The sequence below is a fragment of the Pongo pygmaeus genome, chromosome 4 (genome assembly GCF_028885625.2).
Source record: "Pongo pygmaeus isolate AG05252 chromosome 4, NHGRI_mPonPyg2-v2.0_pri, whole genome shotgun sequence".
In the NCBI taxonomy this organism is placed as follows: domain Eukaryota; kingdom Metazoa; phylum Chordata; class Mammalia; order Primates; family Hominidae; genus Pongo; species Pongo pygmaeus.
Genome location: NC_072377.2, coordinates 164,622,335 through 164,766,513, shown reverse-complemented (window position 1 = coordinate 164,766,513; position 144,179 = coordinate 164,622,335). Strand labels below are relative to the sequence as shown.

At 42.1% G+C, this 144,179-nt stretch overlaps 1 long non-coding RNA gene across 1 annotated transcript; it reads right to left on the bottom strand.

The window, feature by feature from the left end:
- Positions 1 to 74,451: 74,451 nt before the first annotated feature.
- LOC129037202 (uncharacterized) lies at positions 74,452 to 128,284 on the bottom strand. Its single transcript, XR_008502748.2, has 4 exons — positions 128,132 to 128,284; positions 80,813 to 80,897; positions 76,502 to 76,627; positions 74,452 to 74,679 (listed from the first exon to the last, which is right to left on the bottom strand). It is a non-coding gene; the product is annotated as an uncharacterized LOC129037202 (long non-coding RNA).
- Positions 128,285 to 144,179: the final 15,895 nt, after the last annotated feature.

The window sequence follows — 144,179 nt, the reverse complement described above, 5'->3', positions numbered from 1 at the left end:
CCAGCCACCCCCTCAAGATGTGTTTACCCAGCAAATCTTCCCAGGGACAAGGGGACTCAATTCCACACATGTGTGTCCAAGATGACAGTCCCTCTGGCAGCTGTGAAAAGCAGCTTCTGTGAGAGTGACAACGGATGGTGCTGACAACCCCCTCGGCTACTAAGTTTGCTTCTGGAGCAATGGGATGCAAGTGACATCGGACTTAACGGCTTGTGTTCCTGGAGACAGTTGAGGTGTCATGATTTTGCAATAATGATTCTTCTTTTCCTCCAGTCTTGGGGAAGAATGTCCCAGTCCTTAGCCAGGGCTTCCCAGGTGCTTCCAGGGGAGGTTCTTACTCAGTCTGAGCCAAAGCCCAGGGGTGGCACCCACCCTCGCTGGCCAACTCTCCCGGGCTACCTTTGATTTTCAGCACTAACTCGTGGTTTTCAGCTTTGGAGAATAGACTGAGACAGCATGCTAATATTCACTGGGGTTCACACTGGTGAACCAGAGACAGAGCACTCAGTAGTCCGGTTTGTAAAATGAAGCCAATGAATTAGACCAGGACTTTCCACCCTGTGCTCTGAGGCACCCTGGATGTTCCTCACCTGTGTCTGTAGATAGTGGAAGGAGGAGACGGGGCTTTGGTCCTTAAATCAGGCAACTCTTCTTTAATCTCTTCTACATTTTCAACTTTGTTCATAATATTTCCTTTGAAGAAAGTGTCCCCCTTTAAAAAAATAATTTTTGAAAAGTTTTGTAAAACAAATGGAATGAATGCATTCATTTAGGTAACTTGGTTTTTTGACACCAGCTATGTTCCAGGCACTGCTATAGGCACCAGGGATTCCAGCCGTGTCGGCTGCTCTTATAGCCCTGCTCCTCCCCACAGGGATTCAACTTTCCTTTACTCCCCAGCTTCTTGCTGCATGCGCCCAGGACTCTGCCACAGGGCTTTCTCAGCATGCTTGGCCAATACTCAGGGCAGTCTGGGGGTGCTAGGGACTGAGATCTGCAGGAGAAGCCTTTAGTTAAGAGATGGGAGTTGGTAGAAAATATTCCTTGGTAGGGGCAACTCTGAGGCATGTGCTACTTTGTCACCCAGAGGTCTCCACTGGGAATATGACTCAGTTGCTCATTAACACATCATGTTTTGGCTGCCTTCCTTTCCATCTTACTTTCCAAATCTCCTGCTGGTGCTTTCTGGGATCACCTCCCAGATGAACTACTGGTGCTTGTATCCTTGGCTCAGGGGCTGCCCCTTGAAGGGACTGGGACATCCTAACCTATCCTGTAGAGCTTACAATTTTGTGTGTACATGTGTTTATTAGATAATGGCTGGGGTCTTCTCTAGCTCTAGCCTAATCAAGGACATAGAGCCAAGAACCTGAAGCTGCCTTTGAGTGGGGCAAACCCCAGTCAGCCTTTTGACCAACCTCTTGATTGAGTTGCCAGACATTTACTGAGTGCCACTGTGAGCCAGTCCTGTACTGGGCTCTGGGTGGGGAGCCAAGCATTGGACTGGAAAATGGATCTCTACAATTCCTCTTTTAAGATCCATTGGCATTCTCTCAATGTAGGGATACAAGAGAAAATTCTGGCCTAGTAAGTTATAACCTGGAAAGAGAAGAAAAGACTTACCTACAATCCAATTTGAGAATAAAAGTGAGTTATAGGAGAGGAAGGTTCTTGGGTTATATAACAGTGAAATATGCATATGATATATATGCATATATACAATAGTAATATTAAATGCACACACACGTGCACATACACACACACACACACACCCCTATCCATCCCTCCCTAAAACTGGAGAATAAAGGTACTAGTAGCAAATGGCTATCTATCTTAGCCTTGGAGTCAGGATGGGGTTTGGTTTCCTGAGCCCTAGCTAAACAGGTTGACCTACAGAGCAGCCCTCTAGTTAGAGGCAGAGGGCCCTCTCCAACGAGCAGACCACAGAAGTCAGGGGCTATTGTGCTACAAAGTGCAATGCAAGCAGCAGCACAGTTAGGTCTAGGAGTGTTTGTTTCTAGGTCCTTTCAGTATTTGCAGGTGAAATTCCATTGGGCGAGGGTCTAACTACTGTAGTTGGGTCCAGCTCCAAAGAGCATTGTTGTCCACTGAGTTCCACAGAGCGTGGACCTTCATTCCAAACAGTTATGTTTGATTCTCTCCTCCAATAGTCATATTGGCTCTTGGCCCTAGATGATTAAGTTGCACGTTTCTTCAGCCCAGGCAGGCATGCAAAGCTGTTATTTGAGAAACTTTGCTAAGCTGCAGAAGAATATGAGGCTATATTGCCTGGCACTCAAACAACTGGTCTATTCGTTCAAACAAAACGGGTCAATTCCTTAAAGAAAACAAAGCCATTGAGAATGGTTGTTTGGCATGACAAAGACAAAACCCACCGGCTGAAAGAAGAAGTCCTCATCTTTCACCAAGAGGCCCTACAATGTGCTATCTCAGCCTCCCTATAACTACATTTGGTCAATTTTTTCATTTCCCTTTTTATTTTTAATAACATAAACTTCTGGATTGGACAGCTCAGAATGCAGTTGGCTGGAAAGGATTTCCTTTTTTCTCTTGGCTCCTGCCACCTTCTTCTGTCATTGATATTGTGAATGATCAAGTGGCCAACTGCCGGGATTGGGCAGGGGTTGCTGATTGGGATGGAGAGGGGCTGCAGCCTGTCCTTGTTTCCAAGTCTAGGTCTGAGCCCCAGGCCAGCTGCAATTGTGCCTCCAGGCCAAGAGGCTGTCCCTTTTTATTCCCCCCATAGACCCAGTGAAAGGATTGCCTCAAGCACTACAACAACATGGAGTTATTGGAAATGGGGTTAGGTACTGGTAGGTGTCCTCCATGTGAGATGTGGAATCTCCTGAGGGTCTGGACAGTCCCCTCGTAGAGATCAACTTGGTGTAACCCAGTTCCCGCAGCCCTCGGAGACAAAACCCAAATACCAAGTGAGGGCTTCTTAATCATTTGGCTCCCTAAGTGATCCTCTTTTGGCAGAAAGAAGATATCTCACTCTAGTGTGGTGGCAGAGTGAGGGCCAGAAGCTGGCTTTCCTGCCTCCCCATTAGGCTCCTTTTCAGTCCAGAGACAGAATACAGAACTCCTAAGGGAGGTCTCAAGTGAACACCTAAGGAGAAAAACGGTGTGGTCAAAATTTCCCTCGAATGTCCTTCTGAAGGGCTTCCTTGCTCTTGTCGGAGACTGATAGAATGCAGTCATTTTTCTCCCAGCCTTGGACCAGATCACTACAGCTTCTTGGAGCCTCAGATGATGTAGCTGGCTCACATTTAGTCAAGTGTTTAAAGTATGTCTTTAAACCCTAGAGTCACTCTCTGCATGCGGTAGTGATGATGTGTGTGTGTGGCCATGTATGGACCATCAAAGTACATATTCAATCTGGCACTCATCTTAAGGTCCATGGACAGAGGGAGGAAGGACAGGTGGGATCATGTACACTGTTCACTTCTTTTTCTCTCTCTACTTGTTTTGATTGTTTATTTGAATGTATCTAGTTCAATTCATGTAAGTTACATGTGGCTGTAGGTGAATCCATGGTTAAAGGCAAGAGCTCTGGAGTTACGCTGATGTGAATTCAAATTTTGGCTCTGTCCCTGCCTTGTGATCTTGTGCTACTTACTTAATTCTATTCTTTTTTCCTCATCTGTAAAATGGGAATAGTAATACCTGCCTTATAGAGTTCTTGAGAGAACTAGATGAAAAACAAACATGTGTGACGTGTTAAGCCCAGAACCTGGTTCAGATAAACACTCAATAGCTGCCAGCTCTGAGGTTGCATGTGAGGATGTGAGGATGATAATTTAATGGTTTTCCTGGGAACTAGACATTGTATATATACAGAACTCACCTAATTTGGGATTTTGTGGATTCTCTTTTCTCCTTCCTTTATTTTGTCCCAATCTCTTTTAATTTGTCTTGGTTCGCTCTTCTATGAACCATTTTGACAATAAAAGCAAAAGCAAAATAACAGAATGTGAAAGTTCTTGGGTTGTACAGCAGCTCCTAGGTACAAGGTATATGTGTGCCTAAGTGAGGCTCTCCATGTGTCTGGATGTAAGATAGATCTTTTTAGTCTACGTTTCAAAGGAGAAGAAGCTTGTTGGAAGGAGTGTAACATTGATCTAATTAAAGATAGAATGGTTGTATTGAGAATATTAATAATCTAATAGTTAATAATTTAAACTAATTTCTTTATGCTTAACACACATTTGGAGACATAAAACCCAGTCCTGTGTCTGGTACATATTCACAGTGTATTTTTGGTCAAGTCACTTCTCTCTGGGCCTCAGCTTCTCTCTGGGCCTCAGCTTCTCTCTTTGTACAATGAAGAGGTTGACTTATTTTTACCACTAAAAAACAATTCATCAAACAAAATGGTACATACAGCTCCTGTATAAAAAAACAGGTCAAAGTGGAGCCTTTCTAGTTGAAGAGCTCACAGTTTGCCTAGAGTGTTTTAAATTTGGGGTCCTCTATGTCTTCCCAAAAAGCTTCTTATGGGCCTTCAAGATGCCCTCAGTCCCCAAGAAAATAAACTCTTTGTACCAAATAGTCTTAATTCAATGGTGTTCACATCTTTAACAGTCTAGAATCCTCCAAATCCCAGCAAGTAAGAGACTAGATCTACAATGAAATTCTGGAGTGACCGTAGGAGCAAATGTGTTATCTATCATTTTTGGACTGCTTTCTTTGAGAGAAGCACTGTGCTTAGCTTCTTGAAAAGGTCATCTCATTTAATCCTAACAACTTCTCTTGAAAGTAGCTACTATTATTATTCCCATTTTAGAGTTGAGGAAACTGAGACTCAGAGAGGTTAAGTGGCCCAAGGTGACAGAGCTAGGATTTGAACCAGGTCTATCTGTCTCCAGAGCCCACATTCTTAACCATTTATTGAGCTTCCAGCTGCTGAGGTCAAGGAGAGAATTACTTAGCAGGCTTGAGGAAGCTGCTCCATTTTATTGTCTAGCTCACTACTTAAAACCACAGTCACTGCATTTGTTTAGAAGTGATTGCCAGATGTAATTTTTGTTAATGGAGCTGTGTAAACTTGCATCCTATGAACATAAATAATTCACACCCTGAATGAGCTTGTTTGTTGGTGCACCCTCTTCACTAACAGTGAGGCCCTGGAAGGATTGTTTCATGCGTACCCTTGGAGACAGATTGTCGGATGAGTTTCACAGATAATCCAGTCATCCTTGGGCTGGATGGGGAAGGTTGCTTTTTCTTTTGGCTGCTGTCTTAGCTGTCTTCCATCACTGGCCAAGTTAAGGAGCTCCTCCCAACTCAGTCGTCCAGTCAGCTTAGTCAGAGTCAAACTTCCAGCTGGCTAGGCACCTGTTAATCAGGGTGACCCAAGCCAAGGGCAAAGCCAACAGCCATCTTGACAAGTTAAATGATGCAGACAGCCCAAGAAACATGTTGGTTCTGCACTGTCCTTCTGAATCACCACCTTCTACGTGACTTGACTCTCCTGTTCCCCTCTCCCCATTCTGGGGTGTCTTTCAGTTTGCAAAGCATTTTAAGTCCCATTGTTTCATTTGATTCCCCCATTAACCTCCAGGAGCTAGAAAATCTCAGTCCCTGTTTTCAGATGTAGAAACCAACACCCAGTGGGATTCATGACTTGCCCTAAGTCTTGTGGCTACTGATTAGCAGAGCAATGATTCAAATTCAGGCTTTCTGTCTCCAGATGATACATCCCAGCTTTGACTCAGGCTATGGGATTTTAAATTCTCTACCTTTCTTTTCTCTCCTAGTTGGACCTCTGACTTTATAAGCTCTGGTTTCTCCATTGTTGATTCAATTTCAGTGGCTAATAGTTTCTGCTTCAGATCCTGGTCATTTTTCCTTATGGACAACACAGTGACTCCATTTGTCTTTCACTTTATTCCCTCATTTTGTCATTTGTTCACAAAGATTTATTAAGCACCTTCTGTAAACCAGGCACCGTGACCAAGAAGAACAAGAGACCATCCTGACCTCTCTGCTATGTTGGATGCCATCAACTGGGTTCCTTTCCTCTATTTCCTTCATTGGCTCCTTCTTCTTCATCAATGCCTTAAATGTTGGCAAAAAAGAAAAATCAAAAAACAAAGCAAAAAGCCCACACATACATACACAAACCAGGAGGTGGGTGCTAGCTGAGAAGTGCAGATGTAGTGCTCCGGTGGGGGTCAGGCTGGAGTGGAGACTGGGGAGTCATTGCTCATGCTTGGCATTTGGAGATCAGAGAGACTGAGACTGCTTAGGGGAAGGGACAGAGCAGAGGTGCTTGCAGGCCGAAGCCACACTCTGATGCTTGTGTTGAGCCTACACTGAATTTTGGAAAAAAGCAAACCAGTCACTGGCATTTAAAAATCAGAGCAATTTACAAAAATCTAGGTTTCTGGCATTTCTTTAGTGATGAGAATATCTGGCAATACTGAGCCTACATCACAAGGCGACAGGTGACTGCAGCCGAGTGGCTGCCGCCCCTTTAGAGAGGCAGGCATGCGCCAGGTCCCCACTTTCCCTAGACAGCTCCCTCCATTTCCATTCCCTGCCTAGCCGCTGAAGACTTCCACATTTGTGATCCTCATATAGAGTAAGGGATGGGAAATACATCGAGGGGAGAACACTCACAGTCACTGGATAACTCCTAGGTAGATATCTTTTCCTGGTTTCATCTCAAATTTTTTCATTTTGCCCAGATTCTAGTCATAAGATACGAATTTGACCTTCCTAAAAGGAAGGAAGAACCTCTTCAGAGGTGGAGAAGTTTAATACATTGCTCATTGCAGCAGGTGCTGGACAGAGGTGGTTATTCATTCCTACTAATAGAATTAAGCCCACTGCCTGGTCTCTAGTGCACTTACAAGTAATCAATACCTAAAGAAAGTTGGAAATTAAAATGCCCCCAGCCCTGCCTACTAACAAGAAAGAACTGGAGAGGGTTGGGAATTTATTGTTCAGTTTTGAAGCCGGGAACCACTCAGACAGGGCTAGAGAGCAATTTGTTTTTTGCTCTCCAATTGCCATTGGACTGATTTTACCCCCGCGATGTAATCTTATTATGCTATGGTTACACTGGACCACATAAATTCATCCTTTGTCCTCCAATGAAACAAATGCTTTCTTGCCTGCCCTTTCTGCTTTTATGAAAAAAAGTCATCACAGTATTTTCTGTTTTAGCCTGAATATGCTTTTATGAAGAAAAATTAGGAGTCAAAAGGCATATCTTACACATGCTCCAAAGAAAACAGTATCCTGAGTTCTGAATTGTTTTTGCGCCTTGCATGAATTCTTTGAAAACCCTGAAAATGATATTATTTCCTTTTTTTTTTTTAAAAAAAAAAGTGAAGTGGCTCATTGTAGCTGAGGATTTCCATAATAATAGCTCCAGTACCAGGATGTCAAAGAAGTGATCACTCACTTCAAGGGGTACCTTTTTTTTTTAAAAAAAATCATACTTTAAGTTTTAGGGTACATGTGCACAATGTGCAGGTTTGTTACATATGTATATGTGTGCCATGTTGGTGTGCTGAACCCAGTAACTCGTCATTTAACATTAGGTATATCTTCAAATGCTATCCTTCCCCCCTCCCCCCAACCCCACGACAGGCCCCAGTGTGTGATGTTCCCCTTCCTGTGTCCATGTGTTCTCATTGTTCAATTCCCACCTGTGAGTGAGAACGTGCGGTGTTTGGTTTTTTTGTCCTTGGGATAGTTTGCTGAGAATGATGGTTTCCAGCTTCATCCATGTCCCTGCAAAGGACATAAACTCATCATTCTTTATGGCTGCATAGTATTCCATGGTGCATATATGCCACATTTTCTTAATCCAGTCTAACATTGTTGGACATTTGGGTTGGTTCCAAGTCTTTGCTATCGTGAATAGTGCCGCAATAAACATACATGTGCATGTGTCTTTATGGCAGCATGATTTATAATCCTTTGGGTATATACCAAGTAGTGGGATTGCTGGGTCAAATGATATTTCTAGCTCTAGATCCTTGAGAAATTGCCACACTGACTTCTACAATGGTTGAACTAGTTTACAGCCCCACCAACAGTGTAAAAGTGTTCCTATTTCTCCACATCCTCTCCAGCACCTGTTGTTTCCTGACTTTTTAATGATTGCCATTCTAACCAGTGTGAGATGGTATCTCATTGTGGTTTTGATTTGCATTTTTCTGATGGCCAGTGATGATGAGCATTTTTTCATGTGTCTTTTGGCTGCATAAATGTCTTCTTTTGAGAAGTGTCTGCTCATATCCTTCACCCACTTTTTGATGGGGTTGTTTGTTTTTTTCTTGTAAATTTGTTGGAGTTCATTGTAGATTCTGGATATTAGCCCTTTGTCAGATGAGTAGATTGCAAAAATTTTCTCCCATTCTGTAGGTTGCCTGTTCACTCTGATGGTTTCTTTTGCTGTGCAGAAGCTCTTTAGTTTAATTAGATCCCATTTGTCAATTTTGGCTTTTGTTGCCATTGCTTTTGGTGTTCTAGATATGAAGTCCTTGCCAATGCCTATGTCCTGAATGGTATTGCCTAGGTTTTCTTCTAGAGTTTTTATGGCTTTAGGTCTAACGTTTAAGTCTTTAATCCATCTTGAATTAATTTTTGTATAAGGTGTAAGGAGGGGATCCAGTTTCAGCTTTCTACATACAGCTAGCCAGTTCTCCCAGAACCATTTATTAAATAGGGAATCCTTTCCTCATTGCTTGTTTTTGTCAGGTTTGTCAAAGATCAGATGGTTGTTGATATGTGGCATTATTTCTGAGGGCTCTGTTCTGTTCCATTGGTCTATATCTCTGTTTTGGTACCAGTACCATGCTGTTTTGGTTACTGTAGCCTTGTAGTATAGTTTGAAGTCAGGTAGCGTGATGCCTCCAGCTTTGTTCTTTTGGGTTAGGATTGACTTGGCAATATGGGCTCTTTTTTGGTTCCACATGAACTTTAAAGTAGTTTTTTCCAATTCTGTGAAGAAAGTCATTGGTAACTTGATGGAGATGGCATTGAATCTATAAATTGCCTTGGGCAGTATGGCCATTTTCATGACATTGATTCTTCCTACCCATGAGCATGGAATGTTCTCCCATTTGTTTGTATCCTCTTTTATTTCATTGAGCAGTGGTTTGTAGTTCTCCTTGAAGAGGTCCTTCACATCCCTTGTAAGTTGGATTCCTAGGTATTTTATTCTCTTTGAAGCAATTGTGAATGGGAGTTCACTCATGATTTGGTTCTCTGTTTGTCTGTTATTGGTGTATAAGAATGCTTGTGATTTTTGTACATTGACTTTGTATCCTGAGACTTTGCTGAAGTTGCCTATCAGCTTAAGGAGATTTTGGGCTGAGACAATGGGGTTTTCTAGATATACAATCATGTCATCTGCAAACAGGGACAATTTGACTTCCTCTTTTCCTAATTGAATACCCTTTATTTCCTTCTCCTGCCTGATTGCCCTGGCCAGAACTTCCAACACTATGTTGAATAGGAGTGGTGAGAGAGGGCATCCCTGTCTTGTGCCAGTTTTCAAAGGGAATGCTTCCAGTTTTTGCCCATTCAGTATGATATTGGCTGTGGGTTTGTCTTAGATAGCTCTTATTATTTTGAGATACGTCCCATCAATACCTAATTTATTGAGAGTTTTTAGCATGAAGGGTTGTTGAATTTTATCAAAGCACCTTTTAATTTGTTTGTTCTTAGGACATGATCAACTTAGTGACCTGAATACAGTGTGTTAGGTAAAACACTCAGCTGGGTTCTGAATTCTAGAACGACTTAGCAGCTAGCAAGCTGTGTGACCTTTGGGAATTCACTTTCTCTCTCAGGGCCTCAGGGTTTCATTTGTAAAATGAGTAAATTAGACTGGATCAGGCTTCCCAAAATTTAGTTATTCAAGTACCACTTTCACAATTTTTGCCACAACCTCATATTATCTGTTCTATTGTTAATATACTATTTTTGGGTGACTTTAAGTACATCTCTTACAAATATACTTTGTATTGCTATTAAAAATGAAAAAGCAGTATCACGTTCCCCAACTAGAAAATAATCCTAAAAGTAAGTACAATGAGAACAAAGCAATTATATTCAATTCAGATACTGTCAGCTGCCACGTAATGGTTGCTCACATCAGCAGAGTGACAAACCTGTTTCCTGTGAAGTTACTCATTGAATCCCCATGGTAAATCTATGAAAGAAGGACTACTATTAACCCCATTTCACAGAGGAAGACGCTGAGCCATGGAGAGGTTTATTAACGTCTCCAAGGTCACAGAGTGCCTGTGTGCCTTAGCGGGGATTTTAACCCATGCAAGCTGTGCTGTTTGCCTATTGGTGTGGGTCTGCTCTCCGTTTGTTAACAAAGGGAGATTGTCTTGTGTCCAAGGGTGTTAAAGACACACTAACACAAAAAGAGACTTTCTTGCTGATGTCATCAGAGGTGGTGAAAGCGGATCAGAAGGGCGATTTGATGTCCTCTACCCCTTCACTCCTCCTGTGTGTCTGCTCTCTTCAGTGCCTAGCTGACTGCACGAAGTTCTATTTTGTGATTCACTTGCTCTGTACTTAAATCCTTATCTTACTCATTTCCATTGCTGAATATCACATTTTGCCCCTAGTTATTTTTCTTAAATGAAATTTTAGAAGAGTGACACAAAACGGGATTTTTCACACGAGGCGGCTCCCCTCCATTAGGAACACAAAGGGAGTCTGAGATTAGCGGCAATCAGCTCAGTCCTCATAATGTTACAATAATGACTTGGAGTATCTTTTAATAGCAGTTAACACATCCTGGAGGGCCAGCGTGGCAATTGTCATTCACATCACCCCACATCTCTTTCGTCCTGGGCTCCTGGGGGATTCAAGGTGGTGGCTGGTGACAGCAGGTAGGAGTGGAAGAAGGAGAGGTGGGAGGCAGGCAGAGATGGAAACCACAGCCTCAGGACCATCTCTGGAGTGAGTAAGCTGGGACTGCAAGACTGATTCATAGCAGGCCTGGGGCCAGAGTCATGAAAACTTGATCCAAACATTTGTGCAAAGCGCTTCCCTGATGTGCAATAAAGGGCCCCCATAAATGTGACACATTCCCCATTCTCTACAAGAAGGAGAGTCGAGCACTGCTGGCAGGTGCAATAGCCTGGAACTTCCTGCCAGAGTGCGAATCACTCACGCTTGCCCAAGCCCTGAAACCCTGGCGGCTTCTCAAGGCATCCAGGGAGGGCGTCAGGTGGCTGGGGTGTGGTGGGCTGATTTCACATAACAGGGGCTACTGACCTACTCTTATTTTTACCTTAATAATCATACTAGAAACAGCTATAGAGCCTGTGCTGCGTATAGGACATTGGGCTAAGGGCTCAACATGCATGATCACATTTAGTCCTCTTCAACACTATGGAGTCGGTACTATTCTTATCCCTACACTACAGATGAGAAAACTGAACCTTGGAGCAGTTAAGTAACTAGTGTGGTGAAGCCAAGATGGGAAGCCAGGCAGTCTGGCTCCAGAGCCAAAGCTTTAAAACCCTGTGATATGCAAAAAGAAGAGGTTTATTAGATTCTAGGTGGCTCACAGAATGGAAGCGAGAGGAACGTTGGGTGGGACAGGAACCAAGGAAGATCTGGGACTGTTTCTTTAGGCCATTGCCATGGAATGACTCAGCCTTCAGGAGTGTATGTTCAGCAGCTGATTTTCTGCTCTGTGGTTTGGAGTGGGAGCTGATCACAGAATGTGCTGTGTTTTATTACCTTCTGCTCTGGGCTCAGCTCTGGAGTTGGAGGTAGAAGGACTGTGCACTGTGTGACCTTGGGCAAATAATTTAACCTCTCTGGGCCTTAGTTTTTTTCAGTCTGTAAAATAGGGACAATAATAGTATCAGTTAGATAGGGATATTGCAGGGAGTATATTAGCAAATATTTGCCAAGCATCTAGCGTGGTGCTTGATACTTAGCAAGCACACGGAATGATTGTTAATAAAGGCGGGTGGGGGGCAGCTTGTTGGGCCCCTACAGCTGTGGATCCTGAACACCTCTCCCCTTTGTCTACTCTGTCAGCTCACCCTGAGGAATATGACCACTTTTTCTATATGGTCTGCTAGAGAACCTTGCTACTCAAAGTGTGGTCCGTGGACCAGCAGCAGCAGTGAACTGCTCACCTGTGAGTTTGTTTGACATTCAGAGACCCAGGCCTCTCCCCAGACCTCCTGAATCAGACCGCATTTTACCAAGATCCCTGGGTATTTTGTAGGCACAGTAGTTTAAGAAGCACAGCCTCAGAACTTTAAAAAGCAAATAAAAGAAGAAAAGAGGCCTAGAATCTCTTTATCATCATTGGAGATTCAGTATGAAGCATGTACTTTTGTTTTCCCAAGCTACAACCTTTAGGATAATAATAATTCCCATGACGGTAGCACTTCGCAATATGACTAAAAGGCCATCACACTCACTTTTTTGCTTGCTTTGAGGTACGACCCTGTATGGTTGGCAGAGCAGCCAATGTTTTCTCCATTTTACAGATGTGAAAACTGAGGCAAAGAGTCTCAAGTGATTTTCCAATGTTACCCTGCTAACAAGTGGCAGAGCCAGAAAGCAAGCCAGGTCTTTCAGTGTCCTAATTCAGGGCTTATTACAGTTTCCATTCTGTTCATCAACAATGAGAGAATCCATGCTGGTTCTTCTTCCTTCTCAGTTACCAGGACATAGCCTGTCACCAAGTCCCATGACTTTGTTCCATTAGGATGACTTGGATTCAGGCTTTTGTTATGATTTCCCTTGTTCTACCTTCAGCTAAGCTCTGGTGATAATAACAACAATATCAGTGGTTGCATATTGAAGACTTATTCTGCTAAGTAAGAGCCTTCCTTGTGTTAATTCACTCATTTCATCCTCCCAGCCACCTTATAAGATAGGCACTATTATTATCACCATCTTATTATAGATGGTACAACTGAGGCTCTAAGTGAGAAAGTTGTCCAAGATCAAACAATAGCAAGTAGTGGAGCTGGGGTTTGAACATGAGGAGCTGTTCACATCTCAATTTCTGCACTAGCTTCTGAGATGGTGTGTCTATGCACGGTCTGCCTTCCAAGCCTCTGAAACATGGGTGTCTTCCTTCCCCTTCCTCTGCCTTTCCCAAAAAGCCTTTTTTTAATAGCATGTTCTGATTGAAGCTCCCTTCTTTATGCATTCCTCAACATGCACTAATATCCATTATACTTTATCATTAATTACTTGTTAATTTCTTGTTGCACTCATGAGAGTATAACCTCCAGGAAGGCAGGGGCTTCTTGGACAACACAGCTGTTGTTCCATCACAGTGACTAGCACAGAGTAGGTGCTCAGTAAATGTTTTCTTTTTAAAAAATAAAGAGAGTTGGGGTATTACTATGTTGCCCAGGCTTGTCTCAAACTCCTGGGGTCAAGCAATCTTTCCACCTTGGCCTCCCAAAGTGTTGGGATTATAGGTGTGAGCCACCATGCCTGGCCTCAGTAAATGCTTATCGGATGAAGACAGTTCATTGCATTAGTTTGATTTCTTCACCTAGGCTGTAATTACATGTGGAGAGTATCCAAAACTATGTCTGTATCCCCCACAGCACCTCAATGGTTCCAGAATGCCATACAGTTGATATTTATTGATACAAAGCCATGTGTTCCCCTCAGTGCATTCATCGAGGGCCAACACAGCCATTGGTATTTAGTCCTCTGGGTTTCTTATCTCTGTCTAAAACAAGGTGAGGTGAGGCCCTCACAATTAACTTGTTTATCACCATCAGGATCCAGGTAGAGATTTCCGGCCAAGCAGGGCCTGTGGTAAGGAGATACCCGACTCCCAATAACACCACAGACTGAGCTCGTGAGGTCCTGTGTAATCAGTGGCTCCATTGACTACAGCCTGAGCCCTGGACCAGGTGCCAGGCAGGGGCCTGTGGGAGGTCAGAGTCTGTCCCTTCCCTGGCCCCTTGGCACAAACTAGTGCTGATGAGCTAGAGGAGGAATTCCTGCCTTTGAGGTATGAGCCAGCTGGGCTGCTGCTACCAATCAGCTAAGAAAATAAGTCATCCCAGCTGCCTGCGGTTCACCCAAGGGCTGGCGCCAGAGTGGGAGCTGAGAAGATCTTCCTGGGAGGGCTGGGAGCTGCTGGAGATATCAGCTGGGCTCAGGTGAAAGCTTTGTGGATGGGGAGGTGCAGACTCGAGAGTGTAGGATTAACTCTTGTTTTCAGGCTCTGGGCTCACAGTCTGCCGCTTGGCTTGTCTTCCAAGGGCTGAGGCCACAGCTTGTGCAGTTATGTGATTTGGGTGGGCAGCGACCCTCATCTGTGTCCCATGGGGTGGGAAGATCCTTCTGGTTGATTAGTTGGGGAGGAATGGGCCTGTGCCCCCTTCTACCTAGCCGTCTAATACTGGGAGTGTTAGTTTCACCCACCGCTCACCACTCGCCCTTTGCAAGAATCCTGCTCTTGAGGCCTGCCATTCTCATCACCCCTTAGATGAAATCCAATTGAATTCCCATGGAGGTAAGTATAAACAGTTCTACCATCAAGGTCTCAGAAGAGTGCCTTAAAAGCAGTAGAGGCGGGGCAGGGGGCAGCAGTGACCACGAGGAGGGAGAAGGGTCTCCTAGTGAAGGCTTTGGGGATATGTCCTACTAGATGCCCCCCATCCTGCCTCTGAATCTTTTTAGTCCTCCTAAATCCCTCTTCAAGTTCCTGCCTTTCCTCTGGTCCTCACTCCCTCCCATTCCCCTTGGAACCTTTTTGCACATGGCAGTTGGCTCAGGCTCAGGCTCAGGCAGGAAGTGGGGGTGTAAAAGGCATCAGAATGACATGTGAGGCAATAGTTTGTGATTTATTGGAATATTAATGTGTTTTCGAGCTCCCTCCATTGCCTTCCTCCTCCCCATGTTAATCAGGTAGCTTGGGCTTCTTGCTTCAGAGACTCTTGTCAGCAGAAACAGCCTGCAGCCCATGGTTCATCTGGATCTTGTGAAGAGATGCTCTTAGGTGTCCTTGGTAGAGGATAAAGGGGAGGCAAGGAGCAATTCTCTGGAATGGGAAGGGAAGAGAGGTCTGGGGCAGGGGCAGCCTGGGGTAGAGACCAGGCGATGAATCTCCTAGGCACATTCTCAAAGAGTGGCACTTTCTGCTCTCTGTGGATGTCTCTCTGGCCATGGGAAGCTGTGAGCCTTCTGTGGCAGCTGCCTAAGGGGATAAAGAGACCCAATGGGGATGGCAGCTGGTGCCCCCTGGGGGACCCTGGGGCTGGAGACCTGGGTCTCAGTGGAGTTCTGCGTCCCATGCAGGGCATCAAAAGAGAGTAGGCCTTCCATGCAAGGGGTCACCGTAGATGTGGACCTAGAAGAGTAAGGTGTTTCATGATATGCTGGAGGTTACAGATCCTTGTCTTGTCTCCAGACCATCACACAATTATACTGTGTTCTTATTTGCAGCTGGGAGAGGGAGGGAATGGGGTGTTCCAATAAGGACTTTACCCCTCCATCTCCATTCTTCGGGAACAAATTGATTTTAAATAATAAAGAAGGTGATATTCTTCTCAACCTTGAGTTTGAGGCCTGCAATTTGTACTTGCCCACTTGATTCCAGGGTGCAGACTAATTCAGGGAAAGGGGGTTCTTTTCCTGTGACAATATTTCCTATAGACCACTTGCACTCATTGCTTTGGCACTTCCATTTGTTCATTCATTTTATAAATATTAATTGAGGATTTACTATTTGTTAGATACTGGGTTAAGTGTGGAGGATACAACGATGCATCAAGCCACCCGCCATTCCCTGGAGATCTCATAGTTTCACAGGGAAGACATGTTCATCAAATAATTCTACAAATGTGTATATATATGTGCATACACTGGGATAAAGCCTTATAGAAAAATTAGCTGCTGCTACAAGAGTGAGTACTGTCAGGTCTGGTGAAGTCTGGAGTTGGGTGGGAAGTGGACGGGTCAGGAAAAGCAGTAAGTTCTGTTTGAGCTGAAGTTTGAAGACCCATATGTGTGTGTGGGTGCATGTGTAAATGTGAGCATGCACACAGGTATATATGTGCACACATGTATATGTATGTCATGCATGCAAGAAGGGTATTCTAATGAGAGGGAAGAACATTCCAGGAGGCCTTGAGGTGGAGGAAGAAGCCAGGTTCCTTTAAAGAACTGAAAGAAACCCTGGTGTTTCTGTATAGAGGTGAGGCCAGGGAGGGTGCAGTGAAAAGTAAGGTCACCTAAGGCCTGAGACATCGGGTTGGGTGGTTTGGCCTTTATCATAGGAGTAATGGGAAGCCATTGAAGGTTTTTAAGCCTGGAGGTAATAGAACCTGATTTACATTTTAAAAAGATTATTTTGACTACCGTGCTCAGCATGGATGATGGGAAGACAAGAGCCAAAATAGAGAGACCAAAATTTTGCAAGGATATAGATTTATCCATAACCATGGAGAAGATGTTCAAACATTATTAAGTGAAAAACAAAACAAAAACAAGTTGCAGAACCATAAGGATAATGTCATATGTATTTTTTCAAAGCATGTGCACATTTATGCATGTACATTCATGTCATAGCAGCTTGTGCATGCATAGCTTCTTTCCAGCCCTTTGCTATCACTGGCACTTCATTGTAGAATGGAAAACATCTTAAATTTGGGGTCCCAAGAGCTTGGGCTATTGTCACTCTTTACTGACTTAGGGCATGTCATTTAGCCTCTCAGTGCCTCAGTTTTCTCATCTGCAAAATGAGGGTATTGGACCAGATAAGCTTTAAACATGAATTCTTTCAACCTTTGGATTCTTGTGACTCTGGACAGGAAGAAGTTGTGAATAAGGGAGGTTGCATACATTATGCAGGCAAGTTGCCTACCCCCTGTTTTAACACTGCAGGGTTAGGGTGACATTCTAGAAGAACAACAGCAGGACTGCGGAGAGTGAGAACATCTCCCAGGACAGCCTGACAGCAGGAGGAGTGGGCAGCTGTCTCCACACTGTGATTTACCACCTGCCTGGACCAAAATAGACCCATCTTCTGGCCTGCTCCAGGAAGCTCCTTCCTGGGAAACAAGAGATTAACTTACCCAGAACTAGTGCTGGATCTACATCAAGCTATTCCCCTCCAGGATCCCATAAGCCCAGATGAAGTAATTTTACTGGTGAAAATGAAAGAAGGGGACCAGAGAAAGGGGAAATCAAGGCCTAACCAATTTTGAAAGACAGTGTCTTGGTGGCATCCTTCTTATGACTGGCCTGATTGGGGTGAAGGGGTAAGTATCACTGGGAGCAGAGTTGGGGTATTGTTTCCGTAAGGCTGTACTTGGAACACAAGTTCTGCAGGATGTAAGGTGTTATTCAAAATGGGGATTCCACAGTCAAATAAGTTGGTGAGATACTTACTGGCTTAAATAAAGTTGAGCAGGTTTTTCTACCATAGGACTTCTTAGAGCTTTACCAAACTAACTTCATCATGAATTCTTGAGAAAGGAGACAATAATATACAGTGCACCCACCTGTTTACAAGAAGCACTTTCTGGGATAGGTCTTCCACAGGTCACACTGTAAAAATGACAGACTAGGCTACAGGTTTCTGGGGAGAGAGGCTGGGTCTTATTTCCACCTGAGCACCCAGTACCTATGAGAGTGATAAGTCCATGGTGGGTACATGGACTGTGATGGCAATTGAACTAAAAACTTCCAAATGAAATTTGCCAGTTTTAAGATGTGGCTGGTACACCTGAATGTCTGAATTCTCATATAATACGTCTTAGTTCTTATCTTACAGGTCTCCTATTAATTTCAGTAGGGTGACCATAGTAATATCATTAAAATGGCTTCCTCATTATCTTTAAGAGCTTTATCCTTTATTCTTTGATAACATTTTCATGTTCATTCATTGCAAGGTAAGTGGATGACCTGAATATTAGAAGACCTGAATTCAAGTTCTACTGATAGCTATGAAATCTACTGATAACTACTTATAACTATGCTAACAAGCTAATCATCTAAAGTTTTAGGGCTTTTATTTCCTTATATTTGAAGGTCAAAGATGGACTATGTATTAGCTTTTCAGTGATAACAAATGATCCCCAGTCTCAGTGGCCGATGGTAACAAAGGTCTATTTCTTGCTAGTGTTAGCTGTGGACATGGGTCAGCTGACTGTCTGCACTGATGACTGAGAATCTTCATTGTGGGCCCAGGTAGAAAGTGCAGCTCTGATGGAGGCGTGCTGAGCTATGCAATGGCTCTTAAAGCTTCTGCTTGAACAAAGCCTACTTCACGTATGTTCATATCCCTTTGTCCAAAGCAAACCGCTCAGCTGAGCCTACCATTAACAGGGTAGGGAAGTATCGTTGTCCCTCAGTATCCTCAGGGGATTGGTTCCAAGACCCCTTGTGTATACCAAGATCCAAGGATGCTCAAATTCCTGATTTAAAATGAGGCGGTGTTTGCCTATAACCTATGCACATCCTCCTGTATACTTTAAGTCATCTCTAGGTTACTTATAATACCATATATATAGAGTCAATTATTGCTTAATGATGGAAATGCATTCTAAGAAATGCATCATTAGGTGATTTTGTCATTGTGTGAACATATAGACTATACTTACACAAACCTAGATGGTACAGCCTCGTACACACCTAGGCTATATGGGATAGCCTATTGCAGCTAGTCTACAAACCTGTGCAGCATGTTACTGTACTGGATACTGTTGGCATTTGTAACACAATGATAAGTATTTGTGTATCTAAACATAGCTAAACATAGAAAATAAACAGTAACAATATGGTATAATCTTACGGACCACCCTTAAATATGTGGTCTGTGATTGACCAAAATGTCTTTATGAGTGTTACATGGTTGTACTATGTAAATTCTAGGTGACTAGTCATTATATTGTATTTTAAAATTTATGTTTTTTATTGTTGTATTGTTTTTATTGTTTTTGTGATCCACAACTGGTTGAATGAATGGATGCAGACCATAAATATAGAGGGTTGACCACGTGTATACCCCTCCCACAGGAGGGCACTGACAGTCACAAGACAGCAGTGAGGATGTCTAATTTTTTGACTGGGAATCATCGGTGACATGGACACAATCTATCATGGACTAGATGACAGTTACGCTCCTTCAGCCCCAGCTTTAGTATTCCCAGTATTCTCCTAGAATGAATGCAAACTTGATGCACAGTATTGGGAAAATAATTTTTAGTGGACCTTAATGAAAGAGAGAAAGAACAGCTTTCCACTTGCTGGCAGCTGGCAGCAAAATTCTGGAATGGGTTTTTGCATAGAATGTGATGAGCAATTGGATTAAGGAGTAGTTTGTGCACTTCAGTTTGGTTTCTAAGAGTCATACCAGAAAGAACTCATTTAGTCTTAGAGGGGTTGTGAGACTGGTGCTCTGGGGAGTGACATGCACAGTGAGTCTGGGTTTCAGCAGAACTTTGGCAGCATCTCTTTCGGATATATGACTAGGATGATTTTTTTCTTTTTTGGAGTGACCAACTGTATCTGGCAAGTAAGAATGAAGAGGTGGATGGATTGTCTCAGGGTTTTGCACACAGGCTTTCCTCATTTGGGCCATACTTTTAGCAACACTGGATTGAACTCTAGTTCATCAGCTCCATCCCTGGCACTAACCTGGGAAGGGTAAAAATGCACAGTATGATGAAATTGGGATCCTTAATTGATCATCATAGGTAAGAATCATGGGTAAAATCAGCAGGATGAAATTGAACAGAAGTAAATATTAAGGCACTATATTCAAATTTCAATAATTGATTATATAAATAGAGTATTAGGGAGACCTGACTTGATAATTGGCCTTCTGCTACAAGATTATAAACCCTAGAAGTCTGATTGAGAGTAAGTTTAATATAAGCTAATATAAAGTGACTGCCATATAAAATACAATGTGGATAATTGTATATATATTTGCCCAGACAGTTCTCAAACTCCTGGTCTCAAGACATCTTCCCACCTTGGTCTCCTGAAGTGCTGGGATTATAGGCATGAGCCACCGTGCCTGGCCAGATAATGGTTTTAGATTTTATAAATAGTGGTATAATCAAGTCTTATTTCTAGTCTATGGACAGGGATGGGGCAGCTGGATTAGAGAGGGATGGATAAATATATATAGAGAGAGAGAGAAAGAGAGAGAGAGATATTGAGAGAAGAAGAATTTAGCTTGCCCTATCACTCAATAAGTGTATGCCCTAGGTTGAATCAAAGCTGAGATTTATTAATCTGCTATTCCCTTTGCTACTTTCATTTCATTTGTGCCTGTCCAATTATGTGTACTTGTTGAGTCTGATTCTGCTGTAGTTAGATACATATTTTAATGCCAAGTTTAGAGTGCAAGTGGCTTCCTAAATGCAAGCAATTGATCATGTGATCCACTAAAGACAGTGATCTAGCACTGGAGAAATCTGAAGATGTTGGATTTCTTGAGAGGTAATAATACTGTTCTACAAAGTGGCACCCCTTTCAAGGGCAGTTTAGGTAATACTCAGTTTTTGCCTTGCATGCTAACTTTACAGTCCACTTTCTATGTGCGCTATGACTCTACGGTGTCAAGATCTATGGATGTAATGGTTCTGCTCTAGTTTGAGAGAGATGTTGACAAGTCAGAGCTCATAAAAAGAAGGGTGAAATGTCGTTAGAACAGTTGAAGGAATCAGAATGTTTTGCCTATAGAATGAAAGCTTGAGAGAATTCTGAAAACTGCCTTTGAATATCTAAAGGGCTGTCATGTATCTGAATACACTCCTGTATTGTTCTGAGAACAGAGTCAGTGATAGTTCGTGCAAGTTATGCGTGACCTGAGGTAAGGAAGATTTTTCTAACAATTTATGATAAAAGATATATCAAATTGCTTTCATAAGGTAGTGAGTTCCCTGTTCCTTGCAGTGAACCAGCAGAAGTTGATTGACCATGTGTCTGAGATGTTCTTAGGGAGATCTCATCTTTTGTTTCGTCAGCACGCATCCACCCCTCCAGAATTCTGTTGTTTATTACACCTGATTTTCCTCTTAGAACTCTTGTTAGAACTCCAGTTGCAATTCATGTGTCTCAAATGAAGTGATGTTGACTTCACCTTTGGCTTCAGGCATCAGCCTATGAGGTTCAGGTCTGGCATCACATTGCTGGCTACAGTAATTATTAGAGATGGACAGGGGACCTGGTTCTGGCCAAAGAGAACTGCTGAGCAAGGAGCATGGTTCTGTTTTCCTCCGGGTTTGAAGCAGAAAGGATGTAAGTCAGAGAGAGGATAGCCCTCTTGACATCATAAAGAGCTTGAGAATGGAGAAATCATAGTGAGGGGAGAGTCAAGAGATGGAGAGGGGCCAGGCCTTGATGACCATCAAATCATGCCTAACCTTAGCGCCCCTGCAGGGCCACCTGGTCATGTGAGCCAGCACATTCCATTCTGTGGTAAGACAGTTTGAGGAGAGCTCTCCATAACTGGGAAACAAGAGTCCGTGATAATTTCAAGATGTGCCATGAGGTTAGGGTCTATAATTTTCCAGGTGGTGAGTTACAATGTTGTTCACCTAGTTGTCTCTCAGAAGTGTCCGTGGAGGAGCTAAATGCCATCATGAGTTTCATTAGCAAGAAACACATTGCAAGTGGCAGAAAACTGAGCACAGAGTTGGAGTGATTTCTCTTAAGTGCTTCTGGAAGCATCTTCTCTTATACTAGAGGTGGAAGCCAAAGTTAAAAAAAAAAAGGAGAGCATTTGATTTTAACATCTTTGGGTGCTGCCACAGTCATAAAAGTCTTAGTTCATACTTACTAATTTTGCCAGAAGTGACCTATGTAAGTACATATGGTGGTGAGGATGGGGGTAGGAGAAGCAACTGTGATGTGGGAGTTTGCAATTGCACAAAAGCAATTTAATGAGCTCAGATATGACGAGAGCAGGGGGCAAAAAGATTTTGGAGTCGTCTAAGCCCATAGGCGAAAAAAACTTCCTTGTGAATTCCAGGCATACATGACTGGTAGTGTGGGTTTAGTACACTGGAGGCTCTGGGATGCCCTTAGTCACTTCTAATTTCTTCTTCTTTTTTTTTTTTTTTTTCTCGAGATGGAGTCTTGCTCTATCACCCAGGCTGGAGTGCAATGGCACAATCTTGGCTCACTGCAACCTCCACCTTCTGGGTTCAAGCGATTCTCCTGCCTCAGCCTTCTGAGTAGCTGGAATTACAGGTGCCCGCCACCACGCCCAGCTGATTTTTGTATTTTTAGTAGAGACGGGGTTTCACCGTGTTGGCCACACTGATCTTGAACTCCTGACCTCGTGATCCACCCAGCCTCCCAAAGTGCTGGGATTACAGGCGTGAGCCACCATGCCTGGCCTGTCACTTCTAATTTCAAGCTCCAATTTCTTCTTTGTCTTTCATCATTGAAAAAAACCCAACCAACTCGGAGTGGTTGTTTATTCATTCAATAAATATTCTAGATGTTGCCTGAGCATGTTTCAGGTGCTGGAAATGCTTCAAAGAACACTCTAAGTCTCTGCCCCTCATGGAGTCTGCATTCTTTGGAGGGAAGGATATTAAGCAAAAATATGAAATATTAATATAGCATCAGTTAGTGTGTTAGTTTCCTGCCATTAACATCACAAGTCACCATAAACAGGTGGCTTAAGACAACACAAATGTATTATCCTGCAGTTCTGGAGGTCAGCAGTCTGACATGTGTCACACTGAGCTGAAATCAAGGTGATGGCATAGGGATGTTCCTTCTGGAGCTTCTCGGGGAGAAACACTTTCTTGCCTTTTTCAGCTTATAAAAGCAGCCCGTGTTCCTCAGCTCATCCCTTCCTCACATCACTTGAACCTCTGCTTTTATCCTCACATCTCCTCTGACTCTGACCTTCCTGACTCCCTCTTATAAAGACCCTTGTGCTTACATCAGGCTCATGTGGCTAATCCAGGATAATCTCTCTTTCCCAAGATCCTTAACTTAATCACCCCTTCAAAGCCCCTTTTTCCAGGTAAGATAACATATTCACAGGCTCCAGGGTTTAGGATGTGGACATCTCTGGGGGCTGTTATTCAGCCTGCTAGGGGTAGTTTTAAGCATTATGAAGAAAAAGAAAGCAAGGTGAAGGAAGAAGAGAGAATGAGGTGGGGAGGAGAAGGCCCTCTGTGATGGTGATGTTTGTATTGAGACATGAAGCGCAGGCAGGAGCCATGGGAAAGCTGAAAGGAAGGTCTTCCAGGTAGAATGGAGGCAAAGGCATGGAGGTGAGGCTCAGCTTGGGATGTTTGAAGGACAGCAAGAAGGGCTGGAGTAGAGTGAGTGAGGAGAACAGTGGTGGATGATGGGTTTGTCAGGCAGGCTGAACCTGGAGTGGGAGTTTGCTGTTCCTGATAAAGGCTTTTGACTTGATTCCAAGTGTGATGAGAAAGTGTCTGTCAAGGAAATGACATGATCTGACTCAATGACGGAGAAGGCCCCTCTGGCTGTTGTGTGAACAGACCATGGGAGCAGAAACAGGGAGAGGAGGTGAGAAGCTCCTGGAGTTGTCCAATGGAAGGATGATGGGCCACAGTGTTGGGTGGAGGTGGTGAAAAGTGGTCAAATTTAAGATGTATTTTGATGTTGGAGCCTGGAATTGCACAGGAAGTGCTGTGAGATTGGAGGTAAAGTGTGAGGGAAAGAGACATGTTAAGGATGATACAGTTTTAGCCTGAAACTCTGGGTGAATCAGGTGCCATTTGCTACAAAGGAAAACACTGAGGGAGGAGCATATACTTTAAAAAATGGGAGTGAGAAAGGGAAATTGAGAATTTGATTTGGTTAGCACATATTAAGTTTGAGAAGACTGAAAAGATGTTCAAAGGGCAATGTTGAGTGAGAAGTTAGATAATCCAAGTCTGCAATTCAGAGGAAATGCCAGGGCAGCAGATATAAATTTGGGGTGAGGATATAGATGGTATTTAAAGTCACAGGGCTGGATGAGGTCATCAAGGCAGTAAGGATAGAAGTTGGAGAGAGAAAGACCCAGGGCAGAGCCCAGGGGCCCTCCTATATCAACAGGTCAGGAAGATCTGGTAGAAAAAAAAAAAAAAAGACAAGGAAGTCCAAAGAGTTGATAGAGAAACCAGGACAGGGTAGGTTCCTAGATGTCTAGTGATAAAAGCATTCCAACAAGGTGTGTGTGTGTGTGTGGGGTGATCAACTGTGCCATATGCTGCTAGCAGCACAGGTAAGAATTATGGGGGAAAAGCACTGGTGACCCATTAGATTGGTGACACGAATTGGTTGGGACCTTAGGAGGAGATCTTTCAGTAGAGTAGAGGATTGGAAGCCTTGCTGAAGAAGATGGCAAAGACAATGAGTTGGGGAGGGATTGAAGGTGGCAAGAAGAAACAATTTTTTCAAGGAAGTTTGCACTAAGGGAGACATAGGAAAGAATGTGTTAGCTGGAGGGGGATGTGGGAGTGAAGGTGATGGGAAATATTACCATGAGTCTCTATAGGCCTAAGGAATGATCCAGCAAAGAAGGAAAGGCTGTTCACATAGGAGAGAATGGGGAGAAATATATCAGCAAAGTCCTCAGGTAGGAGAGAAGCAACAGGGTCCCCCAGCATGGAGGCGGGCATTGGCTTCAGTCCGAGGATCAGCGGGGATTTGAAATTTGTGGCCTGAAAGTTAAAGTGAGACCAGTCAGCTGTGTCTGTCTTCTTTTGTAGCCACAGTGTGAGCTGCTAGGGTTTGTAGGACGTGGAATTTATTCAGGGCTGGGGTTTTGCCAGCAGACAACAGAGTGGGAGCTGGCAAGGAGTTGTTGAGGGTGTCTGAATGGAGCCCAGTATGAATGCAGCTCGGGGCTGTGCAGACCTAATGAGTCTCTATTCTTCTAGCCTTCCTCTGGCCTTGTTTCCTACTCCCCAAACCCAGATGGGGCAGTGTTTCTCAGTGATGGCAGAAACACCTGGTGCTTGTTAAAAAGGCCGATTCCTGGGCCCTATCCCCAGCTTACTGAAACCAGATCTTTGGGTAGAACCTAGTGTCTCTATTTGAAACTTTGAAGCCAGGGCCCCAGTGGTCTTAGCCTCCCTGGGGTTGAGAGCCAATGCTTTGGGAGCATCAACTTGCTTTTATAAGGAATCTTTGCTTAATTTTCTGTTCTAGGTGATATTTGCAACTTGGTTTAGATAAATCCCAGAAATTTAGATTCTTCCATCATTCTTCCTTCTCATCAGCATTGCAAATTTCCCCTTTTTAAAAAAATTGTACCTCTCTTCCATCTTGACATGCTACCACTGACCACTGCCTTTCTGGTGGAAAGATGCTAATATTTGGTATCCGAAGGTTCCTGGGGTGTGGTGTGTTTGGCTAAGAAAGCAGAGCTTTGTGGACTTATGAGTAAACTCAAAGGACATATTCTTCTCTCCTTAAAGTTTATTTCCCAACAAGAAAACCATCTGTTTTTCCACCACCACTTCCCTCAGCTCCACAATATATGAAAGCTTGTCTGCCCCTTCCTTTTGGCCATGATCATATTCCATTGGGTCTCACAGAGGTATCCATTATACTCAGAAAGTTACTTCATATGAGATGTAAATATTTAAAATGAAGGCTAGCAAGATACATGTTCAAAAGAACTTGTTCCTCGTCAATGGGTCTTGCCAGTTCCTATGAGAATGATGATCTCTGCTCCACTGATGCCCCAGCTACCCTGTTCTACTTTCAGTTTCTTTTTCTGACCAGGCCCTTCCTGCCCCAGGGCCTTTGCATGTGCCATACTTTCTATATGCAAAGCTCCTCCTTCCACCCCCATTTCACATGGCTGATTCTTTTCCTTCTTCAGGCCTCTGTTTAACTATCACCTCCTCAGAGAAGCTTCTCTGACTACCATAGCTACTGTAGGTTTTCTGATCACTACTACCTCCCCTACTTCTTATCTCAGCACTGCATGTGTTTCCTTTATTTTTCTTGTTACAGTTTGTAATTGTTTGTTTAATTAATAATCACCTATATCCTACAATATATTGTAAGTAATAAGAGGGCAGAATATAATCTGCTTTGTCCCTTATTTTGTCCCCAGTGCCTGGCATCTTATGGGTCCTCAATTTGTTGATTGAATAATTTGAGTGTGTCTAACATGGGGAGTGGTGTGATTAAAACACATTTTGGTTTGTATTCCTTCTCTTCCAGTTAGGATTAGGTTCAGCAGCAGGTGACCCAAAACTAAGTAAGAATAGAGGCTTGAACAAGATAAGGCTTTATTTCTTTTTCTAATATGGGGTGGTTCCATGGCAATCAGGGATTCAGGTTTCTGGAAGCTTTTAGCTCTATTTGGCCAAGAATGTGGCCATTGTACTCAGCATTCAAGATGGCAGCTAGTGCTCCAGCCATCACATCCATATTCTAGGCAGAAGTTTAGAGGAAGAGGTTAAACATGATGGAAAAAAGAGTCAATGCCAGCTGCCTTTTCAGAAAGTTTCTCAGAAGCTGCCACCACAACACTTTTGCTTTTATCTCATTGTTCAGTACTCAGTTGCATGGCCATATCTACCTGCAAGAGAGCCTGGGAAATGTTGTCCTTTTGCGGCGGGGGTCGGGGGGGCACATTTATGCTCTAAATAAAACTGGAAATTTTGTTAATAATGATGGGGAATATAGATACTTGGGTAGGCAACTATCAATCTCCGTCACATGTTTCCTGCTCAAAAACCTTCTATGGCTCCCCAGTATTTATGTCAGGGGTTATTACTACACAAATAATGAAGTTATTTGTGTATTTGAAACACTTTGGAAACTTTTTCAAAGGCATATGCTTGGGCTTCAACCCCTGAAATTGGGTAGATCTGGGTAGGGGTTTGTTGCTGGTGCTTCAGGCGCCAACCATAGCCTTTTTTTTTTGAGATGGAGTCTTGCTGTGTCCCCCAGGCTGGAGTGCAGTGGTGCGATCTCAGCTCACTGCAAGCTCCACCTCCTGGGTTCACGCCATTCTCCTGCCTCAGCCTCCGAAGTAGCTGGGATTACAGGTGCCTGCCACCATGCCCGGCCAATTTTTTCTATTTTTTAATAGAGATGGGATTTCACTGTGTTAGCTAGGATGGTCTCGACCTCCTGACCTTGTGATCCACCTGCCTTGGCCTCCCAAAGTGTTGGGATTACAGGCGTGAGCCACCGCGCCCAGCTGCCAACCATCGCTTTCACCACCATTGCAAGCCTGAGTTCTGAATCACTTGAGGAAACCACTTGAGGCAAGTGAGGAACAAAAGTTCACTTTCATTCTTGATTAGGCTGCTTGGAGAATGCAGCTTTTGGGCGTACTGGCTAATTGGGCTTTTTAATGAAGCCACCCTTGAATTAGACTTATCTGGTGGCAGAGTGAGGCCACCATGTGCTTTGCTGTGGGGAGGACCTTTGCTTTTGATGCCATGGCAGGGTTAGCTCAGAGCACAAATGTTCTGCAATAGGCAGGTCCCCAGGGACTGAGCCACCCACGCTGTTTCCTCCTCCCAAACCCATCGGTCACATGAGTTGTACCTATTTCCCATTTCCCTCCTGAGGCAAGGCATGAGTAAGGAGTGGGGCAAGCGGCTAGGAGGGTTATCCTGGGAAAGCTGAGAATCAAGGAACAATGTGAAAATCTCTAACCTGTATCATAAAGCCCAAGTTACTTTGCAAAGCATCTGAGCACCTTTGTGACCTGCCTGGGATCTGTAGTTCTGCTTTATGTCTTTCTTCTTCATATTCTCTCTGCGCCAACATCTTCCTTCCTCAGTGCCTTTGCTCTTGCTGTCTTCCTGCCTGGAGGACATTTCCTTTTTAACCATGCCCATTAGACCCCAACCCCATTTCAAAGTCCAGAGCCAATGTCTTATTCTCCATCAATCCCATTATACCAAATCCATCTCTCTTTGCTCTTGTTCCCATGGCACCTCATTTATGCCACTCATGCTATCTTCTCATTCTTTACGTATGCCTCCATGCAGACAGACACGACACGTTGCTTAGTAGGGAAAGCAACAGGAAGGAGGCCTGCATGAAAGGAGATAGGGCAGCTGGAAGGCAGGGAATGGAGGGAGGGAGAAACGTGGGGCTGCAAAGTGACTGTACCCTCCAGACCAGACCTGTGCTCTCTGCTCACCACACCCTGCCACACACCCTGACTACATCACCTGCCTGGCCCTTATAGGTGTTGGTCTTGTGATTGGTGTTCTACAGCCTTCCCTGGAGGTGGCTGAGGCCACTTAGCCTGCTCCAGAGACTGAGAAATGCCCTTGTATGGATCAGCTCATTGTTTGCAAACAACGCCCTTAGTCTTCCTGTAACCTGCACTCAGTGGCCCCTGTCCTATCTCTTGGGCATTGCACAGATTATACTGACGGCCTCTTGCATGTGACAGTCCCTTTGACATTTAAAATTTGACGTGTCACCATTGTTTTCATCTCCTCTCAAAAGTCAACATATCATAACTATCGGTTGTTTTTATAAGTGATGTTAATAAATGATGTTTTGACTGATTGTTAAATGCCAGCTATGAGCTTTTAGCAAGTGAAGTAGGCCCAGGGCAGCAGAGGCAAATCAGAAAGTCAGAGTTTTATGGGCATTTTAGAAATCTTTAGGCTAGGGATAATAGACAGCCTCATGTGCTCATTTTGATAAATGGAGAGTGGCTGCTTAGAGCACAGGGTTGCTGTCTGGCTTCACTGGGAAAGGTGCTGGGATGGATTAGTAAAGGGCGGTAGAGGGAGGTCAGTCATTTGCCATCCTTGATTTTACCCGATTTCAAAGGCTCAGAGATGTAGACAGAGTCCCAACTGGAGGAAGGAACAGAATGGGATCTAGAATTCCTGATTTCTCTTCTTAAGTTTTCTTCTTCCTTCTGACCAAACTGCCTCATTGTTGTTGGTGTCTTCCAGGGAAATTCAGATTATCAAGACTTTAGATTGTTGTTGTTGTTCTCTCATTTTCTTACCTCCTAGCTGTCTCAACTACCTCCTCCGAGGCCGACTTTTACGTTAATCTGCCTGTGCATCTCCTTCCTCAGTTAAATAAAAAATAATCATCCTGCTTCTTCCACTGCCATTCTTTTTGGAAAGCACAATAATCAGTCTTTAATGAGCTTGTGACTCTGAACCGAGGTATAATAATTCCAGTGACTCTGCAGCTTCCGTGGATGGAAATATATTTATTTTAGAAGCTGATGACCTGTGGGAAAAGGCTATTATTCTAAATACCATGATGAGGTCATGGGAGTTGGTGGAGGGCTTGGGGAGAGGGGAAGAGAACCAGTGAAATTAGAATTGCTTATGAATGAAAATAGACTGCTTTCTATTCTGAGGAAGAGATCGTACTTTTGTGATTTTTTAGGGATATTGAAGCAAAATATACAGAGATGGGAGAAGTTTCTTGAGCCTGGCTCAACTCTTTGCCTAGAGTTCCATTAGGTGACATGAAAGATGGTTGGTGAGGTCAGCCTTAGGTCCTAGGATGGAAGACTAGAGGGTGCTAGGAGCAGGAAATGGGATGGTTGGTGAACATGCTTCACATTGTATCTTAGACTTTGTTCCTATATTGAAATTTTACATAAAGTACTATACTTTTTAATTATATAAAAGGTAGAGAAACAAAAACAAAAATGCTTAGTTATCCATAATCCCACCCCAGTCGTTACTACTAAGCAGATACAGTATGTGTACACACACACACATACATACACATATATATGTGTATATATATTATACATAAACATATATGTGTACATGTATACATGTGCATTTTGTAAGATGGGAATCTTCTAGACATACTCTTCTTCTTTAACTTTTCAATTTATCATATATTGTGATCATCTTTCGTGGTCAAGCAATACAGATATGTGATGTTGTATTGGACTTTCATTGATTGTTCTCTGAACAACTATTCCAACTTTGTAATTTCTTAACAGAACACAGAATTTCCAAGCCAGATGGTTTGCGAGTCATCCTACCCTAGTTCCAGGGTGCACTTTGATTAGCTTTGCCAATCAGCTTATCTTATTACCTATACCTTGGCAATTGGTTCAGGACGGACACTTGACCTATTTTGGACCAAAGAGGAAACATTTGCTGAGGACTTCTGAGATAGAAAGTTTCTCTCTCTTTTATGGAAGCTTCTGGAATGGGTGCTTTCTCTTGCTTTGGGTGGTATGCCATAAGCAGATGGGATAGGAAGTTCAGTGGTTATTGTTACTAACAAGAAAAGGAATAGTTGAGGCCGAAGCAACACAGAGCAGAGTTGCGGAGTGGAGAGTATGGCAGAAAACATGAATCAGAGCCCACACTCCCTCAGGAACCTCTGGGTCAAACCATGCCTGAGATCTGGTCCACCTCTAGGTGTTTCAGTTAAAAGAGCCAATCTATTTAAGGATATTTGAGTTAGATTTTCTGTTACTAGCAACCCAAAGCAACCAAAGTAATACAACCATTCAAATATTGGAATAGTATTCTTTCATATACGTGTGCTGTAAGTGTTTTCATGCGTACCATCCAATTTGATATTTAAGTAGTCTTCTTATAAGTTAAGTAAGTATCTGTTTGGCAAGTGCAGAACTAATGCCCAGAGAGACCGATGGACCTATCCAAGGTCCCTGACCTGTCTACCATCATACAGCCAGTTAGTGGCAGAACTAGGTTTTCTGATTTTTGAGCAGAACGTTTTCTAATCAAGCAGAGAGATTAGGGTCCAGTGAATAGAATGGTTCTAAAGGATGAGACCACATTATTAGGTTAACAGTAAGGGTATAAAAGGGACTTTTCATGTGAATCAGTTGCAATCTAAGATGTAAGACATGAAAAGGTTTAGAGATTAGGCCAGCAGTTCTCGAAGTGTAGACTGGGGAGGTCTTTTCAGGAGGTTTGTAAGGTCAAAACTCTTTTCATAATAATGTTAAAATGATATTTTCTGTTTCATTGTCAATCTCCACAAGTGTACAGTGGAGTGTTCCAGAGGTTACATGATACATAACACACAACAGACTAAATGCAGAAGGAAATGTGAGAACTCAGCTGTCTTCCAAAAAGCCAGACACTAAAGGGATTTGCAGAAATTTCAAACAATGCCACTGTCTCACTATAGACAGATCCAACTCAAACAAAATCTGTTTGAATCTTTAATATTTTTAAGGTGTTTTGAGACTAAAAAGTTTGAGAACCACTGCATTAAAGAATAAATACGATTTTCAATTAAATTTATTTCAGAAGACCCATTCAAGAAAGTCTACTTTTCCTGTTGGCTTCTAACACTTGGACTCAAGGCACAAAATGTAATGTGAATTGGAAATTAGGCAATTGAGAGGTAACAGAATCAATATGGTTTAAACCAATTTGTACTACTTTGGCCAAAGGTTCACTTTGGGAACTAATGAATTTGTTGTCTATGTTAAAGAAATTGATGAGAAACTGGCCAGCTCTGTTCATTGCTTTGTAGTTTGTAGATACCCAAAGCCACTAGAGTTCTGTGTAGTGAGAGGTCTCTCTCTCTCTCTCTCTCTCTCTCACTAATACAGCACACATCTGTCAGGTTTTCTGGGAGCAAGCAACAGAAGCTGACTCTGGCTGATTGGGCAGAGAAGGAATTTATCAAAAGGATATTGAGAGCTCTCAGAATTGTCAGGAGAGATGGAGAGCAAGGTCTGAAGGTAAACTAAGGAGCAATGAAAACACCGCTCCATAGAACTAGATTGACAGAGGGACCATTGCCCTTGCTGTTGTCCCACTAAGCCATAGAAGAAACCACCACTATTGCTGTGCCAAGATCTCATCCTTGCAAACATTGTCACCCCAAAAGTCAGACCTCTTGCTGCCATCCTTGCCAGCACAATGGATCCCCTGGAAAGTCTCTTTCCTTGAGTTGCTCTCTTAGAATCAAGGTCTTATAGGAGTGTGTCTGGTTGTCCAAGCCTTGGACACACTTTCATCCAATCTGCAAGGGAGGCCCAGATTTGATTGGAGTCTTCTGGGTTTTGCTTTGGAGTAGTAGGATCCACAGGGCTAAAACTATTCCAAACACAGCAAAGGCATTTAACAGGAGCTGAGAGGTCAGAAAATAGGACTGACATTTGCCGCATATGGTGTATGAAGTCACAGAGTTACAGTTATGCAGAAAGTTTCAGAGTCAGGCAGAATTGGGAGTCAGTTTCAGAGTTAGGGTCCTGGCTCTATGGCTGCTAGCAGCTGTGAGATCTGAGGCAAGTCAAACTCTCAAAGCCTTAATGATATCACCTGCCTCCTTGGGTAGATGTGAGGGTTAATTTCCTGGGTGCAATAATGTGTAACATAATATTATGTGTACGTAGTAGGAACCCAATAAAAGGTAGCCATGAATATTATTAATTTTCAGACTCTGCCACAGACACTTGCTCTCTAAAGGGGTAAGGAGGAATCAGGCACAAGGAGGCCAAGGGGCTTGCCTGTAATTTAAGCAACAACTCATGTCAGGATATGCTTCTGAACTCACTGATTTTGGGTTCAGCTCCTATCCCAGTTCTTGAGCCTCATTACCTCCTCGTGCAATCCAAAGGTGGCAGAAGTGACTGGGCACAGTGGCTCACACCTGTAATCCCAGCACTTCGGGAGGCTGAGGCCGGTGGATCACTTGAGGTCAGAATTTCAAGACCAGCCTGGCCAACATGGCAAAACAACATCTCTACTAAAAATACAAAAATTAGCCAGATGTGGTGGTATGTGCCTGTAATCCCAGCTACTTGGGAGGCTGAGGCATGAGAATCGCTTGAGCTTGGGAGGTGGAGGTTGGAGTGAGTGGAGATTGCACCACTGCACTCCAGCCTGGGCAACAGAGTGAGACCCTGTCTCCAGAAAAAAAAAAAAAAAAAAAAAGGCAGAAATAGAGTAATAAAGAAGTAATCCACATCAGCTGGTTATTTTAGGGTAGGACGATTTAAGGTGAGTTTTACTTATCTTCCTTATCTTTTCTGTGTTGTTTGAAAATTTACTGAGTACATAGTATTAAAAATAATGTTAAAAATTTAAAATCAGTAGTAAAGCTGTTTTTATCCCAGGAACAACCATCTGTCTCAATGTGGGTTTTCCTCAAAGCTGAGCCTGAGACAGAGATTTGGGAGCAGGTAAAAGGTGATCTAAGTCTCAATCCTGGTTCTCCAATGTGCATTAAAGGGGTTAATCTATGTGAGCATTTTCCAAATGTAGATCAGTGATCAAGAGATTGCTACCAGGGATTACCCAAATAACAGCGTCCATAGTGAAATGAGTTTGGGAGATGCAGGAACAAACAAAGGCTTCTTTACTGTGCGACTTCTCGGGAACTTCCCTCTGCTAATGCACATTGAGAGTCTCGGAGAGGGACTCACACAACCAGCCCTCCTTTTTATCCCAAGAGGACTTTGTAGGATTAATATTCTGGTAAGCACACTTTGGGAAATGTCGGATGATCTCAGAGGCCACTTCAGACTATAAATTTGGTGATTTCTGTTATCTCATTTAATCTTTTCCCCAAGTAAGCAAGAGGAGAAACTGTGGTCAAAATCACTCATCAAAACCAAGTAGCCAGTTATTGGCAGAACTGGGGCTCAAACTCAAATCTTTTGAGCCCCCCATTTTTTCCTCACTAAACACAGTGTGAAGAAGTCAGGTGTTATGAATTGAATTGTGTCTCCCCAAAAAGATATGTTGATGTCCTACTCCCTCGTACCTCAGAATGTGATCTTATTTAGAAATAGGACCTTTATAGAGGTAATCAAGTTAAAATGAGATCATTAGGGTGGGCTCTAATCCAAAATGGCTGGTTTCCTTATACGAAGAAGGGCAGGTACGGTGGCTCACGCCTATAATCCCAGCACTTTGGGAGGTTGAAGCAGGAGGATCACTTGAGCTCAGGAGTTCGAGACCAGCCTGGGCAACATGGTGGAACTCTGTCACTATGAAAACTGCAAAAAATTAACCAGGTATGGTGGTGTGTGCCTGTGGTTCCAGCTACTCAGGATGCTGAGGTGGGAGGATCGCTTGAGCCCGGGAGGTGGAGGTTGCAGTGAGCTGAGATTGCACCACTGCATTCCAACCTGGGTGACAGAGTGAGACCCTGTCTCAAACAAAACAAAACAAGAAACAAAAACGAACACTGTGGAGGGAAATTTGGATGCAGAGGTAGACACGCACAGAGGTAAAGCAGGGAGAATGCCAAGCAGAAACAGTGCAGAGCCTGGAGTGATCCTGTCTCACAACACCTGGTGCTACCAGAAGCTGGAAGAGGCAAGGAAGGATCTTTTCCCTACAGGTTTCTGAGAAGCGTGGCCCCACCAACACTTTGGTCTTGGACTTCCAGCCTTCAGAACTGTGAGACAACACATTGCTGTTGTTCTAAGTCACCAGTCTGTGGTACTTCATTATGGCAGCCCTAGGAAACTAATCCAGCAAATATGACCCCGTGCTCCTTTTAAGCCAGACCCAAGTCTGAAGTCTGAGCAGAGCAGTTCATAGTCTGCCTGTTGGGAAAGCTGCTGGCCTCCACCCTGGGGAGATAGTGCTTCTGTTCCACAGCTAGGAACAAGGAGAGTTTCCACCCTCCCTTTAGACCTGGTGTCCTTGCTCTTCTCTCCTCTGCCTTGGAGGCTCATAAGCCTTTTAAAAACAAGCAGAACCCTTAATGTCCACTATTCCTTGTGTGTGGGCAGGGCTGTTTCCTTGTGCTGGGCTGCTGGGCCATGGAATGTGACCTCTCTCTGTGGAAAGAGCCAAGAGCGAGCATTGCCAGCAGAGTTGGCAGGTACCGAGCTACCCAGGGTGCAGACACCTGTTGCTTGAATCTATTTGTGGAAACCTCCTGAGTGCTCACTGCCTACAGGAAGGGCTTGGGCTGCTCACCACATGAGTCACTTCTGCGTTGTCATAAGAAAACTTTACAGTTAAGTGCCCATCCCAGGTTCCTGGGGCCGCAGGGGCACACCAACTGATTTAGTGCCTGGACTGACTTTGTAAGACAGACTGGGCATCCCCGTTTTACTGACGAAGAAACTGAGGCCCAGGCGAATGAAGGGACTTTCCCAGGGTAATAAAATTAGTTGACACAACTGAGACAAAGGAGCTGCATATGGGAAGAACTGGATGCTTACATGATAAAATCTAGGTGCAGGGGGCTGGGTACCTGAGGGGGCAGTAGGAGAGGCAGCTCCCCAAGGGAAGCTCTGAGAAATGGGAGACTGGAGGGCCAAGAGGCCTCAGCTTTGGAATCAGAGCCAGGTTTGCATCCAGGTTCTGCCAAATACTAGCTGTGCAACTGGGTGAGTTGCTCTCCATGCCTCAGTTTGTCTGATAAAGAAAATAGTTATGCCTCCTTTGTGGGTTGTTCTGACCATTAGATGAGAGGATTCATGTATTTAACTTGGTGTCTGGTATCTGTGAATCATTCCCTAACTCACTAGTATTATCGTGGTGGTGATTAGCAGCCTCTAATTACCCCGTGCCTTTGCCTGGAGCTGACCTGCGGCTGTGGCCTCCTCTGAGGTGGGAGGGGGCTGACAGGGGCAGGGAGTGGTTGGTCAGGGAAATGGGCCAGGAGAGGCCCTCCACAGCTGTTGGGAACTGGAGAGCCATCAGGAACCAAGCCCTCAGAGGTGATTTCTGTTGCTAACTTTAAGGGCCTGTGAACAAAACAAATAAAACCTGGTAGGAAGTTTTTCAAAACGTTCTCAGGTGCTGCCAAGCCTCAATAAGTTTTCTGAGCCACACCAAGGCAGCCTCATTCCCCACTCCCTGTAGAGGCAAGGGACTGTGACCCTTTCAGGGTAAGAATGCATCTGAGCAATGTAGCAACTTGGGCAGTACTTGTTCTTGTCCCCCCAAGGAGGCCCGTGGCTCTCGCTCGTGCACTCTTCATGCTGAGCTGCACCCAATGGCAAAGAAACAGGGCTAGGGTAAAATGAGGTCCAGGAGGTCAGCTCTGCTGAAGGTGAATATTAACTGTGGAGCCCCTCAGGTGTTGAATAAGAGGGCAAATTTCCAGACGCTTCACTCTCTTCACATAGAAGCATCTATTCCCCGCCTGTCCCCCAGCATAGATCTGACAGTGACTCTTCCTTGCTGAAATCTTCCATGGCTCCCTATTGCCCATACCCTATGGGATGAAGTTGAAATTTCTTATCCTGGCATTCAAGGGCTTCGAGGATCTGGCCTTAGTCTACTTCTGAAGCCTGTCCATTGTTGGGTTCCACATGAACCCAGACTCCAGCCGTACCCAGGACTTGCAGTTCTCCAAATGCACCCAGAAATTCTACCCCACTGTGTCTTTGTTTTTGCCTGCGGGATACACTGGTGTAATGGACACGTGGTAGGTGCTCGATACATGTTTGCTGAATTGGTCATACTTTATTTTATCATCGTGTCATGTTTAAAGAACAATTCCTGACAAAATTGTGAGCAACGTAAAATGACTATTTTAAGCCACTATGTTTTAAGGTAATTTGTTGCACAATAACAGGGAATCAGAGCATCACATTAATTTAGTTTTTAAAAAATGATCTAGGTATTAGTCATCCAGTATTAAAGATGGGAGACAAATCTTAATTTTAAAAATGAGATAAGCTTCATCACCGAGCTTTTTGATGACAGAATGCTCAATTCACAGGGAGAGTACACTCAATATCAGCTTTGACAGGGAGAGAAAAGTGAGAGCAGGCGACTGCAGCAATGGTGGCGTTTAATCTGCTATGCTCTGCCTTTGTCCTGAGGTGTTGGGCTGGGACCTCTCAGTCTCTCTATGCCGGAGCTGCTGGCTATTTTCATTTCCTGCAGGAGATGCCATGATGAAAACAAGATACTTAGAAATAAATGAAATGAATTAACTCAGGAAGTCTTTTCTAGCACAGGACCAAAAAGTCTGTCTTGGGATGGAGACCCATACTAATTATTCTAGAAACAAGAAAACTGCTTGCTTTCTCTCTCTCTTTCTCTTTTCTTTTCTTTTTTCTTTTCTTTCTTTCTTTCTTTCTTTCTTTCTTTCTTTCTTTTCTTTCTCTCCCTCTCTCTTTCTCCCTCCCTCCCTTCTTTCCTTCTCTTTCTTTTTCTTTCTTTCTTCTCTCTCTCACTTGCTGCAACTTCCATCTCCTGGATTCAAGAGATTCTTATGCCTCAGCCTACCAAGTAGCTCGGATTACAGGCATGTGCCACCATGCTGGCTAATTTTTGTGTATTTAGTAGAAATGGGGGTCTCACCGTGTTGGCCAGGCTGGTCTCAAACTCCTGGCCTCAAGTGATCTGCCTGTCTTGGCCTCCCAAAGTGTTGGGATTACAGGTGTGAGCCCCTGTGCCTGGCCTCCTTCTATTTTTCAGTGATTAAAAGTATCTAAGTGGCAAAGCAGGCTATAAACATGACCGTGTGACGCCAGAGTCCCCTCACCAGGGTAAAGTCTGTTTCATCATCCTGTTCTTTCAGATCCCTGGGATAAGTTTGGCTAGGATATCCATTAGCTCTTCATTGGTATCTGCTAAAGATCAAATTATTCCCCATCCCCTTCCCCACACCCAAATATTTTCAATTTCTAACCTGAAATGTGATTGTATTAGGAGATGGGGCTTTTAGGAGGTAATAACCTTAATTAAGGCTGAATGAGGGCTTAAAGGTGAGGTTCTAATCCAATAGCATTGGTGGCTTTATAAGAAGTGAGAGAGAGGAGACAGATCTCTCTCTCCCTCTGCATGAGCACACTGAGGATAGTCTGTGTGAGGACCCGGTGAGAAGGCAACCTTCTGAAGGCTGGGAAAAGAGCCCTCACTAGGAACCTTGATCCTGAGCTTCCAGCCACCAGAACTGAGAGAAATCATTTCCACTGTTTAAGCTACCTAGTCTATGCCATTTTGTTATGGCAGCCTGAGCAGGGTAATGTGGCCTCCCATTTCCATTTGGCCTTTTGGTAGTCCATTCCTTATACAATAGCCAGAGGGTCTTTTAAAATTATAACCTCAGCTTCTATCCACTGGCTTCCCACAGCAAAAGGAATTACATTTGGATTCCTTACACTGTCCACCCCAGTCTTCTACCCTGCCATGTGCCTGAAATTGCACCATTAGAGACAAGCCATTTTATGTTTTTCTTTAGACCAAAGGTTGCAACCCCAAATGCTTATAAGGATAAAGCAGGTAATATAAATGGTGAGTTTGCACAGGTGGGACTGTGGGTTACTGAGGGGCACAGGCCATGTCTCCAGGGCCTAAAGGGGCAGCTGTCACTCCACCTCGGCCCAGAGGGACTGTGTCTTCTGTGTTTTCAAGGGAAGCCAGAAATGTATGTGTGTGTCTTTTTAAATATGAACTCTTCTGAATTTTAAACATTGTCAACACATTTTCAAAAATTAAAGTACTATCTGGCCAAAACCAAACCAAACCAAACCAAAACCTCTGCAAGCCGGATTTACTCTTTCACATACGTGTGTAAACCCATGTATAGATTCTTTCCAATAGCAGTTTGGGACATGAGGTGCCTCAGGACCTTTGTACTTGCTGTTCTTTCCTGAAATTATGTTCTCCAGAGTATCTCATGACCCAGCTCAACTGGAGCCTGCTCAGAGAGGGCTTCCCTGTCCATCTAATTGTCACTATGTACGATAATGACCTCATTTAATAGTCTTCATAGCATTTAACAGTATCTGATATTATCTTAGGTATTTGTGTACTTGTCTATGTTCCCTACTAGAAGGTAAGTGGCATGAAGGCAGGATGCCTTGCTATCTCATTAATGCCTATGTCTCAGTGCCTAGGGCGACAGCAGGCAGTAGGAAGCTTTCATTTTTGGTGGATGAATGAATGTCTGAAGCCCTTGTTCCTTACCGCTTATCCTCATCTGTTCAGTGCCTGTTCATCCTTCACTACCTGTCTAAATCCCACCTCCTTAGACCTATGTAAGTCCTTCCTTTTTTGATTCCTCCTAGCAAGTACTTCATAGCTCTGATAGACTTTTCTTTTTTCAATGAAAACAGTTTGTTTACTGAAATATGCTATGTATACATGTTTAAGCCCCAATTTCTCTACCAAGTTCAGTTTGTGTCTAGGATCCAGACATGGTCAAGGGCAGTAACATGTTGCTGCTTTTGCAGCTTTGCTGTGCTGCATTTATTTTTGTTCTGATTTTCCCACAAGCTTTTGCCTCCCTGGATATAAAAGTTTCTTGTCTAAAGCCAGGAGTGGTGGCGGGCACCTGTGGTCTCAGCTACCCGAGAGGCTGAGCTGGGAGGATTACTTGAGTCCAGGAGTTCAAGGCTACAGTGAGAGCCATGATGCTCTGATAGACTTTTATCTTACTCTGCCATATGTTTGGATTTTGTGGGTTTTGTGTGTCCCTCTCTGCCCTACTGTAATCTTTTTGAGGACAAGGACTGGGCTTTACTCATGGTTATATTTCGTGGTTCCCCCCTGCCAAAACCCTGCCATCCAGATTGCATAGAATGCAGGGAGCTTTATTCTCCTCCAGCATCTTCAGGGTAGAGACGCAGATTTTGGGAAAGTAGATTTCACACCTAGTGAATTCTCAAACAGACAAGCAATTGTTAAGGCAAGAGATTGTTGAGTCAGGCTATTGTTTGAGCTCCTCTAAATGTATATTCTCAGCAGAACCAAAGAAATTATGAAAGAATCAGGAGAGAGCTGCAAATGTTGCAAAATTCCATGCTATCAATGAAATGTAGTTTCTGATCTTCGCACAGTTGCTCTTCTAAGCTAGGCCTGAACAATGTTTTGAGACTCTCTTTTACTAGAATAATTCCACCTAAGAATAGTAAGCATTAAACTCAAGAGTTAGAGCTAGACGAGAAATAATCCAGCCTGACTCTCCTTAAGAAGAGAAGAGGAATCTGAGGCTTCAAAAAAGTCGTATTCAACATCAAACAGAGAGCACGGGCAAATGTGGGATGCCCACAAGAGGAATCTGAGGCTTCAAAGGAGTCATACTGAACATCAAACAGAGATCAGGGGCAAATGTGGGATGCCCACAGAGGCCTCCTGACCGTGTGCCAGGGCTTCTACCATCCAGGGTTAGTCCCTTTGTGCTAGCCACACTCCTGATGCTGTCATATAACACTTTTCTACCCGTAAACTTCAAGTTTCAATTCTTTATGCATTCTCGCTGATGGAATGGGGACCCGCCTCCATGGCCTGATTTCAAGGACATCAGAAAAGTTCTCCTCCTATTGTCCACCCCAGTCTTCTACCCTGCCCTGTGCCTGAAATTGCACCATTAGAGACAAGCCATTTTATGTTTTTCTTTAGACCAAAGGTTGCAACCCCAAATGCTTATAAGGATAAAGCAGGTAATATAAATGGTGAGTTTGCACAGGTGGGACTGTGGGTTACTGAGGGGCACAGGCCATGTCTCCAGGGCCTAAAGGGGCAGCTGTCACTCCACCTCGGCCCAGAGGGACTGTGTCTTCTGTGTTTTCAAGGGAAGCCAGAAATGTATGTGTATGTCTTTTTAAATATGAACTCTTCTGAATTTTAAACATTGTCAACACATTTTCAAAAATTAAAGTACTATCTGGCCAAAACCAAACCAAACCAAACCAAACCAAACCTCTGCAAGCCGGATTTACTCTTTCACATACGTGTGTAAACCCATGTATAGATTCTTTCCAATAGCAGTTTGGGACATGAGGTGAGAGACATCAAAGAAATAAAGTATTTTCCCAGGGATCTGCATGGAAAGCCGGGTTTGAGTGGTATGCACAGGGCCATCTGCAGGGTAACGGGAGTGAGATGCCAAGGGTGCAAAATGTAAGAAGGTGCTTGCTTTCAGGATGGACCCTGAACTTGCATGACCCAGAGGGTGAGCACCTCCTTAAATTTTGTGCCCGGTGCAGTGGCTCACTCCTGTAATCTTAGCACTTTGGGAGGCCGAGGCAGGCAGATCACTTGAGCTCAGGAGTTTGAGACCAGCCTGGGCAAAGTAGTGAGACCCCTATCTCTATTAAAAATGCAAAAAAAAAAAAAAAAAAAAGAAAGAAAATCAGCTGGTCATGGGCGCCACTTGTAATCCCAACTACTTGGGAGGCTGAGGCAGGGGAATCGCTTGAACCTGGGAGGCGGAGGTTGCAGTGAGCTGAGATGGAGCCACCGCACTCCAGCCTGGGTAACAGAGGGATACTCTGTCTCCAAAAAAAAAAAAAAAAAAAAGAAAAGAAAGAAAGAAAAAATTGTGCTTCACTGGCCTCACTCTATTCCCAGCCCTGATTGCGGAGGGTGAGGAGAGCAGGGGGAGGGCCAGGTGAGTCGGGAGAACCATACCTAGGGGTCAGATTGAGTGCAGTATGAGGTAGTGTGAAGATGAAGTGGTGTGAAGGCCAGTTTTGCGGGGTGCATGCTTCTGCTGTGACTTCCCTGCGGCAGAGGAAGCTGGGCACAGTGCATCCTGTGCTTACAGCTTCACTGTTTGCTTCCCTGGTATTTCCACACCCTCTGGAAGTCTTGACTCAGTTGTGCCCCAAGTGACCTCAGTGGAAAGTGTGAGAAAGCAAGGAGCAGCAGTTGTTTTTATCCCCAAACCAAGCAAGGAAAACCGTTGTTGACATAATGCCTGACTATGAGGTCTCTGCTCTCCTGACTGTCCAGGGCCCTGGAGCTGCTGGAGACCACTTGTGGCGCACGGGGCAGTGGGTGTTAGTTGATCCAGAGGCCCTAGGAGTGCAGCATCAGCCTCTGCCTCCTGCGAACCACTCCCCACCCCCGACTCCTAGGAGGAGGGCAGGCTTGTGATCCCAGCGGTGCTGTCCTGGTTAACACTGAGGATGGGGAGGCTGGGCCTTTGAGGAGCAGTGGCCTCCCTGCCTCTGGAGTGGAGCTTGGCAGGAAGCTGGAGGGGCAAGATTCTGAGCAGTTCCTCCTGCTGCCTCTTTGGCTCTGCAGCCAAACGCCTGTGGTTTCAGCCTAGTGTTGGGGACAGCTGGGTTTGTTTTGGTGTTCAAACCGGGACGTAGGGGGAACATGGTTTTAACATCGAAAAAATAAATTGTTTTTAAGAGAGGGAGAGAAGGCTTCCAGCGGGAGCTCTTGAAGGCTTCTAACCCGGCTTGCTCCCCCTGATGTCATAGAATAAATGCCTGACAGGAGCCAGCAGTTAGCAAGCAGCCCTGCAGATATTATAGGCAATGTTGTAGGGGTGGAACCAATTACCCCTAAGATGTTGGGAGGGTCCATATAGCCTGGGCGCAGGGATCCTAGGGACTCCCTCATTTACCCCGACCCTCGCTGCAAGTTGCTTGCTGTTATTGATACCTGCAGCAGGTGTCTAGGCCTGCAGATTCTGTGGGGGCTGCTGCCGGGGCCAGTGGGGAGGAGAGAAATGTGACAGCTGTCTGCAAATGTTGGATGTTGGAGAAGCTGTCATTGGAAAGGGAGCAATAGGCACCTCTGGGGCCCCAGAATATGTAATTAGGACTGGGAGCAGACCTAAAGGAGACCACTTTCCTATTATTAAAAGAAAAAAAAAAAGAAAGTGTAATGATTAGGGTGTCTGCCATTGTGTCTCAGGTTTCAGTCACCTCCTCAGAGTGAACTTTCATTGAAGCTCTCTCTTCCTCCAGCTAAAGTTGATCCTCTTCCCAGTGATTCTGTCTCATGAGTCTGTTTCTTTCTTGCAAATTACCTAGCAAAGTCTGTACATATCATGCTTCTTGCCTGCCTCCTTGTTCATTTTCTACCCACCAGTCTGGGTGATGAGCTTCCTTGGGGGCACAGGGCTTTGTGCCTTGCTCATTACTGCTTCCCCAGTGCCTAGCACAGTGCCTGGCACATAGTAGGAGCTCAATAAATATGTGCAGATTGAACAAATGAAGAATGAGAATGAGTTAATACTGCAGGAGGAAATAAAATCCCCACCACTGGAGGAGTTAAACAGAAGTTGAGTGGCCAAAAGTCAGAAAGTCCACTGGCCCCTGGTTTGGTTAAAGTTATGCTTGATGCTGGGACTAATGGACTATATGATGGTTCAATTGTGAAAGAGAGTTAGTTTTGCTCATGTAAAGTTCTAGCTGGGTGTTTCTAATGGGTAGGCAGCTCTCCTCTAGGAGGTGGCTCAGAAACTCCAGCCTCTTTCATCCTGTGCTCCATTTTCTATCTGTGGCATTTTTGGTCACCATGCTGAATTGTATCAAACGGTTTAGAAAAAAGGAGGTGATTACAGACCAAACCTGGAAGAGGTGCACATCCCTTCCACTCACACGCCATGGGCTAGAACTCCGTCATATCTAATTGCAAGGTTTGGGTCATGGCCCAGAAGGAAAAGGAGACAAGTTTGGTTCATAACCTCCCAGACTCTGTCCCAGGCTCTGACATGCCTGCACTGGGCAGGAGGTAGAACCAGTTGGCTTCTGGGAGCCTCTTCAGCATTTGCGTTTAAAGGTTTTGTGTTTCCCTTCTGCAACAACTTAGCCTTAATACTTGCAGTACGAAGGAGAAGTAAGGTCCTTGTCACCCATCTTCCTTTTCTAGCTTTGCAATTCTCTTTTTTTTTTTTGAGATGGGATCTCACTCTGTCAGCCAGGCTAGAGTGCAGTGGCGCGATCAGAACTCATTGCAACCTCCACCTCCTAAGCTCAAATGATCCTCCCACCTCAGCCTCCTGAGTAGCTGGGCCCACAGGCACGTGCCACCACCCCTGGCTGATTTTTGTATTTTTAGTAGAGACTGGGTTTTGTCATGTGGCCAGGCAGGTCTCGAACTCTTGAGCTTAAGTGATCTGCCCACCTTGGCCTCCCAAAGTGCTGGGATTATAGGCATGAGCCACTGCACCTGGCCAAGCAATTCTTCTTTCTTTTGCCCAAGAATTTCCTTAGGTGTTTCTGGTATGTCATTATGGACAGTGAGAACATCTGCTTAGGCAACCACAAAAATATCCAAGTCAGACAGACCTGTCTAGGAATCCCAGTTCTATCATTCCCCAGGCATGTGGCATTGGGCAAGTTACTGAACCTTTCTGGCTCTCAGCTTTTTCCTCTGGAAATGAGGATAATAGCTATAATAATACCTACTCTGTAACACTATGAGGCTTGAAAGAGCAGAGATGTGTACGATTTATGGTGCATTTGCTCTAGATTGTTGTCCTTAGCTTTATTTCCATCATTTAAAAAAGTTTTCACAGCAACTCTATGGAGTAGATCTATTATTAGTCCTAGTTTTACAGAGGAGAATGCAGAATTGCTGAGGGATTAAGCAGCTTGCTTAAAGCCGTGCAGCTAATAGTTTGGGAACCAGGACTTGAATGAAGTCATCCAACCCCGCTGCCCACAAGCTACATAATAGACTGTAACAGTTATGAGGATGAAAAGGATGATTTTTTTTTGTTGTTATTGTTATTTGCTTTAGAGGCTGAGCCAGTTCTAGGCTTACTTTTATATAAGCAATGATTTGCAAAACATATCACAGTCCACAAAGTGTCTCTATGGCTCATAGCTTGATAGTTCTTCACAATAATTTTGAGGTAGTTTTACTATTCTGCCCCCTTTATAGGGGATAAAAATGAGCCCCACTTTGGGAGGCCAAGGTGGGTGGATCACAAGGTGAGGATATCGAGACCATCTGGCCAACATGGTGAAACCCTGTCTCTACTAAAAATACAAAAATTAGCCAGGCGTGGTGCATGTGCCTGTAGTCCCAGCTACTCAGGAGGCTGAGGCAGGAGAATTGCTTGAGTCTGGGAGGAGGAGGTTGCAGTGAGCCGAGATGGTGCCACTGCACTCTAGCCTGGGCAACAGAGCAAGACTCTGTCTCAAAAAAAAAAAAAAAAAAAAAAGCCAGAAGGCATGAATCACTGGCTGGGGTCACATAGCCAGAAGCTGGTGAAGTTGGCTTTCAGACTCTGACTTTGGACAATGCCATTTCTCTGGTTAAATTCAAGTTAATATTTGCTAAACACTTAGAAGGGTGTCTGGCACATAGTAAGCATGATATGAATGTTTATTAAATGTAAACATTATTAAATGTAAATTTAATATTAATACATTTAATTAATTACATTAATATATTTAATTAATTAATACATTTAATATTATACATTTAATAACATTATTAAATGTAAATTAAATAAATAGCATACTTCACTTCCCTCTTCAACAACTATTTCTCTAGTACCTGCTACCACCTGTAAAGTTAAGGTGGCTGTGGCTGGGGCCTGGGTCTCCTCTTGCTCCCACCTTGTGCCCAGCATTCTCAGATTACTCCTCAGGTTGGCTGGGCTGGTCTGCTCACCTTCTCCTTTCACTCTAGTTGGCTCTTTTTGGACGGTCCCTAAGACCTGGGCTTCTTCCTGTAGTAAAACAAATATGGCTACTTATTGTTCCTGCTTTTCAGGCCCCTGCTTGCTGGTTTCACGGAATCATCTTGTAGAAAGGTGTTGTTAACTAATGGAAATCTTGTGTGTCATAGTGCCCTCTCCGATAGCTTATTTACCTTCCAATGGGGGATTCAATTAACCCGAATAGATGATTAGTAGCAGAATTTCAGGCATCTGCACAGGCCAATGGGGTGACATTTTTGGAGGAGAGGGCTTGAAATCACATCACAGAACTCATGAAGGAGGGAGGGGAGCCTGCTCTGGTTTTGTATGAAGTCCATTCTGCCTGCTAGAAGTCTGACAAGGCTTATCTTTTACTCTGCCCCCTTTCATAAAAGCTTTTCTTTAAGTTGTTTTAGAAAATTCCTAACATTCTTTGTCAAATTGAGCTCACAATTATTTCTACCTCATGTTTTTAATGGAACAGACTCAGAAACTCGCAAACAATGAGGAAATCAAATTGGGAAGCATGTAGACATTTATTCAACAAGTTTTTTTTTTTTTAAGCAGAGTAAGTTTTTTGTTTATTTTTATTATACTTTAAGTTTTAGGGTACATGTGCACAATGTGCAGGAAACAACAGGTGCTGGAGAGGATGTGGAGAAATAGGAACACTTTTACACTGTTGGTGGGACTGTAAACTAGTTCAACCATTGTGGAAGTCAGTGCGGCAATTCCTCAGGGATCTAGAACTAGAAATACCATTTGACCCAGCCATCCCATTACTGGGTATATACCCAAAGGACTATAAATCAACAAGTTTCATTAAGCCTTTTTTGTATGTCAGGGACCATTTCAGGTGCTGAAGGCAAGGATGAGAAAGCTGGCCAAGGCTGCTTATCTGAGGCCATTTGGGCTGCATTAATAAAAAAGCCCTAAACTGGTGGTTTATAAACAGTAAACATTAATTTCTCTCAGTTCTGGAGGCTGGGAAGTCCAAGATCAAGGTGCCTGATGAGGGCCCATTCCTCATAAATGGCACCTTTTAAATGTGTCATCACTTGGTGGAAGGGGAATATGAACTCCCTTGGGCCTATTTTATAAGAGCACTAACCCCATTCATTTGATGCAATCACCTCCCAAATGGCCCTACCTCCCAATACCACCATCTTGGAAGTTTGGTTTCAACATGTGAAGTTTTTAGGGGCCACAAACATTCAGACCATAGCATTTTCCCCTGGCCTTCCAAAATTCATGTAATTATCACATACAAAATACATTCATTTCATCCTAATAGTCCCCAAAGTCTTAACTGGCTACAGCATCAAGTTTTAATGTCTAGGTCCAAAACCTTATATAAATATCATCTAAATCAGAAACTGATGAGACTTAAGGTATGATTCATCCTAAGGCAAATTTTTCTCCAGCTGTGAACTATGAAAGCAAACAAGTTCTGTGCTTCCAAAATACAATGGTAGGACAGGCACAGGATAGACATTTCTGTTCCAAAGTGAGAAATAGGAAAGAAGGAAGGGGTAAATAGATTTCAAGCAGGTCCAAAACCTTAAGTCTCAAGACTAATCTTTGAGTCCAGGCTCTGCTCTCCAGGCAGGAGTTGGGCCCCCAAGACTCTAGGAAGCCATGCTTCCGTGACCTCGGGTTGCCCTGTTCCCCCACAGCTCTTACGTGTTGGAGTCAAGTGCCTGCAGCTCTCCCAGGCTGGAATCTCATGCCTCTGGCTTTATTGGTCTGGGATCTCCAGGGCATCCCCATCCCTAAACCTCCAATGGACTTTGCCCTAATGAGGTCTCTCTGCAGTGGCCCTGCCCCTGTGATTGTTCTCTGCCTGGGCCCATGGCTGTATGGGGCATCCTTTTAAATCTAAGTGAAGACATCCACATCCCCTTGGCTCATGAGCCAGCCGACAGCATCTTATATATATCAAGATTTACTGCCTGTACCCTGAATGGGGAGGGGCAGCCATCATGGCTCATGAACAATTGGGTCTGCTGGAGCCAAACCTGGGACAGCCCAGTAGCACAGCCACCTGCTGGAGAAAAACTTTGAAATCCTTCTGCCCCACAGGCCCTGGCACTGTTGGTCTGTAATAAAAATGCCAGCCTTGTGATCTCTAAAAATGCCTTTGGGATCATTTTTTCATTGTCTTGGTGAGTGGCACCTGGCTTCCATTGAAAAGGCCCATCCATATTAAATCTCCTTATCAAAAAGTCACTTGGCCACAACAGGCTTTCTCATTTTTTCCAATATGAATAGACTGAGAATCTAAATTTTTATATTCTACTTTCTTTTTGATTAAGAATTCTGTCTTTAAGTCATTTCTCTTTTCCTGCATTTTACTATAAGCACTCAAGGGAAGCCATTTTGCACCCTCAGCACTTTGCTAAGAAATAGCTTCTGCTAAATATCCAATTTCATTGCTCATAAGTCCTACCATTATATAACGAGGATTGCCTTTCCTCCACTGTCCAATAACATGTTCCTCGTTTCCATTTGAAACCTCATCAGAATGGTCTTTACCATCCATAGTTCTACTAACAATCTATTCATGACTATCTAAGAAACCTGAAGCTTTCTCTGTAGCTCTCTTTTTTTTTTTTTTTGGTTTCTCAGTGCATATAAGTTTTGTTTACACTATACTGTAGTTTATTAACTATGCAACAGTATTATGTCTAAAAAACAATGTACATACCTTACTTAAAAAATACTTCATTACTAAAAAATGCTAACGATCATCTGAGCCTTCAGTAAGTCATAATCTTTTTGCTGGTGGAGGGTCTTGCCTCGATGTTGAACACTGTTGACTGATAAGGGGTGGTGGTCACTGAAGCTTGGAGTGACTGTGACCATTTTCAAAAATAAGGCAACAATGAAATTTGCGGCATCAACTGACTCTTCCTTCCATGCAAGATTTCTCTGTATCATACAATGCTGTTTGATAGCACTTTACTCACACTAGAACTTCTTTCAAAATTTGAAGTCAAACCTCTGAAATCCTGCCACTGCTTTATCAACAAAGTTTATGCAACATTCTAAATTCTTTGTTGCCATTTCAACAATGTTTAAAGCAGGAGTGTACAACCTTTTGGCTTCCCTGGGCCACATCGGAAGAAGAATTGTCTTTGGCTACACATAGAATACATTAACACTAATGATAGCTGATGAGCTAAAAAAAAAAAAATTGCAAAAAAATCTCATAGTGTTTTAAGAAAGTTTACAAATTTGAGTTGGGCCACATTCAAAGCCATCTTGGGCTACATGTGGCCCCTGGGCCATGGGCTGTGGGTTGGACAAACTTGCTTTACAGCATCTTTACCAGGAGTACATTCTGTCTCAAGAAACCACTTTCTTTGCTCATCCGTAAGAAGGAACTCTTCATTCACTCAAGTTTGACCATGAGATTGCAGCAATTCAATCATATCTTTAGGTCTCACTTCATTTTTGTTTATTCGTTTGTTTCCTTTTTTATTTTAATTTTATTTATTTATTTTTATTATTATACTTTAAGTTCTAGGGTACATGTGCACAATGTGCAGATTTGATACATAGGTATGCATGTGCCATGTTGGTTTGCTGCACCCATTAACTCATCATTTACATTAGGTATTTCTCCTAATGCTATCCCTCCCCCTGCTCCCACCTCACGACAGGCCCCCATATGTGATATTCCCCACCCTGTGTCCAAGTGTTCTCATTGTTCAATTTCCACCTATGAGTGAGAACATGCGGTGTTTGATTTTCTGTCCTTGTGATAGTTTGCTCAGAATGATGGTTTCCAGCTTCATCCATGTCCCTGAAAAGGACACGAACTCATCCTATTTATGGCTGCATAGTATTCCATGGCATATATGTGCCACATTTTCTTAATACAGTCTATATCATTGATGGACATTTGGGTTGGTTCCAAGTCTTTGCTATTGTGAATAGTGCCGCAATAAGCATACGTGTGCATGTGTCTCTATAGTAGCATGATTTATAATTCTTTGGGTATATACCCAGTAATGGAATTGCTGGGTCAAATGGTATTACTAGTTCTAGTCCTTGAGGAATCGTCACACTTTCTTCCACAATGGTTGAACTAGTTTACACTCCCACTAACAGTGTAAAAGCGTTCCTATTTCTCCACATCCTCTCCAGCATCTATTGTTTCCTGACGTTTTAATGATTGCCATTCTAACTGGTGTGAGATGGTATCTCCTTGTGGTTTTGATTTGCATTTCTCTGATGACCAGTGATGATGATAACTCTCCTCTTTTCTTTCTGTGCTCTTGTTACCAGAAAGGGGTCCTGATCCAGACCCCAAAAGAGGGTTCTTGGATGTCACACAAGAAAGAATTAGAGATGAATCCATAGATTAAAGTGAAAGCAATAAAGAATGGCTACTCCATAGGCAGAACAGCAGCATGGGCTGGTCGACTAAGAATATTTATAATTACTTCTTGATTATATGCTAAACAAGAGGTAGATTATTCATTAGGATTTTGGGAAAGGGGTGGGCAATTCCCCGAACCAAGGGTTGCTCCCCTTTTTAGATCATATAGGGTAACTTCCTGACATTGCCATGGCATCTGTAAACTGTCATGGTGTTTGTGGGAGTGTCTTTCAGCATGCTAATGCACTATAATTAGCATATAATCAGCAGTGAGGAAGACCAGAGGTCACTCTCGTCGCCATCTTGGATTTGGTGGGTTTTGGCTGGCTTCTTTACCACAGCCTGTTTTATCAGCAAGGTCTTTATGACCTGTATCTTGTGCTGAACTCCTGTCTCATCCTGTGACTAAGAATGCCTTAACCTCTTGGGAATGCAGCCCACTAGGTTTCAGCCTAATTTTACCCAGCCCCTATTCAAGATGGAGCCACTCTGGTTCAAACGCCTCTGACACTCTCACGAGAATTGTCCTTAAGGTCTGCTCCTAGTAATGTAGTAATGTAGGCCTCTTATAGTATGTACCTCAAAACTCTTCCAACCTCAACCCATTACCCAGTTTCAAAGCCATGTCTATATTTTTAGGTATTTGTATAGCAGCATTTCCATTTCTCAGTACCAATATTCTATCTTGGTACTTTCAAGCTGCTATAACAAAAATACCACAAACTGGTGGCTTATAAGCAGAAAACGTTTATTTCTCACAGTCCTGGTGGCTGGAAATTCCAGGATCAAAGTGTCAGCTAATTCAGTGTCTAGTAAAAACCTGGTCCTCATAGACAGCACCTTCTCCCTGTGTCCTCACATGGTGGAAAGGACAAATGAACTTCTGTGGCCGTATTTTATAAGGGCACTAATTCCATTCACAAGGGCACAACCCTCATGATATAATCACCTCCAAAATTACCCCACCTCCTAATACCATTGCCTTAGGGATTAAGCTTCAACATATGAAGTTTTGGGGGAACACAAACATTCTGACTGTAGCACCTCCCCCAAGAGCTTCCAGACAGGCCATAAAATGTGATTCTACTTTTCACACTGAATGTGAAAGCTGCACCAAGCGATCCCCTAAGATTTCTCTGACTTTAAGATCTGCAATCACATGACATGATCGTAGCAAAAAAACCCCCAAAACAATAGCAAACCTATTGTTTTGCTAGTTCAAAGAACTCCTTTCTTCTACAAGTAAAGACATTATGAAAATGTCCTTTGTAGGGACGTGGATGAAGCTGGAAACCATCGTTCTCAGCAAACCATCGCAAGGACAGAAAGCCAAACACTGCATGTTCTCACTCATAGGTGGGAATTGAACAATGAGAACACTTGGGCACAGGAAAGGGAACATCACACACCGGGGACAGAAAAGTCTAAGACTTTTTTTTTTTTTTTTATTATACTTTAAGTTCTTGGGTACATGTGCACAACGTGCAGGTTTGTTACATATGTATACAAGTGCCATGTTGGTGTGCTACACCCATTAACTGGTCATTTACATTAGGTATATCTCCTAATGCTATCCCTCCCCCCTCCCCCCACCCCATGACAGGCCCCAGTGTGTGATGTTCCCCTTCCTGTGTCCAAGTGTTCTCATTGTTCAATTCCCACCTACGAGTGAGAACATGCGGTGTTTGGTTTTCTGTCCTTGCGATAGTTTGCTGAGAGTGATGGTTTCCAGCTTCATCCATGTCTCTACAAAGGACATGAACTCATCCTTTTTTATGGCTGCATAGTATTCCATGGTGTATATGTGCCACATTTTCTTAATCCAGTCTATCATTGATAGACATTTGGGTTGGTTCCAAGCAAGACTTCTAATCACAGCCTGATATTTCTTCTTCCATCCTTCTATAGTAACACGACCCCTGATTTATAGAAAGGCATTTAGCCACAGAAAATAAAGACCATGTTTTCTATTCCTTTATGCAGCTAGGGGTGGCTATGTGACTAAATTCTGACCAATGATATGTGAGCAGAAACATGTGTGCAACTTCTGGTCATGATCTTAAAGGGACAGGACATGCCCTTTCCACACTTCTTCTTCTTACTGGACAGAGTGAGGATGTGGTGACCAGCCAGCATGGCCATGGGGATAAGGGCAATCTCCTGGGGACAGTGGATCAACAGGATAGAAAGAGAGATGTAAACAGCCTTTTTTGCTTGTTTGTTTAAGCTGCTGATATTTGGGATCTCCATTATACCACCCAATTCATTTTATCAATTAGTGAGAAAGTAGAATTACAATTTCCTATGATTTATCGATTTATTCTTTTGATTCTGTCAACTTTTGCTTTATGTTGTTTGAAGCTTTTTGTTAGCATTTACATATTTATAATTACCACATCTTCTTGATGAATTGACCCTTTGTTATTTTGAAATGTCGCTGTTTATCTCTGATATTACTTTTTTTGGTCTCCAAATATGTTTAATTTTAATTTAATATAGCCACTCTAGTCTTATGTTTATTGTGTGCATGGTATACCCATACTCACCATGGATATGTATGAGACATCTTTATTTTCAATCTTTATGTGTCTACATGTCTAAAGTATGTCTGCTACAGACAGCATATAGTCTAGTCTTGCTTTTATATCCATCCTGTTAATTTCTGGCTTTTAGTTGGTGTGTTTAGGCCATTACCTCTTTAAAACTAGACTGTATATTTTATAACCATTTTAGATTTGCAGAAAAATTGCAAAGGTACTTTGGAGAGTTGCCATATATCCCACATCCAGCTTCCCCTGTTATTAACATCTGAAGTTACTAGTCCATTACCTTTTAATATGATCATTGACATGGTTGGATTTATGTCTATCATTTCAATATTTAATTTCGGTTTTCCCCTGTGTTTTTGTCTTCTTCTGGATTTTTGAATATATTTTAGAATTTTCATTTAATTTCTCTATTGGCTTTTTAGCTATGACTCTTTGTATTATATTTTTAGTAGTTACTTTAGGGGACAACACGATAACTTTTTTTTTAATTCTTAGAGTTTAATTAGAGCTAATATTGTGCTACATCACGTAAACTGTATAACATTTGCAGGAATATAGTTCCATTTAGTTCTGCCCTCCTACTCTGCATTCTTTATGCTATAATTCTTATATGTAGTCTATCTACTTACAGTATAAACCCAGCAAGTTAATACTGTAATTTTTCCTTAAAACTGTCATATGTATTTTAAGGAAATGAAGAGTAAAAATAGCTTTTATATTTATCCAGATATTTACCATTTCTGATGCTCTTTCTGGTTATTTGGTTTCCCACTGCATCATTTTCATTAGGTTTGACAAACTTCCTTTATAATTTCTTGTAGTACAAGTGTGCTACCAAAAAGTTGTCTTCGTTTTCTTTTGTCTGAAAATGTTATTTCAGCATCCTTTTTGAAGTGGTTGGATATAGAATTATGCCCCAGAATACAGCATGATAGATTGATAGAGTTTTGCTTGCAGCACTGTAAAAATGTTGCTCCGTTATCTTCTGACCACCCTGATTTCTGATAAGAATTTTGTGGTCATTTCAGTCATCGGTCCCCTATATGTAATGTGGTGTTTTTCTGTCTTCTTTCAAGATTTTCTCTTTAGGTTTGTTTTACAGCAGTTTAACTACAATGTGTTAGACATATTTTTTTTCTTCTATTTGGGTTCTGATGAGTATTTTGAATCTGTACATTTATTTATCTCAACCAAACTTGGATAGTTTTCTGTTGTTATTTCTCTACATATTTTTTTCTATTCTATTATTTTTTCCTTCTTTATCTTTCTCTTTTTCTTTTTTTTTTTTTTTTTTTTTTGAGACAGAGTCTCACTCTATCACCCAGGCTGGAGTGCAGTGGTGCAATCTCGGCTCACTGCAAGCCCCGCCTCCTGGGTTCATGCCATTCTCATGCCTCAGCCTCCTGAGTAGCTGGGACTACAGGTGCCCACCACCATGTCCAGCTAATTTTTTGTATTTTTTTTTTTTTTTTAGTAGAGATGGGGTTTCACCATGTTACCAGGGTGGTCTCGATCTCCTGACCTCATGATCTGCCAGCCTCGGCCTCCCAGAGTGCTGGGATTACAGGTGTGAGCCACTGCGCCCGGCCTTTTCCTTCTTTTTCTAGAAACCACTTATCCGTGTTTTAAAGAAACTATTTATACAGTTCTCTGAAGTGATGTGTTGTTCATTTTTAAAAATCTTTTTTTCTTTTTCAGATTACATAGTCTTCATTGCTCTGTCTTTAGTTTACTGATGCTTTCCTGTCATTTCCATTCTACTATTAAACTCATCCAATACTTTTTATTTAAAAAATCAGATATATTTTTCATTCCCATTTTTCCTCACTTTCATTTATCTCTCTTTCATTTATCTGACTTCCAAAGTATTTCAATATCATTAAAATATTCATTTTTAATATTTTAATTTAACAATATTAAAAATATTTTTCATTTATCTATTTCGATTTCCTACCTTTACTTTATTGCAAGTATTTTTTCTCTTATCTCATTTAGCAAGGTTATACTGCTTTGAAGTCCTTGACTGACAATTCCAACATCTGGCTCATTTTAGAGCTTGGTCATCCCTAGAGAATGATTCACATTTTTTTTGGTTCTTCATTTGTTGAGCAATTTTGAATCGTATACTAGATATTGCAAATGATACATTATAAATACTGAATTCTTCTTTTTTAATTATACTTTAAGTTTTGGGGTATATGTGCAGAACGTGCAGGTTTGTTACATAGGTAAACACACGCCATGGTGGTTTGCTGCATCCATCAACCCATCATCTACATTAGGTATTTCTCCTAATGCTATCTCTCCCCTAGCCCCCCATTCCCCGACAAGCCCCAGTGTGTGATGTTCCCCTCCCTGTGTCCCTGTGTTCTCATTGTTCAACTTCCACTTATGAGTGAGGACATGTGATGTTTGGTTTTCTGTTCCTGTCTTAGTTTGCTGAGAATGATGGTTTCCAGCTTCATCCATGTCCTTGCAAAGGACATGAACCCATCCTTTTTTATGGCTGCATAGTATTCCATGGTGTATATGTGCCACATTTTATTTATCCAGTCTATCATTGATGGGCATTTTGGTTGGTTCCAAGTCTTTGCTATTGTGAACAGTGCCACAATAAACATACATGTACATGTATAAAGACTGAATTCTGTTATATTTCTTGCAGGAGGGTTGATGTTTTTGTTTTAGCTGACAATTAACTTGGTTTGACTCAAAGTGTAAACTTTTGCCTGTGATGGCTGGCAGCTTAAATCTTGTTTGGTTTTAGCTGCCATAGGGTACACCCAGAGACTTGGGCAGGGTTTTAAATAGAATTGGGGGCACCCTTTTCTGGACCTCTCTTTTCTGGGATTTTTTTCTTACTGGCCAGTGGCTATACTTGCCCAGTCTCTTGTATTCTGGTTCTTCTGGCTAGAAAAATGGTGGATTTTCTTTGGAGTTTTAGTGCTTCATGTTGTACTACTATTGTGGTCTCACCTAAGGCTAAAACTACAAAAACTAGAAACTCACTCTGTACTGGTCTCTTCCTTCAAGTTTTAATTTTCCTCCAAAATATGTCTGCTTTTGTTCATTTTCTGTGGCCTTCTGATAGTTTTTCTCCCCTCACATGTTCTCCAGGGTTTATAGTTGTTTACAGAAGGGTCGGTCTGTTAGCAGTTTAATTTACCATACCAGAAACGGAACTCTGAATGTATTAACTCTTTATACATATCTCAAACTGTTTGAAAGAATCTAAAACTCCTGAATTTATGTTATGGGACATCAACTTTATAGCATATTATGCAGTCATGAAAAACAATTTAGACCAAATAGCAACCAAGAAACATACTTATGATTAAGTAACATTTGTATGCTACCAAATCATGTATTCACTTTCATTGCAGCTGTGTAAAAATTCGTGAGTATATGTAAACAAGAATTGGAAGGAAACTTGGAAAAGAGTAAAAATATTTTTTATTTTAAACATAGTTCCTATTTTTCATCTTTAAAAAAAGCAGTTCCTTTATTTGTGCAATAAATTTCAATGCATTAAAAATAATTAACCAAGAAACAGTTTCTCCCAGTTCACAGATTGCCTTTTTATTTTGTTGATTGTTTCCTTTGCTGCTCAGAAGCTTTTTTTGCTTGATGTAGTCTCACTTGTTTATTTAAAAAAATTTTTTTTTATTATTATACTTTGAGTTCTAGGGTACATGTGCACAACGTACAGGTGTCACTTCTTTATTTTTGCTTTTGTTCCCTGAACTTTTGGTGTCATATCCAAAAAATCATGGGGAAGGTGAATGTCAAGAAGTTTTCCCGTTTGTTTTCTTCTAGGAATTTTATGGTTTCAAGTCTTACTTTTAAGTCTTTAATCCATTTTGAATTGATTTTTGGTAGGTGTAAGATAAGGTTTAAGTTTTGTTCTTTTGTATGTTGGTGTTCAGTTCTCCCAACATCATTAATTAAAGAGGTTATCCTTTCCCCTTTGTGTATTCTTAGTGCCCTTGTTGAAAATTAGTTGACCTTGTATATTTGGGTTTATTTCTCTTTCATTGGTCTATGTTTCTATCTTTATTTCAGTACCATACAGTTTTGATTATCATAGCTTTATAATTATTCTTTTTAATGCTATTGTAAATGGGATTATTTTCTTGATTTTCTTTTTTGTACAATGATCTTTGTATCCTGCTGTTTTACTGAATTCATTTATTAGTTCTAACAGTTTTTTTTTTTTGGTGTGGAGTCTTTAAAGCTTTCTATGTATAGAATCACGTCATCTTTAAACAAGGATTTTATTTCTTCCTTTCTGATTTAGATGTCTTTCATTTCTTTTTCTTCTCTGATTGCTCTTAAAATTAGATTCAAATATTATAATGAATTTTGAACAGAAAAGGGAGATAAATTCTGATTCTGGGTTTTGAGAGAAGTCACTGTGCTGAGGCTTGCAGTAGAGGGGTGGAGAAGCAGACACCAGCCAGGTTTGGAAACCACATGCACTTTGTGGCTTGGGACTTGGAACACATCCCCTTTCCTCTGAGGCCAAGTCCTCTGCCCTTATGAAAAAATCTAACTTCCTATTTTAAAGACAAGTAGCTCAGAGCAACTCCAAAAGTCATAGACTTTAAATGGCCTCTACGAAACATGGTGGTAAGTTTGGGAAGTGAATCAGAAACAGATGAATTAAATTTTGCCTGAAATTACATAGAGATTTTAACAGACAGAGAAGAACATTCTTAAGAGAACAAGCATGTTTTGGCATTTCTTACTCAAATCCCAAACATTTGAGAGATGCCTTTGAATAATTTCATTAAGAGAAAAAGCAAAACAAACAAAACAACCCTCTTGAGACTCAGAACTTAAAAAGTAGGCTGAATTATAATGTCTTTTCCATAGCTTATCTCCAACCACATTTTCCATATAGCAGAGTATGTTCCTGGTATAATCCTACCTCAGCAGAGATCAAAGGAAAAATCAGGGCCTGTATTCAAGATCTGTCCTCTGCCATTTTTCACCTCTGGGAATAAGGGAAGTTGTTTTAGTTGCATGAGCTTAGTTTTCTCATGTGTAAAATGGGCTATTATATCTTCTTTGCAGAGTTGTAGATAAGAGATAAAACCCACAATATCACTTTAAAATTTCCAATTCATAGTTAACCCTTGACAAGGCCCTGGAAATTATTATTACATTGTTAAATAAATCTGCTTATCCAACATGGGGTTTTTCTTTTTAACATGTAGTAGTAGTTATAAAACTTAAATTACTATTTAATTTATTGTTTGCATTAGAAGAAGAGAGGTTTAGGATTCAGCTACAGAATTGGCTAAATATGCTCTTTTAAAATAATCAAAACTGGGTTCAAATTCTGCCTCTACTGCATATTGACTATATGACATTGTCAAAGGAATTAACTTCTCTGAGCCTCATTTTTTTTTTTTTTATTTGTAAAATGGAAACAGTAGCAGCATTTACCTCTTAGTGTAGCTATGAAGAGGAAATGAAACAATGGATATAAATTGCTTGGCATGGCACTTTCATGTAGTAACTGCTCATAAAATGGTAACTATCATCATTATCATCATCAATGGTATATTAGTGGCAAATATTCCCTCATTTCTTTACTCCTCCCTACCTTATATCCTAATCCACTTAAATACCAAAAATCACCATCTAAAATCATGGAAATATCCTGGATATTTAGCTTTTTTCTTTATTCTCTTCTTAGGTCAACTCTACTTCATGTTACTCTTCAAATTTGCCCCCAGGAAGCATTTGCAGCTACATTTTTGCTGGAGAGACAGTGTCTAGCCATAGATTCATTTCAATTAAATTAATTACTATCCTGGAATTGCAGGGTTTTGATGTCATAGTGAATGATCACTGAATGAACCAATTTCGTGCTTCTTAACTTGAAACCTGGGATTCTTGGGCCATGATTCTACAAAAGGAACAGACGACTCTAGGTACAAATTTACATTCTGTATCTCCTTAAGGAGAAGTCTGTTGGAAGTAATTACAGCACGTAAGTCCTGGGAGACACCTTGGAGGCAATCTTTTGACAGATGCTTATTGATCACCCACTCTGAGCCCAGTATTGTGCTAAATGCAAGGAATAAAAAGAAAAATGTCTAAAGTACAGTTATGGAGCTCACAATGACCTTAGGGAGCTCATAATGCAATTAGAGTATTAAAGGCTACTAAAATGCAAAATTTTCCCAAAGGAGTAATATCTTAAGGAGATATTAATTAACTTGTCCTAAGGAACACAGAAGAGAAAGATCTAGTAGTGTTTTGCATGAATTATCTCATTTAGTTTTTACAATTTCTTCTGACACATGCACTTTATTATCTTAATTTAACAGATAAAGAAACTGAGACCCAGAAAGTTTATAAAATCTCTTCCACTAAAAAAGTCAGACCCAGATGGAAATGATTCTTCTACTTTACAGAAAAAAAAGCAGAACAAGCTTTTCCACTTTGTCTATCTGTAAAATGGGTTAATAACTACTATCAAGCAAGGAACAAAAGAGACAAAGTGAGATCTTCTATAAGAAATATATTTTTGGCTGGGAGCGGGGGCTCATGCCTGGAATCCCAGCACTTTGGGAGGCCGAGGCGGGTGAATCACGAGGTCAGGAGTTTGAGACCAGTCTGGTCAACATGGCGAAACCCCGTCTCTACTAAAAATAAAAAGTTAGCCGGGCGCAGTGCTGGGTGTCTGTAATCCCAGCTACTCGGGACGCTGAAGCAGGAGAATTGCTTGAACCCAGGAGGCAGAGGTTGCAGTGAGCAGAGATCATGCCATTGCACTCCAGCCAGGACGACACAGCAAGACTCCGTCTAAAAAAAAAAAAAAAGAAATACATTTTTTTCTGTGACTGAAATCCTAAAAAAAGTTAGTTTATACTCAGTTCTACTTGCTAAGCTCTTTCCTCTTCCTGTAACAACTTCCCTAAATCAAGTTGGCTTGTAAAAGAATACTCAGAATGTAGTAAAACATCATCTCACTTCACATAAAACACCATCCAGGCTACGTGCAGATCATTTTTCCAATGATGTTTTGTAACAAAAATCAGCAAGTTTCTTGTTGGAACATCTTGGTCATTAAAAATACATTAACAGCTCATTATTCGAGACACTGTATTAATTCTACTCATTTCCTGTTGAAGCTTATTAAATACTAAGAGCCTAATCAACCAGAAGTAGGGTTCAGTGGCCACAAAGAGTATGCTCCATTAAAGAAAAAAAAAAGACTTATGACCAAAATAGTAATTATAATACATTGTATTTATCTGACACTGAGCTCCTCTAATAGATTGAATAGCTTTGATATTCACAGAAAAAGGTTGAGGATGCAATTCATTGAAAAGTAAAATTAAAGAAGGGTGTGTGAATGTGTTTACAGAGACAAGCAATGAAGTCTTAAGGGCTTTTCAGAATCTTCAGAAAAGAAAGACTGCTAAAAGTACTTGTGCGATGGATTTTTTAAAAGCTATTTTAATATCTACATATATAGATTATAAGAACCAATTCTGAGCCACCTCATAACCAGATTTCTCCACTCTACTAATTAGCTGGGCATTCTTAACATTTTGACCTCTAAGTTTGACTATCAGGTTTGAAGTGTCATTCTCTGGGATTCAGTAAAATCATAGTAAAATAATATATCATACTTTGAGTGGGTTGTACTAAGACTTAAGATTAATGTATATGGAATATAGGCACATAGTAGACACTCCATAAATGTTGGTATTACTGTTTTTACTCTGCTAAGTGAGGATTTTTAAGGGCGAAGCTTGTATCATATTCAGCTTTGCATCCTTAGCACTAGCACTGTGTTTGGCATACAGTGGGTATTCAGGATTTGTTTGTTGCACTTAAACTAAAGTCTCAAATCTGGATCTTTAAGATTTCTCTAAGCATCATAGCATCTTGTTCTCTGTGGATGCCCAATAAATATTTGCTTTTGACTAATCAATAAGAATATATTGATTATTAGTTAGATATTGAGTTCTGTTTTCATGAATGAGCTTATACTTGATTTGGGAAAAGCAAGGTTTATACATATGAAATAATGGGAGAACAATGCTTACTATAGATTTTCATTTTTTTCCGCCTGCTCAACATCTATTTCCTCTTCTTCTGGCAACAGACCATGGATTTCCTTGGTGGAATCACCACTCCCACACTCCATGCTCTTAGGAGCTCTTCAGTGTTTTCCAGAAGAAATGTACTATTAAAAGAACCCAACACTATGATCGTTTCTGCCTTGTGGCCATATGCAATAGCCCAGGTAGTCATGTGACCCAGTCCTGAGCAACTGGAACATCCCATATCTGTGGCTACAGTAGTGATTGGTTCACAGATGAGGATGATGTCATCAGAAACTTGTCAAAAATGCATTTTCTGAACTTCGCTCTTATGGAAGTTACAAATTACTCTGATAAGCTCAAAGGATATATTATTGGCAGACTATAGCAGGAGACAACAGGCTATGGGATGTTCAGAGACTTCAACTTTTTGAGGGGCTCCAATTCCTCTTGGAAGATGCTCTTGGGTTGGCCGTGATGACGTTGTCCCTGTCAGGCAAAAGCTGCTATCAGCTTTCAGGAAGCTCCCTGTGAGACATCATACTATAAAACTTCAGCATTATGATTGCAAAAACTGACTTTAGCAAGTCTTCTCAGTGTCTTAGTTTGCCATTAACACCACCATGCTACATTATCCACAAGTCATACAATAAAAACCACGTGTCCTTATATTGGCACTTTAACCATTGGATGATGACAGTTATCTCCCGGGTCCAGGAGGAGGTGAGCACAGTGGGCTAACAGACACATGACCCAGTCTGAGCCAATGAGACTTTTCCTATGTGGGAATTCTGTGGAACTGCTGGGAAAGAGAGAATCTGCTTCCAGCTGGGGCTGTTAAGATAACAAAATGCTACGTGGAGCTTCCTGAAGCCATCTTGCCATCCGAAGGTGGAGACACTGCCTAAGAAACAGAGAGGTGGAAAAAATAGTGAGGCTGTCATTCTAGCTCTAGGATCCAGTCGTGCCTGAAGTGAGATCTACTCCTGGACTTTTCAATTTTGCAACTAACAAAAGATTCCTTTTTCTTATTGCTTAAGACAATTTAAATTCTAAATTGTCACTTGCAAGATATAACACAAACAAGTGCATGACTCAGATTACAAATGTGGTGATTTGGGTGAACAAAGCAGAAATTATGCCTAGAGCAACTGGGATAACTTCTTCAAAAGCACATAGACTAGACACTGGTCTTTCAAAGTGAGGGAGCATTTGCCTAAGTACAAAAGGGAGGACCCCATGTGCACGACAAATTAATAAAAACAACATGGAAGAGGATAAGTGAAGAAAGGGAATATGGAAGTGGTCTGGTGTGATGGAAAGGGTGCTGTTCAGATAGTCAGAGTTCTAGTCCTTGTTCTGCCACCATCCACATGACCGTGTGTGGAAAGACCACTCTTCCGTTTTGGAACTCGTTTCTCCTTATATCCATGCACAGAATTAGACTTGCACTGTCTCTAAGACTTTCTCTAACACTACCTTCAGTGAGCCTATGGAATTTTGAAAGGCTGCTCATAGTCCTGTGTATTTAAACATCTCCAGAGTTACTTGTTGCCTTTGGAATATAGATTGTCTTTGGTTTTCTGCCTTCCCCTCTACCCCCCATCCCCCATTTCTTATTCACTTGGCAAAGAGTAATCTTTTCCCCTCATATTCTGAATGGAATGGAAACGGACAAGCTACATTTACTGAAAAGCTGTGACTTCAAAGCTGTGAAAGCACTTGATTGTGCCCCGAAAAGACTCATTCTGAGTGAGAGTGATGAAAGCAGTGGGAAGGGGCCGCCTGGTTAATTACGCGTCTGTGGAGATGAAAGAGCAAACGAGGAACTTTCAGGCACTTTGCTCTTTCTTAGCCATCTTTCACTGCCCTATTCCCTTTCAGTGGAAAAGGCTTTGGCACCCAGGTCTAAATTAAGAACCAAGATGCACTGTATGCAAATCAGGTACTGAACTAGGGCTCTCACTGTACAGCCTGTAGCATTTGCTGCAGTAGTGTCACGTGTCCCCAAAAGAAATATTTTTAGGTTCAGAATCCAATGAAGACCAGACACCAAATCTCATCTGGGTTCATGTCCTCAGTTAGAATGTGTTTTGGGTTAAAACTATCACAGAAAAACTTGTGAAACTGATTTGAAATCTTCAGATTGGGCTTAAATGGGAGACTTACTCAGACATATATCCCCAAATTCTGAATTCGCACATCATCATCTAATACTACTATGCAAATATATTCATCTATTTCCTGTTTGTCACCACCTTGAAGGTAGAAACTTTATCATATTTACCACAGTATACACAAGCCTGGCATAGAGTAATTGACCAATAAATGTTTACTGAATGAGTGAATGAACAAATGTTAAATAATGAGAGATTTATGTGAGCTCTTTTATTGAACCAGGAACATAAATAGGTGTCTATCAGAGTTTTTGATCAGCATGAGAAAACCACAGATACTACACAGAACTGATATAATTTTAAACCCCAAACAGACATCTAACATTGTATATACCTTCACTGAAAATAAATGTGCAGAATTGATCTCACTTTTGGAAATACTGACAATAGTTCATGATCTTATGGGTTCATAAATCCCAGTTTGGGTATCTTTGATCCTTTTAACCTCTATATTTTGGATGTAAGGTACGGAAAAAGATTTGTTTTCTTAGCCAATGCCTGAGACTACCATTTAGAGAGAGTGCTGTGTGTTGAGGCAATGTTTGTTTGGAAAAACCTGCTTGGGCAGGTGAGTCCTTGTAGTTCATGAATGTTGGCCAACCTCAGGGCCTCTGAAAAAGGGCCAATGCTGCTGCTCTGAAGACATTTTTGGGGGCTTGGGAGAAGGAGGGAGAAGAGTTGAGAGAGCCAGGCAGATGGGGTGGGGTGAGGGTGAGGCTGAACTGTGTGCTGCGATTTCTCCCATGAACTCTCAAATTGTTTTTAAAGTCACTAAACCCATGGACTCCCTGTTGCACTTTTCCTTTTTCTTTTTCAGATGCATAGGCCTGAGTTTCTTATCTGGGAATGCTGCTGTGGAATGGATAGGGACAGTTCTGTACTTGCAGATCCGATGTCAAAGACGCCCAGGATAAGGCACATCCTTGAAGATTTAGAGAAATTATGGTCTGCCACAGGCAGTGGATGAGATGATGTCTGCATCAAGGTTATTTAGATATCTGAGAGATGGGAGGCTTCAGCTGACACTAGGGTTGCATGCTGATGAGGAAGCTATGGCAACAGGACATTGGTTACAACAAATAAAAACAAATGCACCACAAAAAAACAAAAAAGATTTGGGTTCTAGGCCAAATGCCCTGTAATTGAGATTGAATTCCAGCTGTCATATCAGTTTCATGGCCCTAAGCAAGACAAAAGCCCCCGAGCCTCCATTTCCTCAGTGCCCCTTCTCACACAGGAGGATATTTGTGAGCTCTTAACACAGATCTCAGCAAGTATTGTCATTATTTTGAGGTTAAGAATTTGGGGCTTTTTTGCCCAAAGCCCCTAGACCAGAGAGTGCCAAAGCCAGGACTAGAACCTGACCCTCCTGCCACCCCATTGGCAGCCCTTTCCCCAGATGCTGAAGCTCCGTCACTGTTTTCCAGGTAACAACATAGATAGAGGCGCCAGCTTTGGGTTTTATAAAAGCCCAGCTGCTACTTGATAAAAAACATCCTGCCCAGTGTGGAGTTATAAAATCCAGGACTTGATGACTATTTTAAATAATAGTAGTGAATTATGACTTCCTTTGTATTTATTAGGACAACACTATAAATGAGAAATTGTTTTGATGTCCTTGGGAAGACGCAGAATTTAATTCCTTGGGAAAATCCCATTGTATTCTCCCATTCGGGCTCCCTTTGCTGAGGAGGAATCGCATTTATCATCTGACGTCTAACATGACATTTATAGTTCTGTTGAAGTTGTTTGCAGTGTTGATGGGTTGCGGGCTAGAGTTGTCTGAGCCTGGAGCTTTAGCAAGGCAGTGAAGCAGGGACTCTGGCTGCACAGGGAGCCCAGTTATTTGGGTTCAAGAACCGACTGAGTTTTTCAAATGGTCATAGAAGGGCCATTTCCCATCTTGGGGCTTCCAAGTTCATAAAAGTAAAGAGTTTAAAGGTTGGGCTTAGACAAATTTCAAAGGTCCTGCTGGCTGGAGCATTATATTATTCTAATAATTGAAGCCAATTTTATAGCTGATCAAAAGGGAAGTAGGACCTTCACTGACATATGCTTTGCATGCTTTCTGTGTAGGACTTCCTTATGTCTGCATGCTGACTGCACAGTAGGCAGCTTTCCATTTTCCAGGTGAAATTCAAGTCAGTTGAGCTCTCAGTTAACAACTTAAAATTGTCAGCTTTGTCTGGTCACCCAGGATTCTCCTCCTCATTCTGTCCTCCACCCCTGAGATCTGCCTGGGCCTGTCCAATCAGATTCAGACTTACATGGAATTCACATTATGTCTTCTTTGAAGATGATAGACTTTTTAGGGTCTCAATGAGGAAAATGCTGGACATCGTGTACAAAAACTTGTACATGTTCTAGATGATGTCATCCTTCTCCCAAGAAGACTTTATTTTATTCTGGCCAGTAGTTACAGTGGGGACAGATCAAGCTTACCCAACCAGTGACTGAGATGGTTCTAAGCTGGGAGTTAGTGAGGACTGGTCTATTTCCAGTTTGTCCTTATTCTTGGTCTTAACTGGAAGTTTGGCGTGTTTGCCAGGGACCCTCCTTCTTAGCATCTGTGAACTCCCTCCAAATTTCATCTCTCCTGCTCTGTGAGAGTTTTTTTTTTTTTTTTTTTTAGCCCCTATGCAGATGCCCTCCACTTGGTTTCTTGGCCTCTCATTCTCACCCAGTTTAAGATTCAGCAAATGCCTTAAGGTAGAAAGGGGAGCAAAATGCCAGGCTCTCTTCTCTCTGAGTCCCTTTTCTCTGAGATCTTGTGTCCTCAAGCCCTGGCTGCCTTGGTTGTTCTCTGATGCTGTTAAACAGACTCTTTTTTGGTATTTTACTTTAATCCAACATTTATACTTGTTTTCAGTGGGATGATGGTCTGAATTAAGCTACTTCATCCTAGTCAGAAACAAAAGTTATGGAATGGTTTAATTTAAATCATGACCTTCAAGAGGTGATTCCTGTATGCTATGGTAGAAGAACCTCAGACATATGAAACTTAGCTTGAATACCAGCACTGACTTTCATGAATTCATTCAACAAATATTTATTGCATGCCAGCAATATTCTAAGCACTTTGTACTCAGCACCGGGGATACAATGGTGAACCACACATGAGGTCCTCCTTCTCATAACGTCTCCTTGGGAAGTTGTATAGGGCACCCTTGACACAAGTGATGCCATCTTAGAAAAAGACTCGATTTTTACATTTCAAGGGACATTATGTCAACAGGGACAAGATGTTCACTTAATCAATAGAGACAACATCTAACCAGTTAAGGGCATAACCCTTTACTATGAGTTCTCACTAGAGGACTCAAGGACCTTAAAATTAGCAGGACTTCACCAGCTCAAGATGGTTGTCTTGATAGACCCTATCTGGCTGTCACTCATGACTGGCACCTGGAATTTGCTGCAGAAGGCTCTGGCCAAATCAAGGACTCTTCCTTGTAATACACTGATGACTGTCAGGATCAGGCCAGGACACTCTCCTTGTCCGCACCACTCTCCTTGGACTGCTTCGTAAACCCCCCTTTTTTTTCCTATTCCTGTTTTTTCTTCATGTTAAATATCACTCTGTTTGGTATGAAATATTAATCTCCAACATTTATATATTGATTAATTATACTACTATGTATGGTTTGCAATATTGATTAACCTGTGGAATGGTTTGAGTCTGTGTGCCCACAGCTCTAATACTGAGTGAAGTGGTAGTGTTAAGGAGAATTGCCTCCTTGGGAACTCCATGTAGCTAGTGGCTTTTACGACTGAGATCAATAAAAGTCTGACCTTGGCTGGGTGCGGTGGCTCACGCCTGTAATTCCAGCACTTTGGGAGGCTGAGGCAGGTGTATCACTTAAGCCAGGAGATCAAGACCAGCCTGGCCAATATGGTGCAACCTCATCTCTACAAAAATACAAAAATTAGCCAGGCATAATGATGGGTGCCTGTAATCCCAGCTACTTGGGAGGCTGAGGCAGGAGAATCACTTGAACCTGGGAGGCAGAGGTTTTGGTGAGCCGAGATCGCACCACTGCACTCCAGCCCCAGCCAGCCTGGATGACAGAGTGAGACTCCATCTCCAAAAAAAAAAAAAAAAAAAAACCCAAAACCAAAACCAAACAAAAAACACTGACCTTGTGGAAAGACACAAATATGTATGGACCTGGTTATGTCTGACCTTGTGCCACTCATGACAGAAGTCTTTACATTAAATAATTTTTGGATATCAAACTGTCATCAGGTCTTTGAAGAAAAAAGAACATGGTGCCCAGTCAGAGAGTAACAAGGTAGAAATCACGTAGAGTGTGGTTGTGGCCAGGAAAGGCCTCTTCGAGGAATCATTGAGGTTGAGAGCTGAAGGCTACATTGGAGTTAACTGAGGGAAAATATGGGTGGAAGGTGGATGGAGAAGCATTCCAAGCATAAGAACCAGCATGTGTAAAGATCATGAGGTAGCCAGGAGCTTGATCCATCCAGCCTGAATAACCAAAAGTAAGTGAGTGTGGATGAAGCACATAAGTCAGTGATAAAATGAAGTAGGGCTGGCATAGAGACTAGGATTGCTGGCCTTGGCAAAGAGTTTCATTTTCATCCCAAGAGGACAGGGGAGCCTTTGGAAGGTTTTTAAGCAGGGGGAGTAATGCGATCTGATTTATTTGATGAAGATTACCCTGGCTTTTGTAAGAGAATGGATCCGCGTTGGGCTAGGCCAAGAGTCAGGGAAGCCTGATTCAACATGTTTGTGCTGACCTAGCTGAGAGATGATGGGGGCTTGGACCATGCGGACCATGACGGTGGCGAGTGGCGATGGAGATGGAAAGAGGTGATGTATTTGAGACATACCAAAAAGGAAAAGCATCAGTAGGATTTGGCCATGGATTGGATTGAGGAATAAGAGAGAGAGCAAGGAATCAATAATAACTCCCAGGTTTCTGGCTTGAATAATTGAGTGGCTCTGTGTGTGTCCACAGTTATTGCATTAGTTTGCTAGGGCTGCCATAACAAAGTACCACATACTAGTGGCTTAAACCACAGAACTTTATTATCTCCCATTTCTAGAGGCTGGATCAAGGTGCTGGCAGAGTTGGCTCCCTCTGAGGGCTGTGTTGAAGAATCTGTTCCAGGCCTCTCCCTAGCTTCTAGTGATTTGCTGGCAATCCTGATGTTCCTAGGCTTGTAGTCACATCACCCCCAATGTCTGTCTTCATCTTCACATGCATTCTCCCTTAGGCACCCCTCTGTGTCCAAATTTCCTCTTTTTATAATGATACCAGTTATAATGGATTAGGGCCTACCCTCATTACCTCATATTACTTAACCCAATCATGCCTGCAATAATCCTATTTACAACTCAGGTCACATTCTGTAGTTCTGGGGGGTTAAGACTTCAACAGATGGGCTTCAGAAGATACAATGCAGTCCTGAATACCCTCAGTTTTTTTCATCTGCAGATTGGGAACAAAAATACTTCACAGGGAAGTTAGGAAGAATAAACAAGGAGATGAATATATTTAACATGCCAAGGACAGTATTTGGTACATAAGAGAATTCAGGAATTGTTGGTCCCTTTCTGCCCTGTTGCCTAACCTAGAGAGAATGGAGAACTTCAGATTAGAAGGGAGAATCCATTAGGGAAGCCTGTGGGGGCACCTGCGGTCTCAGGGTGTCCCTGAGATCACGCAGCTCTAAAGGAGCATGATGCTCTAGGGGTGGGCTGGCCCAAGAGTTGGAAGAATGATTAAATTATACCAGCGGGGGGAATAATACTGGCCTGGGAGTTGGGACCCCTGAGTTCTAATAACTGAATGAGTAACCTTGGGCAAATGCCTGCCCCCTCTGGTCCTGAGATTTCCATTACAAGTATCAAGTCATTCTTTTTGGCTAAACACATATTGAATGGCTAAATTGTAGAGCCTCTAATGGGTGCCAGGCCCTGTGCTGTGAGGTGTATATCCACACTTTAATTTAATTCTGTCATTAGTCCTATGAAATTTCATAGATGGGGGGAGACTGGGCCTTAGAGAGGATTCAGTCATTTGTCTAAGACCACACAGGAAGTGGTGGATTAATACCACGTCTATTCGCCCTTACAATCTAGGTTCCAAACTACGATGCAGCCCAACTTCCCTGTTCCCTGGCTTCAGTATTCTAGTGCCCCAAACATCTCCTGGGACATGCTCACAGCTCCTTCTTGGCCTCTGGTGCTCCATTGTTGAGTGTCGTTGCTAGTACAGCATAGTCACGTGAGGGAGAACCCCGTACCTGGCTGCTGCACTGGGGCCCGCTGGATTTCCCAGTCTTACCCGGGAAGCCCATTCAGCGTGAAAGGAGCAATTAGAAGCTGCGATCAGCGGCATATGAATCAGAGATTCTTTCCTTTTAAATATTTTGACTCACTTGCCATTTATTTGAGCTCTAATCTATACTTATGTCTCTGTTTTTCTGAAAGGGATTTCAGAAGGAATGGGAAGTGGGAGGGGAGATGGAAGCTTTTCTTTTCTGGACAATTAGCAGGGATTGTTTACTGGAGGTTGATTTTACCATTGGGTAATTGTGTAGCCCCTGCCCCTGTCCCACCTTCTCGTTGTTGCCCCTAATAACATTAATTATGATTTTAGCTGCCGATATTTGGGCGGCCCCCTGTAACAATGAGGAATTGTGTGATGATTCTGAGGCAGCAACCATGGCAGTGCAGTTTGAATATTAGAACCTGAAAGTGGCCTGCGTGGGGTCCCTAATATAACTGTGACTTTCATGGGTGTGGAACCCTCATTGTGCCACTTTCCAATAGTGGGAAAGGAACCATAAACATAACAGGAAGGGAGAAAAGGTACAAAGGACAGCAGGAAAGGGGTAACCCCTTGGGTCTGACCTAGGGAGAATACACCCACAATCTCAGAATTGCCTTCTTGAAATCAATAATCACAATGTTTTGTGTTTGCTATAAGGTAAGTACTGTCATCATCCCATTTCATAGATTGAAAAAATGAGGCTCAGTGACATTACACAATATGTAATATATTTACACTTGATCACTATATTTACAAGCTCAGATTTGCAGAGGAAAGCCTGCTAAGGCCACAGAAAAGCTGATTAGCATCTTGGGTAAACAGCCCTGCCCCTGCCTTAATAATCCTAATCACAACCACAGCCATGTATCTAGAGCTTATGATGAACCACCTCTGTACTTAATAAATACTGCAATACATTCTTTCATTTAATTCCCACTATGTTCCTAATGAAGTGGGTACTATTTTATAGGTGAAAACATTTAGATTCAGAAATAAGAAGTGATGTGCTTGGGCCATGCTGTTAGTAAGAGGTAAGGCTAGGATTCAAAGATGTATTTTATTTCATTTTTATTATTGCACTCAACATCAATGACTTGGAAATTTCTTTGTCAGCTGGAGATTTAAGGTGAGGGCATTTTCACAAATCTCAAAACAACATTCCTGTTAGAAAGCTTTCTCAGTCTTCTTTGTAGGAATATGTTTCAAGGAGTGGGTTGCTCTTTAGTATCTTAAATCCTATGGCCCTGATTATCATATACTTCCTGGCAGGTGCAGAGCTTTTGCTAACTCTAATTTTCTTCCTTTCGGGGTTCAGCTCACACCATTCTGTCCTCAGTTCCTATAAGGGATGGTTAATCTGGCATGGCTTAAATGGAGCCCTTTCCTGCATCCTCCTCTGCTCCTCTGACCCGGGCCCTTGTTTCTTTTAAACAACCCTCTTTACATACCAAACTGTCATCCGATCCCCTTCCGCCTTCCTTCTCTAACTCTCACTTATGCTTTCCACACCAACAACCCTAGTGTCCACTTTTACCCCCGAATTTAGTGGTGCTTCAGAAAGAAGCTCCTGGTCCCTTGAAATCATAGTTGGATTATTTCATTCATGCCTGGAGAGGGTCTCCCATCCCCCTCCAAAGAAGCAGAACAATGTAGAAAAGAAAAATGGCTGAACACCCTGCACGATTATGGATAAAGGGAAAAGTTAGTAAAATCTTTTCCTGATATACATGGTAAAACCTGGAGTAAAAGAAAGCAGCAGAGTGTGGGATTCGGGGTAATGGAATTTTCTGGATACTTAAGACTTAATCTTTCTACAGTGTACGAGTCCTCCTTCTTGTATCTGTAAGAGTAGCACTACAGCCATAATGACTGTTTCTTGATTGAAGGTTTTGCATAGTTGCATGGTCATCGTTCTGGGCAGGCATGGGCCTCCACGGTGACGGAGGCAGACCCAAGGCTGGGATTTGCCTCCCCTCTGAGATGTGCCACATCCAAAAAGTTTTGTCTTCTTTTTTCATTTCTGGCACCTGAAGTTTCTCTCTTGATTTTTCAATAAGGCCAACAAATTTTCTTAAAAATTAAAAATAATATCAGTCTGACATTTCTAATGTTGAAAGTGCAGGGCTTCCTGCCCCAGTTCACACTGCTCTCTTGACTAGATGTGGCTCCTGTGTCTCTATTTAGTGCTCAGCCATCAGGGTGTTTATAAAGGTGGAGGGCTCTCCTATTTTAGAGAATTTGTCCAATACCCATTTAACTGAAGTGAGCAAGAAGAAGTAAAGTAGGTGATATGTATGCAATGGAATACTATGCAGCCATAAAAAGGAATGAATTAATAGCATTTGCAGGGACCTAAATAAGACTGGAGACTATTATTCTAAGTGAAGTAACTCAGGAATGGAAAACCAAAGATTGTATGTTCTCACTTATATGTGGGAGCTAAGATAAGAGGACACAAAGGCATAAGAATAATGCAATGGACTTTGGGGACTTGGGGGGAAGAGTGGGAGGGGGGCGAGGGATAGAAGACTACAAATATGGTGCAGTGTATACTGCTTGGGTGATGGGTACACCAAAATCTCACAAACCACCACTAAATAACTTACTCATGTAACCAAATACCACCTCTACCCCAATAACTTATGGAAAAATAAAATTTCTCATTAAAAAAAAGTAAGGTAGGTGCTTAACTTATTAAGTGCTTAGTACTTATATCTTGTAATCCTTATAACAAACCTGAAATATGGACATTTGTTTTCCACATCTTAGAGACTGGGGAAACCGAGGCTCACAGAGGTTCCCAAAGTAAGTTGTCCAAAGTCAGCAAGGTAGCGACTAAGAACTTAGGATTCTTTACCTTCCATATATTTGCTCTGAGGCAGTGCTCCCTGCCAAGAAGGTGCCTGCTTGGGGCAGGAGGGGAATGAGTACAGAGAAAACTTGATTCTGTGCCCTGATCTTGGTTAGGAGAGGTCTTCAGGGGAGTTTGAGTCCCAGTGACCAGCCCCAGAAGCTTTCAGGAATTTTAGATTCTTGACTTGGCCCCAAATAACCCCCTGCTGGATCTGCTGGTGTCTCCACTGCCAAAAAGCCTAAAGAGGACATGGAAGCCTCCCCCACGGAGACCTCCCGCCCTCAGCCCTCTTGGATGTGCACACTGGAGCCTCCTCACAGGGACATGACCTTCAGACGGCGTGCCTCACTCGGGAAGGTCGACTGAGGCTGGAAGGGCAGCTCGGGGAAAACAATATCAAACTCTCAAGAGTTGATGGTTCTGTTTTATACTTCAACTTTCATCCTCTTTCCTTCCTTCAACTTCTTAGTTCTTTTCTCTTCTGTCTCATGAAAGAACCAGTAAATTCTGGGTTCAAATACCAGCTCCCTTACAATCATCTTTGTGACTGTTGGAAAACTGCATAACCTCTCCCTGCCTTGGCATTTTTAAACCTGTAAATTAGGGATGATAAAATATTTGCAGTTTTTAAGAACCACAAATAGAGTATACCAAATGCCAAATATTTAATAAACAGCAACAATGATAATAATATTTTAGTATACTACCATATGGCATGGTAAAGAAAAATTAGCTAAAGGGATTTTATTTTATCTCTAAAAAAGCTGTGGACCAAGACATTTAGGAATAGGTCTTTAATCAAGGTTCAAGAGACTTAAGAATAAAAATATAGGCATCTCAGCTATAGAAAAATGTTGCAGAGGTTGCATAAGAATCAATCTCACAGTCATGTCTCTGAGTGTCAAGATCTCTCTGTTATTCTGATCTTTCTGTCTCTCTAAGTCCCCATATACATGTCCTTGTCTCCTTTTACTTGTCACTGGACAGCATACACACACTTAGAGACTGCTCCCGCCTTGGGCCCTTCAACCCCGAAGAGAGCAGAAAAATGGATTGTAAGTTGATTGGCCAAACTCATGGAAAGCAAGGAATCTGCTATGATGATGGCTAGGCTTGGGACCCCTGTCAGCAGAAGACTCTATTGGCTGATGAAGCTGATGGCAGGGCCATGTTGGAGGTACACCAGTTCCTAGGGAAGGCTCATGGCAACAGTTCCTGGCAGGTATTTTACTGTCTCAGATTAGAGCCTATCCACATGGCACTAGGCCTTCTGCTCTCCCACTAAGTGATTCTCTGTGTGTCACATGCTAGCAATAGACAACCGGATCCTAAAACAGGGACATCAGAAGCTTAGCTCTGCAAACTGAGGGCCTTTATGAGGTCAGAGAGGAGGATGATAACACATCAAATATCCAATGCGGAGACGACAAATAAGGCTGCATGCTCCACACATTCAAGGCTAATTATTTGAACATGCTTCTAGATTGGGAATGGAGGTTAAAAAAAAAAATGAAAAAGTAAGGAAAAAAAAAAAAACAAGCTTCTTATCTGAAATTGCAATCCTACCCCTGAAGAAGCACACATCTGGAATTCATTCCCTGAGGCAGTGAGCCATAGACCAGCTCTGTACCAGGACCCGGCCCAGCTACCACGCGCTGGTGACTGAGCGCAGGCTGTGCTTTGCAAGGGGTTGATAGAATTTTTCTTGGGTAAATATTCCTGCCAAAGTTAGTTTTTGAGCCATGGCTTGTAAATATACAGTATTCCAGGGAAAAAGTACAGAATGTCCTCCTGGGGTTGACAAGCAAATAGTTTCATAAATAACCCTTTTGACACGTGTAAGATGTTAACATTTCTGAGGTTTTGGGGAGGGGCAAATGTGGATTTAATTGCTCGATTCAGTCTGGAGCCACAACTGGACTTGGATGTTATTTCTTGGGGGCCCATGGAAATGTTTTCTTTGGCTTGCAAGCCCTTGTCCTGCTTGTCAGCCCTGAGGACAAAGGCTTCCTCTTGGAAGATTCTGGGCCAGTTCAGGGTACCGCACAGGTGAATCTGACCAGATCAGCAATCAAAGAGACTGGCAAGGGACATCCGATAGATACAATCCTTACTCAACAGGAGGGCAGGGCTGAGCCACAATATTGACTGTTTTAGAGGCACCGACAGCGCCCAGCCTGGGGACTGTTTTCGTAAGAGGGAGAAAGTTCCAGAGAAACCTCCTATTTTGATAGTTTTTTTTTTTTTTCTTAACAGTAAATTTTGGGCAGATCCCGAATGGGCTAGATCAAATACTATGTCTATAGGGATTTTAGTCAAAAGCCCAACTGGATCTTTAATCAGTTACTGGGACAGGTTGGGGTTTGTCAAAAATGTCTTTCACACTGACCCTATCATATTTCTAGAATTCTACCTTTGAAACGCATTGAGGTCCAACCTATTCACATGCAGAGTGTTATCTGGGCAAAAGAGATGAAGACATTACATTCTTGAGATCCTTGATAATCATTTATACGGTGCTTTAAAGTTTTCCTAAGCCCTTCCACATCTACAACTGCAATTGAACCCTAGAATAACACTGTGGCACCTGATCAATAGGGCAGCTGTCGCCATTCCCATTTTACAGGTGGGAAGCAGAAGTCAGGTGAGAGGAAGATAATTGGCTAAGGCTTCCTGGTAGTAAATGGAAGAACAAGGATTTGAATTTGGGCCCCTGGCCTTTTGAAGCTATGTCAACAAAAGGCTTGGTTTATCAGACAGGCTAGGAAAGCAGAGAGCAGGAACTGGAGGAAAAGAGATCTGGGATAAAAAGATTTTGAGGGAGGAACAATGAAAACAGTGAGAAGAGGGCTCTGAGCATTTTGGAGACACTGTTTCGATGGGAGGCCAACAGCATCTGATTTTTATTATGCCTTAACCAGGCGTCAGGACGATAACCAGCCACACCTGTCCTCACATGCTACCTTCCTGGGGCTGGAGCTGGTGGCAGATGCAATGTCACCATGATGTTCCCAGGTGTGAGAAGAGCCCTTGCAGGTCTCAATTACAATACACTGACAGACGGCACGGCAGCCTGATTCTGAAGATGGTTCCAAATTCACCTGTGAAGACAGGAATGTAAAAAAATTTAAAAACAGGATAAGAAGTCTCTCCACTCTCTCATTTACTAGGTATATTGTATTTCTGTAGACTAACTTAAAAGGTCTAAATCCACCTTCAGTGAAAGTTAAGATAAAAATAATGGTAATAACTGCTGTCATCTGACTGCTGAGCCATATACTGGTCCCAGAGTCAAGCCCTTGATATGTGGAAACAGTTTATTGAGTGGACTGAACTCAACAGGGACACAGACAGGAAATGGATTTCTCTTTCCCTCCAAATGCTGCACTTCCAAACACTCTGCTAACTCCCTCCAGCCCCTGGATGACTTGTTGGACAGATTCATACTTTTATTTCTCATCAGTTTAGCTTAACAAGTACTGTTTTTGTTAGGAACCAAACTCGAGTCAGCTTGCCTGGCTTAGTAAAACCAGGTATCTACCCCAAGGTTTGTAGTGATGGAACAAAAGGCTTTTATTGTAAGGGACCAAGCGAGGGGGTCCAAATTGTTGAATGTTTAAATCCTGACCCACCTGATGGCTTGTAGGCAAGGATTTTTAAAGGCAGGGGTAAACTACAGGAAAGCAGAAGTCACAGTATGAATCATAAATTAATACAGGAAGGTTACACACTGGACCTAAAAGGGTGAGATATGTTGAAGTAGAGCTTACAAGTCATAGGTAGATTTAAAGGCTTTATGATGTGTAATTGGTTAGGGAAGAAAAACTTTGTTTAAAAATTTGAGGTCAGTGGAAGACTGTTAACTGGCTAGGTGGTGTGACTTTTTCTAAGCTCCCCCCCAGGAAGAAACTTAGAATAAAGAATGCTGGTTAAAGTTTAGTCATTATTTTCTCCTTATCTGAGATCTACATGTCACTGGATCTCTTCAGTGGAGGTTGAGTTTCTGAAAGACAACTCAAGGACACATGTTAAGATATTATCTTGAGGTTCTATAGGGAAAGGAAACATCTCTTGGACTGTAACTTTCTTAGCTATTGTTTTAGGCTACTATTACTTTTGTGTTTAAGAAATTATTTCTTTCTGGGACTAGCTAGGTGCCTGGGATTTCCCCTGAAGGAAATCAGGATTTGGGATCTGCAGGCTCTTAAAAAGGAGGATCCCTATTCTGTCTTACTTTTGTCATTTATACTCAATTTCAGATGCTAAATGGTCCCTCAAGGTTATACCAAACTTCAGTCTCCCATCCTATTCAAAGTCCCCCCAACCCCAACTCAGGCTATAGGGATCTGTTGTGGGTTGGGAGGGGGCACATGGTGTCTTTTTTCACTTGTGCTGAACTTTCTTTCAAGTCTTTGTGGCTGGCTCCTTCAGAGTCAGGGTGGGTATTAAGGAAGAAGGGAGTCCCTTGCAAAAATGCTGGAATCAGCCATCAGTGCTACTTTGGGGCAGTTGCCCATTTGCTGGCACTCCAGGATATACTCGCAGATTCTCAAAAGCCTTGAATGAATATTCAGGGACACCTCCTGGGACACTCCTCAAAGCTGTGCCCCATTATTTTTTTCTAATCATTGTCATTTATTGGCTTAAAAAACAATATCCCAAAGTCTTGATCTGGGTGTGTGTCAGCGGTGGTGGGGCCAGAGCAGCTCACTCAATTCACATCTTGTGAAAACCCAATCATACGGGTCTAATTGACAAGCACAAATGGCTCTGGCGAAGGTGAGGGAGCCAAGCGCAAATGACAATGCCATCAGAGTTGACAACAGAAGTGTGATTAAAGTGCGTGCTAACCAGCGTTCCCTGCATGAGGTCAGTCCTCTCACTGATCTCCTACTTGTAGTCAGATTAATAATTATACTCTACCTGCAAACACAGATTTTCCCTTTCAAAATGCATTCACATCTGCGATCGCTTTTATTCGGCCCCCTCAATAAGGCAGTCACAGCAGGATCTGTATTACTGGCCCATTTCATATCATAAAACCGAGCCCTGTGGAGATAAAGGCATTCCTGAGTTCCCCCAGCAGGTGAATGCCAGAGTAAGAAATGGAAATCCCATCTCCTCCCTCAGAGTCCTTAGCTTGAGTGAGACTCCTCAATAGTATATTCAAAGACACATCAAAAAAAGCCAGCTGTCCTTGGCTGACTGTGAAGCTGGGGTTCCTGCTGGGCTGCTTCTGCAGGCAGAGACAAGAGCTCTTTCCATGGCCTGAGTCTTGCTTTTGTCCAGGCTTCCTGTGTGCATGCTCACTGCATGTGTTCATTTCCTTGCATATTTCTTTTCTTTCTTTAAGGAGAAGGTAGAAGACAAACTGAGGGGCTTTCAAACAGATAGGGACAATCTTGATCCTGTCCTCCTATCTCTACAGCACCTGAAGGCACCATCTTCCATATTCCCTTACCCTCTTTCTATGAGAAGCACTGGGAAAAACAATAATTTCAGTAATAACATCTATTTGTTGAGCACTTACAATGTGCTAAGTATGGTAGCAGGTGTCTTACATGCATTTTTCCCCCTCACTCCTTTCAACTACTGGAGAAAGAGACACTTTAGGTACATTTTTTCCCCCCAAAACCACTGAGGTCAAATGTGTTTCAGAATTCAGGATTTCTTTTAGTTTTTAGGAAGGTAACATGGAGTAGGTACTGTACATAGTCTCACACCCTCAACAGAATCTGCAGCAGCATCTTCCTATCAAACACATTCACTTTTCTGTGGTAAAACATAGAAATAGTCACAAAAGAAGGATAAAAGCCATAAATAGCTTCAGGTTAATGCAGGTTGACTTTTGCATCCAAGTCAATGCATACCAAACTTAATAAAGAAACTTGTCTTTTTTAGAGCTCTTTGGACTAGAGAATTGCAGATGAGGGATAGTGGGTCTGCATTATTATGCTCATTTTACAGATGTCAATACAGAAGTTCAGAGAGCTTCTCATCCAAGCCACATGGCTGCGAAGTGACAAGGCTTGGAGACAACCCAGCACTCCTGACTTCAGCACCTGCTCCCTTAACCACGAGGGTTCCCTGGAACATGCATCTCTGGAAGCATCAGACATGAGCATCTCTACCAACAAGCAGTTGTAACTTTCATTCCTTGGGGGTGGGGGCAGCAGAACTGTTGGAATCTCTTGATCTAGTTTTAAGAATACATATAATGGACCATAGCTGGGCACTGCCTGCTCTAAATCCTTGCTCCTGAAGTGTGGTTCATGGACCAGCAATATTGGCATTACCCAGGAGCTTGTTAGAAACGCAGGATCTCAGGCCCTACCTATGACTTACTGAATCAGAAATGCATGTTAACAAGCTCCTCAAGTGCCTCACTGTTGCAGCCCAGTTTGAGCAACTCTGGTCTAAAGCTCTTTCCTTGTGTCATCTCACTTAGCAATCCTCACAACAACCCCATGAGACAGGCACTATTGTCATCCACCTTAGACCACTAAACTGAGGTCCAGAGAGAGTAAATGTAGTTTCCCAATACAAACAGAGGTCAGTGTGACTCCATTGCCTAGGTTGTTCACCACCATGCTGTCCTTTTACTTTCAGGCAGAAAGTGAATCCAGAAACCCTCAGGAGCTCTGAATGGGCCTGCTTCTCTTGATGGGTAAGGAGAGAGATGAAACTCAAGTTGTAAATTAGTGGCTCAAAAGAGGCCTCCCCTCCACTGTCTCCCATGCGTCCTCCCTCAGCTCCTTTATCTGACTATAGTAGCCATGGAGCTGTTTGCACCAATTTTCATTATCCTCCTTCTGGACACGTGATGTGATTTCACTTTCTTATTCCACTTAAACACAAGCAAGGCCATGTGATGTGCATCAACCATCGGCCAATGATATGGGGGTGGAAGTGACATGCATCATTTCTGAGCATTTAATTGTCAGTGCTGGACGTGTAGCACCCCCGTCCCCTGCCACAGAGGTCCTAGAAGCATGTGTGGAAATGAGGCCTCTGCCAGTCTGATCTCTGAGTGATGACAAGGAGCAGAGCCCCCACCAGCCCACACTGAATGTGTAACACAAGGAAGAGATAAACCTTTGTGCTTTTAAGCCACTGAAATTTGGGGAGTTGTTTGTTACCCTGTCATAACCTATCCCATCCTGGCTGATTCTCTGACTCATCTTCCTTCCTTCTAGAAGGACTGATTTACTCTGTGGGAATGCCAGCCAGCAGCTCTGTGGGTGGGAAAAATGTACCTGCTTTTATGTGCCCAAGCTAATAGCTTCTTTCTCTCAACTGCCTGCGAGAGCTTGTCTTTCTCCCTGTTTCTTTCTCAGTACCAGATTTATTTCTGATTTGTTTTTCTTGTTGAGCCTCTACAACTCCTTATTTTCCAAGGCTATTTTTAGTGGCTCCATTCTACCCTGAAGGAAATAGTTCACATCTTGGTGCCCAGGGCTTTTTTAGCTCCTTTTAATGGGAGAGGATAGCACATATCAACAATTCTTTAAGCCACCATGTCATTTCCCCAAGAGGCTCAATGAAGAACAAAATGTCTCCATCAAACCAGTTTTCGATGTTAGTCTCCAACCTTCTCATTGTGCATGATCCTCTCTGGTGCGAACAGAGTGATTTTAACTTTCCATTGCTTTCTTCCTTTTGTAGGTTAAGCCTGTTTCTTAAGCCTGGTGATTTCATAGGCCTCCTCAATCAGTCTTTGGGAATGGTGTTCAAAAATCTATGTTTTTCACAAGCTCCTGGAGTGATTTATCTACGGACTACTTGAGGACAGGTATTTGGGAAGTCTTGGCTATGTATTCTACATACTGAGCTACACGTTTGTCATAACTAATCCCTGCTCATTAAGATGTCATCATTGAGAAAAACTGTAATTTAAAAACACATTCCTCATGGATGTTTATAGCAACTTTATTCATAATTGCCAAAACTTGGAAGCAACCAAGATGTCCTTCAGTAGGTGAACAGATAAACTATGGTACATCCAGACTGTGAAATATTATTCAGTGCCAATATCCAAGCCATGAAAAGACATGGAGGAAACTTAATGCCTAAGTGAAAGAAGCCAATCTGAAAGGGTTACATACTGTGTGATTCCAGTGATATGATATTCTGGGAAAAGTAATATTATGAAGATGTTAAAAGGATCAGTGGTTTCCAGGGGTTTGTGGGGAGGGAAGAGTGAGTAGATTGAGCACAGGGGATTTTTAGGACAGTGAAACTATTCTTCTGTATGACTTTATAATGTTGAATACATGTCATTATATATTTTCCCAACCCTATAGATAGAATGTACAACACCAAGAGTGAACCCTTATGTAAACTATGGACTTTGTGTGATAATCATGCATCAACGTAGGTTCAACATTTGTAATAAACATACCACTCTCTTGGAAAGTGTTGGTAGTGGGGGAGGCTGTGCAGTGTGTGGGTAGGAGGTATATGGGAACTCTCTACCATTCCACTTAATTTTGCTGTGCCAGCCTGGGCAACATTCTCTTCCATGCTTCTGGAGGAAATTATGTCTCCCTGTAAGCAAGGGTGAAGGGAGGAGTTGAGTATTCCAGCTCCTCTATGGATTTTCCATTTGCCATTCAATGTCTTCTTCCCTACTGGGAGGGCCAATCAAGACAAAAGAAGGATCTGAAGGGAGTTGTCATCACATGAGGAAGTGCTCAGGCCATGGACTGGAATAACCAGGATGATCAAGGCCTTGTTTGCAGCAGGTTGTGACCCATTTCCTGCCTGGCAATTTGCAGCCAGACTTCTACACTCTCTCATCCCGAGGGAATGTCTGGGAAGCAACAGCTTTGTATTCTCTGTATTCGTTATGCATGAGCTACAATCATGATGGCTTGTGGAGATCAGGAAGGAAGCTAGGCATGGGGAAATCGGACAAAAAGGGCAGCATGTACCTCAGAAGCATTTGGATGGAAGAAGACCCAAACAGACTGGGCAAAGAGTCAAGCAATACACAGAATTCAGAAGGTAGCAGATCAGGAGCCACATGAATAGAATAGACTGGGCCATGGAGAGGAGGCAGGATCACATGACCAGAGGAGCAGCCTCTTAGCAACTTTACTCTATGGAGGAGTAGGTGTGAGATGAGGATAGCCATCCTAGGGTCTGGCTTCAGGAGTGAAGACCCAAGTGGGTCTTCCAGGGCAACCTGGCTGTGATGGGAAGGAAGTGCTCAGAGTTAAGGATGCTACTCACGCATCATGTGAACACATGAGAGAGTTTAACCAGTTTCCACAAAGTATTCTAGGACGTCAGCTGCTGAACTGAGGATTTCCCATCCCTGGGAAGGAGAAAAAACTGTTAAAAGGCAGTCAAGGAAGTAAGTGGCTCCTTTAGACCACAACACTTATTTGCACTTATAACTCACACATTCATGTCCTTATAACCCCAAAGAAATCCTTTCCTCTTAGTCCCAATTCTATTTAAATTTACTGGCCATCTAAACCTTTCCCTTTGGTACAGCTTGTGAATATTTTAAGAGAACATCTGTTAACACTTAAAATGAATGAAAACCAAAGGATCTGCTTGGTTTGTGGATAGCTGTGAAAACATAATTGACAGTCAAGCATACATTTCACGAAAGAAGCTGAAATTTGTTGGACATTTGTTGGACTAGCGTTTATAGAGTGGAAACAATACTAATGGTAATAGTAGGAGTGGTAGCTTTAATAATAGAAATAATAATGATACAAATATATAACTGTTGAGCTTTTCTACTAAGGTCAAAGATTTGCTGCTGGGCAGGTTTAGCAAACCTGGATTCTCCTGTGGGTTTCCCAGCTTTCTTTTCTATTTATTATAACCTACTTTCAGCATAGGATCTGGTATAATTTATACTACAGGGTAAAAAAATTTCAAGGTCAATGTGATGACTGTTTTAGAGGAGGTATTCTCTGTATCTTATTTTTCTTTCTTTCTTTTTTTTTGAGATGGAGTCTTGCTCTGTCGCCCAGGCTAGTGTGCAGTGGTACAATCTTGACTCACTGCAACCTCCCCCTCCTGGGTTCAAGTGGTTCTCATGACTCAGCCTTCCAAGTAGCTCGGATTACAGGCCTGTGCCACCACCCACAGCTAATTTTTGTACTTTTAGTAGAGATTGGGTTTCACCATGTTGGTCAGGCTGGTCTTGAACTCCTGACCTCAAGTGATCCTCCCACCTCGGCCTCCCAAAGTGCTGAGATTACAAGTGTGAGCCACCATGCCCTGCCTCTCTGGATCTTATTTTAATGATAGAATTAATGTTTAAATCTGCTGATGTTGGACTTTAAGGTTGAAGGTACAAGTTGCGGGGGGTGGGGGTGTTAATTTGGGGTTGGGGTAATATTTGGCAGGGTGCGGCCTGGATGATGCTGGGGCTAGTTAGTGGCTCTTCCAAAAGTCCTTGAAATCATACAAGTGAAAAGCTTTGCAAACTGTAAAAGATCATTAGATGCCAAAACAAATTATTTTTCTTATTACAGGTGACCAAGAGCAGATGCTGATGCCAGGGGAAGACAAGAGGGAGCTGGAGGAGTGAAGGCAAAAAGATGAATTATTAATAATTTCTAAGTGTATGAAGCATTAGGGTACAGAAGTTGAGAAACAGCTGTTCTTCATAGCAACCAAAGCCAGAAAATAAGCATTAATGACAGCAGGAAGATATAAAAGATACAGAGTTATATTAACTGCAGAAGAGGGTGGGAAATGGAATTTATTCATGCAATCATTCAAAAAACATTTATTGAGCACCAGGTATGCAGCAAGCACTGTGCTAGGTGCTGGGAAGGTAAAGATCAAAGCCAAATCCTGTGCCCCCAAGTGGCTCACAGAGTCATGGGTCTGCTGGACTGTAAGCCTCTCCAGGGCAGGGGCACATGAGCCAGGCTACTACATCCCCAGATATGTGCCTTCCTCCTAGTAGATGCCTAATATAGATTTGTTGCATAAATGATTGAATTAAGGTTGAACCAGAAGGAAAGACAAAGATGCCATCTGGTAATCATAGATCCTTTTATGTAGCCTGAGGCTGATTTATTTCTGCCTGGCGGCAGGAGGGGAGTCGACAGAGATCTATATTCCCTTGAAAACTACGTGTCTTTAGTCTTCCTTGGTGTGCTGTATTTTGGAGAAAGTTGCCTGGTCTTTGGAGAAGGTCAAATTGCACAAGTCAGACCGGAAAGTCCACCAACCCTCCGAGTCAAGTTCTTGGCCCGAGAGTTTATATTTAATTACATATTGTCACCAGTCATCTGCTGTTCCAAGAACACAGAACACTGCTTCCAAAGCAATACCTTTTTTGGACCTCCACTTCCCAAATCTTGTCCATTGGAGTCAAAAGAGCTCCTGGCAGTGTAACTGACAATTGCACATCTGCGAATGGCACGAGTCACTCAGCTCCCAGAAAGAAGTGGAAGGCTTCCATTTCCCTGCCTGCCCTTGGTGGAAAGAGATGGATGAGGTGAGGTCATCACAAAGCCCCTTATACACCGGTTGCATATGGCTGGGTGTCCACGGGGTAGAGACGGCTCCGTCTGTGTGAATCCCAAACTCCTTTCTGCTCATCCAAAGCTGTGCCTGATTCCCCTGAAGCCCACTGAATGACACCCACACAAAGGCCTGTCTGCTCTGAGGAGCTCCTCCCTGTTGCTTTCCTTCACATCTCAATAAACCCTTCTTATCTTATATTTATCAAATGCAATCACAAAGGGACCACTTAATTAACAGGCTGCCATTGTATGGAGGATGATTTGGAAACTTAAAGCCATTTAAGAAATCTCACACTGTTCCAGATGACAAAAACAGTGGGATGCACCATCTGGGAGGGAGCTTCCTCCGAAACAGATGCCAGTGTTTCCGTGATAAAGAACCTAATATTATAATATCATAGTATGTTGTGCCATTTGGTGAGGAGAGGCAGTCCTCCTCTGAGCGAATGTTCTCAGGTTTCGCCAAATCATTCAGCACCAAAATATTTGCTCTGGCAAGGGGCGCTGGTTTATTCTTCTCTTGGGTCTATTTCCCCTGTGGAGCCCTTGCAGGGCTGGACACATTGAAGGAGCTCAAATAAAATTTGTGGTGGAATCTGCTGGCTGGAAGGGTGGCATATGGTCAGAGTGTGGTCACTACATGCTATGAAGGAAACAGCAGGTGAATTCAGTTCCAAGGGCTTATTTCAAGACTAATTGATTTTTGACACATAGGCTTGAACTTTGCTTCAAAACAAAATGCTGGATTTGGCCTTCTGTCATTCTGCCTCTCCTAACCCTTATCTCCAACTACTTCACTGTTTAGTTTACTTTTATTGAGTACGTTCCTATGTGCCAGGCATTGTGCTGAGCTCGGTAGGAGGATGAAAAAATAAATACGAGCTTCACAGCCAAGACGACCGAATAGGAACAGCTCCGGTCTACAGCTCCCAGAGTGAGCGACGCAGAAGACGGGTGATTTCTGTATTTCCATCTGAGGGTACCGGGTTCATCTCACTAGGGAGTGCCAGACAGTGGGCGCAGGACAGTGGATGCAGCACACCATGCGCGAGCCAAAGCAGGGCGAGGCATTGCCTCCCTCAGGAAGCTCAAGAAGTCAGGGAGTTCCCTTTCCTAGTCAAAGAAAGGGGTGACAGACGGCACCTGGAAAATCGGGTCACTCCCGCCCTAATACTGCGCTTTTCGGACGGGCTTAAAAAAGGGAGCACCAGGAGATTACATCCCGCACCTGGCTTGGAGGGTCCTACGCCCACGGAGTCTCGCTGATTGCTAGCACAGCAGTCTGAGATCAAACTGCAAGGCGGCAGCGAGGCTGGGGGAGGGGCGCCCACCATTGCCCAGGCTCCCTTAGGTAAACAAAGCAGCCAGGAAGCTCGAACTGGGTGGAGCCCACCACAGCTCAAGGAGGCCTGCCTGTCTCTGTAGGCTCCACCTCTGGGGGCAGGGCACAGACAAACAAAAAGACAGCAGTAACCTCTGCAGACTTAAATGTCCCTGTCTGACAGCTTTGAAGAGAGCAGTGGTTCTCCCAGCACACAGCTGGAGATCTGAGAACGGGCAGACTGCCTCCTCAAGTGGGTCCCTGACCCCTGACCCCCGAGCAGCCTAACTGGGAGGCACCCCCCAGTAGGGCAGACTGACACCTCACACAGCCGGGTACTCCTCTGAGACAAAACTTGCAGAGGAACGATCAGACAGCAGCATTTGCGGTTCACGAAAATCCACGGTTCTGCAGCCACCGCTGCTGTTACCCAGGCAAACAGGGTCTGGAGTGGACCTCTAGCAAACTACAACAGACCTGCAGCTGAGGGTCCTGTCTGTTATAAGGAAAACTAACAAAGAGAAAGGACATCCACACCAAAAACCCATCTGTACGTCACCATCATCAAAGACCAAAAGTAGATAAAAACCACAAAGATGGGGAAAAAACAGAGCAGAAAAACTGGAAACTCTAAAAAGCAGAGTGCCTCTCCTCCTCCAAAGGAACGCAGTTCCTCACCAGCAACAGAACAAAGCTGGATGGAGAATGACTTTGACGAGTTGAGAGAAGAAGTCTTCAGACGATCAAACTACTCCGAGCTACAGGAGGAAATTCACACCAAAGGCAAAGAAGTTGAAAACTTTGAAAAAAATTTAGACGAATGTATAACTAGAATAACCAATACAGAGAAGTGCTTAAAGGAGCTGATGGAGCTGAAAGCCAAGACTCGAGAACTACGTGAAGAATGCAGAAGCCTCAGGAGCCGATGCGATCAAATGGAAGAAAGGGTATCAGTGATGGAAGATGAAATGAATGAAATGAAGCGAGAAGGGAAGTTTAGAGAAAAAAGAATAAAAAGAAATGAACAAAGCCTCCAAGAAATATGGGACTATGTGAAAAGACCAAATCTACGTCTGATTGGTGTACCTGAAAGTGACGGGGAGAGTGGAACCAAGTTGGAAAACACTCCGCAAGATATTATCCAGGAGAACTTCCCGAATCTAGCAAGGCAGGCCAACATTCAGATTCAGGAAATACAGAGAACGCCACAAAGATACTCCTCGAGAAGAGCAACTCCAAGACACATAATTGTCAGATTCACCAAAGTTGAAATGAAGGAAAAAATGTTAAGGGCAGCCAGAGAGAAAGGTTGGGTTACCCACAAAGAGAAGCCCATCAGACTAACAGCGGATCTCTTGGCAGAAACTCTACAAGCCAGAAGAGAGTGGGGGCCAATATTCAACATTCTTAAAGAAAAGAATTTTTCAACCCAGAATTTCATATCCAGCCAAAATAAGCTTCATAAGTGAAGGAGAAATAAAATACTTTACAGACAAGCAGATGCTGAGAGATTTTGTCACCACCAGGCCTGCCCTAAAAGAGCTCCTGAAGGAAGCACTAAACATGGAAAGGAACAACCGGTACCAGCCACTGTAAAATCATGCCAAATTGTAAAGACCATCGAGGCTAGGAAGAAACTGCATCAACTAATGAGCAAAATAACCAGCTAACATCAAAATGACAGGATCAAATTCACACATAACAATATTAACTTTAAATGTAAATGGACTAAATCCTCCAATTAAAAGACACAGACTGGCAAATTGGATAAACAGTCAAGACCCATCAGTGTGCTGTATTCAGGAAACCCATCTCACGTGCAGAGACACACATAGGCTCAAAATAAAAGGATGGAGGAAGATCTACCAAGCAAATGGAAAACAAAAAAAGGCAGGGGTTGCAATCCTAGTCTCAGATAAAACAGACTTTAAACCAACAAAGATCAAAAGAGACAAAGAAGGCTATTACATAATGGTAAAGGGATCAATTCAACAAGAAGAGCTAACTATCCTAAATATATATGCACCCAATACAGGAGCACCCAGTTTCATAAAGCAAGTCCTGAGTGACCTACAAGGAGACTTAGACTCCCACACAATAATAATGGGAGACTTTAACACCCCACTGTCAACATTAGACAGATCAACGAGACAGAAAGTTAACAGGGATACCCAGGAATTGAACTCAGCTCTGCACCAAGCGGACCTAATAGACATCTACAGAACTCTCCACCCCAAATCAACAGAATATACATTTTTTTCAGCACCACACCACATCTATTCCAAAATTGATCACATACTTGGAAGTAAAGCTCTCCTCAGCAAATGTAAAAGAACAGAAATTATAACAAACTGTCTCTCAGACCACAGTGCAATCAAACTAGAACTCAGGATTAAGAAACTCACTCAAAACCGCTCAACTACATGGAAACTGAACAACCTGCTCCTGAATGACTACTGGGTATATAACGAAATGAAGGCAGAAATAAAGATGTTCTTTGAAACCAATGAGAACAAAGACACAACATACCAGAATCTCTGGGACACATTCAAAGCAGTGTGTAGAGGGAAATTTATAGCACTAAATACCCACAAGAGAAAGCAGGAAAGATCCAAAATTGACACCCTAACATCACAATTAAAAGAACTAGAAAAGCAAAAGCAAACACATTCAAAAGCTAGCAGAAGGCAAGAAATAACTAAGATCAGAGGAGAACTGAAGGAAATAGAGACACAAAAAACCCTTCAAAAAATTAATGACTCCAGGAGCTGGTTTTTTGAAAAGATCAACAAAATTGATAGACTGCTAGCAAGACTAATAAAGAAGAAAAGAGAGAAGAATCAAATAGATGCAATAAAAAATGATAAAGGGGATATCACCACTGATCCCACAGAAATACAAACTACCATCAGAGAACACTAAAAACACCTCTACGCAAATAAACTACAAAATCTAGAAGAAATGGATAAATTCCTCGACACATACACCCTCTCAAGACTAAACCAGGAAGAAGTTGAATCTCTGAATAGACCAATAACAGGCTCTGAAATTGTGGTAATAATCAATAGCTTACCAACCAAAAAGAGTCCAGGACCAGATGGATTCACAGCCAAATTCTACCAGAGGTACAAGGAAGAATTGGTACCATTCCTTCTGAAACTATTCCAATCAATAGAAAAAGAGGGAATCCTCCCTAACTCATTTTATGAGGCCAGCATCATCCTGATACCAAAGCCTGGCAGAGACACAACCAAAAAAGAGAATTTTAGACCAATATCCTTGATGAACATTGATGCAAAAATCCTCAATAAAATACTGGCAAACTGAATCCAGCAGCACATCAAAAAGCTTATCCACCATGATTAAGTGGGCTTCATCCCTGGGTTGCAAGGCTGGTTCAATATATGCAAATCAATAAATGTAATCCAGCATATAAACAGAACCAAAGACAAAAACAACATGATTATCTCAATAGATGCAGAAAAGACCTTTGATAAAATTCAACAACACTTCATGCTAAAAACTCTCAGTAAATTAGGTATTGATAGGACGTATCTCAAAATAATAAGAGCTATCTATGACAAACCCACAGCCAATATCATACTGAATGGGCAAAAACTAGAAGCATTCCCTTTGAAAACTGGCACAAGACAGGGATGCCCTCTCTCACCACTCCTATTCAACATAGTGTTGGAAGTTCTGGCCAGGGCAATTAGGCAGAAGAAGGAAATAAAGGGTATTTAATTAGGAAAAGAGGAAGTCAAATTGTCCCTGTTTGCAGATGACATGATTGTATATCTAGAAAACCCCGTTGTCTCAGCCCAAAATCTCCTTAAGCTGATAAGCAACTTCAGCAAAGTCTCAGGATACAAAATCAATGTACAAAAATCACAAGCATTCTTATACACCAATAACACAAACAGCCAAATCATGAGTGAACTCCCATTCACAATTGCTTCAAAGAGAATAAAATACCTAGGAATCCAACTTACAAGGGACGTGAAGGACCTCCTCAAGGAGAACTACAAACCACTGCTCAAGGAAATAAAAGAGGATACAAACAAATGGAAGAACATTCCATGCTCATGGGTAGGAAGAATCAATATCGTGAAAATTGCCATACTGCCCAAGGTATTTTATAGATTGAATGCCATCTCCATCAAGCTACCAATGACTTTCTTCACAGAATTGGAAAAAACTACTTTAAAGTTCATATGGAACCAAAAAAGAGCCCGCATCACTAAGTCAATCCTAAGCCAAAAGAACAAAGCTGGAGGCATCATGCTACCTGACTTCAAACTACACTACAAGGCTACAGTAACCAAAACAGCATGGTACTGGTACCAAAACAGAGATATAGATCAATGGAACAGAACAGAGCCCTCAGAAATAACACCACATATCTACAACTATCTGATCTTTGACAAACCTGAGAAAAATAAGCAATGGAGAAAGGATTCCCTATTTAATAAATGGTGCTGGGAAAACTGGCTAGCCATATGTAGAAAGCTGAAACTGGATCCCTTCCTTACACCTTATATGAAATTTAATTCAAGATGGATTAAAGACTTAAACGTTAGACCTAAAACCATAAAAACCCTAGAAGAAAACCTAGGCATTACCATTCAGGACATAGGCATGGGCAAGGACTTCATGTCTAAAACACCAAAAGCAATGGCAACAAAAGCCAAAATTGACAAACGGGATCTAATTAAAATAAAGAGCTTCTGCACAGCAAAAGAAACTACCATCAGAGTGAACAGGCAACCTACAGAATGGGAGAAAATTTTCGCAACCTACTCATCTGACAAAGGGCTAATATCCAGAATCTACAATGAACTCAAACAAATGTACAAGAAGAAAACAACCCCATCAAAAAGTGGGTGAAGGACATGAACAGACACTTCTCAAAAGAAGACATTTATGTAGCCAAAAAACACATGAAAAAATGCTCACCATCACTGGCCATCAGAGAAATGCAAATCAAAACCACAATGAGATACCATCTCACACCAGTTAGAATGGCAATCATTAAAAAGTCAGGAAACAACAGGTGCTGGAGAGGATGTGGAGAAATAGGAACACTTTTACACTGTTGGTGGGACTGTAAACTAGTTCAACCATTGTGGAAGTCAGTGTGGCGATTCCTCAGGGATCTAGAACTAGAAATAGCATTTGACCCAGCCATCCCATTACTGGGTATATACCCAAAGGACTATAAATCATGCTGCTATAAAGACACATGCACACGTATGTTTATTGTGGCACTATTCACAATAGCAAGGACTTGGAACCAACCCAAATGTCCAACAATGATAGACTGGATTAAGAATATGTGGCACATATGCACCATGCAATACTATGCAGCCATAAAAAATGATGAGTTCATGTCCTTTGTAGGGACATGGATGAAATTGGAAATCATCATTCTCAGTGAACTATTGCAAGAACAAAAAACCAAACATCGCATATTCTCACTCATAGGTGGGAATTGAACAATGAGAACACATGGACACAGGAGGGGGAACATCATACTTTGGGGACTGTTGTGGGGTGGGGGGAGGGGGGAGGGATAGCATTAGGAGATATACCTAATGTTAAATGATGAGTTAATGGGTGCAGCACACCAGCATGGCACATGTATGCATGTGTAACTAACCTGCACATTGTACACATGTACCCTAAAACTTATAATAATAATAAAGTAAAAATAAATAAATACAATACAATACAGACACTGCCTGCAAGAACTTATAAAGCTTACGTGATCCCTTTTATATATAACTGCTATTATTTCCCCTATTTACATTAGAAACATCTACCCATTGTAGAAAATTTAGAAAGCACAGACAAGCAAAAAAAAAAAAAAAAAAGTTGGCTGGGTGCAGTAGCTCATACCTGTAATCCCAGCACTTTGGGAGGCTGAGGTGGGTGGATCACCTGAGGTCAGGAGTTCGAGACCAGCCTGGCCAACATGGAGAAACCTTGTCTCTACTAAAAATACAAAAATTAGCTGGGCATGGTGGAGCATGCCTGTAGTCCCAGCTACTCTGGAGGCCAAGGCAGGAGAATCGCTTGAACCTGGGAGGCGGAGGTTGCAGTAAGCCAAGATCACGCCATTGCACTCCAGCCTGGGCAACAAGAGTGAAACTCTGTTTCAAAAAAGAAAAGAAAAAGTTACTCACAATCCTCAGAGATAAGCCACTGAGAGAATTCTCTGTTTAATTCCTTTAGTCTTTTCTTCTATGTAGGTAGCTTCTGTATTGCTTCTCTCATGCCATCTTAGTCTCGTCCCTACATTGCTGATGGTATCTTGCCCTTCTGGGAAAGGTCTCTTCACCTCCCATCTGGCTATCCACATCCTACTTTTTACTAACTTCTGGGTTGACCTTCTTCTGGGAGGCTGATCTCATCCCCAGTAGAAAGATCATGGGCTATGGAGACTGTGGTTTGGATCTTGGTTTCTTCAACTTAATTAGCTGTGGACATGGGCAAGTCACTTTATTTCTCTGAGTGTCAGGTTTCATCTCATTAAGATGGAGGTTAGAACCTTGCAGAGTTTTTTTTTTTTTTTTTTTTTTTTTTTTTTTGAGACGCAGTCTCCTCTGTCACCCAAGCTGGAGTATAGTGGCACAATCTTTGCTCACTGCAACCTCCACCTCCCGGATTCAAGCAATTCTCCTGCCTCAGCCTCCACAGTAGCTGGGATTACAGGCGCCCGCCATCATGGCCGGCTAAGTTTTGCATTTTTAGTAGAGACAGGGTTACTCCATGTTGGCCAGGCTGGTCTCGAACTCCTGACCTCAGGTGATCCACCCACCTCGGCCTTCCAAAGTGCTGGGATTACAGGCATGAGCTCCTGCGCCCAGCTGCAGAGTTATTGTTAAACAGAAATGAGGTGAAAGGAATAAAGAGCAAGGCTCTCTGGTCCTCTCTGGTTCTCTGCATCCCCATGGCATTTGCCCAGCTTACAGGCAGGATGACATCCCATTGTTCCTAGGATAGTCTTATTTTGTTCCCAACCCTCTCCCCATTCTTTATTCCAGTCACACTGGCCTTTCCCTGAGGGCTTTGCCTGCCCTGTCCCCTCTGCCTGAAGCACTGCCCCTCCCACCCATGTTTTGTTACTTTCTTCTCATCCTTTAGATCCTGCGCAACTGTTACATCATTAAAGCATCTTGTCCATGCCTTTCAGAATACCGCAGTCCTCACCCGCCTTCTCATAAGACCACTTACCTGTGTCTGGGGGCACCCTCATGTGGGAATTTCACCATTATTTGTGTCTTTTTAAAAATTGACCTATTGCCTTCCAGAATTAATCTCCATGAGAGTGGCACCATGTCTGTTATTGCCCTCCAATGAATTTCTACTGCCTATCACAGCACCTGGCACACAGTAAATACTCAGTACATATTGTACAATAATTACATGAATTCCGTTTTTCAGTTGTCAGCACCAATGGATAGAAGAAGCCTCTTTAAAGACCAGGGCTGTGCCTCCTTTTCACATGGAGCTCATTGTAGGCCACTTCGCCCATACCCCAGACCCTAGAAGAAGCTTACTGCATTAGCCCTAGTCTTGCAAATGGCTCTCTGGCCTTTCAAGAGGGCCCATGAAGGGCCTGGGTGAGGCGCTATGGCATCCATGCCTCTTCCTAGTTGTTATCCTTTCCTCTTCTGCAGAAAGTCTATCAACCAGGGACAGCCTGAATGCCTCCTTCACCAGGAAGCTCTCCCTGATCTTCCTTTCCCACCAGTAGGGCATTCATTCTGCCTGCTTTGGTACCAATAGAACTGATTTCCCTCTGTCCTTGTGAATGCAGCTGGCTGTTGTCTGAGCTGTTAGCTCCTTTGCCCTCTGGCTAAGTCGCTAGTCCTCAAACAGGTGCCTGGGGTGAACCCGCTCCCAGCTTCCTGTTTTCCACTTTGACCCCATTGCTGCAGGTATACTGAATGCTTTTCAGTTCTTCAAACCCGTCATGATCTCTGGCATTTCTGGGCTTAGGCACATGCTGTTCTCTCTGAGTGAAACTCTCTTCCCGAACCTCCTCTCCATATTCTTAACTTCCAATTAGCTTCCCAGCCTTGGCTTCAAAGTTACGGCCACCCGGAAACCTTCTTTGATTGCCTAGGTTAGGCTGGGTGCTCCTTCGCTGTATTGTGTGTGCCTCCAGCCCCCTAATGTAGCGTTTCTCACACCTTGTTTACCCGTCTTCCCTGCTAGAACGTGCGCTCCATGAGAGCTGGGACAGGTCAGTGTTACCTCGCTCACCTGGCCCATGGTAGGTGCTTACTAACTACTTGGTGAATGCACAAAAATTAAATTAAGGCTGCCTTAGTCACCTTTGTAACCCTCTGTCTCCTCTGCCATTGTTCTCTGCACACAGCAGAGCTCGAAAATATTTGTCGGGTGGAAGGGGATGGAATTGAGACCCCCAGGTAAATGCTTCTGGACATATCTCAGAAAGGGTGCTATACAGTGAGCTCCACGCAGCGGGACCACTCTTGTCCATCTCTGTATCACCAGCACAGGCCTGGGCACGCGGCAGGGATTCCACAGTGCTGCCACATTACTATTTTATTGGGCATACTGAGAGCTCTGCCACCGCTGGCAAGCCCCTTTCTCTCTCTGGCCTTAGTATCCCCATTGCAAAGCAGGGATAATCACGTGACCTGCCTTCAGGGCTGTTTTGAGGTTTAAGTGAATTATGACCTTAGTACATGTAGTAGAGCGATGAGTATGAGCTATTGCTCTCCCCTTTGTCACTTGCCACATCGCATCTGTTTTTTTTTTTTCCTTCCGGTCAAGGGCCGGCTTTGAGCTCCAAGCTGTGGAACCCAGGCTGGTAGCAGCCGAGGCACAGGCCCCGGGTCTCTCCGGTTCCCTCCCGACCCCGCGCCACGGTCCTCGCCGTTTTGCTTTCGAGACACACCTGGCTGCTGCCGCGCGCCCCGGGCGCAGCCGCCCTTGGCCTGGCGCCCCCGCCTTTGTGCGGCCGGCGCTCGTGGAAGTTTCCGCGGCCAGTGGTGAGTCACCGCCCTTTTTTTAGCAGCCGCGGTGGATGTGCATCATAATTCACCCAGGCTCCGGAGAGCCCGGCTGCTGCAGCAGCCGCCGCCGCAGACGTCAATGCAGACGAGCCCGGCGCTCGGCCGGGTGCGAGGGAGGAGACCCAGGTCCGCGCCGCTAGGCAGCTGCCCCGCTGAGCAGCCGAGCGACGCCCTCCCCCCGAGCTGGGGGCGGAGGGCGCTGCGGAGCGCGCCCAGGAAGCTCACCCCTCGGGGGCGCCTTGGAGCCGAGGAAGGGCAGGCTGTGAAGACAGAGCGGGAGAAAAGCCAGGAAGCAGGCATCTGGGCGTCTGTCCACCCCTCATTCAGTCACTTGCTCTACCGTTAGCCATTCAGGCTCTCACACTAAGTCACTTAAGACCCATCTCTTTCATCCATCCACCCACCCACCCATCCACCCGTTTGATCATTCATCCACCAGTCCACTCCTCTGCCAACCACCTACCTGCCTTCCTATTCAGGCATTTGAAATACTGAGTTACTTAAGGTCCCCTCTATGCACCTGTCCATAGCACACATTTATTTACATCCCATCTCTCTACCTGTCTCAGTTCATCCATCCATCCATTCATCTATCCATCCATCCATCCACCCACACCCTCACTCGTTTAAATTAGCATCTGTTATGCTGGATGCTGGGAACACACAGATAATGAGGGCAGCATCTCCACCTGACTCTCTCGGAATTAAAGAAATAGGAGCGATAGAATTCTATTATAGTAGGATAAGAACTGTAGTAATAGTAATTAGAGTAATATAAAAATAGTAATAATGTAGGCTAATGATAGTCACCCTATTACAGTAGGATAATAATAGTAATGGTAGCAGCCAATATTTATTGAGCATTTATTGCTAAGCAGTGTCCTTAGCTTTCCATATGTATATCTCATTGGAGACTTACACCAACTCTGGGAGGTAGGTGCCATTATTATACCCAATTTTCAGATGAAAGAAACGGAGGCTCACAGAAGTTAAAAAAGTCCAGTGCTTACATAGCTATTAAATGACCAAAATGATTAGAAGCCAGTGCTTCTTGCTACTGTCATGGCTGGCATTTGTTACCTGTAGAGGTTAGCATGTTAAAAGGAGTTCAGTTGGATCAGTTATGCCATCTCTCTGAGCCTTGCTTTTCTGTGAAAATAGGGACACCTTTTAGGGATAAATGTGTACTGTATATTAGGCCTTGCATCCATTTGCAAGGACTGATGTGTCTGAAAAACTTATTACTCACCAAGATTAGAGAATAAGAATAGGGTATGGAGAAAATGAGATGAGCCTATTATTATCTGTGCTTATTCTAGAACAATTAAAAATAATCAAAAAGAAAATATCTTTGATTCCATTATCTAGAAATAACAACTTGTATGTTATGTTTCTGTTCTTTAAAATGTTTATTACCAATCTATATGCATATATGTGTATATGATTTTTTCTTTGCAAAAATTGATTATATTATATATTTAAAAAAATAAAATTTAAAAATGTAGCATGACATGAACATATTTGCATGGATTTAACATACTTTAAATAAATCTATAAAGAGAAAATAAGCTGTCACCTTGGTCGCTGCTTCTGTTTTTTTTTTTTTCTTCCAAGGCAGAGTCTTGCTCTGTCGCCCAGGCTGGAGAGCAGTGGTGCGATCTCGGCTTACTGCAACTTCCACCTCCCAGGTTCAAGCAATTCTCCTGCCTCAGCCTCCCAAGTTGCTGGGATTACAGGGATGCACCATCATGCCCGGCTAATTTTTGTATTTTTAGTAGAGATGGGGTTTCACCATGTTGGCCAGGCTGGTCTCGAAGTCCTGAACTCAGGTGATCTGCCCGCCTCGGCCTCCCAAAGTGCTGGGGTTACAGGCGTGAGTCACCGCGCCCAGCCAGTTGCTTCCCCTTTCACTTATTTCCCTCCTTCCCTTCTCTTCTCATTTTTCCTTTTCTCCTCTTCCATAATAGTTAGAGGTCCTAATTACAGACAACAGAATCCATTCTAGTTAGTTAAGTAGGAAGGAATTTATTAATAAATAGGTTGATATGTTTATTATTATTTTTGTTGTTTTTGTTGGAGTATTATTACTAAATACTTCATACAATTGTTGGGTGGGCTGAATAAACAATCTCTAGGGCAAGCTTCCTGGAAGACAACTTTGCAAACCACGACACAGAACTGGGCCACCAAAGGAGCTGCAGGATGAGGAAACTGCTGTCACAGCAAAACAAAACCCCAAAAGCAAAGCATCTCTGCATGTGAAGCTGTTAACACCCCATTGGCCAAAGCAAGCCACATGAGAAAATGGTGGGGAATACGGAAATAGATTCTCCTTCTTTTTGTTTTTTGTTTGTTTGAGTTAGAGTCTCGCTCTGTCACCCAGGCTGGAGTGCAGTGGTGTGATCTTGGCTCACTGCAGCCTCTGCCTCCTGGGTTCAAGCGATTCTCGTGCCTCAGCCTCCTGAGTAGCTGGGATTACAGGTGTGTGCTACCAAGCCCAGCTAATTTTTATATTTTTAGTAGAGACAGGGTTTCTCCATGTTGGCCAGGCAGGTCTCGAACTACTGACCTCAAGTGCTCCACCTGCCTCAGCCTCCCAAAGTGCTGGGATTACAGGCATAAGTCACCATGCCCCACCCAGATCTCCTTCCTAATGGGATGAGCTGTTAAGCTACCCTGCAAAGGGTGAGGATGTAGAAAGGGGTGAAGTATTCAGACCAGTTGTGTCATCTGCAACATCAGGGAAGACTTTTTGAAGGAGATCGTAACTGAGCTAGCTTTAAAGGATGAATTGAGGTTGGCTAGGTGAAGAGTGACTGATGTGTTGCAGAGAAGGTAATTTAGAGTAGATGAGGCAGCAAGTGCAAAAGTCCACAGCCCTATCTGGGAATTGCTAGTGGTTCCATGTGGTTAAAGGCTAAGAGTGCAAGAGGAGAGCAGCAGGAGATGATGTTTGAAAGGTAAATAGGGAGCCAGGTCTTGAAGGACCTTGAAGTCAATTATACATTAGTAAAAGGGATAAACTGCTTTTCTCTATACTCCGAGAACATTTAGGCAACCACATGAGTGAGTTCCCTCCTTACATTAAGCAATATTCCAGCTCTCTGGTCATCAGCTTGGTGCCCTATTATTCAATTATGACACTAACTCCCTGGAGTTGTACAGACCCCAGAAGTTAAGGGCTCAGTCCCACAGCACCGAAGCCCACTTCATACAATAGTCACAAGTCCCAGGTTATGATCCATATTCTCTGACTGGCTATAAATCAGGGGTTCCCAGGACACCCTCCTTGGGTGTGACAACCTGCTAGAGTGGCTCACAGAACTCAGGAAAGTGCTTTATTTACCATTACCAGTTTATTGCAAAGGCTACAACTCAGTCAAATGGAAGAGATGCACAGGGCAAGTTATGGGGATGAGGGGCTGTCTGGTGCTTCATACTGTGTCTGGGCTTGTCCCCCCTCTCCTAGCACCTTCATGTATTCACCAGTCCGAATGCTCTCTGAACCCCTAGTTTATGTTTTTTTTTTTTTTTTAATGGAGGCTATATTACATAGGCATGGCTGATTAAATCACTGGCCATTGGGGATTGAACTCAATCTCCAGCCCTTCTCCCTTCTAAGGAGCCCCAGCTCCCTTCTGGGGCTGGGGTTAAAAGTTCCAATCCTCTAATCACATGGTTGGTTTCTCTGGCAACTATCCTGCATCTTCCAGGAGTCACCTCATTAGGCTTGTGAATAACAAAAGATGCTCATCTTGCCCCTAAGACTCAGGAAATTCCAAGGGTTTTAGGAGCTCTGTGCCAGGAGCCCAGGATGAAGACCAGATATATATTTTTATCATATCACAATATTATAATTAAGGAGCCTTTCCTATCCTGGTAATGGTGGTTGTGGTGGTAGTAGTTGGAAGAACTTTAACATCTGTGTTTTCTAAAGAACACTCTGTGGACAGCATTCAGAATGGAGGAGAGGAGTCAAGATCAGAGGCAAGAACAGCAGAAAAAAGCATGTGGCAGTATCCCAGATGAGAAACAGTGGTGGCTCAAATCAAGACACCAGTAGGAGGGGTGGAGAGATGTGACTCTATTGGCCAGATATTAAGAATTGATAGGATTTGCTCATTGATTGGATATAGGGATGCAAGAAAAGGAGTCAGGATAATGCCATGTTTGTTTCTGGCTGGCTCAGTTGGGATGGATAGTCATAGTTCATCTTGGTGGGAAAAATGATTTCAGATTCGGACATGAACTGAGTTTTAGGGGGATGGTAGGCTGAATAAATGCTGCTCCAAAATGTCCACATTCTAATTCCAGGACCTGTGAATATGTTACCTTATATGGCAAATGAGACTTTGCAGATGAGATTAACTCAAGTATTTTGAGATGGGGAGATGATTCTGGGTTATCTGGGTGGACCCAATATGATAATAAGGGTCCGTATAAGGGGAGGAAAGGGGGTAAGAGTCAGAGAAGGAGATGGACAACAGAAGCCAAGGTTGGAGTGTGCAGAGCCATGAGCCAAGGAATACAGGCAGCTCTAGAAGCTGGAAAAAGTAAGAAATAGATTCTATCCTGAAGCCTCCAGAAAGGATGCAGTTCTCCTGTCATCTTGATTTTAGCCCACTTAGCCACTTGATTTTGGGATTCTGACCTCCAGAACTGTAAGATAACAAACTTGCATGTTTTAGGCTATTATGTTGGTGACGATTTGTTACAGCAGCAGTGGGAAACTCATACAAGAGGCCTGTGGGAAGTCCAGGCAGGAGTAAGTGTCCAAGGACTGAGGAGGAAACATCTGGGATGGAGATATGGACGGTAGAGTGATAGACATGCTCTGTCTGGGAGAGAGCATATCGACTAGATGATAACATCGAATTTCCCAGAAAGATGATGTGAAGTGAAAGGGGAAGACAGCCTAGAAAAGGTTCAATCAGGAATAACCGCTGAAGAAAAATGAGGAGGAAAAATGCAAGGAAATCTCATCCTGGGAAGTCCAAGAGTAGAGTGTTAAGAAGGAGGCCCTCCCTGTCAACCACCATAGAGCCATTGAATAAGGTGGCTCCGTGTGCCTGTTGGAATGGACTACCAAGTGTGTAATCTCGGTGAGAGCAATTTCAGAGGTCAACCAGGAGTGGAACCAGCCTGTATTGCAGGGGCAAGAGTGGGAGGTGAGGAAGTGGAGACACAAGGGAAGACAACTCAGACTGTTGGCTTTGATGGGGAGCAAGAGATAAGACAGTAGCTGGAAAAGGATAAGGGATCAAGGGAGGGCTTATTTTTAAGATGAGGGCTTATTTTAAGATGGTGGGAGAGATGAAGAAGTTTATTTCTGTGAAGGAGCCAGCCAGAGAGTTGAGGGCAACTGAAGATGGACAGAGGAAGAGTTTACAGATAAGGTCAGATACCTGAGCAGTATGTACCAAAATGAAGTGCAGGTGGCAAGACTAGTCTTAAATTCTTAGATTAGAGGAGGGTGATCCTTCAACCAGGCCTGAAGGAAAGGAGGCAAAGATGGGTGAGGGGTGTTACAGTGTGCAAATAGGACAGAGGTGGGGGACAGTTTTCCGTGTGCTGGTTAAAATGCTCAGACATTTTAGGACAATTCCTTTCTGACTTGCTGTAGTAAATTGCTACTAATTTTCACTACTTCGATTAGGAAAATAGAATGTAGAAGGAATAAAGGTACCAGTCAGAGCATCATCATAGAAACAAGAGTCTCAGCTGAAAAAATTGTTTTCTCTTAGGAATCATAACAACATAAAATATAGGAATTGCCATACTGGGACAGACACAAGTCCACACAGGCTCATATTCTGCTGCCAACAGAGGTCCCATGGGATGAGCACCCAGAGGGCACAGTCCCTTGATCTCGGTTAGTAGACAGAGAAGCCATTTCCCCCATGACGTCAACCATAAAGGTTAGGTATATCCCAGCACCCATTTATGGCTCTGTCATGCATAAATATACTCAAACTCTCTCACTGCTTGTGCTATCCCCCTTGGGGTTCTGTGTTTCATTAGTTTATTTTCAACCGTGTGATACAAAATTTTAAAAACTCTATTTCCAGCTTATTTTGAGGTTCGAAGACTGATCATCTATCCCAGTAGGCATCAAACTTAATAATGCAAATGAAATATATCTAGCACATGATAAAACCCGGCACATCATAAATGATTCATAAGGGATAGTGACGACGATGATGATGATGATGATGATGATAATGATGATGTTTTAATCCTCAGTAATCCTGCTTGCTCTAAGGCATACTTGTTCAGCTGGAGGCCTGTGGGTTGCATGTGGCCCAGGACAGCTTTGAATGAGGCTGAATACAAATTTGCAAACTTTCTTAAAACATTATGAGATTTTTTTGTGATTTTTTTTTCATCAGCTATTGTTAGTGTTAGCGTATTTTATCCATGGCCCAAGACCATTCTTCTTCTTCCAATATGGCCCAGGGAAGCCAAAAGATTAGACACCCCGCCTAAGTCCTTGGCCAATTACTCGAAATCACATTATCTTTCCCATTTTACAGAAGGGCAAACTAAGGAGGGCCCATCAAAGTTACACGGCTTGATAAAAGGAATCGGAGAAGAAAAAAATGGAAGGTCAGAGAGCAGTTCGCCAAAAAGTTAAAGCTTACAGTATGAGCTAGAAGCTTAAAGAGTGGCTTTGAGACATGCTGCCCTTACTCCCTGTAACCCACCTACCCAGTCCGGCCCTGGGGCTGCATTTGCTGATCAGCTGCCTTTGCCACAGTGGGGATCTAAACCCAACTCCGAAAGCTCTGGGGCCAACTAGCCTGACACGAATCCTTCAAGTCTAGTGTGCGAAAGGATCCATTTTATTTATTCTACCCTTATGATGGAAATAGCCCAAAACATGCCCTTGTGCTTACTAAACTACTTCCCAGCCAAAGCCAGCCAGAGAATGTTCATTATCTCATCCTTTTTCCCACTCCACGATGAATTATTGACGTCCAGAGCATGCTATCTTTAATTGTGAGGTATTCCAGAATAAGCAGGTTATCGAAAATATTCAAAGGAGGAGAGTTTTGGTTCAGCCCTGGGAGGCTGATGTGGGAACATTTATCCTTATTTATTTACATGGTAATGGGATGAGATTTTGCCAGCTTGCTAATAGGTTCTTAAAGAGAAACAGGCTTCCTGTGGCCTAATTAGAACGATTGGTTGCCCTGCTGCCACATAAAACACCAAACCAAGAAGTCCATGGTTTCCTCTTTCTAGATTCTTCTTCTCTTTGGGGGACCATCTGCATTATTTGCATGGGGGAGGCAGGATAGTAGAGTGGACGCAGCTTTCTCTGGTTTCAAGATAGCTACTCTAAATAGCTATTTGGCCTGAGATGGTGCATCTAATCTCCCCTAAGCCTCAGTTTTCCTATCAATCGAATGGGGATGGTTATGCTTTTCCCCTAAACCAACTTAGCAAGTTTGTTTAGAGGACAAGATTAAAACGTTGGTTTTAAAAGTGCAATGATCGGATTTTGTATCTCTGAAGAGCACACGTGATTTTCCGGAAAGCAAGAGACAGGTCGTAATCATATTTAAAAATAAACCTTAGCATTTTCTAAGTGCTTGGCCAATTACTCCAAATAACATTCATTCCAGAGGCTGCTGAGGGGGGTGGTGAGTCACGTGATGAATGTATTAGATTGTGGAGCAGCCAGAGACAGGCTGCAGCATCTCATTCCAAAACCAGGCAGGAAACAGGCTGGGCCACAGATAACCCCAAATCTCTCTTGCAACAGCCATTGGTTTCCTTTTCTTACTGATGCCCAGAAACTTCTCTGAGGTCTTCCTACTTTGTCTTTGCCCTTTTGGTCTTCTCAGTTACTCAATACATGTTTATTGTGTGCCTTCTATGTGCCAGGCACTGGGCTGGGTGCTGGGTAGAGACACAGTCTGGGGCGGGAGAATTTGCGGGGGAAGAAAAACGAACACACAAATAAACATGTAATTACAAAGGAAAGTAGAACTGGAAGCCTTGAGAAGGTACAGCAAGGCACAGCCAAATTATATGAGAGGGTCAGGAAAGGCCATTAAATTTGAACCAAGGCCCGAAAGCTGTACCCATCAGATCAAGAGTAGGGGAAGGGCACTCCAGCCAAAGGGAACAGCACGAGGGAAGACAAGGAGGACCTGGGGGTGTTGGAGGACTGAAAATAGTAGGGCGAGGTGTGAGTGTGCATGCATGTGTATGCACACGTGCACACACACACAAGAATGAATCATGAAGAGAGGGGAGGGTGGGGTCAGGTGAAGTAGCAGGGGCCAGCGAGCCTGGGTTTAGACCCTGGCTCTGCTACCTGTTATCTGTGTGCTCTTGGGTAAACCACACAGCCTCGCAGAGCTTCAGTCCCTTTGTAAAGGAAAATGAATGACAGGTAGCTTGTGAGTCAACCAGAGGCTTAGCGTTCACTACAATAGCTTACGAGGCCTCTCTGATCTGACCCGTGTTAGCTCTTTGACTTTCTCTCCCTCCCCTCCTTAGCTCCAGCCAGCTGACCTCATGCACATGGGACACGTTCTACCTGGAGGCCTTTGCACTCCTGGTTCCTCTGCTGTCAATGTTCTTCACCTGCAAGTCTCACTCCCTCACTACCCTCAGGTCTTCACTCAGATATCATGTTCTCAGCGAGTTCTTTCCTGACCACTTTGTTTCATTCTATTCCAAACATTCATCCCTGCTCTCTGCTTTCTTTTTCTCCATTGTACTTAGCATCATTCAGCACACTCTGTATTTTACTTATTTTGTGCATTGCCTGCTCTCCCCATGAGAGGCTCTATGAGGCCATGGAGCATTTTGCTGACTGCAGTGTCCCTAGCATCTAAGGAGAGCATCTGGAATATAATAGGTGCTTAATAAATAATGTTAAAAGTTTGCAAAACTTTCGATAAACTAAGTAGAACAGTACTTCCCATGGAGTAAGTGTTGCATTCCTTTTAGCTGCTTTTTCTTCCAGCTCAGAAAGTTCTGTCCCATTTGAGCCCCCTGAAGGCTGAGCTCCTCTGTTCCCTTGGAATAACTCCCAGCTTTGTTAGCTCTGTGCCCTTCCCAACAATTCCTTTCTTCAAGGTCTTGTGCAAGTTCCATCTCCTCCACATTTTTTTCTTTCTGACTTCCTTCTGCGGGCCTAAAAGATCTCTCCCTCTTCTGATCACTTCTAGCACATTCAATCTTTACCTCTCATATGATTATTCTTTTTCTTTTTTTTTTTCTTTGAGACAGAGTCTCGCTCTGTCGCCCAGGCTGGAGTGCAGTGGCATGATCTCAGCTCACTGCAACCTCTGCCTCCCATGTTCAGTCGATAATTGTGTCTCAGCCTCTGGAGTAGCTGAACTACAGGTGCGTGCCACCACACCTGGCTAATTGCTTTTGTATTTTTAGTAGAGATGGGGTTTTGCCATGTTGGCCAGGTTGGTCTTGAACTTCTGACCTCAGGTGATCCGCTTGTCTTGGCCTTCCAAAGTGCTGGCATTACAGGCGTGAGCCACCGTGCCCAGCCCTATGATTTTTATTATTGACTCTTTGTGACAACCCCTGCCCTGTCTTTTAACCTTTTTGTCTTCTAACTAAGACTTTGAATCATAGATTCTTAGGATTTTGGACTGAGGAAGGGTCTTAGCAATATTTTCTTCACTTTTACATAGTTGAGGACTTTCTATAAGCTTCTTGAGGCATAGGTTTTTAATGTTCAGTTTCTTTAAATTTCCTTATTACTTTATTTAAAAAATATTTATTGAATGCTGTTATGTGCAAAGTCACGGATTAGGGACTACGATATGATGGTGAACCTGACATAGTTAGAACTTTTAAATTTTAACATCTTAAATTCTGACATGTTGGTGCTTTGCAATAGTAGATGATGAATAAATTTGTGCCAAAGGAGTGAATGCATGAACATTCATAACTGATTTGAAGTTGATTGTGGTAAATTGGCTTAAAAACAATGAAGTTGCCTTTATAAATACAGGATTTCAGTCTTTCTTGGAAGGGTAGCAAATACTATTCCATGAAGAGTGGGGATGAGAAGAGGTGTGGAGAATATTTCTGAGTGAAGTGGGGAGGTCGAATTAAGATTCAGGCCCAGAATTAACCTCCCTGTGGGAGACCCATCAAAGTGTGGAGGAAGAGCAAGGGTAGGTTGAGTGGTGGTTACTATTGGATTAGAGGCAAATCAGCTCTTGATGTCAGTAGGCTGGATAAGGGATGCTACACCCTGGCATCTAAGATCTCCTGGGAAGACTGAGACCCACCAGGCAGGTTCTGACCTCTCACTGGGGACCCCTTCTCTAGAGGACAGAATTCTCTTACTGTCTTGCATGGGAAATAGTTTTATGTTTGGTGATAGCTCACACTGTTAAATTCATCTATTTCACTTCCAGTGCGCTCCCTCAGGGGGATATTGTACTGCCAAGTGGTTCTGTCTATGTGCCAGGCTCTAGTGGCTTCCAGAACCTGGGGTTCTGATTTCCAATGATGCTGCACTCCATCACTCAGCCTGAGTGCATTTTTTTTTTTTTGACAGAGTCTCGCTCTGTTGCCTAGGCTGGAGTGTAATGGTGTGATCTCTGCTCACTGCAACCTCTGCCTCCCGGGTTCAAGTGATTCTCCTGCCTCAGCTTCCTGAGTAGCTGGGATTACAGGTACGTGCCACCACACCTGGCTAATTTTTTTGTATTTTTAGTAGAGATGGGGTTTCACCATGTTGGTCAGGCTGGTCTCGAACTCCTGACCTTGTGATCCGCCTGCCTTGGCTTCCTAAAGTGCTGAGATTACAGGCGTGAGCCACCGCACCTGGCCAGCTTGAGTACATTTTAATTTAGCACAAGGTGTCACTGTGAGGGTGAAGGCTGCTGAGGGCAATGAGTTGTCAGTGGTGGTCACTGCTAGTTGCAAATGTGGTCAGTCTCTGGGTCTTGGTTCCTCAGAGCCTGCTGCTCATTTGAAGAGTTCTTCATTCTGATGCTGTGTTGTCATTGTCATCATCATCATCATCATCACTATCATCATCATCATAATCACCATCACAAAGCACTAATTATCCTTTAATAGGGGTAATTTTCTGGCTGAAGAAGCCCTAATCAACAAAATCTCCTTGGTCCTGCAGCAACCTTTAGAAGGTTTTTCAACAGAAAAGGTGTTTCTATTCTACCCAAATCAGACTAGGAATCACAGTTCTGGGAATGATGCTACAAGCGAGCAGGTGCAGAAATGAAATGTGGGGGAATATTTGGAGGTGGGGGTAAGATTTAGTACCAGGGCTAAGAATCAAGAGACCTGGGCTCTAGTCCAGGCATTTTTTGTTTTTAACTTGGGGACTCCCATTCAGAGCATCAGTAATTCAGACCCTTTTGGTTAAGGTCAATGCTTCTATCAACTGGACAAGCCAATGATGCTTGTCCAATCTTATTTTTACTTCAGAAAATTGTGGGAGGAGTTGAGTCAGTTATGGATGAACAAGTTTTGGGAGAATAGTAGAAGGGTGTAGTGTGAGATGTTATATGTAAAGTATGTTAGATGATATATTCAAGATGTTCTATTGAAATGAGACGAAGGACTTTAACACTAAGAGCTCTTAGTTATAAATAATAGAAATTCAACCCACACTGGATTAAGCAAGAAAAAGGACTTATTGGTGCATGTAATTGAAAAGTCCAAGATTGGATCTTGCTTCAGGCACAGATGGGCTCAGGACAAAAAAATACTACTAGGACCCTGTCTCTGGATTTAGCAATCCTCTCCTCTGTGTGGTGCCTTCATTCCTAGACTCCACATACGGACAAGGTGGCTGGAGGGGGTAAAGAGGCTGGTGGTTATAGCCTTTCAAGTTAAAGCCTGGTGGGAAAGTATGAATGACTCTTTCTTCCTTGCCTTGCAAGTGAAGTCCCACAATTAACTAGAATTGAGCCTGATTAGTTTGGTGTGGCCACGCTTCTATCCTGAACCAAGCACTGTGGCCAAGGAACGGAACTGGCTTATGCCTCACAAGAAATGGAGAGCCCCATTTGGATCACCAGATGACGTGCACTTCAAATATCCACCAGGGAGACTAACCAGTGAGGAATTCTTCAGAAAAAAATCTAAATCAGTCATTACTACTAGCAAACAGTAATCTATTAGGCAAAACCTCCTTACTGTCTTACTGTTCCTCAGAGATGATATACTCACATCTCACAGACATGCGTGCATTTTACATCATGCGTTTTCTAGCAAGGATCTAAACTCACCAATCATTTCCTTCCAGAGGCAAAAGCGATCAAGGCTGTAACAAATATCTTCATGCTGTCTCTATCACACTAATTCAAAGCACTCATTTGGCAATTAACCATGCAGTGAATGCAATATAGTTTGCATTTTTATTTGTATTGTCATTTTAACTCTTAAAAGTTTTGAAATATTTTAATGAATTTGTGGCTCATCTTCTATCCAGATAGTGATTTCCTTAAAGACAGAGACTATATTTCATGCTTCTTTGTCTAATACTGTATGCTTAAAAAAGTATTTGTTAGTTTTCTTTGAGTTAAACATTATAATTAAATATTCTTTATCAGAGCTATAAACTGTAATGAATAAAAATGTGATTTAAAGGGAATATAAGTACCAATAGGACTTTAGGCAAACACACACATTTTCACATTAAGACCATAACCATGGAGGCTTATTTGGTGATTATAGAATGGTACTGTAGCTATTCAAATACCTTTGATAAAATGGCAAAATTATGACATGAGTGCTACTCATCTGTCCAGGTCCATGGCAAGCAAAACTAATGTCATACCACTCTTTTCTCTAAATCTGGACATGGCTTTGGAATTTGTCTCCATATAGTATTTTAGGAAGATATTACTAATTGATTAAGGTGTTAGACCAAGAATGAAGCCTGTTTGGCATCCTGCGGTCCTATTTTATGCTTTGGAGAGTTGCCCTCTTTGACTGAATTGAAAGCTTCAGGGGGCACACGTGTGGAGCTAGAAGGGATGAAAGGAGCTTTTGCTCAATTAGTGGTCAATTCAGTTCAGCAACTTGGGTGACAGAGTACAGAGCCAAACTACCCTTGGAGTTGACATTAAATTCTATACTCTTTTTCTAGTATTTATTTTTTATGGTATATATTTAAGGTATACAACATGAAGTTTTGATATTTACATACATAGTAAAATAGTTACTACAGCCACACAAAGAAACATATTCACCATCTTCCGTAGTTACCTTATTTTTTTTTGTACTAAGGGCACTTAAAATATACTCTCTAAGCAAATTTTCATTATACATATGATTAACTATAGGCCTCATGCAGTACATTAGATCTCTAGACTTATTGATTCTACTTAACTGCACATTTGTACCCTTTGACTTTACCTTCTAATCCCGAGTACCACATAAAAGACACACCTCTGGTAGTATCATATTCTCTTTGAAAAAGAGATAAGATGTGTTCATTAATATTAGCATGTCTTAGAAAACTCACTTATTGACAAATCTGAAGTAGAATCTACTACGTGCTACATTATTTAGGGAAACTGGTTATGGAGGGAACCGGGGAGCTTTTGCAGAAGAGCTGCCATTTCAAATGATCTTTGCAGGGTATGTAATTTTTTTCCAGAGAAACAAAGAAAGTATGTGTGTAGAAGGGGAGGGGTAAGATTATTGGACAGAGAATATAATAACATTTTTGTAATATTTGTAATGTTTGCAAAGGAAAGTGCATAAGTGAGTTAAGTGAAGCATAGTTTGTGATTAAGGAATAATGAGTCATCAATTGTGGCTACAGCATAGGGTTCATGAACAGGTGTGTCAGCAGGTAATGCCGAAAGAATAAAGTGACATCAGATTTTGATGAGCCTTGAATATCATATTAAGTGGTTAGGATTTATCCTATGAACAATCACATTATTAAGTAGGAGAGAGGTAAAGAACTTAGATCACTTTGGCTGCAGTGCAGAGTATGGCCAGGAGGGGTTATAAGACTAGCGAACAGGAGATGGGCAGGGAAGTCACAATGAGGACCTGAACTGGGACAGTAGCCATGGCGTAGATAGGAGAGAGCAGAATAAAGACAGACATTAAGTTCATGAGATGCTTAAGGGACAGGATGGGAATCAATGACATCTTTGAGATTTTTGGGCTTGATGATGCTTTTAATTGAGGAAGAGAACATAGGAGGAGGAACGTATTTGCAGGAAGGACCTAGTATTGTCTAAAGAATGTTGAGGTCAAGATTTTCATGCAGGCACCCAAGAGGATATGTTCAGTTAATTACTGGGTATGTTGATGTGATGTTCAAAAGGCGAGATAGTAAATAGAATTGGTGGTGAATATTTGAAGTCAGCATTAATGAGATGAAACCATAACAGTGGTTTCATCCATAACTGATCCAGAACAGTGGATCAGTTTCCCTAGAGTGAGAAGGGCACTGAAAACATAACCCTGGGAACACCAACTTTTATGGCCTAGGTAAAAACAGAAGAACCCTTGTGGAGATAGAAAAAGAGTGGTCACAGAGGTGGGAACAGAAATATCATTGGACCCCGAGAGAGAAGATTTCAAGGAAGAAAAACCTGCTATTGAGATCAGATTGGAAGAGAAGCAAGTTGATAGGATTGTCAGATTTTGTAAGTAAAAAATATAGAACAGCAAAACTGGTAAGGGAATTGATTTGGTGTCAAAAGAAAGTAAGAAATAAAAAAGTAGCCTGGGAAGAAAATAAAATTAGAGATGTTTCTTGCTTTTTTAGAAAAATAGGGAAACTTACGTGCTTGTAGGGTGACAGAAAAAGGAAGTGGAGAGAGATGAAGGAATGAAACAAGAAAAAGAGATAATTGCTGAAGTGAGATTCTGGAGGATAAAGAGAACAGCTGGGAGGTCAGCCTTAGACAGGAGATAGAACAGCTTTTCCGTGGAGGTGAGAGGTGATGAGGAAAAATAGGCAGTGGTATCGATACATCTAGAAATGCAAGAGGGAAGCTGAAGGAGTTTATGCATGCTAGCCCCTCTTTTTCTTTGTGGGGCAGGGCGGTTCATCATTTTGTGAGAGCTGGCAGGGGGACGCTTGTGTGAGCAAGATATTGAGCCTAAAGAAAATGGTCAAGGAAAATGTCTTGGGTGCTAGAGAGGGGAGTTTAAAGGTATGGGTCTGAAAAAGCAGTATTTGCTACTGAGGCTAAAGCATACCGGAGTGGACAGAAAGGACTGTTAGGTGGGGAAAAGGATATTGCATTTGGAGGCAGATAGGTCTGGATATAGATCCCGGCTCTGTCCATTTGTGTTCATTACCTTTCACTAGGCCATGCTGTGTAACAAATAGCTTCCAACTCTCAATGGCTTACAAAATATTTCTTTCTTTCTCGTATTACATATTGTTGGCTACAGGTCAGTTGTAGCTCTTCCTCGGGCATTGGTGGGCTCAGATTCATTTCTTACTGCAAGACCCAAGTTAATGGAGAAGCAGCTTTTGGGACATGACTTCTCATAACAGAGGGCACAGGAACAACAAACCAAGTTGAATCATGCAATCATATTAAAAGCCTTTGCTTGGTTGGATGTGACCTATGCTGTGTTTGCTCATGTTCCATTGGTCAAAGCAAGTCAAATTGCTAAGGCCAACATCTATGTGGTAGGGATAAGTACCAATATGGGGAGAAGGAGGTGAAAATGGAAAATAATAATGCAAGCTACCACATTGTCTAAAGATTTTGAAATTCTGGGCTTCAGTTATTCCTTGTGCAATACGGTGATATCAGCATTTGTTTTCTAAAATTGTTGGGAGGAAGAAATAAAATTAATTTGTGTATAAAACCTACTATAGTGCCTAGCGTAAAATAATATTTTATGCACATGAGATTGCCTTGCCTTGGTACTCAGAATAGTGCATAGTTCCAATGTCAGAGGGAATTAAACTTTCTGCTCCCCATTTTTCTTCTGCCAAATGATTGGATGATGTGTAAGAGCTCTTCTGACTCTAAAGTCCTCTGTTTCTAAAAATCTTATACTAAAGAATCAAATAGTCCCTTACCCTAAAAGTACCCTCTAGCTAAAAAGGAAACTTTAAGTTTGTCAGAGGTTTTATTTGGCTTGCCTTTCCTCGACCCAGCCAACTACCAGGGGCAGAGAAAAGACTTGTTCAAATAAACCTAAGAAATCTATAGGAACCAAAGTGCACGGTAGATCATCTCATCATCCATTAGCAACACTGTTTGAGCTTACAAAAAGAGTGACACGTCACAGAGAAAGGTCAGGATATTCTCACTTCACCTGGAGGAGTTTAGCCAACTTGAATAATAAGCTTTGCTGGTGAGATGTGAGATCTGACAGTGAGCGAGGAAATTGTTGAAGAGGAGGCATTGAAAATGCCTGGAGACTTCCCAGGTGTCACCTGCTGCCTTGTAAATGTGTGAAATCCTTGGAAGGGTGTCTGGCAGAGCCCCAGAACCTACCACCACATGTCATTGACTGTTTCACAGAGTAGAAGAAGGTATAGGCATGTCTAAACAATGTTCAAGTGATCAATTATATCAACTAGGATTGTGAGTGGCTGCAAGGTACAGAGACCAGAGGAGAATATGTTATACGAGACAGGGTTTATTTTATCAGGTAATCATACATCTGCAAGTAGGCAGACACTGCTTCACACTGGTGTCAATGGCATGGGCATTTCTGTTGTAAATCAGTCTGGAAGAAGGTTGGTATGCAAAGATTTAGTAGGTGGCAAATTGAAATGTAAACTTAGACCCAAAGACTTCAAAGGTGCATTCCAAATTTAACTTACAGTTTGGGGGAGGGGTGGTTTACCAGATGCCCAATCTAAATACATAGAAATTTAAGATTAAACAGAGTTAGCTGGGCACATTGGCTCACGCCTGTAGTCCCAGCACTTTGGGAAGTCCAGGCAAGCAGATCACTTGAGGTCAGGAGTTCGAGACAGGCCTGGCCAGCATGGTGAAACCCCATCTCTACTAAAAATACAAAAATTAGCCAGGCGAGGTGGCAGGCACCTATAATCCCAGCTACTTGGGAGGCTGAGGCACAAGAATCACTTGAACCTGGGAGGCAGAGGTTGCAGTGAGGCAAGATCATGCCACTGCACTCCAGCTTGGATGATAGAGTGAGACTCAGTCTCAAAAAAAAAAAAAAATTAATTAATTAAACAGAGTTAATTGGTCACATATCTAAGTACCTGCCTTGGTTCTAGTCTGGCTTGGGTTTGTAAGTAATAGAACAAAGTACAAGACACAGTCCAAGTTTAAAAGTAAGTGAACTTAATATACATAGAAAGGAGATTATTACATGTAGGGAAAGGCTGGTAAAAAAAACATGACAATCTTTCTTCCATCTTTGTACAAATCTCCATTATTTCTACTAGAATAGCCATCACCCTCCTGCATCCCTCTAGTTATTCTAGTCTCCCACAGCTGTCAAAGAGATTTTTAATAAATATTAATTAGATATCCCTCCTATGCCTAAAACCCTCCAATACTTCCATTGAATTTAGTTCAAAATCCAAACTCCTTCCTCTGGTCTACTTGATAGGCCCACCCTTCCCCTTCAACCCTATCTAGCACCACTGTCCCCTTACCTCTCTGCTGTAGCCACACAGGCCTTCTTTCTGCTCACACCAGGCTAGTTTCTGCCCCATGGCCTTTGCACTTATCATATACTTCACCTGGGCCACTCTTCCCTCAGAGGAAAGGTGGAGTCCTTTCAATGCAAATGTCACTTTCCCAGAGTTCTTTTCCTGATCACCCTATCTGAAGTAACCCTCCTCATCCTCCTATTTATTACATTCCATTATCCTGTGTTTAAAATAATTACTGTCACCACCTGAATGTATCATATTTATTTGTGGTTTTTCATCTATGGCAGACTGTAAGCTCTATGAGGGTACAGCCTGGCACATGTATACACCCAGTAAGTACAGATGCTCCTCGACTTACAATGGGGTTATGGCCTGATAAACCCATTGTCAGTTGAAAATAGTGTTAGTCAAAAATACATTTAAAGAGAACACTTCTACACTGCTGGTGGGAATGTAAACTAGTACAACTGTTCTGGAAACCAATGTGGAGATTCCTTAAATAACTAAAAGTAGAACTACCATTTGATCTAGCAATCCCACTACTGGGTATCTACCCAGAGGAAAAGAAGTCACTGTACAAAAAATATACGTGCACATGCATATTTATACTAGCACAATTCACAATTGCAAAAATATAGAACCAGCCCAAATGCCCATCAATCAATGAGTGGATAAAGAAACTGTGCTATATATATATATATGATGGAATACTACTCAGCCATAAAAAGGAACGAATTAATGGCATTCACAGCAACCTAAATGGAATTGGAGACTATTATTCTAAGTAAAGTAACTCAAGAATGAAAAACCAAACCTCACATGTTCTCATTCATAAATGGGAGTTAAGTTATGAGGATGCAAAGGCATAAGAATGATACAACGAACTTTGGGGACTCAGGGGAAAATGTGGGAGGTGGGTGAGGGATAAAAGACTACAAATTGGGTTCAGTGTATACTGCTCGGGTGATAGGTGCACCAAAATCCTACAAGTCACCACTGAAGAACTTACTCTTGTAACCAAAAGCCACCTGTTCCCCCAAAACTTATGGAAATAAATTTTTTAAAAAAAATATGTTTAATATACCTAACCTATCCAGTGAATATCACAGCTTAGCCTTGACAACTTTAAACATACGCAGAACACTTACATAAGCCTAGAATTGGGCAATATCATCTAACACAAAGCCTATTTCATAATAAAGTGTTGACTATCTTAGGTAATTTATCGGATATAGCACACTGAAGCTTATCAGTTGTTTACTCTTCTGATGGTACAGCTGACAGGGAGCTACGGCTCACTGATGCCCAGCATCATGAGAGAGTATCATCCTGCATATTGCTAGCTGGGGAAAAGATCAAAATTCAAAGTATGGTTTGTACTGCATGTGTAGTGCTTTTACACCGTCGTAAAGTCGAAAAATTGTAAGTTGAATCATCATTCACTGGGGACCGTCTGTATGTGCTAAATAAATAGACAATCGAGTGTTTTAGGTTTTCTAATCATTCAGAAAAGAGGGATATTATTACAAATTCATGAGTCAGGGAGCTCATTGTGGCAGAGAGGGGGATGCGCTGGGCTCAGAAGAAAGAGAAGGATTTGGATTGGGGGGTATCCAGGGGAAAGCCATGGGTGTGGTTGGGGTTGGAGAGGCAGGGTCTTCATGGTGATTCTGCTTCTTAACTGACAGAAAAGAGTGCCCACCTCTCTGTCCCTGGCAGATCACAGAGAGACCAGCCTTTCTTAAGGAAATAGGACCAAGGGCATGGAAGCAAAATACCCAGATGACTTCATCAAAAGAAAACATGCAACTCTTGCATAGACCAAAATAAACTCCCCAGACTGATGGGGTGGGGCCAAGGGACAGTTCTTGAGCTGAAGAGAAACTCCAGGACCTTCCAAGGCATTCTTTGAAAAATGCTCTTTGGATAAAATGCAACTTAAAAATAACTTCTGTTGGGTGTGGAGAGGAGAACAACTCAAATATTGGGGCCAGAAACCCAGAGTAAGGGCCAAATTTGGGCTAAGAAAATGCTAGATTCTCAAGATCTTTGGAAAGCAACTTCTTCCCACATTTATTTACAATGAATAAAGTTTCTTAGAAACAAATACAAGGAAATCAACAATTTGTAATTTTTAAAGTATCAAACAAGTATGCTAATCAATAAATAGATTATCTTCCAGTATGATGAGAGAAAATAAAATCTAATAAAGGTCTAGGATCCAAGATAAACAAATATGACACCACTGGAGAAAAAGATGGTATTTAGAGAGAGGCCAAATGAGGTGGTTCTAACCCTTAGAGCAAGGGGTGTATGGCATTCAAATGTAGCAGAGATTGCACTGGCCTGAGAAGCAGGCTCACCTACAGGGAGAATCCAGCTCTACCACTCTTGCTGTGTGACCTTAGGTAACTTCCTTCACTTCTCTTATCCTCAGTTTCTTCATCTTTAAAATGTGAAAATTCATACCTGCCTCTCAAGGATACTGTGGAGATTAAATGAAGTACTGCAGAAAAACTACCTCATAGAGTATCTGAATGTTAGAAAGCTTTAAATAATATTGGAATTCCACTTCTCTCATATCACTTTAGAGGGTTGGAGAAATTGGAGAGCTTCAGAGTTTGACACCTTATAAAAGCTGAGAGTCCTTAACATATTTCCATTAGCAAATATCTATTAACTTCTGTTTGTAAGACACAGTGATGGATAACTAGCTCGGTCTCCTTATCAGGGAGTGCAATAGTTATTGATTACCACAACAAGATGCAAAAAAAAAAAAAAAAAAGGAAAACTTAAGGGATTAAAATGGTGAGTATTTATTTAGCTTACAAATCTGCAAGTTGGAAGTTTAGGCTGGGCTCAGTGGGGCAGTTCTTCTGGTTTAGGCTCATATGTCTGGGAGTTGACTGACTATTCGTTGGTCTAGGATGACTTCAATGGGCATGACTGCCTGGTCAACATGGCTTTTGTTCTATGTGTTTCATCCTGCAGCAGACTGGCCTAGGCCTGTTCTCTGGTAAAGGTACAGGAGCAAGAGTAAGCAAGCCCAATTGTACAAGTGCTTTTCAAGCCTTTGTGTCACATTAACTTAACATACTATTGGCCAAAGCAAGTCACGTGGTTAAATGCAGAATCAGTATGAGGGGAATATATACCTGCATGTCAAAGGATATGGATGAAGGTAGGGGTAAATAAATGAGGTCATTAATGCAATTAATCTACTTCAAGGGAACTAGATAAATATATAGATAATTAAATTTTATACAAACACATTGAACAAACATACATATATAATTAACATAAGATGAAAGATAATACTTTGTAATCACATAGCATTTACTGATTGTAAAGAACTTTCCCTCAAAACCTTCTGGCTTAATTATCCTCTATGATTAGGGAACAGCCATCACTGTTCCCATTTTACAGATAAGGAAAGTCACAAGGACAGTAAGGAGTAAAGCCTGGACTTGAACTTCTGATGACAAGCTTCCCCTTTGCCTCACAGCCTCTTAGACCAAGATCCAAATGAGCAAAACACACGCAAAAGAGACAGGTATCACCATGAGCTTGTGTGGCCAAGAAGCCTTTGTATTGACTGAACTTACCTTGGATGTAAATGCATGTACAGTAATAAGTTTCAACTTTTTTAAGGTACCAAACCCACCCTTTTTTTTTTGAGAGATCTTATGTAGAACCTCCAAGTATTTAAATGGATAAAAAGCTATTTTATATCCTAACTTTATTTTTAGATTCAAATGCATAATATTTACCTATTATGCAATCAATATATAAGAACAATGAGGCCATTCTGGGGAACTCAGGTGTTTGAAATCAAAGACTGATATCAAATGGGGACAGTGCAGTCTTGGGGTCCAGTGTGCTCCTGTAATTTGTTTACCCGGCCCACTAGAGTGGACTGCTGTTGTGGACCTAGTCTCTATTGTCTACTTTCCACACCTCTCCCCACCCCCAATTCTGGTCATGTCGTTCTGGAGTAGGTGGTCCCACTACCAGCTAGAGAGGTAGGTCTGGGAGGCGGGATTCAGGAGCACCAGGAAACACAAGCTCTTCCTGCTGCCTCGAAGCTGGAAGCGCATCAGCCTCGGGTTGCTGGGGGCAACCACACCTCAGCACTACATAAATGAAGAAGCCAACCAAGGGGAAAGCACTACCCAGACGAGCAGGGGCTCAGGACTGCACAGGACACCACTGAAGTGTCTGGATCTAGCTGGAACTTAATCCAGTGCTACCCCTAGACCTTTCTGTTACACAAACCAGTAATATCCCTTTTGTCTTTTAGGCCAGTTTGATTTGGATTTCTATCTTGTGCAACCAAAACATATCTAATATATCCAATATTAAGAAAATCTGACTCAAACAGATTAGTTGTAATAATAATATGGTTTTAAAAGCAGTTCATCTTGTAATGTCAGGAAACTCTTTAATAAAAAGATAGCAGAAGATTTATTCCAAGATTTATATATACTTTGACACAGAAGTGTGAGATACATTAATATATATGTTAGACTCAAAGCACTAAAAATTGATATATGGCACATTTGAAGGTATGTTTGTTTATTGCAGATTTTAAAGTGGTTTATATGTATTTAAAAATGAAATTTGAAGAATATTTTTAAGGATCCCTGAGATGTCCTTTAGATCTTTTGGGTCCTTAGGATGTGGTTGAAAAACTATTGATAGAACAAAACAGGAAGCGGTCTAAAAGAATATTCTAGGCCTCTAATACATGTCTTTTATCACCAGAACAAAACATGACATACACAGTGACTCTGGGACACATTATAGGGACCTAATTAGCATCCTCAGATGAGATCCGTCAGATTATTCTTTTCTCCTGGAAAAGGATGGAAAGGGAGGGGCCGAGAGAGAGAGAGGCTAACATCTTCTCCTTTCTTCCTCGAACATCAGAGTTCTAAAAAGTTTTGAATATTTTTCCAAAAGATAACTGGTGAGAGGTGTTCAGCAAAATCCTAAAACTCCTTGTTGTATTTAAGTTTTATTTTTTTATAAATGGGAAAACTCATTGACAAGCCATTAATGCTAATGATCATATAAGAATTTTCCTTCTTGTGCCAAATATTATTTCATGGTTCCTTAAAAGTATGAATAAAACAAATATAAAAACTGGCAATTTATACTGTTGACTCAGACCATGAGTTCATGAAAAGCAGGCGCAATGCTTACTTCTTTGGATAGTGTCTAATTCAGCTAAGTAAAAATGGGAACTTCTTTTATAAAACCACTTACATACCTATGATGATGCAAATGGGAGTAGAGGATTCCAGTCTTGTTCTGGTGACCTTTGGAAATCTCATATTCAAAGGCTTAGAGGTCTAATCCCCAGAGATTTTTACTATTTTCTCAGGATAAGATTAATTAGAGGAAGCTGGGGATGTTTGGTGGGTCCTTCCTGAACTGTCAGAGACCCCAAGATACTAGAGATGGAAGGGATCTTAAATTTCTAGTCCAGCTGCCTCCTACTACAAGATCTTTGATCTATTCTCTGCCCAACAGCTTCTTTCACGGCTAAATTGAGTTGAAAATCTGTTGTGAAGGAATATGGACCTGTCTCGCTAGAACACAATATTTCCATCATCAGTGATAGAAAGCAGAGTTCAGTGGATCATGAGGCAGGTCCTTGTAGGGTAACTTTGGTGGTCTTGCATGCACACAAGGAGAAGCAAGATCTGAACAGGATCCTGTGATCAAAGAAGAATCAAGGGTTCTAGGAGACTTTGGTAGATAAGAGCGTTGGTAGTATCCTTTTTCAGTTTACCTGACATCCACATAAAAACAAAGAAAATACATAACAAAATAAAAAAATTAATGGCAAGGTATTTCCATGAATCCCAAATACAGGCTGTAGGGATAAAGCAGCAACTTCCCCAAGACTCACACAGTGTTGATGTCTGTGCATGCAGATGGAAGGGAAGCAATGTAGTATCTGATAGACCTGAGAACAGGAGAAACTCAAAACAGGAGCAGTAACTTACTGCAGAACGCATGAAGCAATTTGAGAGTGGCGGCTAAAACTAGGAGGCATTTGGCTGAGCCATCAGCTGGGCAGCATAAGGGATCTGAGAAAAAGGTGGAGGATCCGGAGCAATTTAGCCCCTATGAACTCCCTAAACTGACACCTTGGTCTCCCTTCTAGGACATGGGCTCACAAAGGACAAAACTGCTGGGAGTAGAATAAAAACTGAGCAGGATACAGACAACAGAGATGAAGAAAAAGAAGTCCAGTTACAAGTAGATGCATGGGGAGGAAGAGTGAGAAAATCCTAGAAAGCAAGCCAGGTAAATTGTAAGAAAAGGAAAGAACTGGCTGGGTGGGGTAGCTCATGCCTGTAATACCAGCAGATTGGGAGGCCGAGGCAGGTGGATCACTTGAGGTCAGGCATTTGAGACCAGCCTGGCCAACATGGTGAAACCCCATCTCTACTAAAAAATACAAAAATTAGCTTGGCGTGGTGGGGCACATCTGTAATCCCAGCTACTTGGGTGGCTGACACACAAGAATTGCTTGAACCAGGGAGGTGGAGGTTGCAGTGAGCTGAGATCATGCCACTGCACTCCAGCCTGGGTGACAGAATGAGATTGTGTCTCAAGTAAGGAAGGAAGGAAGGGAGGGAGGGAGGGAGGGAGGGGAGAGAGAGAAAGAAGGAAAGAAAGAGAGAAAGAAAGAGAGAAAGAGAAAAGAAAGAAAGAAAGAGAAAGAGAAAGAAAGAAGAAAGAAAGAGAAAGAAAGAAAGAAAGAAGAAAGAAAGAAGAAAGAAAGAGAAAGAAAGAAAGGAAAGAAAGAAAGAAAGAAAGGAAGAAAGGAAAGAAAGAAAGAACTGGGGGAGGGGTTGAGGTGGGGATAGATGCCTGTAAATTAAGAGACATACAAGACATATACCAAAGAATAAACTACAGTGTCTAGGGACACACACTGAGTGATGAAATGAAAGGGAAGTCCAACAAAGTTATTCCCACAAAAGTCAAGACTGTGGTTACTTTTGGTTGATGGCTGTGATTTTATGGGGCCCATGGTGGGCTTTGGGATGGCTTGGAAAGTTCCATTTCTTGACCTGGTGGTGGCTAAATAATGGTGTGTGTCATATAACAACTCATTGAGCCAGACAGCAGTTTTGTAACGTTTTCTATATCTGTGTCTTATTTTACTGTAAGCAAATAATAAAAGGAGTGAAGGTTAAGGGGACCTCAGATCCCAACTAACACTGAATACTAACACTAAAGCCAATGTAACTCTAGCTAAAATCTACTGAACATGTACTATATGCAAGGTGCTATGCTAAGTCCTTTACCATGGCAGTAAAGTTCTCTGAGTATAGAGTCAGGTGTCTTGCTTAGTTTCCTTTACTACTGTGTGAATTTGGGCAAGTAACTAATTCTCTTTGAGCCTCTGTATTCTCATCTCTAGGGACAATGGTCTGTCTTTCATAAGACTATTGGGGTGAGATTTGCATGTGAACTTTTTAGCTCAGTGCCTAGCACACAGTATATGCTTAGTAAATAGTAGCCACTGTTGTATCCATGTGAGGTGCTGTTATTACTCTCACATTATAAGTGAAAAAAATTAAGGCTCAGAAAGACTAACTCATGGAATTATTCAGGGCCAAACCCAGGCCCTCAACCTTTCCCTATGCTTCCCCAACTACTAACTTTTTTTTGAAAGAAAAATGGTGCAATGGCAAATGACAGTGGCCTGGCCTGGTTCCACAGCTCTGTTTTGAAGGTTATCCGGGGCCTTGCTCCCTCACTTGCCCCAACACATGATGTTGCAATTTCACTCCAAGAAAGAGACTTCAGTAGTGCTGTCCCCAGCATGGCTGCCTGGAGTGTCCTTGGAAGACAGAGAGCAGGCAGGAAGGATGCAGGCAGTGAAGCCTCTTCAGCAGGGGCATAAACAAGTCCCCACTCCCAGAGGGGCCAGGAGCCCAGTGCGGCAGCTGGCTGGATGCGTCACACATATCGTGCTGAAGAGAAAATAAGTGGTATTCCTCTGTGCTGAATTTTAAGTGTAAACAAGGAGATTCATGATAATTAGCAAATATTAGACATGTATTGTTCCTTCCCCACTCCCAAGACACTTCTAGGATCTCCAGCTGAGATAATAACGCTAGGTGCACCACTCCCAGGGCCACAAGTATTGTTCCAAGACAAAGGCTCTTCATCTGTGTTTGTTCTCGTTTTCCATCAACACTTGAAACCTTGTTCACCTATGTTTTATTTGGATTCCCTGCTTTGTTTGCAAGCAAGGAGGAATAAAAAACAACATTTGAAATTAAGAACTTAGATAAGGTCTCAATTCTCTGATCCCCATCTCTCAAAGGAGGAAGTCATATTTACTTCATGAAAGGACTGGTGTGAAGATGACTGAAGGAACATATTCAAAGAACCTCATGTAGAGGTTGGCACACAGTAGACACCACAAATGGAGGTGCCTTCCTAGCTGCCACTGCCAGTATACCTTCAACAGAGAACCAAGATGGCAGAAAAGCAGCACACATGCCTCTTTCCCCTGTGGTATTCCAGGTAGACATCATTAACCAATGATGATATTCTTTGCTACTTGGATTAATTCTCTGTTGCTGCTATAACAAATTACCACGAACTTGGAGGATTATAAGAACACAGCTTTATTATCTTACAGATTTATAGGTCTGAAGTCCAATACAGGTTTCACTGGGCTAAAATCAAACAGGGTTGCCTTTCTTTCTAAAACTTTGAAAAAGCATCTATTTTCCTTGCTTTTTTTTTTTTTTTTTTTTTTTTGCTTCCAGAGGCCTCTGTTTGGTCCATGCACATAGTCCCATACGTCTCAGAGCCAGCAACAGCTTGCCACACCCTTCTCACACTGGTGTCTGTCTCTCTGACCACAGCCAAAAGTGTTCTTTGCTTTTAAGGACTACTGTGATTAGATTGGGCCACGGAATAATCCAGGATTGCCTACCCATCTCCAGATCCCTAACTTTAATCACATCTGTAGAGTCCCTTTTTCCATCCAGGGGTTAGGCTATGGACATCTTTGGGGGCCATTATTCTGTCTACATTGCTCAATGCAGTGGTATAGGCAGCCACTATTAGTGGGTCAGAGTTTGACCAGAGACATGAAATCCATTTGGCCCGTGAAGTCAAAGCTATCCATGCTTTGGAGATTCATCAGGAAAGATACAAAACAAAACCAGTCAGAGAACAACTGGAAGCAAAAGAAAGCAACTGCCATGTGCTGAACATGTTTAAAAAAATCAAAACAGCATTATTGAGATATGGTTGACATGTAACAAACTACATGTTCAAAGTATACAATTTGATAAGCTTTGACTTACGTGTACCTCTATTCAACTATTATGATAAGCATCATTATGAACATACCCATCCTCACCAAAGTCTGCTTGTCCTTTATAATCCCTCTGTCCACTCCATCCCATCTTCTTCTATTCCCAGATAACCACTGATTTGCTATCAGTAGAGATTAGTTTCCTTTTTGTAGAATTTCAAATGATGAAGTCATACAAGAAGTCTGCATTTTTGTCTTTTTTTTTCAGTGTAATGACTTTGAGATTCATCCACGTTGCTGTGTGTATCAGTAGTTCATTGCTTTTTTGTTGAGTAGCATTTCAATGTAAAACACAATTTTGTTTGTTTTTTTCATCAGATGATGAAAATTTGAGTTGCTTCCAGGTTTGGGCTATTACAAATAAATCTGCTATACACATTCATGCACAAGGTTTTAGTGTTTTTTTTTGTTGTTGTTTGTTTTTTTTTTTGTTGTTGTTGTCTGAGACAGAGTTTCACTCTGTTGCCCAGGCTAGAGTGCAGCGGTGTGATCTTGGCTCACTGCAACCTCCACTTCCTGGGTTCATGCAATTCTCCTGCCTCAGCCTCCCAAGTAACTAGGACTACAGGCATGCGCCACCATGCCCAGCTAATTTTTGTATTTTTTTTTTTTTTTAGTAGAGATTGGGTTTTGTCATGTTGGCCAGGCTGGTCTCAAACTTCTGATCTCAGGTGATCCACCCACCCTGGCCTTCCATAGTGCTAGGGTTACAGGTGTGAGTCACCACACCTGGCCCATGCACAAGTATTTGTATGGACCTATGCTTTCACATCTCTTGTGTAAATACCTAGGGGTACAATGGCTGGGACATGGGGTATGCATATGTTTAACTATTTAAGAAACTGCCAAACAGGTTTTCCAATGTACTTGGATCATTTGACCAGCAGTGTATGAGAACGTCAGTTGCTTTCTGTCTTTGGCAATACTTACTGTGACCAGTCTTTTTAATTGTAGTCATTCTAACAGGGGTAGAGTGGTATCTCATTGTCTTATTTGCATTTACTTAATAATGATGTTGAACCTTTTTGTAATGTGCTTATTTGTCATCCATGTATCTTTTTTGGTATAGTGTCAGTTCAAACCTTTTACATATTTTTTATAAATGTAAAAGATTTCTTTATTTTTTTGAGTTGTTTTTTTTTTATTACTGGGTTTGAGAGTTCTGTTTATATTCTGAATACAATTCTTTGTCAGATATGTGATTTACAAATATTTTCTCTCATTCTGTGGCTTGTTTTTTCATTTGCTTAACCATGTAATTCAAAGAGCAAAAGTCTTTAATTTCGATGTAATACAATTAATCAATTTTTTCTTTCATGAATTGTGCTTCTGGTGTTGCATCTAAAAAAATCTTTGCTTAATCTAGGGTTATAAAAATTTCCTCCTATGTTTTCCTCTAGGAGTTTTATAGTTTTAGGTTTTTCATTTAGGACTATGACTCATTTTGAGTGAACTTTTGTATATGGTTCAAGAGATGGATGAAGTTCTGTCTTTGTTTTTTCCATACAGATACTCAACTGTTCCACCACGATTTGTTAAAAAGACTATCCTTTCTTCACTGAATTGCCTTTGCACCTTTACCAAAAATCAGTTGCGCATATATCTGTTAAGTCTATTTCCGGACTCTTTTCTGTTTCATTTACCTGTCTTGACACTAACATCACATTGACTTGATTACTGTATCTTTATAAGTCTTCAAATCAGATAGTGTTAACCCTCCAACTTTGTTCTTTTTACAGTTATTTTGGCTATCCTAGGTCATTTGCATTTTTATATAAATTTTATAATTAGCTTGTAAATTTGTACAGTAAACTCTGCAACGATTTTTATTGGGATTACACTAAAACTATTGATTAATTTGGGGGGGAACTGACATCTTAGTAATATTGCATCATCTTCATTGATCCATGAACATTGTATACATTTCCATTTATAGCTGTTTAATTGAACAGTGTTTTGTAGTTTTCAGTGTACATCTTATACATATTTTGTCAAAAATATGTCCTATTTCATATTTTTGATTCTACTATAGGTGACATAGTTTCTTAATTTTAGTTTACTGCCATGATATATAAATGTAATCTTTTATATTGATTTTCTATCCTGAAACCATGCTCATATTTACAACTTCTAGTGACTTTTTGGTAGGTTTATAGGATTTTCTATGTAGATGATTATATCATCTGAGAGTAAAGACAGCTTTCTTTTTCCTTTCTATTCTATATATTGTTTATTTCTTCTTCTTGTCTTATTTTATTAGCTAAAACATCAGTACAATGTTGAATAGAAGTAGTAAGAATGGACATCTTGGCCAGGCGCGGTGGCTCACTCCTGTAATCCCAGCACTTTGGGAGGCTGAGGTGGGTGGATCATGAGGTCAGGAGATCGAGACTATCCTGGCTAACACAGTGAAACCCCGTCTCTACTGAAAATACAAAAAAATTAGCCAGGTGTGGTGGTGGGCACCTGTAGTCCCAGCTACTGGGGAGGCTGAGGCAGGAGAATGGCGTGAACCCAGGAGACAGAGCTTGCAGTGAGCCGAGATAGTACCACTGCACTCCAGCCTGGGTGACAGAGCAAGACTCCGTCTCAAAAAAAAAAAAAAAAAAAAAAAAAAAAAAGAATGGACATCTTTTTCTTGTTTCTGATTATAGGGGGAAAGCTTTCAATCTTTCACTTAATTTTATTATTGTGAAACACCTATTATACAAAATAGGTGTTTTATGGGCCTTTTATTGAGTTGAGGAATTTTCCTTTATTCCTAGTTTGCTAAGAATTTTTTTCTTTCATAAATATACATTATATTTTGTTACATGTTTTTCTGCATTTTTGGTGGTTTCGTATGCGTGTGTGTGTGTGTGTGTTTCTTTTTTCGTCTGTTAATATGGTGAATTACATTGATTGATTTTTCAAATGTTAAACCAATTTTGCATATCTTGGATAAACTCTAGAATAATGCAATTTACTTGGTCATAATGAGGTAGGAATTATTAAGAAATTATTTTAGGCAGCTAGAGAGGAAAAAGGGGGTCCTTGGAAGATTTTTCACAGCTCTTGTCTAGCATGAAAGCCCTGGCTCTTAGACCCAGGCAGGCAACCTTTGATATGCAAATGCCAACCTTTAGAAACTGGGTCCACCCAACATGGCTATTCCCACCTTTGTCTTCTTGCGCTTGCCCCCGTATGTGCCTAGCAGCATGGCCGCCCCCACATATCCCCATGTGTGGAATATCATGGCGCCCTGCATTTGCATATTAAAAGACTAGGGTGGGAGGGCCAGTTTTTTCGCAGGCTACATGAATGATATGCCTGGTCTAACCAATCCCCTGAGCCCTATGCAAATCAAATACCACCTCCTCCAGCCATCGAATATAGCTGGCTGATACTACCTGAAAGTGGGGTTCCATTTCTCAGCTTTGGCGTCCCCCTCCCTCTGTCTCTGTACAGGGGAGCATCTTTCTTTCTTCTACCTTCTTTCTTGCCTATTAAACTCCCTGCTCCTTAAAACTACTCAACATGTGTCTGTGTCGTTTTTTTTTTTCCACTAGAGAAAAAAAACCTGGTGTTCTCCACTCATCAGAGTTGTATCAATAATATATTATCCTTTTTATATTCACTGAAATTTGATTTACTGTTTTAGTTAAGATTTTTTGCTCTATGATCTTGAAGAATATTGGCCTATAATTTTCTTATCTTGTAATATCATTTTTAACGGTGGGCTCATAGAATAAGTTGGTAAGTATTCTTTTATCTTCAACTTCCTGGAAGAGTTTGTGTATTATTTATTATATTTTTGATAGGATTCCAAGGAAGTTATCTGTGCCTGGAATTTGGTGGGGTTTTTGTTTGTTTGTTTTGTGCATTTTTGTGAGAAGTTTGTTAACTACAAATTCAGGCTATTTATCATTGAGAGATCTTTGATAGATTGTATCTTTCAATAAATTTGTCCATTTCATTTTTTGTCAAATTTATAAGCATATATCATTTATTTTATAGGCATAGTGTTGTTCAAAATATTCTCTTATTATTCTTTTAATATCTGTAGAATCTGTAATTCTGTCACTTTTCTCATTTCTGATCTTTTATAATTAATGTCTTCTCTTCTTTTTCCTACTCAGTTTAGTTAGTGGTTTATCAATTTTACTGATCTCAAAGAACTAGTTTTTTATTTCAATGATTTTCCTGTATTGTTTTTCTATTTCATTGACATGTTCACTGATTTTTATTATTTCCTTTTCTCTGCTTCTTTGGCTTTAACATACTATTTTTTTTTTCAGGTGGAATCTCAGGTCATTGATCTGAGAACTTTCTTATTTTCTTTTTTTTTTAACTTTTGTTTTAGGTTCGGGGACACATGTGAAGGTTTGTTACATAGGTAAACTCATGTCATGGAGGTTTGTTGTACAGATTATTTTATCACCCAGGAATTAAGCTCAGTACCCAATAGTTATATTTTCTGTTCCTCTACCTCCTCCCACCCTCCACCCTCAAGTAGACCCCAGTGTCTATTATTTCTTTCTTTGTGTTCATAAGTTCTCATCATTTCGCTCCCACCTTGCAGTATTTGGTTTTCTGTTTCTTTCGTGTGTTAGTTTGCTGAGGATAATAGCCTTTAGCTCCATCCATGTTCCTACAAAAGACATGATCTCATTCTTTTTTATGGCTGCATAGTATTCCATGCTGTATATGTATTACATTTTCTGTATCCAGTCTACCACTGATGGACATTTAGGTTGATTTCATGTCTTTGCTATCGGGAATAGTGCTGCAATGAACATACACATTCATGTGTCTTTATGGTAGAATGAATTGTATTCCTCTGGGTATATACCCAGTAATGGGATTGCTGGGTAGAATGGTAGTTCTGTTTTTAGCTCTTTGAGGAATTGTCATACAGCTTTGCACAATGGTTGAACTAATCTACATTCCCACCAAAAGTGTATAGGTGTTTCTTTTTCTTCACAACCTCACCAGCATCTGTTATTTTTTGACTTTTTAGTAACAGCCATTCTGATTGGTGTGAGATGGCATCTCATTGTGGTTTTTATTTTCTAGTGTAGGCACTTAGTGCTATAAATTTTCTCCTAAATACTGCTTTGGCAGCATCTCATAAATTCATGCCTTATTTTTATTTATATTCAGTTCAAAATACTTTCTTAATTTCCTTCTGATGTCCTCTTTCATCCAAGGATTATTAAGCAGTGTTTTATATAATTTTCAAATATTTGGGGGATTTTATAGATATCTTCGTGTTATTGATCTCTAATTTAATTCTGTTTTGGTCAGAAAACATACTGTATCATTGGTATCCTTTTAAATGTATTAAGGCTTGTTTTATGTCCCAGAACATGGTGTAACTTGGTAGATGTTCCATATAACTAAGCACCTTAAATGGCTTTTTTTATATTTAATCTTTATAAGAATGGTACTATCATTTCCATTTTAATAAAGAACCAATAGATGATACTGTCCTCCTTATTTTAAAGAGAAAAGGCTAAAAATCAATCAACTTAAATAATATATTAAATGCCAGACAGCTATTAAATAGGAGAACTGGAATATGCTCTCATCTGACACCAAAACCAAGCTATTAACCACTCTTTCATGATTAACCCACCCACATCCATTCCTCATAAGCTGGGTAGGACCACTCATTCTAAAGAGGCTGAGTTCAGAGGCTAATTTTCTCTCAAAGTCTTGAAATCTATCTCCCAAATTGCTCCTTTCTAGCGTAAACACAATTGCATCAGTTGCTAATACAGACGTAAAGGTGAGTTCTGTCTGCTGGTTAGAAATGCGCAAAGCCCAACTGCTGATTCAAGTCAGAAACTTGCTATTGAGCCCTGCTGCTGACTGATGCTCAATCACCAGATATTTCTAATAATACCCAAGAACAAAGACTGATATTAGGTGTTTTTGCCTCTTCCTAGCGGGGAATGGCTGATTGTTCCTTAAAGCCCAATGATGCTTAGAGAGCCTCTGGATTAGTAGGCTTTATTTATGTCTGTGGAATTTGCATAACAGCCTTTAAGTCAACCTGCCTTGAAATGGCTCTTTCCTTTCTCTTCTCTTGAATTTAATGGTCAGATATCAGAAGCACTACCTTATTGCTAGTGTATGTAGTAGTAGTCCTTGTTCACTAGGACTGATGCTGATCAGGAGCCTATTAGTCCAATTCAACAAAAGAGTTTTTGATCACCCGGCAGCTTCAATTATCTAAGTTATCCAGCCCCTTTCTTACTCCTGTTACTACAGTAATTTGACAAGCCTGCTAAAGATCTTTCTGGCTGCATCCACCACCTTGCACAATGAGTTATTTGAATAAATGTCTTCCAGGGGCATGTTTCTGTTACATACAAAGTCAATTTAACTTGTAGAGTTATTTGCAGGAGCCCACATTGTCCATTTTGACTACTTCCTAATGCCACTTAGGCTAAAATCTCAAAGGAAGGGAGTGTGCTGCCTGAGTGAGCACTTCTTTCTGAGTGCCATTTCTCCATCACTTGAAATGCTAAATGGCCAGCACCAAAGGAAGGAAAAGAACTCCTGGGGATGTTCTTTAGCATCTAAATCTCTAACCTTTCTCTGAAATAGACTGGTTTCCACATGCTAATTATTATCCTACAGTTTACTAAGGAGTTAATATTCATGGGAAAGCATACATAGCCTCTACAAATTAATCTATGCCATACAACATTTGATTTTTGAATTTCTTCCGAGAAGTGATGCTACAGGTATAAAACGAAATCGTTCTGTACCAACTTTAAAGCTTGAAGAAGCCACCATTCAATATGACCAAGAAAACTGCTTATGTTTCTGGTTTCTCCCAAATGGAAGCTACATGGTTGAAAAAAAAGTCATCTGTCCTTAAGACCCTACCAACTTTTGAGAAGCCATTAGTCAGGAATGAAAAATCAGTTTTGGTTTATGTGTCACTATTGATTGACTGGCATTAGATTCTTCGAATTCCATGTTGAGAAATGATTCTGAGGACATATCCTCCATCAGTGGGAAAAAGCATGGTGATTGATTAGTGATGTCTGCTGTGAACACAGTAAAGAGGTATGGTGGAATTCCCAGAGTGCTAGACGGGGTGCCAGAGTGCCAGAGTGCTGGGCACTGGGAATATAGCAGTGAACAGGACAGATTCAGCTGATGAACTCATAAATCTTACAGTCAGAATGATTACTAGGGTCATTTCTTGCTTTGTTATCCTAAAATTTTGTCGTTCTTGTTCTGCCCACCAATCACTATTAATGGATTATTGTAAAATATCAGCAATGTCCATTAGGACCACTCAGTCCAGTTCTCTAGCAGAAAAACCCATAAGTCTTCTATGTAGACACCTTTCATGTCTATGTAGACAAAAGGTGTCTACATAGTAAGACTTGTCTTTCAGTCATTGTAATTTTTTCTCTTAAAGAGCACACTGGCCAAGAAAAACTTCACCTTGCACATTTCTCCATAGTCATAGACAGTGGTAATCTTGGCCAGGGTCAACTCTTGTTTACAGAGAATGGAAAGCAATGAAAAAGAGAAAGCCAAGCATGGAGGTGGGATGGGGTAAGAAGTTACTGTCTTCTTTAGGGCGCCATGAAAAGGCAATTCCTGAGACAGACTAATCACACCAGGACAATGTGTGTTCACCTTCTTGCTAACTGGCTAGCAGCTGTTTCCAGATGCCCCCCATTTTGGTTATGTAAGCCAGGCTCACTCACATGCAAAGCCTTTCTCTACGAAGCTCAGCAGATGCCATCAACTTCTCTTCATTCTGATGGAATCAGTCTCTGCAAGAGCCTTGAAACTGCAGCTCTGCAATGCTGGCACCAAAGTCAAGGCGCAGAGCTGTCTGCAAAGGCCACCTTCTGTCCACAGATGATGCAACGGGTCAGTGTCTTTCTCACCATGGGGACAGCAGTTGACATGGAAACGGTTGTTCTTGCTTCTACACATAACCATTATGCCTCACCCAGGCTTACCAAATGTTGAAAATATTTGTCTGCCCAGCATCCATTTTTTCTACCTCTAGGAACTGGATCAAGATTATCTTTTGGGAAGTCATCCTTGCTGAACTCCCAAACCTGTTGTTTTAGATAGTATGTGTTCTACCCCAGCCCTAAGCTGAGCATGTGACTTATACCTGGTCAAACTAAGTCACAGGAAGTTTTTAGTTATAGACGTGACCCATTCTGCATCCATGAGTGTCAGCTCTGGGATTCTGCTGAAGTGATTAGGAAAGTGACAGGGTTTTGCTGGCTGTTGTCAAGCTGATGAAATGCGCCTAGAGCCGTTGGTGCCTTATCTTTCCCACAAGCAGTGTAGAACATGCTAGAAAATACAATTCAGAGGAAAAGCAGAGTTGAGGGACTGAGAGAAACACATTTACACTGATATGATTTGAGCATCTGGATTCAGCCTCACCTGGATTTAACTACAATTTTAGACCTTTCGATTATATGAAAAAACTTATGTCTTTTTTGCTGAGGGAAGTTTGAATTAGGTTTCTGTCACCTGTACCCCAAAAAGTTCTGATGAACGTACAGAAAAGTCCTCATGAAATGTTCTCCCTTCACAGAGATTTTCACAGGAATTGGGCAGAATTAGACATAACTATGAAAGCGCCAGCTTTAATCAACCAGTACCTTTCTAGAAGTGCTGTTAGGTATCAGTATATCAGCACATGACAATCAAGAGCTTAGCTGCCAAGCACTTGCTGTGTACCCATGGTGGGGAGCAGGGCCAACTAGGGTCCCTGTTCTCACTGAGTGTGCAGTCTAGCCAGGAAGGCTGAACTAACATAGGTTAATACTTCAAGCAGAAGTTCTTACCTTCATGGCCACAGCACATCGGTGAGTCACAATATATTATGAGTTGTACCACAAGTAATTTGTGACTCATGAAGCTAAAGTACCAATATTGACAGATGATTTAAAAAACAAACATGAATTAGAGTGGATTCAAGGTTATCGCAATAATAATGTCATATTCATTCACTTCGTTCTCTAGAATGTTTTCCTGAGTGGGAGAGAAATAGTAGGCATAACAGCTACGGCCCACGCACCCCTGTCTCCCGGAGTGTGTTGTTCCCAAGGATGTCATCTACCACATGTGTTTAGGCAATCATAATAATATCAGCATGAAGCAGGAGGAGGAGGAGCAACAGCAGAAGAATTGCCGATGTTTACTGTGCACTGATGAGGCAGTAAGTACTATGCTGAGGGCATTACAAGGATTGTTTCAGTTAATGTACATGAGAAACCTCTAGGTACTTTTTCTCCTGTTTTGTAGTTGAAAGAACAACTAGCTGCTGAACAGAGTGAGTCTGTCTCAAGTACTTCTGGAGTTCAGAGAAGGGAGAGCTCAGTATAGGCTAGAGTTGTTGGGAAAGGTCCCAAGGAGGACATGTGACTTAAGGAGGGAGAAGTAGAATCTGTAAAAACAGAGGAGTCAAGGAGGACATTGCAGGCTTTGGTATAAATGAGAAAAATACAGTACATAGGGTGTCAATCTCACCCTCTGGACACCTTTAGTGTTGGTACCAGGATACTGCATTGGTGTTCAGCAATTGCATTTGTCTTGCAGTGGCTATTCCACACATCCCATTCTACCTCCAGGACTTTGTCCAAGCTGTTGCTTTTATCCTAGCCCCTGTGGCTGAGTAGCTCCTGAGTGATACTCTGGACCCTCTGAGGTTCTTTCTACCCTTCCTCGAGAAGAGAAGCTGCTTCCTCTAAGAGAAGCAAAGCAAATTATTCTTCCCTTGGCTGCCGGTTCCCAGGACTCTCCACTGTGGTATCCCTCCTGGGCCCAACCCCAGCTACAGATTTGTCCCATGCTTCTCCTTGGCTGGCCCCAAAATCTAGATCAGCCTCTCCTGCATGCCAAAACAATTAGGTTGGTGCAAAAGTAACTGCGATTTTTTCCATTACTTTCGATGCAAAACCTCAATTACTTTGCACCAACCTAATTGTTTTGGCACACAGGTTTTTGCATGTGGTTTTTGCCATGACTTTCAATGACATCCTGAGACAAGACTTGATCTTATCACTTCCCATGTCAAAACCTTTAAAGTTAAAAATGAGCATTTAGTAAATGCTTAATGTGTGGCCAGCCCTGTGCAAGCATCTGTATGCATTGCTTTATTGAATCTTCACCAGGAGTCTGTAAAATAGGACTACGATCATCTACCTTTTATATATGAGGAGACTGTAGCTCAGAGACGTTAAGTAAAGGATGTTATGTTGGAAGCAAGGGCAGCTGCATGGTGCCAGACAGACCACACTCTTAAGCACGATGCTCCCATCCCTCTAACACATCAATTGTTGTCTTCAGGATAAAATCCCACAGCCTTGACCCGACAATCCAGGCCCTCCACCATCAAGACTTGATTTAATTCTCTAGTCTCCACTTCCCACCTTGCCTGACAACACATTTCAACTGCTGGACCAGACAAGATGGCATGCAGTTCCCTACCTCCGTGCCCTCATTTGTGCCTGGTTCTCCACCAGGAATGCCATCTTCACTAGTTGATCCACCCTTTAAAATACTCCTTTTCCAGGAGTATTTTCAATTCTTTCTCTTATTTCATTGTTACCAAAATTAAACTCTGCCTCTCCCATGTATGTCCTTCATATCGCTTTAGAAATGCATTGCATGGTCAGTCTTGCTTTTCTGCTATTTGCATGCAGTTACTTTATCATAAACCCCTCACAGGCAGGAAGTGGGTTTTACTTTTCATAAATTTCACATGGGCACTTAGATCAGAGCCCTGCCCTCATGGGTAGGTTCTGTTTCCCCTCTGACAGAAAGCAAAAGTCCTTCCCAGAACTTCTCTCCATCTTCCTTCATCCAAAGCTGAGTCTTGTTTTTAATTTGTTTGTCAAATAAAGTGGATGGGCTTAAGACAGAAGAGGGCCATGGATATACCAGTCATATAGCAGTGAAAAAGGCAAACACTGTTTCTAATCTGAAGTTTTCTCCCTGATACTCCCAAAAGTCCTATCTTATTTATGATCCCTGGCAACTGCCAGCTTCACATCATGGTGAACATTTTCTTATGCAAAACCAAGGTGCACTGTCCTCATGAGCTAAGGATCCTTAAAACTAAGGTTCTGTAATGATATTGCATTTTAAATTGATTTTATTTCCCAAAATGATAAAATAAAATTGATTTTACTTCCCAAAATGATATCACGAGACAGTTTCTGGTATCAGAGAAGGGAGGAGCTTCGGGGGAAAGGTGGGAGGTCTTTCCATCCCTGGAATTGTACCATAGATGGGGGTGCCCACCCTGCTTGTGAGAAACTCTGGTTTTGCCCAGAGCACCCTACTCCCCTTTGGTCTGTCTCAGCATCTAAGAAGATCATTTGAACATGATGCTGAGAATGGTCAGGGAACATCTTGATCAGTCTTCTCAGTTCACAAATGGAGAAAATGCCCCCAACTCCCAAAGAGGAGTCCCTTTCCAAGCTGACAAGCACGAGCTGGCCCGAATCCCATTATCTCCCCATATGTACCATCATGCTACACTGGGTACGTCACTACATCGCTCGGTCTTTCTGGATGCTCCTGAAATGCCCCTAAAAAGTCGAAGAAGAGGATTGCCCCATGAAAAGAGAAAGGAAAGCAGGACCATCCAGGGACTTTCCTGGGACTTGCCCATTTACGATCCTGTCAAAGTGACTGATTGTGGACTTGGCTGTGGAGTCCAGGAATTAGAATGAGAGAAGGAAGGGAAGGTGGGGAAGAAAAGACTTGATGCAGGGCAGGCAAAGACAGCAAAGGTGGTACTGAGTGGAACAAGGGCCTGATAATTTATCATTGACTCAAGAGGCAGACAAAAGACTAGGCAGAGAGCTGCAGCACAGTTTTGCAAAGAATAGAGGGCCCCATCAGGGCAGGCCCTTCCTACTGCACTGGGTACTTTCTGGAAGGTATACCTTAGCTCAAAGACAAAGCCAAGTGGTGTGGTTAGTCCAGGGCCACATGGTAGGAGGGGGAGGCCTTCTGAGTCATGGAGAGTCTAGAACCTTCTCTCTGCATCCCTATCTAAGGTGCAATAGTAGATGCTCAATCAGTATGTATTGGATGAATGAGTCCCTTGGGAAGGGTACTATATTAACATATTATCCGCTGCTAATAGCTTTGTGCAAACCAGTTTAAAATGAAAAAAAAAAAAACCCTTCTTTGGTTCTTTGTATCTTATTAACGTAACACACTAAGAATCCCACTTTGTTTCCACAGTAATCTTGGGAAGAGTATATTTGTGACCTTGAGTACATAATCTTTCTGTGCCTTGGTTTCCCCCTCTATAAAATGGAACCCATAGTAGTTTCTACCTCATAGAGTCATTGTTGGAATTAAATGCCATGATACATGTAAAGCACTTAGAGTCCTCCCTTCGAGACTGTGCCTTCTGCATTACTGGGGCCTGTTTCTTCATTCTTAGAAGGCAGACCAATAAGTAGTGCCTTAGGATGTGGAGACCAAGCTGTGGTTGCTGTCAACTCACTTCTCGCAAGTTACCATCTGGGACCGTGACCCGGCTGGCAGAGAGTCTCCCCACAGGACAGGATGTGGGCTGGTAGATGCTTCTGGCCTCACAAGCTTAGTCTGGAATTTTGCTTTAGAAGGCATTAGAGATCCTTTTTCCTTGGTTGTTTACCTATTCCCAAGCATGTGAAAAGCCCTCTGGAACCTTCAGACAGTGCTATCATAGAACTAGAGAACCAGCAAGGGAGAAGCTGGGAGGAAAATCAGAGAAGAGTACAGGATGGGGAGTGAGAGGGGTGCTGGCAACCCCTACCTCCTTGCCTTGATGTTTGTTCTCTATATTTTTGTTTTCTAAAAATTTTTATTTTTATTTTTGAAGCCAGATACTTTTACTTTTTAGCAACACTTAGACATTACACAACATTAATGAATGCATTCAGGACTTTTTTTTCTGGAGGCACTGATATAAGCAATTAAGCTACTATATTGCATGGAAGAGGGGAAGTAGGAAAAAGTAAGGATGGAAGTCTTTACAGGGACATGACCGTGAAGGATTCTTAAGATCTGTCAAAAAGTTTATATTTATCATGAGAACAATGGAAAGTCATTACCAGATCTAGTAACATGGCAAGAGTTGCATTTTAAAATGATCACTGGCTACAGTGCAAGACGATGGAGTCAAGTTTTGGAGAAAAGATAGAAGCAAGGAAATTGTTTCAGACATTCAGACAAGAGAGTGGTCTCTTGTCTAAAAGGGAGATTTAGTATGGAGGTACTAACTTGAGAGCCCATATAGAGGTGAGCGTTGCAGCTACATGAGGGGTTGAGAGAGCAGAGGGAGGGTGTGGGAGTGTATGGAGAGAACAGGCTCAAGAACAGAACCAAGAGGAATGTCAATCTTTAGGGGCCTGGCAGAAAACAGAACTGGTAAAGGAAACAAAAGAGTATCAGAAGACAGATATACAAGGAGAGTGTGATATCACAGAACCTAGATATTTTATTATGTATTTTTGTGTGTGTGTACAACTCTGTAATTTAATTAAATTAATTTAATTTTTTCCAACTTTTATTTTAGATTCAGGGGGTACATGCACAGGTTTGTTGCCTGGGTATATTGCATGATGGTGAGGTTTGGATTATGAATGATCCTGTCACCCAGATACTGAGCACAGTACCCAATAGTTAGTTTTTCAACCCTTGCTCACCTCCTTCCCTCCTTTCCCTAGGAGTACCCAGTTTCTATTGTTCCCATCTTTATGTCCATAAGTACTTAATGTTTTGCTCCCATGTATAAGTGAGAACATGTGGCATTTGGTTTTCTGTTCCTGCATTAATTTGCTTAGGATAATGGCCTCCAGCTGCATCCATGTTGCTGCAAAGAACATAATTTCATTCTTCTTTATGGCTGTGTAGTAGTCCATGGTGTATACGTACCACATTCTCTGTATCCAGTCCACCACTGATGGGCACCTAGGTTGATTCCATGTCTTTGCTGTTGCACATAGTGCTGTGATGAGCATGTGAGTGCATGTGTCTTTTTAGTAGAACGATTTATTTTCTTTTGGATATATATACACCAGTAATGGGGTTGTGGGGTTGAATGGCAGTTCTGTTTTAAATTCTTTGAGAAATCTCCAAACTGCTTTCCACAGTGGCTAAACTAGTTTATATCATGGGTGAGCACTGACTATCTGGGCCAGTAGCACAGGGGTAAAAGAAATTACCAAGACGGTTGAAGGTAAAGAAAGGCAACCTTATTAGAGAGTATGAAAATACATTGCAAGGGGCAATGGGCAGAATCAGCAGAAGAGGGGCTGACTGCAAAGAAACAAAAGCTTGCTGGAGATTTAATAGAATGGTACTATGCTGTGTGCTGATGAGGGCTTGTGCAGTATCAATAACACCAAGGTTGCAGTGAACTAACTTGCAATTTTTTGTATTAGCTAAACGTCTGATGATAGCTGGATGCAGGAAGATTGTGAATAATTTGTGCAGGAGGGCTATGTGTCCTGGACCATGAAGAAAGGCAGACTTGCAGCTTATCTAGTTTTTCTTTTTGCTTTCCTCTGCTCCTATCAGCCTGACTTCTTTTCCCTAATTAGGACTCCACAGTTTACATTCCCACCAAGTATATAAGTGTTCCCTTTTCTCTGCAGCCTTGCTAGCATTTTTTTGTTTGTTTTCTGACTTTTTAATAATAGCCATTCTGACTGGTGTGAGATGGTATCTCATTGTGGTTTTGATTTGCATTTCTCTGATGATTAGTGATGTGGAGCATTTTTTCATATGTTTATTGGCCAGTTATGTCTTCTTTTGAGAAGTATCTGTTAATGTCTTTTGCCCATTTTTTAATAAAGTTATTTGTTTTTTGCTTGTTCAATGGTTTAAGTTCCTTATAGATTCTGGATGTTAGATCTTTTTCAGATGCATAGTTTATGAATATTTTCTCCCATTCTGTAGGTTGTCTGTTTACTCTGTTGATAGTGTGTTTTCATGTGCAGAAACTCTTTAGTTTAATTAGGTCCTACTTGTCAATTTTTGTTTTTGTTACAATTGCTTTTGAGGACTTAGTAATAAATTCTTTTCCAAGGCTTATATCCAGAAGGATGCTCCTAGGTTTTCCTCTAGGATTCTTATAGTTTGAGGTCTTACAGTTAAATCTTTGATCCATCTTGAGTTAATTTTTGTATATGGTGAAAAGTAGGGGTCCAGTTTTATTCTTCTGGATATGGCTAGACAGCTATCCCAGCACTGTTTATTAAACAGGGAGTCCTTTCCTCATTGGTTATTTTTGTCACCTTTGGCAAAGATCAGATGGCTGTAGGTGTGGAGCTTTATTTCTTGGTTCTCTATTCTGTTCCATTGGTCTATGTGTCGTCTGTTTTTGTACCAGTACCATGCTGTTTTGGTTACTGTAGCTTATAGTTTAAAGTTGGGTAATGTGATGCCTCCAGTTTTATTCTTTTTGTTTAGGATTGATTTGGATATTCAGGCTTGTTTTTGATTCCATGTGAATTTTAGAATATTTTTTTCTAGTTCTGAGAAAAATGATGCTGGTAGTTTGATAGGAATAGCATTGAATCTGTAGATTGCTTTGGGTAGTATGGCCATTTTAATGATATTGATTCTTCTAATCCATGAGTATGGAATGTTTTTCTATTTCTTTGTGTCATCTGTGATTTCTTTTAGCTGTGTCTTGTAGCTTTCCTTGTTGTTCTCTACATTTTTCTAAGATGGGTCTTTGAAAGGGACCGGGGCTCTGGCCAAGCTAATTTTCTTCTCCCCATCCTTCCTACTCCACCCCACACCTCCCCAGCCTGGTAAATTGGTCCTAATGCTTCTAGCTCCACTTTTCTTCTCCTCTCCACTAACGCTGTGTTGCTGATGTCTAAGCAAGCCTTGAAAGGGGATATGACTCTGAAAACATCGGAGGCAATGGAAGGAAAAGAGACACAGGGCACAGAGGGAATGAAAGAGAGAAAGTAAAATTTTCTAAAAAGGAGTAGAGCTGGGGCACGAGGGGAAACGGGGGTAAGAAGGGAAGACGAGTACTCAGGAGGTGGAGTGGGTGAGCCATGGAGAGAGACTCTGATCCAGCAACAATTAACATCAGGGGCTGCAAGTGGCAGCCTGTGGGCTGAATCCGGTCAAACACTAATTTGGGGGCTCACATAGGGTTTCAAAATTTGGACAAATTCCCATAAAAACTCAGATTTCCAGCTTGAAAGTTCTGGTCATGCAAGGTTAACATCTTTTCCTGGCAACATGGAATGGAGCGGGTGGCCGTGACTCCTTCTAGAGGAGGCATATGTCCTTTCCAGGTCACCGCAGTCCCCACCACTCTCTATTGTCACATTCAGCCTGCTTCACTTGCTTAAATTATCTGCCCAGTCTCTATAGGTACCTGGGGTTGGGAGCCTTTGCTTATTTGTGTCATTTTTAGTATTAGAAATATCTTCTTCTTTTCCAGCTACTCTCCAAATCTAGACCTCAGCACAGAGGCAGTAACTAAGAGATGGTTTTGAAGGGTGGAAAGGAAGCGGTAGAGATGAAAGGGGAAAGAAAATTTGAAAGCAGGAAGAGAAAAATCCAGGGCAAGGGAGTGGGAAGGTAGACAGGTGGAGAGAACAGGAAAAATTAGGATTTTCCTTTCCCACCTGGCCCAACTGGCCCCCCTCAATTTCCTTGAAAAAGACATGTCATCTTTGCAGGTCAGTAACTTTCCCATTAGTGCAAGGCAGCATCAACACGTTCATCATCAAATAATGAATTCTCCATGGTGCTCCTCTGAGAGTGAATCAGATGGAGATTCTTAAATAAATTAATCAATGACAACACACTGTTTATATTAGCTTTCCAGGATGACGGATGCAAAGTTTATTGAGCTTAGGATTTGCGCTACCATATAACGACACCATTACTGCTTTCTTCCAGCTCATATTAATTTCACAAAACAAGACAATTGGTCCCAAGTGTTTCTAAGTTAAAGCTTTCATAAAGGGTGGTGGAGCTGTGTGGGTGGGGTAGGGAGAGAGACAAAGGTGAGGTTTATCATCGATTGTTTCATTAAATCATCAGTCAATCTTAACCACCCTTTAAACAGTTTCCGTCTCCCTGACTACACAATGTTTGCTGGTATGGCAGCTGATTTTCTGTAAAAATGCCAAATTGTACACTATTTCTGAAAGAAAGCATTCTTATGCTGAAGAGGTTAAAGGACTTTCTGTTTATTTGTTTGGATCTATCAGGATTAGCTCTCGAATCAGCTTTTCCTAACCCACTCAAATTGGTGTAGAAACTGTACATATCATACATTCAATTAAAAATTCCTAAGCCCTCACTACGTTCCAGACCTTCTGCCAGACACTGGGACATAAACAGGAGAAGCCACTTTGCTCAGGAAGCCCTCAGCCTAGAGGGCAGAGTTGGGCATTAAAGAAACCCACATGGATCTAGGGTAATTTTCAACAAAAGTTGGAGCTGTGAAATAATTTAAACCAAGCCAAGCAAAGTAGAGTGAGTGGGAGAGGGCCCTCTTAGAAAAGTGGTCACTGAGCAACAAACCTGTCCTAGCTCCTGAGTGACAGGAAGAAACATACCCTGTGAAGATTTAGGGGTGGGTGCTCCTGGTGGAGAGAAGAACAAGTGCAAAGGTTTGGAGGCAGGAGGGAGCTTACTCTGTACAAGATGCCAAAGGAATGGCAGCATTGGAGTTGGGAGAGACGGGCTTGCTGGAACCACTGAGATCAATTATAATGTAAAATACTTGAAAGGGTACGCAGTTTTCTTACTTTTAAGCACTAATACTAATTGGAAGTAGGCTAATAAATAACTGTACTGTAGAAATCCTTAGGGAACCTATTTTGATGCATAGAGAATGATAACTATTTGTAATTATCATAACAGAATTGTCTGTAAATAAATGCTTCTAAAAATGCCTAATTTGACATTTTAAAAATAATTTGTCCTCTTAAGCAGTTTAAACATACGCTCTCCAAAATGATAACCTTCCATTTGCATTCTAAATCTTTCTTCTCTTCTGTCCGTCTTCCCCTCAAATAAGTTCTGAACCACTCTTATGAGCTTGAAGTTCTTCATAGATTTTGAAAAAGTCAGCACCAGTCAAGTTCTTATCTGAATTATCATAAATTCTTAATTAATAAATTCTGAGTTTTTGAGCCCTCCTGGATTAATAATAGCTGATAATTATTATATTAGTTATATATATTATCCCATTTGTCAATTTATGATGAAGTTTTTTTTTCTTTTTTCTTTTTTCTTTTTTTTTAATTTGAGACAGGGTCTTGCTCTGTCACACAGGCTGGAGTGCAGTGGCATGACCTTGGCTCACTGCAACCTCCACCTCCCTGGTTCAAGTGATTCTCACGCCTCAGCCTCCCAAGCAGCTGAGATTACAGGTGTGCACCACCACGCCTGGCTAATTTTTGTATTTTTAGTGGAAACAGGTTTCACCATGTTGGCCAGGCTGGTCTTGAACTCCTGGCCTCAAATGATCTGCCTGTCTTGGCCTCCCAAGGTGCTGGGATTACAGGTGTGAGCCATCGCACCTGGCCAATGAGGGTGTGTTATTAATCTTATTTTGTAAAAGAGGAAAATTAGGCTAAGAGAAGTTATGTAACTTGGCCAAATTTACACAGCAATGAAATGGAGAGTCAAGATTAACATCCAGGTCCTCTGGACTACCTGGTTATAAGCATTATAAAAACGTTGTATTAGAAGCCAAGTAGACTTCTGGTCTAGCATTTACTAGCTGTATAACCTTGGGTTAAGTGCTTAAAGTCTCTAGGGCTTAGTTTTCTTATTGGTAAAAACGCTGTTCATGATTCCTGTGTAGTCGTGTCTCCTCCATGCCATGAAGAGGCCTGGGTGCTGCAGATACCATGGAAACAAGATGTGAGAGTTAGCTTCATGGAGACTACAGTCTTATAAAAGGAACAGACGTGATTCAAATGACCCCAGTAATAAACGTAAAATCCCAATGGAAGCAGGTGTTCTGAATTGCTACCCAGGCGGGCCTGACCTAGCCTAAAAGTTCAGGGAAGACAACCTGAGGAAGTTATCTTTGAACTAAGACCTAAGAGTTTGGTGGAGTTAGCTAGATAAAGGGGAGAGGGGTGGTAGTGGGATGGGTGACATTGAAGAGGTGAGGACAGCCCTGTGCAAAAGTCTTGTGGAAGGATGGAGCTTGGCTCTGAAATAAGGTCAGTGTGTTTGGGGCACAGGATGTTAGGATATGTGAAAGGAGGGGAAGCTGGAAACGGACACAGATCAACCATGCAGTGGCTTAAAGGCCATTTTAGGTCCTTAGGGACCTAATGTTTACCAGAGTTTATGACTTATTTTTGCTGACTCCTGCCTTTCTCCTTCTTTCTCAAGAATCTGTTCCCTTAACCCTGCTGTCCCCTTCTCTTTCAAAAGAATGCGAAAACCTGCTCAAGGGGACACCGTGCCAAGGGTGTGGGCATCATTCTGGCCAGCCTGCACTGCTGCTAGTCCACAGCCAGCACATACGGGGCTCTGACCTGGTGTTTGGGTCCCCTGCAACCTGCTGCAGGCCAGTGAAACAGCGCATTCCTTTCCAAGACAAGAAAGCCCTTGACATTCGTTCCTTGGCAAAAGAACCAGACCTGCCAGGAAGGTCCAGTGGCCAGGGCCTCGAATGCTGGAAAGGAAATTAATTTCAGCTAAAACACAGAGCCGAATGTCAGGCCTTTACACTCCCTGCCTCCGATGCTAATCTGGCTGGTGACAGTGGGCTATGAGAGACAAAAGGTTATGCAGGCACTTTGTATTGGATGCCCCCCTCCTTTTTTGTTTCTGATGGTGTGATGAAGGATTCGGGCTGCTGAGCTCCTGCATTAATCAGATTCATTCCATTTTGTTAGGGTGGGCTGTTTTCTGATGTCTCTGAGGAAATAAAGATGATGAATAGAGGGAAGTCTCATACTTTATTAGCGTGGATGGGCAGACAGATCCCAGTAGTAATTAATCCCAGGATGTTTACAAATTTTCTCTTCTTTGTCAACCTAGAGTCAGGGTTTGCTGTTGTTGGCATAAAGAAAGACTGGAAGCTGAACAATGAGGTTCTCCTCATAGAATCAGAGAGATGGCAAAATATTGATTAATCATCCCATGATGCTTAATAGACAGTGATGTCCTAAATGTCAAGACCCCCAAACTGTAATGAAAAGCAAGTTTCAGTTGTGTGGGACTCTCGTAGGAAAGCTTAGAAAACCCCATAGCTTAAGCTTGTGTTAACAAAGACCTTTCTGATTTATACGGAAAAGTAGGGTACCTAGAATGTAAGGGCTCCCCACACAATGCAAAACAGCTATAAATGCTTGGAGAAATTGAGTTGTTTCAGAACATTAAGAGTATTTCAGAGTATTAAAAGTATTAAGGGTCAAGCAGAAAATGCTTTTGTTCCAATCCTGGGATTACTCAACATCTTTCCAGAACATCCAGGTTCTCTTTCTGGCCTAGTAAGGACTGGAGGATGGCTAAAGTTCAGTTGTCCTGGTATGATTTGCATTGTTGTGAGGCTTCAGGAACACCGTTATGAGCTTTGATTCCTTTTATGCTCTGACTCAAGAACAGGAGATTTAAGCTTTGATCCTGCCCTCATAAATCATGAACCATGTGACCTTGGGTAAGTCACTTCACCTGACTTCTCTGAATTTCAGTTCACTGAACTGCAAAATCAAGGAACTGTAGCCATGCAGAGCTTGAAGTTCCTACATGGCTGAATTTAAAGGTCTGTACTTACAGCAATTTTAGGATATTAGGCTGAGTGTATGATCAAACCAGGATAGACACCCCTCCTGCTTTGTAAATACATTTTGGATGTGTGGGGTATATTTGTGGAGTGGTGGTGGTGGGAGAGGGTTTACCTATTTAAAAAAATTTTTAAAACTTTAAAAATAAATAGCTAATAGCTAATGCATGTGAGGCTTAACACCTAGGTGATGGGTTGATAGGTGCAGCAAACCACCATGGCACACGTTTACCTATGTAACAAACCTGCACATCCTGCACATGTATCCTGGAACTTAAAATAAAACATTTCAAAAATCACTTATGAATTATTTGTAATTGTACACTGAATATATAGGTGTTTCTGAAGAGTTCTACAGTGCTTAAAACAGTTTGTTCTCTTGGATATTTTATACTCCCTGAAGTTCTTTGTTGTTGCTTTTTTGTACATATTCTCATTTTGTTTTCAGACACTTTATTCCTAAAACATGGAAAGGTCGGCATCAGCCAATAGATTGAGAATTTGCATTGTCTGAGTTAAGGAAAGCATCTTGCATTTTCTGGAGCACTGATCATCTTGTCTTGAACCTTCTGAGTTTTGGGAAGCTCCAAATCCATTTGCTGAAGCAAGAAGGAAAAACAATTCTTGGAGGGAATCCGAAAGAGAATGAGACTGCACTGCCAATGGTCTGGTCAACCCTGGCCTGTGCGACTCCACACGGGTCCTGTCCATCACACTCTGCTCATGAGAAAATGCCCAAGAAATACCCACAAGTTTTAAGCAAACAAACTCCGCTTCCCTGGAGATGTGCTGTTATTTGTGAGACCACCATGCCAACCTAATATTGCTGAACAAAAAGTAAGTAAAGGGAAACTTTAAAGAAAGCTGGCTTAAAGATGCAAATTAGAAAAGACCATCATTTTCTCTCTTGGGACTCAACCTCCAACGTGAACTAAAACCTAGAGTTCACCACGCTAATTTTCTAAACCTATTGAACCAGATCAAAATCTCTGTAAATATGCTGCCAGCTGAACCTGAACAGGGCCAATATTTCATTTGGTTCAAATCCATGTTTTTTTTTTTTTTTTTTTTTCTGCTTACAGAATTACCTAAGTGATTTGGTAGCTGGCATTTTTTTACTCAAAAAGCCTTTAGAAATGTGTATGTGTGTGTTTGTGTGTGTGTGTGTGTTGAAACATTGGTTAGAAATGTGTGTGTGTGTGTGTGTGTGTGTGTGTTGATGAAACATTGGTGCTTTCCAAAAAATGAAATATCTATTTCTAAAGTTGTAGTTCAGGTCCCTTACATTTTTGGTATGAGAAAAAAAAACAATTTTGTGGATTTAAAGATTTTCTTTTTAAATTTTTTCTTTTCTTTTCTTTCTTTTCTTCCTCTTTTGTTTTCCCTTTTTTTTTGGTTAGAAAAACCAACCAAACTGCACGGACTTTCACATATAATAACTCAAGATAGTTCCTGTTTTCCCAGTTCCCAGATGAAAGAAAAACAAAACAAGTGTGGGGCGGTTTATCGTTTTTCGAAACAAGATACATTTTTCCCATGTTCGGATCTGAAAATACTCAGCTGTAATTTAATATACCTTTATTAGATTACCCAGTTATGTCCACAAAATTGTGGCAACCATCTTAAAATAGTAAGGTCAGGGAAGAAGCAGGCTGGATGTGAGAATTCCCTCTGCTCTCATCTGACATGTCTTCCAAACGAAGGGGCATGTCGTGGGTGAAGCACTTGGTTCACTAGGGACAGCAGAGCTCACCACTCCTCAGTGTCCCCAGTGGAGAGTCTACCTTCTGCTTCTTCCACACTGACTTCTGAGCAACCCTAGTCCTCAAAGTATGGTGTATAGCTATAGAACAGGCCAGGCTGGCAAAAGTTATCCTTTACTTGTCAAAAAATGCTTCAAGCTTATAAAGCCCTACATAGAACTGCCAGATAAAATACATCCAATTAAATTCCATTTCAGATAAACAAAGAGTAGCTTTTTAGTATAAGTATGTCCAAAATATTATGTGAAATACACTTATACTAAAAATTATTTATTGTTTATCTGAAATAGAGATTTAACTGGACATCCTATACATATTTGCTAAATTTGCCAACCAACATCAAGTCACCCAAAGAGGCCAGGATAGCATTCATAGTAGAAAAAATAAAATGAAATAAATTAATTATCCATGCAGTAGATATGAATCTTAGGCCATAAATACAGGTATGTATGATGTATCATCTCCTTAATTTTTCAAAGAGAAACCTATTCTGCCTCTGAGTGTGTAACTCAGCAGGAAATTTAACCTCAGCTATGACAGGGCCCTGTGCCATCCCAGGGTCCCATCTGAATCCAAGACTCTTAGATAGTGTCCAGAAGACAGGGATGGGGCTCCAAACCCCATGCTATCATGATGGCCAGAGATGTGCTCACAGCTTGGGGCTCAGTGGTCATTGTAGATATGAGGGCTCTATTTTGAGTATTTTGAGTTCCATATGTGGCTGAAGGATTTTTTTGTTTGTTTTTTGAAGGTAAAGTAGCTCTGCACTTGGGAGCCATGTTTTAGCAGATGATCTCCCTATCCTAACACTAATCTCTTTTTAAATTTTGCAAACTGCCTTCCTTTCTCCTCTGAGTAACTTCAAAGCCATTCTCTCGTTTCTGGTTGACCTCAAAGGTATGGTTTTCTTCCATAATTTCTAAGCTCTTATGAAAGACAGAAAAAGTTGTTGCCTTCAGGTAATTTCAACTCCTCCTCTGCCTCTTCTACACAACATAATTCCCAAGGAATCAATTCCTTATGTGTCTGACTATCTGCTTGAAATGAAAGAAGGTAAAAACCATACTGTGGTAGATTAGATTATCGTTCAGTAAATATTCTCTTCCTCTCCCCCGACCACACAGCCAGAAGAGGAGTCTTCTTCCCCCACCCACAGATGTTGAGCTTGGCCATGTGACTTGCTTTGTTCAATGGGATATTAATGGACCTGACTGA